The 144,179-nt window shown below is 41.3% G+C and overlaps 2 protein-coding genes across 3 annotated transcripts; one reads left to right on the forward strand and one right to left on the reverse strand.

Moving 5' to 3' along the window:
- Positions 1-3,973: 3,973 nt before the first annotated feature.
- GDI2 (GDP dissociation inhibitor 2) lies at positions 3,974-34,931 on the forward strand. Of its 2 annotated transcripts, XM_040645460.1 has the most exons (11): positions 3,974-4,215; positions 13,062-13,169; positions 14,995-15,094; positions 17,311-17,445; positions 23,407-23,605; positions 23,840-23,971; positions 30,836-30,935; positions 32,129-32,300; positions 33,524-33,668; positions 33,868-33,922; positions 34,005-34,931. In XM_040645460.1, exons 1-11 carry the CDS (start codon positions 4,171-4,173, stop codon positions 34,149-34,151), a joined length of 1,338 nt encoding a protein of 445 aa, XP_040501394.1. In that variant the 5' UTR covers positions 3,974-4,170; the 3' UTR covers positions 34,152-34,931. The 2 variants fall into 2 exon arrangements, with proteins under 2 accessions (XP_040501394.1, XP_040501395.1); XM_040645461.1 differs by lacking the exon at positions 17,311-17,445.
- A 978-nt stretch (positions 34,932-35,909) lies between these two features.
- On the reverse strand, positions 35,910-112,119 carry TASOR2 (transcription activation suppressor family member 2). Its single transcript, XM_040645462.1, has 22 exons — positions 111,235-112,119; positions 81,750-81,895; positions 81,366-81,461; positions 80,254-80,326; positions 76,743-76,834; positions 74,482-74,619; positions 74,211-74,335; positions 74,112-74,131; positions 73,922-74,021; positions 71,921-72,021; positions 71,145-71,248; positions 68,318-68,390; positions 68,157-68,219; positions 64,548-65,267; positions 56,323-57,202; positions 54,272-54,701; positions 47,543-51,397; positions 41,874-41,999; positions 41,072-41,225; positions 40,240-40,345; positions 37,494-37,675; positions 35,910-37,087 (listed from the first exon to the last, which is right to left on the reverse strand). Exons 1-22 carry the CDS (start codon positions 111,293-111,295, stop codon positions 36,969-36,971), a joined length of 7,764 nt encoding a protein of 2,587 aa, XP_040501396.1. The 5' UTR covers positions 111,296-112,119; the 3' UTR covers positions 35,910-36,968.
- Positions 112,120-144,179: the final 32,060 nt, after the last annotated feature.

The raw sequence follows: 144,179 nt of genomic DNA on the forward strand, positions 1-144,179 counted from the left end.
ATTTAATTAACATTTTTTCTAGATATCCTAATATGTTTTATCTTCAGCATTAACTTTCTAGATATTAAACAGATTTATATTTTATAGATCCCTATCTTTAAGACCCTCTAAAATAATAATCCTAATATTTTCTGCAATAAGAAAAGCTGCCCTTCTCAAAAGTATCAAGAGCACTGGTACCTATTTCATCACATGTGGTCCTTGTCGATCTAGGGATCAACTTCCAGGTCTCTTATTCATTCATCAAATATTTACTCATCATCTGCCAGGTACTCGGCATTGTTCTAGAACCATAATTCTGCACAAGATAGATACTATCCCTGCCCTCATGGACTTTACGTTCTGATTGGCAGGCAGACAAAAAACAAGCAAAGAATGTAATTACCAATAAAAATCAATGAAAGAAATGAGCAGAGGGCCATTAGAGAATAAGAGTTGAGGGGAACCTACTTTAGATAAGGTGGTCAGGGAAGGTTTTCTTTTCTTTTCTTTTTCTTTTTAAAGATTTTATTATCTGAGAGACAGAGTGAGCAAGAGAGAGAGCACACAGCAGGGGCAGAGGGAGAGGAAGAAGCAGGTTCCTGGCTAAGCAGGGAGCCCGAAGCGGGGCTCAATCCCAGGACCCTGGGATCATGACCTGAGCCAAAGGAAGACACTTAACTGACTGAGCCACCCAGGCGCCCCAAGGGAAGGTTTTCATGTCAAAACTTAAGGAAGTGGAAAGAGCCAGCTGTGAAAAGAGGTGTACGAGGGGAAGTGAGGGTTAGTAGCTATGGGACCCCCCAAGGTGCTGAGGTCGTTGGGTGGTTAAAAGCTTGACCAGATTCTAGGAACTGAAAGACTAGCGTGTTTAGAGTGTAGTGAGCGAGAAGCATACAAGATGAAGTTGGAGAGAAATACAAAGGTCCAACAATACCTTTTAGCCCATGGTAAGGGGTTTGCACTTTATTCTAAATGCAAAAGATAGAAGCATGAACATGATCTGATTCACATTTTAGGAAGATAATGGTCAGCCCAGAAAGAAGGGGAAACTGGGTGAGAAACTGTCGCAGTGGTTCAGGACAGAAAGATGACCGGGACTAAGATTCGTTCTGATTTTTTTTTTCTTAGACTCAGGCTCTCCCCTTGTAAGGTGCGGGTGGGGGGCTCAGTGCAAAAGATCAGCAGTGATTCCCAAGCACCTGGGTATAAATAACACTCACACTGGACTCTTGCTTTGTACAAAGACTTGAAATATCTTTCATTGGGATGGTATTTCCCACTCCTCTCCACCAATCACCCACTTCCCCCAAACCTAAGGTTTCACTCTGTTGGGAACTGAGACCTTTAAACACAGAACCAATTAGTGGCTTTCAAGCCACTTCCCACCATAAACAGTATTTGTTGTCTACCAAGTTCCTTGGCAACTAGAATAGGTGATGAAGATCCTAGAGCAGGCATAGAATTTTCGATTAAACCAGTTGCTGGTTTTTGTTTTTTTGGTCCTTCCACAGGGCCACGGGACTTGTACTGCCAACAAAACTAAACTTCAGTGTAAGGGATCGGATTGAAGAGCCTCATTAGTCTTAAATTCAGATCCTTTATCTGATGCCTTGAAGTTTCTCATTAACTCCATCTGAATATTGATTAAATGGCCTTCACTTAAAACATGGTAACATAATTCAGCAGATATGCTTAAAAGCCTCAACATTCAGAGGTTGATGGCAATACATGAAACCGGCCTTTATTGTTATTGCTAGTTTTTATGTTTTATTTTTTACAATTTTTTTTAAGTAGGCTTCACACCCAATGTGAGGATTGAACGCAGGACCCTGAGATCAAGAGTTGAATGCTCCACCAACTGAGCCAGCCAGGTGCCCCAAAGATTTTTTTTTAAGTAATCTCTATGCCCCAAGGTGGGGCTGGAACTCATGAACCCTAGATCAAGAGTCACGTGGTCTACTGATTGAGCCAGCCAGGCTCATTATTGCTAGCTTTTAAAAAATGGGTCAGTATTTCAAGTCAGTTAAAAAATATAGGTAACACTGTCAAAGCAGCCCTAGAGAACCCTTTCCTCTCCAAATAGGTGAGAACATAGTGAAAAGACAACTTGAACCAGGAAGCAGGCCCTCACCAGACACACCTTGATCTTGTACTTTGCAGCCTACAGAACTGTGAGAAGTTTCTGTTGTTTATGAGTTTGTGCATATAAATATGTGTGCACATACTTGGAGAGGAACAGCAGGACCTTTCTTAAAGCATCATGTTTAGCCAACAGAAAAATCAGCCATACCCACTGGTACATAACGGGTTCAGTAGTCAACTTTGCAGTTGATTTTTGTCTACTCATAGAAATTCATTTCATGGGGCGCCTGGGTGGCACAGCGGTTAAGCGTCTGCCTTCGGCTCAGGGCGCGTGATCCCGGCATTCTGGGATCGAGCCCCACGTCAGGCTCCTCTGCTGTGAGCCTGCTTCTTCCTCTCCCACTTCCCCTGCTTGTGTTCCCTCTCTCGCTGGCTGTCTCTATCTCTGTCAAGTAAATAAATAAATAAATCTTTAAAAAAAAAAAAAAAGAAATTCATTTCATGACTGATATATACAAGCCCAATTAAGGTATGTAAATTCAACCCCCCTCCCCCGCCGCCCCCCGCCCCAAGGTTCATCGTCTGATAGAACACACTTTCTTAAACTCTTTCTGGGGTGAAGAAACATTGTACAACATTGTTAGATTATTTCCGGAATCTGAATGATTTAAATATGAAGGCCACCAAGATTCACTTTGAATAGTTCTGCTGCTGTGTTTGAGAGTAACACTAGAAGAAGTACCAGCTCTTTCGTCTGAGTATGCAGACCTCTCACAGGCTGTAAACACCGGCTGTCCAAGGCTTTAGGGGAATCACTGTTCGGACTGCTTCTATAGGGTCTCCTCTCTTTGGTTGAGAACACAAGCCTCTCCTTACACCCCTCTCTTTACCCAAAGCTGGAGATTCCAGTGGGAACCCTAAAAAAGTTGGGGGTGAGCAGGACTAGAGGAGACGGAAGGCACACGAGGAATGTTTCTTCCACGCTCATGGACTAACCCTATTCCTGCGTGGTCCCCTGCAATTTCTATGGCTGGCCCGAGCTATAGCTCTCAGTAGGCACAGACCTGCTTCAACTCCAGTCTGGCCTTCCCCTTCATTTGTAACAAGGGTTACTTTTTAAAAAGTTTTTTTTTCTTCTCATTGAATTTCCTCGGGCCGCACATGGGGCAACGCAGCAAGCACGACACAGGGCGGGAAATAAGATACAACCTGTGATCTGTGAACTGCTTTCAAGACGGTGGGGGCTTTTTCATTCAGAAAAAAGGAGGCCGGATGGGAGGAAACACAAAGCAAGCTGCCAATGACAGGAGTAGGCGCGGCCGCGCGGGCACGCCGGGCCGAGGCCTGCACAGCGCCCGGGCCGCAGCCGGAACCAGGCCACTAGACGAAACCCGGCGGGTGCGAGGGCCGCAGTGCGGGGCCCGAGGCGGCCGCCCGCGTCCCCAGCAGATCCCTGCGCCGCAAGCTCCGGCGCACGTGGCCGCCACGGGCTCAAAGTCCAAGGGCGGCGGGAGGTCTCGGGGCCCTGGGCGTGCTTCGGCTCCCACACCACAGTGGGAGTAACGAAGCTGACCGCCGCTCTCCGGCCACGGGCGCGCTCCCCCCACTCCACAGCAGGCCCTCAGGGGCCCGCGCTCAGCCACCTCCTCCGCCCCCAACCACGGTGGCAGCGGGCCGGGCGGGGAACCGGAACCGCCAGAGGGACGGCCCGCCCTTCTCTCGCGAGAAGCGAGAGAGGACGAAGGTTGGTCGGGCGACGGGAACGCAGCCAATGAGAGAGCGGGAAGGGTGTGATCGACGGCTCTCCGAGCGCCGTCTCTAAGCCCCGCCCCGGCTGCGGAGGCCCGGGTCGCCGCCCGCCTTTCCCTGCCCTCCCCATCTTCCCTCCCCTCCCTGCCCCGCTCTTCTCTTCCCGTCTGAGGTGGCGGCCAGCCTCCCTCCTCTCCAGCTCCGTTTCGGCTCCCGCCCTGGCTCCCCGTTCCCGTCGGGCCCCGACACCGGCTTGAGCGCTTCCCCCGTGACTCCAGGGTGGCCGTATAGCCGCTGGCCCCTAGAGTCCCCGCGCCTTGTGCTTTCCCTGGGCCTCGGTCGTCGCCGTCCCCCGCCATGAATGAGGAGTACGACGTGATCGTGCTGGGCACCGGCCTGACGGTGAGTCCCCCTCCCCCGCGCCCTGCAGCCCGCGCCGCTGGAGGCCGGGCCCACCCCGCGGGGCCGCGCCGTGGAGGACTGCGTCCCAGTGCACGCGGGGTGCCGTCGTCGTGGGGGGCGCGACCCGGGGCGTGTCCCGGGGCGTGGGGGGCCTGCGGCGGAGGCTCGCGGCGGCCGCGCGGACCGGTCGCGGGGGGCCCCGGGTCTGCCCCAGAAGTGCAAGGACAGACCCGGAGATGGAGAACCCGGTCCGGGGGGTGGCCTGATGCAGAGCGACGGGGAAGTAAAAGTGGGTGGGAAATGAGAGAAAAGCCCGCTTGGGGTGTGGGTGCCCCTCCGCCTCCTCTCCGGGTTGATGGCCTCTCCCGATTGGAAACGGAAAAGCACCAGGCGGGGTGGGGGAGGGCGGGAGCGCTCGCAGCTGCGTTTCCTACTTCGACTACAGCCACCGCTGCTCGTCGGTCTCGGCCTACAAGAGCTAGGCACAAGATTTTGTGACAAGTCATTGGATAATCAGTGTCTTGTAACTGATGCAGTTCAGTGAACTTAGAGAAAATTAGCTTTTTTATGCCCCCCCCTTTCAAATGAGAAGCATTACACATTCCTTTTAACCACTCTCATCCCACTTAGCGTCTGTGGAATTGGAAATGAGTGTTCACAAAGCGTTTGCCTATCCGATGCTTTCTCTCCTGACCTTTGCCATCTTCTCCTTTGGTTTGGTCCGTTCCCGCGTCCATTGTCTCTTCTGGGGGTTTTCCCCTAAGAAATGGAACGGTGATGGGTTGCTAGAGGCCAGGTTCTTTCCTGTAGACTAGTCCGAAGCAGACATGTGACTGGCTAGGAAGTAGTACCAAATAGATGAGGTCGCTTACCTAGAAAACTAAATAGTCATTTTTAATGTGCGGGATTTGGTCGAATTTCTTCTTAGGTGGCGAGTTGGAAGACGGTGGGATGCCTAAATGAACAGGCAGGCCTACCAGCTGCAGGGCTGTTTTTCTTCAGTTAGTATTTTTAAAGTGTCTAATTGGCATTGCAAGCCTAGTAGTTCATGGAGGATTTTGGGCGAACAGGCCCCGTTGCTGCCAGCGTGTTGTAAGAGCCAGTTCTGTTTTTTCTAGGGTTGTTGCTGGTCTTTCAAATTTGCTCTTGATTAGGTCGTTGGACATGGACAAATGAGTGGAAATCTGCCCTGCGGGTTTCTACATGCCTGGAACAGAAGCATCACTTTGTGTCAGAGATAGCACGGTCTTACTGGATAGCAACCAAGTTAATATAATGCACTTTATTTAAGTATTCCTTTGGGTTAATTGTGACTTTTTTGATGAGTGATAGGTACTTAACTGGAAATCAGACCAATTTCTGCCCTCACTTTACAGCTGTGATAACTTTAATCCCTATGAGCCTTCTTAGATTGCTTCCTGAGATGTTCTTTGAGAATTCTATCCATGCAGAGCATTCACATTATTACCACCATTGATAGGAGTAGTGATGGTGGGATGATTTGGTAATGGTAAATGTGTACCCTCATTTCTAGTGACACAAATACTGCTTAGCGTTAAATAAGATCACTAAGGTTAGAAACCTCAAATCAGAATGGACTGGAGTGAACATACCACTTAATTTTCTTATTTTTTGGCTTATAAATATTTAGTGCCAGAGAGTTAATAACCTAAAAACAGGCATACTCTATCAGTTATGGGTATGAAATAGTAGGTGATGGCTGTATGTCAAGTACTTTTAGTGCTATTAACTTGCTACTTTTAAAGAAAATGTGTCAGAGTTACTCTGTTGCCTAGTATTGGCACTGTTTTGTATCAGTTGTTCCTTATAAAATGAAGGTCATGGTGATCCACAAATGTTGATAGTAACTTTAATAAATAAAACATAAAACCTGTAACTTGGAACAAAATCATTATCCAGGAGAAATGGAATATTTCGTGTAATCGAATTTTCTCAGGAATTGAAGATTATCCTTCTAAAGAACCACCACTTTCTGAAAAAAGCCTTTCCAAATGACATCACAACTTCTTTAACAAACTAAGGAACGTAATTTACTTGATAACTAAGATTTCACATCATGAGGATTAATTATTGTGTTAATGCTATAACATAATGAAGCCATCGAAACACCTGGTAAGCTTGGGCGCTCCTTATTAAGTACTCTCAGACTGCTGGCTTTGGGAGTTAGTTCAGTCTGCTCTTTCATTTTTTCCCTCCTCCCTTACTTTGCTGTTAGGCTGGTGACTTTTCCTTTTTTTTATTTCAGTGTGAATAGCCAACATCTGACCACCTAATACGCTGCTTGTAATTGACTTTGGGGTTGGCAATAAATTCTTGAATCTTCTTAAAAACAGTATAAAAGGGTAACTAGTTCCACAGCTATCTGTGGCTCTCAGAAATATCTGTGTTGTTTTGTTCTACGTAATAATTCTGGTAAGGACTTACGAATAGAAACGTGTACTTTAGTGAGATTTGACCAATATTCTCAGTATTAGATGTTTAGAAATTATTTTACATCCCAGACGTAATTTTACCCTTTTTCTTTATTAAAATTTTGTGATTTAAAGGAGTTTTTTAAAAATATCTGATTTAAAAATCTTAAATTGTCTCTCAGATTTGCTCCTTGAAAATCCTTGCCATTGCTGTGTTAGAGTTTTGTAGATGGACTTTCTATCCACTGCAGTAGTGATCATAGGGTCAATACTGTACAAATATCTTACTTTTGGAAGGTATAAATATCTTGTAGGCAGTCTGTATTTCATATCAGTTTCAAGCCTAGTGGCCCCATAGGATAGAAGTAAAATCAGACACATTTTAGCATCTTGAAGTAGTAGTGAGATATTTGGTTTGAAAAACCACTAACTAAATGTTTTGGCTCACATCCATGATCATCAGCAATCCCCTTTACCTTCCTTCCCCTTGTACCTGATTAAAGACTCTTACTGGAGTAGTGGCTTACCCAGTTTCACTTATTTAAACTGTGACCGTTGTGGTCAGTTATGGGCAATAAAAAGGTAAACACATCTGTGTATAAACAAATGGCTTATCATATGGAGGGTGACGAATAGTCAATATGAGGAAGTACTAGGTGCTGGACTAGAGCTTCAAGTGTGGGAATTCAGACAGGGGAAGCAGGAAGACCTTCATAAAGAAGGAGGTATGTAAACTGGCTTTAAAAATTATTGGTAAGCTTGGAGCAGGAGGCATGATTTTCTAGGCAGAGTGAGCAGGATGGATTGGTATCGAGAACAGGATGTATATAAGGAATAGGGAGTTTATTTTGCCTGAAACAGAAGGTATGAAGAGGCGTATTGGGAAATTGGGCTGGAGAGAGGGCCTATCACTAAGAATGTTGAATGTATTAGACTAAGAAAAATTTGAACTTTATCTTTTAGGCAGTGGGAGAGGATTTTGAGCAGGAAAGATATAATTAGAGCCAGTTTCAAGAAAAATGATCTTTTGACAGCATTTAATGGGATGCATTCAAGAGGCAGATATTTAAAGGAACATTCTGCTGAAAACAATTATTTTTACTATGTTGTTGCTGACATATAATATTGAGATTAACTGATTTAAAAATGTTCTAGTTAATGCATTTTCCCCATAATTCTAGGTAAGTAGCTTTCAAAAGTCACTTTTCTTTAGTATTAGTTTTTAGTTACCTTGTTTTCCTTATCACATTTTTGTGTGCATTTATTTTCTGTTTGGGTTTTTTTTGTTGTCGTTTATGTTTTGTTTTTCCTTGTAACAACTTTAAAATTCAGTAGGACTTAGGGTTCTGGTAGGTGCTTAGTTTGGTCTCTTGGAAGATCTGTCAGAATATTAATGTACTGTGACTGTATTCTCTTGGAAGCTTACTCTCTAAAGCAGGAAGGGTTTGGGCATTAATTTTTCCAAGACACCAGGATACTCTTTAGTACCGCTGACCTAGGAAGCTGTTTAGGTCGATCACGGTTCATAAATAGGAACACCATGCAGGCCTCTTCAGGACATTAGAGGTATTTCCCCCCTAATGTATTTAGGTGCTGTCCAAATAAGTTATTCTGATTATTGCAACTCTGGTGATATGTGCGGGGTGCTGAAGGGAAGTGAACTTCATACCACTGATAGGGCCCTTCCCTCACCCCCACGCAGCAACAGGTACTAGGACTTGGCTGCATCTGACCTTTAAACATTTGATCTGGATTCCTCTTTTTATGTAGAACATGAAATGCCAGGTGAGTGGCAGATGCCATTATCCTAAAGAACTTCGATTCTGAAGGTGGTTTTATAGTTCCAGTTATCCTGGATGCAAGTTTGTATTCTTATCCTGCTCAGGTCCTTCGCGGGTGACTTTGAATGAAATGTGGAGTACTCTCATCCGTTAGATGTAAAACTAACATGTTGGTTAATAGTCACTAAAACATAGATTTTTCTGGTAAAAGTTATCAGTATTGTTGATATATCTGATGGGTGGACCAAGTTTTCTAGTGCAAAAAAAGGAAATTCATGTAGAGTATTTTCTCTGGCTCTAGTGTGCTTTGCTTGTTATTCTATATTCATCAGCTAGGTAGTAGTATTGGGTTTTAATTTTGAGTTAATTTTGTAAGATATTAAAATTTGGGGATCATTAATATATACCCTTTGCCCAGATATGATTGACAAATTTTATCAGTGAATTAGTTCATCCCATGCTTTAAAGCAAAATGTAAAGTATTACACTTAATGCTACTATGTATTTCATCCTTTTGGCGATGTAAAAGCAATCTTTTATAGAGGGGCTTAGGAGAATCCATGAACCTGCAGATTTAACTAGCTTTTGTCGTATTTGTTCTAAGTAATGCTTCTAAAGGTAGTTGTTATTAGCTCTTTGGACTTCAGTGAATCTTTAAATTATTGAGCCCTTTATTTTAGGCCTCCCACCTGTAGTGCTTGCTTTAGAGCCATGGTCCAGTGAGTGGATCATGCTTATTTGCAGGGGAGTGTGGAAAGTTATATATAGAAGATATGCAACACTCTGAGTTGCTTGCTGTGATTTTGCTTCCAAAAGTTGAGCTCTGGAGTCTGCCTGTGTTGGCTGGAAATAGGACTGTTTCTCTTCCTCTGTTTCTGTCATAACCTGTTTTTGTGAAAGTAAATTTTATTTTACTTTCATGTAATATGTTGAACCATGTATGTTATTGCTTCTTTGGGTTTTGCTTTTTGGACAAGTAAATTGCTTTTGAAAAGATTAGGGTTGATTTTTGTAGTTGTAAAATGCCTTCAGTTCTCTTTATCAAGGCATCCTTACAGTAGAAAGGCAAGCCACAGAGTGGAAGTTTGCAGTGCATAGAACCAGTGAGGCACTTTTATCTATCCAGAATATGAAAAGAACTTTTATATAGCAGTAAGAAAAAGAAACCCATTTTTAAAAAAGGGCAAATAACTTGAATAGGCACTTATCAAAAGAAGATACCATAATTATCAGTAAACTAAAAAAACTAAAAAAGTGCTCAACCTCATTAGTTGTCAGGAAATGCAAATTAAACCACATCCTAACTATAGAATGGCTAAAATTAAAAAGAAACAAGTGTTGGGCAAAATTTGAAACAACAGGAACTTTCATACACTGCTGTGACAAAAGTGTAAATTAGTGCAACCACTTTGGAGAGCTGTTTGGGAGTTATCTGCTGAAGTTGAACATAGCTGTGCTTTCCTTGATATATATCCAACAAATGCATAATAAAATATGTTGAGAATATTTATAGAGCATTATTTATAAGAGTCAAAAACTGGCAACTGTCCAGATGACCATTAATGGTAGAATGGATAAATAAATGGTCTTATAGTCGTGCGGTGTATTCATTCAACTAAAGCCTCTATCGCTTTGTTACCCAAATTGTGGTCCTTGGATCAACTGCTTCTGCAACACCTGAGAACTTACTAGAACAGCAGGAGGTTAGGCCTCAGGCCTAGTATACTGAATCATAAAATCTACAGTTGAACATCCCCAATTTTTGTTTTAAGTGGGCTCTAAGCCCGACGTGGGGCTTGAACTCACATGGTCCAGTGATCTAGAGTCCCGTGCTCTACTGAGCCAGCCGCGCACCCCTAGCATGATCCCCCATTGATTCTTACGCTTATTAAAGTTGGCGCAGCGCTGCTTTAGTAATGGTTCTGGAATTGGTCCTGGACCAGCCTCATTAACATCACCTGGGAACTCGCGAGAGAGGCAGATTCTCAGCCCCAGCCCAGTCCTATGGGTGGGAGTCCCAGGGTCTGTTTTAACAAGACCTCCAAGTGTTGTGGATGCAAAGTGAAGTTTGAGAACCTGCTTAGAATTTACATTCCAAACACGTTCTCAGGTGGTCCTGAGTTGGGAAGCAGCCTTCGAGATGCGTCCTCCGCTTGCAGGGTTAGGTAGACTTTCTGTAAAGGTCCATGTCAGAAATAGGTTACAGTCTCTGTCACGACTACACTTCTACCGTGCACAGTGACAACAGATGTAGACAGTATGTAAATGAATCGGAATGGGTGTTTACCAGTAAATCTTTATTTATGAGAATCACATGCAGACTGGACTTGGCTCCTGTGCTTTGGGGACCCCTGCTCTGTAGCAGTGAGAATAAGTACATTTCAAGAACACGCAAAACATAATTTGGATGAATCTTGTAAACATAATGTTGAATAAAAGGTATATACAAAAAGGATACTGCATGATTCCATTTATTCAGAGTTTAAAAACAGGCAGAGTGAATCTGCACTCTTAGAAATCATGAGAGGGGATGGGGCGTGGGGGTGGAGTTAGAACTGGAATAGGGCATGAAGTGGCCTTCTGAAGCACTCATAGTATTTTGTGTCTTGATCTAAATAAGATATGACGCATCTTTCTAGAGTAAAATTTGAACCTGATAGTAATTAAAAACCTTTAAAAATACTAAAATGAATAGATACATTATGGAGTAAAATTAATGAATTTTTAAAATAAAAATATCAAAGTCAGACTTCTAGGGGAATGAGATTGTTCCCTGCTACCTAGGGTCTTTGGAGTAAATTTGAAAAGCCCTAAGGATTAATGAGGATACATGGAATTCCCCTTTTCTTTTAAAAAAATAAAGCCTTGGTCACCAAAACACGGGTGTAAAGAGTTTTCAGTGAATGTGTATCCCATCTGTTTCTTCTCATTAATTCATTAATCATATTCTTTCTTGATTTTCCCCCCTCTGTCTTGATAGGGTATATCTTAGTATATTCATGCTTTATTTACCTTTTCTTGAGACTGGACATTTATAATCCTCTATTGCCAATTTATTTATGGTTATCTTGGATGCTTCCTTTAGAGCTGTAGTTCTCAAACTCTTTGGTTTTGGGATCTATTTATACTCTTAAAAATTAAGGACCCTGAAGAGTTTTATTTATAAGGGTTATGTCTATCAATATTTATCATTAGAAATCAACACTGAGAATTTTTAAAAATTATTAATTCACTTAATGATAAACCCATTACATGTTAATATAAGTTTTATGAAGTGTAACTATATCTTCCAAAACAAAATTGTGAGAAGAGTTTCATTGTTTTACATCTTTTAAACCATTTATTTATTTTTAAAGATTTTATTTTAGAGAGTGGGCATGTGCAAGTGGGGGTGGGCAGAGAGAGGGAGAGAAAGTCTTAAGCAGAGTCCTTGCTGAGCACGGACCCTGCCGCGGGGCTCGATCTCACAACCTTGAGATCGCAATGCGAGCCAAAACCAAGAGTGTGTCACTCAGCTGACTGCACCACCCAGGTGCCCGTGTTTTACCTTTTCTGGCTCTCTAACGACAGCTGGGTTCTCATCTGCCGTGGTGTTCAGACTGTGAGATGCTGCCCCAGCTGAAGTGTACCAAGAAAATCAAGCCTCATGCTGATGTGTAGTCGGAAGAGGGAGGAGCATTTTAATAGCCTTTCACATTGTTGTGGATATTCTTTGATTTATACCAAAACGTAAATGGCAGGGTTTTTTTTTAATGATTAATTATAGTGTGAAATCTGCAGCCACATCTGCCAAATACCTAAGTCTGAATAAATTGGTCTGTTGTTCTTTCAAATAAAATGATGATCCATGAGAAAAAGTAGCTAGTTCAGCTTACAGATCAGTTGTACAAAAGGTTTTCCTTGAGCCAGAGTTACTTTATGTGGACTTCCCATTTTGTTACCCAGAGCATTAAAAAGGTGGGCATTCAAGGGTGTACATTTAACAGAGGTAATTTTTAATGCTTCATCAGGGACCTTTTTGAGTGAAACTAGCCTTGTTTTGTTTTGGTTTTTGTTTTTAAACTGCGAGCCCCTGGTGGTGGAGAGTATGATGACTAGCGCAGTGTGCAGCAACTGCCCTAATTTTTCTCTACCATTGGTCTTGCACTGTCGGTGCTAATGTCAACAGTGAAAAAATAGTCTTAACCTTGAGGCCCATGGGGTTCCACAGACCACACTTTGAACCCTAGTCGCTTTAGGGTTATGTTATGTTGTCCTTAAGTTATGTCATATGTTGTACATACGTTAAGTATTGGGTGCTCTAAGGGTGTTTAATTTCAGGGCTTTTATTTTATTTTTTAAAGATTTATTTATTTGAGAGGGCACGCACACGCATGCCCAAGCCCGGGGGGTGGGGAAGGCATGGGGGTGGGGAGAGAAGACTCCTAGCTGAGTGCGGAGCCTGATGCAGGGCTTGACCCCTGGACCCTGAGATCGCAACTCGAGCCAAAACCAAGAGTCATATGCTCAACTGACTGAGCCATTCAGGTGTGCCTGATGAGGGGCTTTAGAAAAAAAGTATCTGGGGGAAAAAGTATCTGAAACATGTGGTGACACTTCACTTCTTTTGAAGATACTTGTGCTTTCCCTGTAGGAATGTATCCTGTCAGGTATAATGTCAGTGAATGGGAAGAAAGTTCTTCACATGGATAGAAACCCGTACTATGGAGGAGAAAGTGCGTCTATAACACCTCTGGAAGATGTAAGTATTAGAATACATTAGTATGCCTTTCATTCTTTAAACTTTTACTTGTGAATCTCAACTTTACTCTTTATAAGAGGTTTAATTTTGTTTTATTAACTAGATTATCTGTAGCATCCTATTTTTCCGGGGACTGTTAGTTTTAGGGCTTGTTAAGTTGCGACCTTACTGCCATCTGGAGCAGTTCGCTGTTACGTCTTGAAGTGCAAGTTCTCGTGCGGGGTCTGATACATGCCGCGCACAGGGCCGTGCTCTCCGCCTGGCTTTATGTATTCCTCCAGTTACTCAAGGAGAGATTTTTATCCCCCTCTTTCCGATGACAAAGTAGTCTGTGTTACTAAAATCAGAGGATTGTGAGCCTGGATCGTCAGACTCCAGAGCTTCGGTTCTTTTTGCTCTACTCCCCTGCCTCCGACCTTTTTAGACTGTGGGCACATGAGGCATTTCCAAAGTGTGTTTAGCCGAACGTTCCTCCGGGAGGTCTGTTGAGCATCCACACGCGTGGAGACGAGCCGTACCGTGTTGTATCAGAGACACGGGTGTCATCAGTTACTGTCAGTCATGACTGATGAAGTAGACTTCATATTCTTATCAAAATTGTTTTCTCTGTGCAGGCCTACAGAAAAGTTGAAAGAATAATACCAGTGAATCAACCTTCCATCTGGATTTAGCCATTAACATTTTGCAATATTTGCTTTATGTCTTTTTTTGTTACTGGTGTGCATCCTTGAAAGTAATAGACATCATGTTATTTGACCTAAATATTTCAGCATTTACTCGCTAAGAATAACATTCTCCTACATGATCATAATATCGTTCGTTATCACATTTAAGGAAATTAGCAGTAATACCCAGATGACAGTCAAATTTCCCAGTGACGCCAAGAATGTCTTACATTGCGTGTGGTGGCAGTGTTTTCTTTTTTTAACTACTTTAAACATTGCCTTTGGTCTTGTTTCTCTTTATTCTCTTAATCTACAGAAATCTCCCCACTTTTTTTTCCTTTTGAAAAGTCCACACTAGCTTAGTTGTATATCACATCAGGAGCATAGAATGTCTAGACTCCCGCACTCTTCTGATGCCCACTTTCACCTGAGTTAAGGCGATGACCACCAGATCTCTTCATTGTTAGTAATCTGTAGAGCAATATGTTGGCATCATTCCTTCTACCCTGAGTACATTCGTTAATCTTCAGTAAGATGAGCAAGCTGTCTCCCCCGCCCCCACCCCCTTGAATATACTCAAGGACTTGGGGATATTTTTTTTTAGTAAATACACCACCTTTGCTTATTCACTTCCACATTAGCAACAAAATGAATATTCCCAAATTTTAGACCATAAGCTTCTTTTTATCTAGAGCTCCTACTCAACTCACATAAGTTATAAATTAGCTGGAACTAACTTTTTAAATTTGAAGAATCCAGAATTTATTTTTGACTCCTTACATAACTACAGAAGCAAAATTAAACCTTTTTTTAGCTTTTTATTCAGGAGAGAATGAGTTTAAATGATTTCTACAATGATGTGTCTGCATAGCTAGTGTGTCATTGACAAATTGTTTTGTATTTGTGCTGTTCTGTTAGTAAAAAAATACCTCTGTAATACTTATTTTAGAATTCATTAGTTTAGTAGTATATTTAACTTAGAGTTGTATTGGAATTTCTCTAAAAGTTTTATCTGATGAAAAGTGAAATGCTGTTGTTACACCTTATGTCACTGTTGGTGGTCGGTTATTATACCAAAACCAGGTTGTGGAAGAATAGTTGCATAGCATAATGAAGAGCAAATTTTGTTACATTATGGGTAATTTTTGTTTTGGTTTTAGTTATACAAAAGATTTAAAATACCAGGAGCACCACCAGCATCGATGGGGAGAGGAAGAGACTGGAACGTGGACTTAATCCCTAAATTCCTCATGGCCAATGGTAAAGCATTCTGACATTTATGGCGGTACATGACTCCGATTTAAAAGTAGACTCTAGCTCTTGACAGAGCGTATTAATCCTCGCATGTGAAAGTAGACTTTGTCGATGGCAGCAGTTTGGTGAGTAGACTGTGGGCCATTAGAGGTGTCTGGAGTTTATAAGAGTGGAGGAGGGGGTGACTCCTTCCTGATTGGTTTTGGAGACACAAAGTTAGGACATGGCGCAGTGTATATGAAAACCGAAGTGTCTATAGCGCCCCTTCATTTCAATTTTTGTCACTCTGTCATACCTAAAGGCAAGATAATGGATTGATTATTTATTTAAGTTGACTCCACGCTCAACATGGGGCTTGAACTCATGACCCCAAGATCAAGAGTCGTATGCTGTACCCATGGAGCCAGCCAGGCGCCCCCATGGATTTTTTTAAAAGTATTTGTTAGACAGTGAAATGGTTTCTAGATGTTTATTGCCTTTCATATTGGTCGGCCTTAGGCTTTATACATTTTTCTTTTGAGGTTTTTCAATTTTTCCTTGTCGATGTGAAGGAGCTCTTTATAAAGACCATGGAATAAATAATCCTAACGTAATCGAAGGTATTTTTTCCAGTCTGTGATTGGCTTTCTATATAGCCGCGTTGTATTTTTCTTTCGCACATGAGCTTTTACTTTTCATGTAGCTATACAGATTGATTTTTTTTCTTCTTTTTATTATTTTTGATTTGGAAGGGTATGCTTAAAATTTTTCTCTTTACCTCAAGGTTATAAAAATATTAAATATTTGCTATTAATGGTTTTATAGTTTAATTTTTTCGTTGTAAAAATAAATTCACCTATTTTACTTTGTAAGTTAATTTCTTATCCTGTTTGATAACTTTACTTTAGATTTTTCTGGTTTTTTTGTGTTGTTGTTTTTTAAGTAATGTTTGCACCCAACATGGGGCTCAAACTCAGGACCCTGAGATTGAGAGTCACAGCTCTTTCAGCTGAGCCAGCTAGGTGCTCCCTCTGTTAACCTGTTTGAGAAGTAGAGATTGAGATTTATTTTTTCAAGGTGGTTAATCAGTTGTCCCTCAACACCATTTATCTTTTCCACTTTGATTGAACTTTTATAATATATTAAGTTCTTAGACATGGGTCTTTTCCCCCCTAATTTGTGGATTAATCGGTATACCTGTACAATTTACTTTAACGCCTGGCTGCATAAAGCTCTCTTCATTACTTTATTTTTTTTCAAAAAAAATTTTTAAGTGGTGCCTGGGTGGCTCAGTCGATTAAATGTCTGACTGCAGCTCAGGTCATGATCTCAGGGTCCTGGGACCCAGTCCCATGAGCTTAGCGGGGAGTCTGCTTGTCCTCTCTGCTCTGCCCCACTCGCTTGTGCATGCACTCTCTCACTCTCAAATAAAATTTTTAAAAATATATTTTTTATTTTGATTGTCCTAGTGTTTCCTTTCACATGAGCTTTAAAATAATTTTGTTTCTCGAAAAGTTCGCTATTTTTAGCATACCAGATTTCTTTGGTTTATAGACAGGTAATATTTTTAATTGTATGCCTGGTTTTATTCTTTATCTGAAATTAATGTTCATTTTATTTTTTGTTTATTTTTTTAAAGATTTATTTATTTATTTTAGAGGGGGAGAGGGAAAGAGAGAATCCGAAGCAGGCTCGATGCTCAGCCTGGGGCCTGGGGCAGGGCTTGAACTCGACTCTGAAATCATGATCTGAGCTGAAATTAAGAGTCGGATGCTCAATTGACTGAGCCACCCAGGCGCCCCTGAAATTAATATTCATTTTAATTAGTACAGATTGAATAATATAAACTGAATAGCACAAATTGGTGAAAATTTTTTCCTGTTAGTTGCCTCTCTTTATAATAGGAACTTAAAGGAAACTCAAACCCATTTGCAATAGTACTATAACTCTAAACTTCACACCTGTAATAATTATTAATACAGGTTTTACAAAAGCAAGTTGATAAAGTTATTAATCTTGAAGTTGTAACATTAAAAAAATACTATGCTGAGCAATAGGTGTGCATTCTGTTTGTCCCATTTAGAACATGGCATTCGAGACCTTTTTTGGTAGGGGTTGTTGGACAATGTTAGAAAAAACTAGGATAGCCATTAGTATAGGCCACAATAAATGTACTTTTATTTCTGCTGGTTTTTGAAGGTAGTAAGGCTTAAGTTACAGTTTGAACTGTGGGACTTTTTTAGGTCAGCTGGTTAAGATGCTGCTTTATACAGAGGTTACTCGCTATCTGGATTTCAAAGTGACTGAAGGGAGCTTTGTCTATAAGGGAGGAAAAATCTACAAGGTTCCTTCCACTGAAGCAGAAGCCCTGGCATCTAGTAAGTAATTTTATTTTATTTTCTCAGAACATTGAGATTTTATAATGGAAAGGAATCTTAGAAATCACATTTAATGTCCCTCGTTCTGACAGCCATCTGTCCACTCATCCAGTCAATAATATTTATTGAATGTCTGTTCCTTGCCTGACACCGTTCTGGGCAGTTGAGAGGACGTCATTGAAGAGAATGTTCAAAAACCCCCACCTCTGAAGCTCAGAGAGGGTTTAAGTGACTTATCTCTGTCTCATGGAACTTGGTGCTGGGGTGGGTCAGCTAGTGCTCTTTCATACTAATAATAATTCATAAGAGCTGTTTTTTTGGGTGTTTCCTGTGTGCTAGGCTCTGTGTGAAATGCTTCACATTCATTTTCTTATTTGACTTTTGAATCACCTGTATGGGTAGGGTTTCCATTTTATAGATGAGGGAACTCAGGCCTGAAGTCATGTAGGTAAGTGGCGAGATTAGAGTAGAAACTCTGGTAGTATTACTCCAGCGCCTGTGTACTGAGCTGACCGCTTACGCCTCATTGTCCAACCTGCCAAAGAGAACTTTGTTCTGGCGAAACATCCTCTAATTGATGCTGTTGTCATTCTCTGAAATCTCTGTTTTTAGGAATTTCCGGTGAGTATGGAGTGATTGTATTCTGTGCCCAAAATTATTTCCTCTCTTGGCTCAACCAAAGATTCCTGGTTAACATTTTCTTTTCTTTTTTTTTTTAAGATTTTATTTATTTATTTGACAGAGAGAGACAGCCAGCGAGAGAGGGAACACAAGCAGGGGGAGTGGGAGAGGAAGAAGCAGGCTCCCAGTGGAGGAGTCTGATGGGGGGCTCGATCCCCGAACGCCGGGATCACGCCCTGAGCCGAAGGCAGACGCTTAACGCCTGAGCCACCCAGGCGCCCCAACATTTTCTATTCCTACCTCTTTTCAATAGCAAACATCCCTAAAAAAGACCTTCTGTCCTTGAAGGTGTTGGAGTTGTTGCGCAGAGCAGTTTGGGAAAGGATGAATTTGGATGGCTAATGGGTGGATGAGTTACTATAGTAAGTGCTCGAGGAGTTTAGGGCGGGGAGCCGTTTGGATAGAGAGAAGAGAAGTGCCAGTAAATTCTCAGGGATTATTTTGGCCTGAGTGTGGGGAAAGTTCTCTCACCTAAAAACCTAATTTGAATTACTTTGGCAGCTTCTCTAACTCCATTTATTTCCTTCTTGCTATCAGGGGAGAAGATGTTGAAAGGCACTCTAGCCAGAAAGTGAAAAATCAGCCCGGAGATTTGTGGCTAAATTAGGATTGACAGCGGGAGAGGGAAAGAAATGGCTCCTACTTAAATTGAGGGAGTTAGTGGTATAATCATGGGTTAGAAATTAGTTTAAATGACAATGTAAGTTTTATTCAAATGAAGTATTTTCATAGAAATAAGAGTTCAACAGTTTGGAGAGAATCTTGCAACAAAGTTTGTGTTCTGAGCTTTTATTCTCTCTTTGAGCTCTTACCTGTGTTAACAGCTTCACTCTCCTCCGTTAAACAAATATTGAAGGACTTACCTTGTAGCAGTTGTATTTTTCCTTTTTCTGGTTTAATTTTTTAAATATGTAAAACATTTACATGACTCGAAAATCAACGTTATACGACAAGAATTTAGAGTCTTGTCCTTATTCTGTTGTCTTCTAGTCCTTCCACTTGATTGTTTTCGTTTCTGGTTGATCCTTCTTAATGTCTCTTTTTCCAAAAATAAAGCAAGTATGTTTATGTATCTGTTTTTATGATTAGGCTTCTTGAGGTTTAATTTATATACAGTAGCGTTTACCTGTTTTTAGTGTACAGTTGTGGGAATTTTTTGCCAGATCCCTACTTTCTCAGCAACTGTTTTTCTGTTAATGAGTAGGATCTTGAAGTCAGAACGGCAGGCAGGAAAATCCTTGGTAGAATGAACGGGATAAGGATAGGTGGAGAAGTGGAGAAGCTCAGGAGGATGACCAAGAATAATTATTGTATAATTTTAAGAATAGCTAACGTGTTTTGGACATCACGTACAGACGTGTGTGTACTAAGGACTTCATGGGTATTCTTTACCCTTTGCTGTCACCCTGAGATGTGGGTACTAGTATCTTTAGTTTACAGATGGGAAAACTGAGGTATACAAGTGTTAAAGAAAAGCCCAAAGTAGCAAAGCTCATGACTGATAGAACTGGTTTGAGGCCAGATTTGTTTGACTCTAAAACCCCATACTGGTAACCTCTTAATATATAGTTTAAAATTACAGATTTTTAAAAGCCAATATTTTAACAACTATCCTCTGCTTTCTAGTTTTTCCATTTTTTTTGTTTTGTTTTTGTTTTGTTTTGTTTTTTAATACTGAACCTTTCTGGTTTCCATCGCAGAGTTATTTCTCACATCATACGCCACTTTTTGCTGCTTTTCTCCGGGAGTTCTGATTTGTCGGGATTATCCAAGTTTAGTAAGGTGGGAGCCAGCAGACCGAGAACTCCGTATTGTCAGCTCACGCGGGGTCAGTGAGACTAGTGCTTGGCTAGGACAGTGCATTTCTGTCCGTGTGGCCTGAGTGCACACTGGCGTGTTCAGGAGCCGCACTCACGGTTGGTTCTCGTGGCGGTTCACGTGACGCCTCAAGGTTCCAGGAAGTAGTTGCTGATTGGCCAAGCGTTATTTTAATCAAATCAGTGAGAAGTATCTTTGACCTCTAAAGTCATGTTGAATGTAGATCTGTTCAGAAATGTTCCGAGAAGTTTTCATGAATGGCTTTGACATGTGTCCAGCAAAATCTTCTGTCTGAATTTAAACCTCCAGCTCGTGTATTTGTTCTCACTCTTCACTGCTGTGAGTCCTCTGTTGATGCCGAGTCACCTTTCCCATGACAGAGTGAGTGACCCCCCAGGCCGTGGCGGCCTGAAGCAGCCGGAATTAGGTCAGGCCCACCGGCACTGTACTTCAGGACAGTTCTTTGGACACTGATTTCCACTCTCACTTTTTTTAAAAATTCTGTGGTCAAATTTCTTGTTTTAATTGAAGTATGGTTGGCACACGATGTTATATTAGTTTCGGGTGTACAACATGGTGATTCAGCCAGTCTCTGCCCTGCTCGCTGCCAGGTGAGCTGCCATCTGTCACCACACGGCGCTGCTACGGGACCTTGATATGTTCCCTGTGCCAACCTTTCATCCCTGTGACGTATTCATGCCGTAACCGGAAGCCTGGACCTCCCGCTCCCCTTCCCCATTTTGCCCAGCCTCCCATCCCTCCACCCCTGACATCTGTCAGTTTGTTTTCTGTATTTATGGGTCTGTTTCTGCTTTTGTAAGTTTGTTTATTCATTTATTCTGTTTTTATATTCTACCTGCAAGTGAAATCATACAGTATTTTTTTTCTTATTTCACTTTGCAAAATACCGTCTAGGTCCATCCTTGTTGTCACAAATGGCAGGGTCTCATTGCAGTTTTGATTTGCATTCCCTGATGATGAGTGATTTGGGGCATCTTCTCTTGTGTCTGTTTGTCCTCTGAAATAGAACTAGAAAAAGTTCTATTCAGATCCTCTGCCCATTTTTTTTTATCAGTTTATTACTATTTCTCTCTCTCTCTCTCTTTTTTTTTTTTTTGATGTTGTGTCGTGTGAGTTAAGTTCTTTATGTGTTTTGGATTTAGCCCCTTGTCAGATGTATCATTTGCAGATATTTTCTCCCATTCCATAGGCTGCCTTTTTGTTTCATTGATGGTTTCCTCTCCTGGGAAAAAACTTTATTTTGGTGTAGTCCGACATGTAGAAGACTGTTGCTGTGGCCGATGTCAGAAGTCACTGCCTGTCTTTTCTTCTAGGTGTTTTATGATTTCCTGTCTCACATTTAGATCTTTAATCCGTTGGCAGTTTATTTGTGTGTGGTGTGCATGTGGACGTCCAGTTCTCCCAGCACCATCTGTTGAAGAGGCTGTCTTTCCCCCCCGGAACCCTTGCCTCCTTTGTCGGAGATTAGTTGCTCATACAGGTGTGGCTTTATTTCGGGGCTCTCCTGATGCACTGATCTGTGGGTCTCTCTTTGTGCCAGTACCAGACTGTGTTGATCATTACAGATTTGTTGTAAATCTCGAAATCTGGGATTGTGATACTGTCGGCTTTATTCTTCTTTCTCAAGATTGCTCTGGCTATTCAGGGTCTTCGTGGTTTGTACAAATTTTAGTAGTAGTCTAGTTGTGTGAAAAATGCTGGTGGTGTTTTGAAAGGGATCGTGTTCAGTTTGTAGACTGCTTTGGGTAAGTATGGACTTTTAAGAGTATTCTTCCAATTCTCCGTGGTCAGATCTTATACCTGTAGAAAGCTTTCATTTATTCTCTTCATGAAACCGCTCTGGATTTTGTAACTTAATGTTTTAAATGTCTTGACCTAAGGTTTGTTTGTTTTTTTTCTTTGTAAATAAACCTAAGTGTGCAAGTGAATGAAGTGAAACATTTGAAATGATGTTAAGATACTACTCAGGAAACAGTAATTCGGAAAAAAGATTTTTTCTAACCCTTTTATCATATAGTTGAACATTTTTCTTCCTATGTTGTGTATCTAATATGTGGATAATTTGACTTATATTTGCTTGCATCAGTCACTGTGTGAATTGAATATGGAGCACATGTTTTGTGCCATGTTCTCTTCTAGGTTTGGGGTAGGCTGGGTTCAACAGAAGGGGAAAGTAAACAAAAAATGCTTTCTGTTCTTGAGCTTAAATTAGTGGGATTTAGGCTATAAATAAGGACGAGTATATCACATGGTGATAATGCTGTGCGGACAGATGAAGGGAGGTGGGAGGCACAGTTTTAAGTAGGGTGATCAGAGAAGGCATCAGACAGTTGAAAACTGAACTGTATATTAGCCGTCTTATTTTTACCCCTGACCACTAAACGTAAGTTGGGGCTCGTGTGGTCATAGAATATCTTTCTTTAGCCTTGTACCATTACTATGTATGCATTCTGTCCTTTTTTTTTTTTTTTTTAATTTTCAAAAAATCATTCATTCATTGACTGATTCATTTAAAGTAAGCTCCATGCCCAGTGTGGGGCTTGGACTCCAGCCCTGAGATCGAGAGGGCCATGCTCTACTGACTCTGTCAGCCAGCTGCCCCGTCCCATTTTTTTAAAGCTGGCTTGCAAATATAATCTAAACATGTTAAGTGCAGTCAGCCGTCATGAATGGCCTCATGATCATTTTAATTTTCAGTTTCGTTGATTTCAGCTATAGTCTTGGGGGCAATAATATTAAAAAATATCAAAACATGACACCGTTTCGTGAGAGTTTGTTGTTTTTAAAGTAGTCCGTAGTTAGGAAAGGGGACTAGCGAAGGAGATAAAGCCAGAACACCTTTGCCTTGGCCTCGTCTGCCGGCAGCTGTATACTCAGGTAGGGCTGCTGACTGGTAAGAGAGCTCAGGGTTTGTAAAGTAGTTTATACCTGTATCTTCAGCCTTGCTTTTAGTATAAAAAGTGGTAAACTGATTAGGACTTTATTAAAGCAAGTGGCAGCATAATCATCTCTCCCGTGAAATGCTGGAGTGAATGTTAGCACACAGAAAAAGGGGGAGCATTCAGAATTTTAGCCGGTTGGCTGGTTTGGGTCAGAGTTGTCAAAAGAAGAGTGTTCAGGTGCATGCCCTCGTGAATGATAGTTTTTCAAAGTCATATCCACCTTGTACCTAATAAGAGACATAATTAAACTTAGTACAGTTAATTAAGTACTGGTTATAATTACTTGTGATTGTAAAATTGAAGACTTAATAACTGAGCTCTCGTAGGTTCATCTTAAAGCTAGTGGGTGGAAGCCGTCCCATGTAAAAGCTCCTGTCTCGCTTCGCACACGGCGTCAGAGGAGTCCTGCACCGTAATGTGGCACATTTAGACTTGCCTCTCACGCTCTCTTTTCCTCAGTGTCCTAGTGTGAATATTTGCTTTTTGACACATTCTTTAGGTTTAATGGGACTGTTTGAAAAACGTCGCTTCAGAAAATTCCTAGTGTATGTTGCCAACTTTGATGAAAAAGATCCCAGAACTTTTGAGGGCATCGATCCTAAGAAGACCGCAATGCGAGAGGTGTACAAGAAATTTGACTTGGGACAAGATGTCATAGATTTTACCGGCCATGCCCTGGCACTTTACAGAACCGATGAGTAAGTGTTTTGGGTTTTAGATTTATATTTTTCTTGGAACTGTCACTGAATTTCTCAGTTCTCCAAAATGGAAAGTCTAACAAAACAAGGACATAAGCATGTTATATTATGAAAGGTTCCAGCTGTAAATTAGTGTTAGAATCTTTTAGGTAAAATACGAAAGTAGTGAAATAAAATCATTTCAGAAAAACATTTTAAATATTTATTTTCTGATATTTATTTTCTTTATTTTAGCTATTTAGATCAGCCATGTTGTGAAACCATTAATAGGATTAAACTTTACAGTGAGTCTCTGGCAAGATATGGCAAAAGCCCGTACCTTTACCCACTCTACGGCCTCGGAGAGCTGCCACAGGGATTTGCAAGGTCAGTGTCCATCGCTAACCTGGTCCCCTCTTCAGCGGAAGGACAGGATGCCTGCTTGGGGATGATGAGAGGTCTGTGAGCTCTGAGGTGCTTTTCTTTTTATTGAAATAAACTTTATATAAAATGAAACCACAGATCCACAGTAAAAAATTCAGTGTGATGAGTGTACAGACCTGTGTATCTAACACTCCAGTCAAGAGAGGAAGCCGTTTTGTCCGGGAAGCTCCCTGGTGTCACCTCACGACCGCCCCCCACCCCCGCAGCAGCTCCTCTGTGACTCCTTTCACGGTAGAGTCCTCGTGCCTGTCGCGGAAGGTCACGCAAAGGCAGTGATATGATACAGACTCATTTGTGTCTGGCTTTTGTTTAACAATATATTTGAGATCCGTTTATGTGGCTGCATGTACTGTGGTTCATTTAAAAAATATTGAGTGGGTTTCCCTTCGCAAATCGACCACATTTTCGTGTGGATGGACGTCTGGGTGGTTTTCAGGTTGGGGGTTTTCGGAGTGAAATACTCTGGACTTGGGTGTAGAAGTCTCTGCGGACGTGGGTTGTCGTGTCTCATCGGCCAACGTGCGGGAGTGGAGCTCGGCCGAGACGGAGCGCGGAGGTGTGAGCGCGGGAGACCCCGCCGGGCAGCCGTGCAGCGCGCTGTGCCGCCTGCCGCCGCACCGCCCGCCCGGGGTCCGTGCCGCCCCTGCCTAGTCAGCAGCTAGTGCTGTCCGTCCGCCTGACTTGAATCACCCGAGTAGCTGTGACACTCTCATCCTGGCTTGAACGCGCATTTCCCGAGAACTCGTGTCGATCTCCTTTTCGGGAGCTTTTTGGCCATTTGTATAATTTTGTGATCGTTGATGTCTTTTGCACGTTTTTAAAGATTGGGCTGTGTTTTTTGGTTGTGATTTGTAGGAGGTCTTGAAGTCTGGCGGCAGGTCTTTGGTCAGATATGTGTATTATAAATGTTTTCTCCCAGCGTGAGCCTTGTCTTCTGTTCAGTGGAAGTTGTAAATTTTGATAATATATCAAGTTTTTTAGTTATACTTAGTGCTTATTGGGTCCTGTCTGAGAAAGTGTCACATACCTCAAGAGCACAAAGATTGTCTCTGGTGTCTTTTTCTAGAAACTTCACAGTTTGGGCTTTGTGTTTAAATTTATAATTCATTGTGAAATAATGTTGGTGTGTGGGGTGAGGTAGGGCTTGAAGTTCATTTTTTTTCTGTACCCGTATTTAGTTCTTCCGGCACCATTGCTGAAAAAACTTTCTTTTCCAGTTGTGTTGGTGCCTTTGTGGCAAATCAGTTGGCCGTAGATCATATCTGTTTTGTTCCATTCGTTTTTATTTTTTCTTACACCATTACCGTAGCATCCTGATTTTTCTAGTTTTTCTTTCTAAAAGACTTTAAAAAAATTTTTTTTTTTAAATATTTTATTTATTTATTTGAGAAAGGGAGCACGAGCCAGGGGGGAGGGTGTGGGGAGCGGAGGGAGAGGGAGAAGCAGGTTCCCCCCCCGAGCAGAGAGCCCGATGCGGGGCTCGATCCCAGGACCCCGGGATCATGACCTGAGCTGAAGGCAGACGCTTAACGGACTGAGCCACTCAGGTGTCCCTTGAAGACTTTTTAATTTTTAAGTAATTTCTACATCCAGCATGGAGCTCAGACCCCAGACCCACAGATCAAGAGTCGCGTGCTGCACTGACGGAGCCAGTCAGGTGCCCTCTGATTCTAGTCTAGTTTTACATTAAGTCTTGAAATCAAGTAGTGAACGTCAGCTCCAATTTTGTTCTTTTTCCAAAGTTGTTCTGGCCCTTCTAGGTCCTTTGCATTTCCATATACATTTTAGAACAGCTTGTCAATTTCTAGGGGAAAAATGCTGGGATTTTGATTGGGATTGAGTATAAATGTACAGATCAGCTTGGAGGAGAAGTATCTTAATAATAGTTTTCTGACCCAGGAGCCTGCTGCTCTCCCTGTGGACTTAGGTGTTCTTTGTCTGAGTGTTTGGAAGCTTCCAATGGAGGGCTCTAGCACCTAGTTCACGTTTATTCACAAGTATTTTATGTTATTAGATGCTGCTGTTAATGAAACTGTCTCAGTTTTATTATAAAGTTGTTTGCTGTTGAGAGTGGACATTCCTGCTNNNNTACTAAACGTTTTTTATAGAGTTTTTGTGGATGGCTTTGTTGGAATGAATTCCTTCTTATTCTTGCTTTGCTGGGAGTTTTCTTATTAATGGGTATTGACACTGAGTTAATAATGCAGATTGTCTTCTCTATGCTATTACTATGGTGAACTAGATAGATTGATTTTTGGATAGTAAACTGGCCTTGCATTCCCAGGGTCAACAACACTTATTCATGATGTATTTTCCTTTTAATTTAGTGTTGGATATACTTTGCATGCATGTGTGTATGTGTACGTGTGTACACACACGAATTAGAAATCAGGCTACTCAGATGTCCCATTTATTTCACTGTTGTGTTTTACAAGAAATTTGACCATTTCACATAAGTTCTTGAATTTTCTGATAATCAAGTTGTCTATAATATATATATATATTTTAATGATTTTATTTATTTGAAAGAGCAGACAGGCAGGGGGGAGGGGCAGAGGGAGAAACAGACTCCCCACTGAGCAGGGAGCCTGATGCAGGGCTCCATCCTAGGACTCTGGGATCATGACCTGAGCCGAAGGCAGATGCTTAACCGACTGAGCACCCCGTAATACTTTTTTTTTTTATTATCCTTTCAGTGTCTGGGATCTGTAGTGAAGTTCCCACCTTCATTGTTGCGATTGGTCATTCATATTATCTCCTTTTTTGGTAGGATTTTATCAATTTTATTAATCTTTTCTAAGTACCAGATTCTTAGTTTTATTTATTTTCTCCGTAGCTTATTTTCTATTTTATTGGTTTTGTTCTTTCTTAATTTCTTCTCCCTACATGGGTTTACCTTTCTTCTAGCTTTCTAACGTTGAAACAGATCATTGATTTTACTTTCTAACATGAGGATTTAAGAGGTTTAAAATTTCTCTCTAAATATGTATCATTCACTGTGGCACCCTGTCTCCTGTTTTTTTTTCCTTATTATTTTTTTTTTTTTAAAGATTTTATTTATTTGACAGAGATAGAGACAGCCAGCGAGAGAGGGAACACAAGCAAGGGGAGTGGGAGAGGAAGAAGCAGGCTCATAGCGGAGGAGCCCGATGTGGGGCTCAATCCCATAACGCCGGGATCACGCCCTGAGCCGAAGGCAGACGCTTAACCGCTGTGCCACCCAGGCGCCCCTTTTTTTCCTTCTTTAATCCTTGCGCTGGGTCGTTCAGTCGATTAAAGCATCTGCCTTCAGCTCGGGTCACGATCCCAGGGTCTTGGGATCGAGTCCCACATTGGGCTCCCTGCTCCATGGGGAGTCTGCCGCTCTGTCCCCCTCTCCCTCTCTCTCTCTGTCTCATGAATAAATAAATTAAAAAAAATAAAATCTTAATCTTTGGGTTTTTTGAAGGTGTAGTGTTCAATTGTTAAACATTTGGACATGTTCCTAAATACCATATTGTTACTGATCTCTAATTAAATTCCATGAGGATCAGAGAACAAACTTGTAAGATTTTAATCTTTGAAATTAAGGCGTAATTTATGGTCACATTTATTTTTTATTTTTTTTTAAAGATTATTTTAGAGAACGTGCACAGAGGTGGGAGGGGAGGGGCAGAAATGGGTAGGAGGGTCCTACCCCTCCTACCTCCCATGGAGCCCACCACAGGGCTCCATCTCAGGACCCTGAGATCACAACCTGAGCGAAAACCAAGAGTCAGAAACTTAACGAGCTGAGCCACCCAGGGGCCCCCTAGTTTATGGTCGAATCAGTGGTCTGCTGCAGTGAATGAGTCTGCCCTTGCGGGGAGCATACGTCCTGCTGTGTTGGGTGCCGCGCTCTAGAAGGGGAGCGATAGGGTCGTTCACATGTGTTCGTACTGATTCTTCCCCAGTTCTGTTCCTGAGGGAGGGTCTTCCACCCAGAGTGTGGGTGTACTGGTTTCTCAATGTAGTCCTGTCAGTTTGTACTTCATACGTTTAAAGCTCTTCTACCAGGTGATACTCCTTTCCACTTTTCTTGTTTGATATTAAATACAGCCGTATCAGGGGCGCCTGGGTGGCACAGCGGTTAAGCGTCTGCCTTCGGCTCGGGGCGTGATCCCGACGTTCTGGGATCGAGCCCCACATCAGGCTCTTCTGCTGTGAGCCTGCTTCTTCCTCTCCCACTCCCCCTGCTTGTGTTCCCTCTCTCGCTGGCTGTCTCTCTCTCTGTTGAATAAATAAAATCTTAAAAAAAATAAATAAATAAATAAATAAATAAATACAGCCGTATCAGCTTGCTTACTCTTTTTGTATTTTTTTCCCATTCTTTTATTTTCAAACACTTGTCTTTATATTTAAATGAGTTTCTTGTAGACAAAAATATAGTTGAATATTGCTTTTTTATCCAGTGTGACAACTTTGGCCTGTAATGGGATTGCTTAACTCAGATATATTTAGTATAATTATTGATATGGTTGGGATAAGATTTTTTGTCTTGTTTGTTTTCTCCCCTCCCCCCCTTCTGTTTCTCTTCCCCTTCTGTTCCTGTTTTCTCTTTTCGGATTAATCAGATATTTTTTTTTATAATTCCAGACTAATTCCTCTAGTGGCTTTGTAGCCATGCCTTTTTATTTTTAAATTTTTAGTGCTCTGCAGATTATAGTGTGCACCCTTTATCAGTTCATTTGGAGTTAATACTGTGCTAAGTACTTGACATAAAACATGAGCACTCTGCAACATTCTTGATGTTTCTCACTCTCCTTTGTGCGGTTGTTGCCTGTGTGTCACGTCTGCGGACTTTAATCAGTCCCACAATGCCGTGCTACGGTTTCTGCACTGCACGTCAGTTTAAAGAAATGAAGAGAAGGAAAAGTAACCGTTTTCGCACATTACCATGTTTGTTGCTTTTCTTTCTTGTAGACCCTTGTTTCTGTCTGGTGACATTTCTCTGTAGCTCTCCCGTGGCGTTCTTGTAGTTCTAGGTCTGCTGGCGACGAGTTCTGTCCCTTTCATTTTTGAAGGACTTTTGTTGGCTTGAGATTTTTCATTCAGCACTTTCCAGCTGCTGTTCCCTCACTTGTGTCTGCTTTGCTTCTGGTGAGAAGTGAGCTGTCACTGCCGTCAGTAGCCGTTCCTGTGTATGGAGTGGGTATTTTTTTCCCCTCTGGCTGCTTTCAAGATTCTCTTTGGTTTTGGACAGTCTCGCTAGGGTTTGCCTCAGTGTGGTTTTGCTTGGGCTTTGCTGAACTGCTTGGATGTGTAAGTTAATTGTTTATGTCAAATTGGGAATTTTAAAATCATTATCCTCTTAAGATGTTTCACCCATTTTCTCTGTCTTCTCCCTCTGGGACGATTCTGTGCACGGTGGGCACTGGCTATTATCCCATAGTCACTGAGGCTTTTTTTTTTTTTTTTTCTTTTTTTTTTTTTGGTCTTTTGGTCTCTCCATGCTTCATATTGGATAATGCCTATTGATTTGTCTTCAAGTTCATGGACTCCTTTTTCTATTTCCAAAAGGCTATACATCCCATTCAGTGAGTTTTAACTTTTTTTTTTCTGGTACTGTACTTTGTACATGTAGAACTTCCAGTTTTTTTAACACAGTTTTTTGTGAGATTCTGTTTTCTCATTTTGACCCCACTGAATATCTTTCTAATAATATGTTCTTAAACGTCTGTGTTTGAACGAGAGTGTCCTCGAATACATCTGTGATAGCTGCCGTTAGCCCCTGCGTATTGTAACATCGGTAATCTGGGCACCTGTTTGTATCGATTGCTTTTCCTGAATCTTTACTTGGAATCACATTTGTTTCTTCACATGCCTAGTAATATTTGACTGTATACAGGACACGTTTATTGGTACATTGTAGAGATGCTGGGCTCTTTCTCTGGGGGGTGATTTTTGTTTGAGTCGGCATTGGCCACTCACCTGGAACTTCTGGAGGTTTGACTTTACCCTTTATTGGGCGGGGAGGGCAGTTTTTGTTTCAGCTGAATCCTTAGTCCTAGTCCAACAGGTGTGACGCTCCTGGGGTTTCAGGGGAAGCTCAAGGTGCGTACCAGGCTGCCTAACGTGGCGGTTTCAGACTTCAGACCCGTTTGTCCTTAAGGCCCTCAGCTCTAATCTCTGCTCCGGTCCTGGCACCTTTCAGCTGTTGCTTTTTGCTGGATTCCTTGGAATCTTTCTCAGGTACAAGCCCTTTTGGAGGTAGTTAAGGATTTGAAGAGATTTTATAGATTTGGTGGCTCCCCTTTTTGTAGCATTTCCCCCTACAATTTTCATCTCCTTTGACAGCCCCAGCTTCTGTCCTGTGCCTCCTCGAATCAACAAGACTGCAGGCTTTCTGCTTCTGTTCGAGGGGCTCCTGGTACCAGGACCAGGGAGGGGGGAAGAGCCATACGAGCCACACACACACAGCTCACTCCTTCAAGTCTCCTCTCCACTGTCTGTCTGCTTTTAGTCACTGTCCAGGGCCTCCAGATTGGGTATTTTTATTATTCATTCATTTTTTGTAGTTCAGTTTTATTTATATGTGGGAGGATTAGACCAACATAAGCTGTTCAGTCACTGGTCAGTGCTTTTTTTGGACTTGGTATTCAGAACTGTGAATGTGAGACTTTGTTTCATGGTTTTGACTCTTTTATAATTATAGCTTTAATGACTTTTAAACTAATGGCTTCTGGAAGGAAATTGAGCAACTGTACATTGCCTGTAACTCAAGATCTAAGAAAGACTTTAGTAGTTGACCCAGTTATAAATTATTGTCATCTCAAAAATTTTTTTTAGGCTAAGTGCTATTTATGGAGGTACCTACATGCTCAATAAACCCATTGAAGAAATCATTGTGCAGAATGGAAAAGTGATTGGTGTGAAATCTGAAGGAGAGGTAAGTAGCTTTTACAATTTAAAAAATACTGTGTTCTTGTGAAGAAAATGTTGCCCGATGTCACATGGTATGGGCATCGATGCTGGATTCGAGTGTGGGGTTTGTTTCTGGCAAGTTGGTGTTTGTGATGACTGGGACTAAAGATGCTGAGCTTTATTGAGAAGAAAAACTTACTGCTTTCTGTCGTGTTGATTTTTAAGACAGACGCGCATTATGGATGAAGTCTTAGTGGTGCGTATTCTTCAGTTATGTAGTGTGGGTTGGTCCCTCTCTCCCAAATTTTCATTTAAATTTAGCTTTATTTGTACCATTCAGAATTTATTGGTTGAATCTGGGCTTGAATACTGATCATTTTGTTATTTGGGTTTTAGCTGTGGAGCTGGCTAGGTGTTAGTGTTTCTCCAGTTCGAGTGGAATATGTCTGTGTTAACCTTGCGGACGTGCTTCTGCTGAGTCAGTAGGTCTGCGTTTCCTCGCGAGCTCTCAGGCGAGGCTCATGCTGTGGGTCTGCCAACCAGCTCGTTCGTATTTATGAAATAACCGCTCTGGCAGGTAGAACTGCTCAAAAGCTAAGGATGGAAAAGAATTTGGTGTTCCCGATGGCATTCTGTGGGGTAGGTCCACATAATCCACACTCCCTGGTTGTCTCACGAACCCTTAGTACTGTAGATCCTTTGTAACTGCCTTGGGCTCCCAGCACAATGGGCTTTAGGGAATAGGGACAAACGGGGAGGAGTTCATGTGGCATCTCAGAGTCCTTTTTAGTGCAGTGGCATCTCAGTTTGTTTCCCAGGGCTGCTTCCTCTCAGATCATAGAACATTCACTTCTTACTGGGCACAGTCACATAGGACGATGGCCCTTAAATACAGTCTTTCATTTAATCCTAGCAACAACCGTTCGAGGTTGGGTACGGCCAGGATTGGACACCTGTCTGCCCGATTCTAAAACCTGTAACTTCTACAGACCGTGCACCAGGTTGCCTAATACTTGAAAAGGACTTAGAATTCATGGGTCTGTTGCAGGAGAATTTGTTGGGATTGTTGGCAAAATCAGTTTTAAGTTATCTATAGTTGAGTAATAACTTCCAGTTAACCTGATGAAGGTAACAGAAGGGGACAATGGCATCAGTATTCTATCTAAAAACTTCGTGGACACAGATCATTGTACATGCGACTTAAATGTCTTGGGACAGGTGGCCCGCTGTAAGCAGCTCATCTGCGACCCCAGCTACGTCACAGACCGGGTGGAAAAGGTGGGCCAGGTGATCCGAGTCATCTGCATCCTCAGCCACCCCATCAAGAACACCAGTGACGCCAACTCCTGCCAGATCATCATCCCCCAGAACCAAGTCAACCGGAAGTCAGGTGAGTTTGGAAGATCAGCACATGCTGGAGTTTCGTTAAGAGTTTGCTTTGTGTTCTAGCCCAGATTTTTAATTTTGTTTGCTCTGGTATAGTGAAGAAACTTGAGGTCACCTCTGGGAAACGAGATGGGATGGATTTAGCTCAGACCCTAAATCCTCACTGTGAAAGGCACACGTTCATCCCGGAGCCTCCCTCACCCTCCCGCTGGTCTACCACTTCCGGCCTCTGTTCTCTTGTTCTAGAAAGAGGAAAGAAGAGGCTGGACTAGATGAGTGGTCACGGTGTCTCCTGGCTCGAACACTGTGGCCTGCGGGGGTTTCGTGCTTATTAGGTGACCCAACTCCACTGTGGTTTTGAGCCAGTGACTGTGCTTCTGTGTCATTATTTGTCAAGTTCACACTTACATTTGGGTTTAACAGTGTGCTAGAAAACAGCTTTCTACGCTTAGGATCAGGACTGACTTCTAAAATTGTAATTCCTCATCTTTCTGTGTTGAGCAGTTGTTTTCTCCCCCCCCCCTTTCCCCACCATCCTTTCAGGTAGAAGCCTAAATCTTTTATTTATTCAAAATTCAACTTAAAAGGGGTTATCAGCTTTTAAACAGAGCTATCTGTATTTATTTTCCCTGTAAGAAGCCGGAATCACGGAGGCTTAGGACTGCAACAAAGGGGGCGTTCAGGGGTCCCAAGCAGATCCCAGGGTTGAGGAAAGCCTCAGAAGAGAACGGGAGCTCAGTAACGACCCTGCGGTTAGACACGGTGCACTTACCGAGGGGCGTGCGGACAGGCAGAGCCGACGGACTCGTCGGAGTTCGTTATGCTGACTGAAGAACAGCTTATGCTGATCGGCAGTTTTGTTACTAATAAATGAGAATACTTAATAAATCCTTTCTTAGCTGTTGGAAAGCCTTTCTAAATGCAAGGCTTGGAGACGGAGCAGCTCTAGAGCAGGTAATCAGGTTTGTCTGGTGTCTGGGGAGCGGTCACAGAGCCGGGAAAAGAGATCTGTCCGAGTCCAGCAGTTCCGGCTACAGAAACCCATCGTCTCCAGTGGGCGAGAAGTCGCTGGATACGGGCCTGCCTTACGTAGGACCCTGTCTGCCTCCACGTAGAACTTAAGCTTAGAAGATCGGGGCTATTGCCAGCAATTTTAAGTCGCACCTCGATGAAATCGGGCGGAAGGGTCGTGAGCCCGGGCAGTGAGACGGCCTTGCTCGTTCGCAGATATCTACGTCTGCATGATCTCCTCCGCGCACAACGTGGCCGCGCAAGGGAAGTACATCGCCATCGTCAGCACCACTGTGGAGACCAAGGAGCCGGAGAAAGAAATCAGACCGGCTTTGGAGCTTTTGGAACCCATCGAACAGAAGTGAGTGATGTGCTCGTTTAGATGAGCTCGAGTGCAGGACGCGTTCTGACTCCGAGGCGGGGTGAGCCCCGGGAGCCGCCGGTGGTCGCCGTGCGGGCGTCGCGCCTGCCGGTCTCACGCGGCGGGTTTGGAATTGCGGGCGAAGCTGAGTGTGGGCTCGGGGTGCGCTCATCCGCTTTCTCATTCTTTTTCCCTCCAGATTCGTTAGCATCAGTGACCTGCTCGTACCGAAAGACCTGGGAACAGAAAGCCAGGTGAGCGTGGCGGTCTGAGGAGGGCAGGGCGCAGGCGTCGTCGGGAGACGCCCCGCCGCACGTCTTTGTGGTTTTGTTTCAGATCTTCATCTCCCGCACCTATGATGCTACCACTCACTTTGAGACCACCTGTGACGACATTAAAGACATCTACAAGAGGATGACCGGGTCCGAGTTTGACTTTGAGGAAATGAAGCGCAAGAAAAACGACATCTACGGGGAAGACTAAGTGCACGTGCTCGCCTCGTTAGACAGACTAACTCTGGCAAACGACGCATACTGTGTGACGTCACTATTGTAAGGCCTGCTTTTGTAATCAGAACTGAGCCTGCAGCGCACTGTACCAGTGACTACGCCTCCCTTTCTAATATCATGTATTAACCCGTTTTCGTGGAGTGGCTCCAGAATGGGTGGGTGACCACGTTCTGTTCAGTTTAACCGATACTGGCTTTTTTCCCTAGCGAAGGATCCATTTTAAGAAAATCCTGTGATCCTGACACGGAGCACCCGATACAGTATTTGTATCTTTTAATCAGTGTCGCCTCCGCGGTCGTGTGCTTCTGCTGCTCGAGCGCTGGAGCAGTACCATCCGCGTGCCGTCTGTCCCCTGGGCCCGAGGTTCCAAGTGAACATTCCATCACTTGGGACAGCATCCCTGCGTTGGCCCCACACCGTTACATCTTGTGTGTCCTGTCCCGCCCACAAACACAGCCACAGGTTGGGGTTACGTGGGCCTAAAATTCTAACCCAGTTCCAGGCTCGAGAGTCATTTGGGAGGAAGGCTGTGTGCGGTGTTTTAACCTTATAAAATTGATGAGAGCAAGGGGGGAAGAAACCTATCGTAAAGCAGGTAAATGTAGAAGCTTCTTTTGTACCCCAGGTGTGGCTTCTTCAGCGGACCAAGCTGCGACGCAGTATTGTTTGACAGAGCCTCCCCCTCAGTGATGTCTGTCTCAGACGGCTCCACATGATTTCTGTACTGCAAAATAAAGCCAAACTCTGGAAACCAGTTCCTTCTCGCTTGGTCTGTTTCTGTCCTGGTGTTACGAGCTAGTGAGTACCGTCCTGACTCTGGCACAGTGGCTCCCCCTCTCCCGTGCAGCCGACGGTTGCCGCATAGAAGGGTGCGCTCCATCCTGACCGCACGTGGAGGCCCAAATCCGGACGGATCCGAACATCCCTGTCGTCGGCTTCACTGTGAGTAGGCCCCAAATGATGTTCTTGACACACCTCCAGAGGCACAGACTGACCCAGTTGAGAAACCACTGCTTTATTTATATGGTAAGAGGATCTGAAATCCCAGCAAGCCTTTGCTTCCCCTTAAGCTGTCAGCCAGTGACGCGGGCAGAGGTGCACGCTGGGCTAGAAATCCGCAGACTCGTCTCTACTGTCAGGAGCTTCTCATAGTCTTCGTTTCACACGTGTACCGAACAGCTGTGACACTCAGGCGCAGGCCCGTGGGGAGCAGGGACGGCGAGGGCGGTCTGGGAGAGTGGACGGTGCAGAGGAGAGTGACTCCATGGCTTAGTTAAGTGTGAAAGCGGTTCTAGAAAAGGTGCTATGGACACAGCCCTGTGGGTTGTGGAGGGCTCTTCGGCGAGAGGGAGGGTAGAACCCCCCGCCCTGCCCCAACCCGGGCACAATCAATCAGAAAGGTTAGCAAAAGGCAGGTGCTCAGTCACTGGTCAGTCATTTCCGGTTCGGTGCTCCCCATACACAGTCCTCTCATCAGATCAAGTGACCGGGCTTCCAAGCAAGAAACAGTGTGACATCGGCCGTGTTCGGGTAGCACGTAGAGAGCCGACGAAAGGCTTGTGAAAGCCTGTCCATCCTGGCTCGGCGCCCTGCCTCGGGAGGGGAAGCATGGGGCAAGGCGGTAGGGCCAGAGTGACAGACGTGGAAGCAAAGTCATTTCCAGTAAATGGCCTAAAAACTCCCATAACATTCCCCACAAATTCAAATTTTGCTATAAAGGAGTCCCAGAAAGTTGATTTTTTAGTTGTCTTTATTTAAAAAAATGAAACAAATTAGTTACAAAATTTGTTCCAAAAACTTGTTCCAAATAGATACTATGTATCTACAAACATTTTTTGCTTGGTTTTGAATTTAAAGATTACGGTAGAAATTATTTCTAATACCATAAATAAATGATTTTCTTCCTCAGAGGGTTGATTCTGTAGTGCAATATTTACAAAAACTGAGTGAAAACTGACAGTTTATAAATCTGTAACATAACTTACTGTAGTGTTGCTAGGACAACAGCATATAAACCACATAGGATCCTAGCTTCTACAAGGGTGGGAAAGCCTGTAAAACAGACCGTAACATGCACTACATACGCCTTTCAGACATGAACATGCAAAAACAAAGCTATTTGTTAAAATAGACGTATTTTTGCTACAACTAGGTAAACGTGTTTGTAAAATTCTTTTTAACATTGAGCTTAATTAATTCATAGCTTTGAAGGCTCTCTGTAAAAATGAAAATAATTTAAAACAGTAATATTGAACACTGCAGCCCAAAGCTAGTGGACAGCTGACGTCCCACTGTGAATGAAGGCCAAGATTTGATAGTAAAGTGTAAAGAAACGAAGGAAAACTCTCAAGTTGTAGAACATTGATTTTTCAAATATGCGAAAACTGCTGTTTATCTAAACAGTTTCAAAGTAAACGGAAACGAGGGATCAGTTGGCGGCGGCATCGCTGTCTGAGCCAGCTGGTCACCTGGATAAACCCAGAACTGGTAATTTCATCTTTAAACAGAACCGCCAAGAAATGCCTTAGAAACAGGAGAGGCTGTTGAACAGGGACAACTTCAACACAACATCTTAGCTTCTGTCGTGGGAGCAAGATGAAGTGCAGGTGACAACGGGGTCAGTCAGATGAAATGCCAGACCAACAGCAGTTCCACCCCTAATACGCACTGAAAATTGACAGCATGATGAGGAAGGTGAAGAACAGAGTTTGCCAACAACTGGTTTCCTCACAGACCCAAATGTCAGTGTCTGTCATGTCCCGTTCACACAGGAGAGTTCTGGAAAGTGTCCTTACCAATAGCTACTCTTAAACGGAGCTGCTATTTTTGGTGTATTTTCAATGAAATTATTTACATCTGTAACAAGGATGCCGCTGTTTTCAAAGACTTCTCTGGACACAGTGAGCTTTTCTGTAAAACAAAAAATACAATATTCTGGTGAAAAATTCATTGATGTCTACTTTTTAAGTGTTAGAACCCCTTTTATTAAAAAAAAAAACAAACCAAACTTTTATGGAACTGCTTAATCCATGGAGGGGAGGGGGGTGGGAGGTTCCAGGGAGCAGCTGCCGGGGGTGAACACCCATGACAACTAGTCCTTCCTTACGGAGTCTAAAAAGCTGCGTTACCACTCGTTCACCTGAAACAGAAGTGCCTGTACGCGGGGATGAACAAGGGCATCGGGCCTGCTCGCCAGACCGAACCCGCGCCCGCGGCCTGCCACGCGGGTATGAGAACGCGGCAGACGGCAGGCGGACATCCGATGTCTGTACCTGGGACATTTCTAGAGTGGCCAGAACGAAGGCTGTGAGCTTACCTGTTAGGAAGACCGCAAACCTGGCGTGGACGTGCTGAATCTGCAGGTTTAGCAGACATTTTAAATGTTCGGCTTTTGTTGGTGCCCGAGTGTCACACTGGTGATAAGGAAGCAGTTCGATGAGATTTGCACTCTGACAGGATTTCAGTAGTAAGTTCTTCTTATGTGCAACTGAATCCACTCTGGAATAGAGACAAATGAGAACCGAGTTTAGACTCCGTATAAAGTTGCAGGTTTACTTTTCACTGTATCTTCATTTTTAGCTGTTTCATTCCTAGACTTCTTGCTTTCACCATCCGTAACAGTTTGACCTCTTCTGTTAAAACAGGCTCCTGAGATGCTTTTTCCCGTTTCTGTCCTTTCCCACGACACACCTGGCTTCCATCACTGTGGTCCCGTCCGGTTCCCTCAAAACATTACACGCTTGCTGATTCCCTCTGTCAATACAGGTTTTTAGAAAATACAGGCCTCGTTCCAAGCGAGAGGGACACTGACATGTTCGCGTAACAACGCTGCTTGGCCAGCCTTGGGTCATTTCTAGTGCGTCGACAGCTGCGTGCTTTATGGTACAGCAGTGCTTCCAAACCCTGTTCTACACTCACCACGCTTTTTAGTCAGATCGGCTTCATTAAGGTAATTCCCGCTGCTACATAATTGTAATTTCTCATCTCTCTTAAAATTTTTTAAGATTTCTTTTTAGAGAGAGCACATGCATGCACTGGTGGGAGGGGCGGAGGGACGAAGAAACTCTAGCAGATTCTGTGCTCAGCGTGGACCCCGATGCGGGGCTCAATCTCACAACCCTGAGATCACGATCAAGGCTGAGATGGAGTCAGATGTTTAACTGAGCCACCCAGGTGCCCCATGACCTCCCTTAAAATCTTGTAACTACCTTTTTTTCTTCCTCTTTTAGTGGAAGGTGTTTAACCTGTAAACATCTCCCCATCTGCTCTCCTGTCCTCTGTCAGCCTCTCCTGTTCGCTGGAGGAAAGCAAACTCCCCCAGGTCCCTGCATCTCCAGGGGCGAGCGCTGCCCGTGTCACGGCTGCGTTTCCTTCCAGGCTGTCCCCTTCGTACACATAGACTGATGTGCTGGGCATCACACTGCATGCTTTTATACATGTATTCCTTATTTTGCATATGTTTTTATTTTATTTTATTTTATTCTATTTTTTTAAAGATTTTATTTATTTATTCGACAGAGATAGAGACAGCCAGCGAGAGAGGGAACACAAGCAGGGGGAGTGGGAGAGGAAGAAGCAGGCTCCCAGCAGAGGAGCCTGATGTGGGGCTCGATCCCACAACGCCGGGATCACGCCCTGAGCCGAAGGCAGACGCCTAACCGCTGTGCCACCCAGGCGCCCCATGCATATGTTTTTAAAAATACATATGTATGGAACCCATATAATCTGTCATATTTGCCTAGAGATGGATCTGAGGCGGTTTGTAGTTCCTGATAACCACCCACTGCTATAAACGTCTTTGTAGAAACAGTTTTTAAAAGCTAGGGGTTTTTTTGGCTTTAGTTGTAGGTAAATATCTTCAGAGGCCACAGGATAGGTTTCCGGACGAGTTCCCACTACGCCCGTTCTCGAATGTGAGACTGGACCATCGGAAGTGCCTATCACACGGCCGGCAGTGGCGCGCCTGTTTGTTCACCTAAAGTTCTCTGTGAAACTTAACGGGCCCTTGCCAGTTTTGCAGGTGTACTGTGGGACCTCGGAGCTTGCCTTAGTCCTTGAACTTGAATCTTTCCTCTAGAGTGCTGGCTAGCCCCCTCCTCAGGAACTCCAGGTGGGCCTCTGCACAACCCCTCTACACAACCCCGCCCCCAACGCACCCCGGGGAAATCCCTCCCGGATTTGACAATACCAGCTCTGGGGTCCACTCAGACCTCTTGGCTCGCTTTTCCTCCTGCACGAGTTCTAGGTGCAGCCCCTCCTGGACCTCTGCTCTCGGCCACTTCCCTTTCAAGACCTCATGCTCAGGCCTACGTTTGTCCTTGGGAGGGAGCAGTGTGGTGAGACAGGAGAGAGTGGTCATCTTAGAGGTGCACATTCTAGGCTTGAAGCCCAGCGTCACAACAACTTGTCTGACCTGGATCAGCTCTGTTGTCCCCGTGCTTCAACTTCCACCACCTGAAAGTAGGTTTTTATTGTTGGTCTCTGTAGGAGGCGGGGGCGGGGCCATCGCTGTAAAGGCCTGACAAAGCCTGCCAGTCACTTCCTGGGGTGGGGTGGGGGGGCTTGTCGCATCTTCTCGGGGCTCTACACCGTGCCCAGTCCCATCCCAGCCTCACCGCAGCCGGGGGCACCCGCACGCCCCGCATCTCTTCAGCCAGGAAATCGATTAAAAAAATACTTTGGAAAATCCCAGCTGTACATTGCCTATTCATAGTCCGCTGTTTAGGGGTAAAACATTCTGGTCGCAAGGTTTCCATCCCTGTAACTGTGGCCACTTGATACCCGAACATCTGAATCCGAGTGCGGCAAGCCCAAGCCCACGCGGTTCGCGTTCTCTGTTCCCTCCGGTTCACGGTCGTAGAGCCTCAGCTTCACTAAATGGACATTTCAGGACTCCTGCAACTCACTGCTGTTGGCCTCAAGCGCTCCAACTCGGCCTGACGCTCGCGGAGGCGGCTCCAGCCCACCTGCCTTCCCTGACAGCCCCGAGACAGCAAACGCTAGGACCTGTCGTGCACCTGCGCCCTCGGGTAAAGCACGCTGGCTGCGCCCCGAGGCCTCACCTGACGTCTCCTCTCAGCTTCTTGTTCTCCCTGTAGTGAAGCAGCCACTTCCACCTTCCGTTTCCATTCAGCTGCTCCAGGGTCCTGACCACATCCTTCAGCTGAGCTACAGAGAGAAGAGGTCTAGTCAGAGGCCGGGAACTGTGACTTGCGGGGAGGCAGACACGGGGCCAGCGCACACCGTCCCCTGCCCGTTGCACGCCCAGGCCGTGGCGGGAGTGCCGACCCCAGACATCCCCCGCGTGCACGCGGCAAGCAGGACGTCCAGCTGTCTAGCTTGCAAATACTCTCAACTCAGTCTCCACGCGGAATTCATGCTTGTGGGGGTCCACTCCCCTCTTCTGAGCCATGAGTGGCGTCTACGGTGAGCTCTAATGTGACATCAGTGGGGGCAGGTTTTGATCACCCCTAAAATTAGCACCTGCCCAGCGCTGCTCTAACTGCCCTCTCCGTCTAATCACTGCGCAGAGGGAAGGGAATTAAGAGTGTTCAGCACATAATTCAGAAGACTTTTAGGGGCCATATTTCTGATTTCTAGAACATCACCAAGACGGCAGGGCTGACAGCGAGAGACACGGAGGAGAGAGGGCTGCTGGGCAAGTGTAGGAGACAAGGAACGGAGAAGCGGGGTGGGTGCTGGAGATGAGCCGGTGACACCCGGGAGATCGCTCAGCAGAGCACGTGGCCAAAATGAAGGCCCCGAGAGGTGGTGGTGGGTAGTGCTCTGGGTCCGTTTCTTTTCGATGAAGTAGTATTCGGGCCGCTGGGTGAAGAGAAACAGCTTTGACTAGATTTCAAAGACAGAACCAAGGAAGGAAAATAGAAGACTGACCTAATGTTACGGTTTCCAGGATCTTGTCATCCGAGACCACGAAGCCTCCCGTCTGAAAGAGCTCTTGGTAGGTGTACTCGAGCACGTCCTCGGGGCCGTCCACGCCAGCGAAGAGGACGCTGGGGAAGTGCTTCAGCTTCAGCAGAAAGGGAATCTAGCGAGCACAAAAGGGTCCCCGGGGAAGAGAGGTTGGCGGGGTTGCTTTTATCCGGTTTCGAGATTCAGGGAAGCTGAAAATACGCTCAACCTGGATGACTGGGAATTCCGCGACCCCTCTTGGAAGCCCACGAGCTTCTCCCGCGGAACACGCTCGTTCCCCACGCACGCCCCTCAGACCTCGTCCGTTACAACGCGGTCTCAGACCCCACGGGCTGGAGAGCGTGAGCGAGGGAAGAGCACTGCTCAAGTGTGGGGACCCGTGATGTGGCGAAGCAGGCGACAGGCTCACTCGGCCGTTTGTGTCCGGCTCCGTTCCCGCCCTGACCGCAGCCCTGCAGCCCAGCCGGTGCTGCGGGGCCGGGCAACTCCTTTTCCTCAACGTAGAAATCTTCACGAAGACTCCGGAAAACCTGCACAAGTCCTTTCAGAGCCCAACTACTCTTGGGCCTAAGAAATGCAGGTTTACTCTCGGCCGAGGCAATGTCCCCATACCCTCTCCCCCCCAGCTACGATGACGTCCCCACTCCGAGCCCCAAGTGCCCCACCCACGCCTCGCTAAGGACGCTACCCTGCGGGACACCCCCGCGGGACACCCCGGAAACGCCCGGAGCACCTTTCTTATAAGAAACAGGGGCGGACGTACTTGATGGAGGTGCGAGGCGATGTCTTCATTTCTGATGACGACCAGGAGCGTGTCATTCTCTCTGTGAAAGGCTTGACAGAAATGCTGAGGTTCGATTTCCGTATGGCCTCCTTTCCTCAGGACGCTCTGGAAGGTTTACAAACAGCCGTTACTACAGAAAGGGCGTCTGCTCACGATTACTCTCCCAGTCCACGAAACGCATCGAAAAGCACGTCTAGTCACTGACTGTCCTAACCAGGCCCCGTCAGTGGCCGTTAGTCCTCCTCCTAAATGAGCGTCCACATCTCCACCGGAGCCCGCGGCGTGGCTCACCACTGGCCTTCGAGGTTCACGTCGAAGGCAAGCACGCTGTCATCGATCCTTTATGTCTGTCGAGCGGCCGACGGCGGACCGATGCAGAGACACAGGCTCCCACCCGATCTGAGGCAGTTACCCTGGGGAGGCAGGCAGTCCCTCCAAAAATGCCACCTCTAGTCAAAACGTTTCTAGAACTCCCGGAAATGCCCCCTCTGCACACGTGGAGCGTCATGGAGAGCCGCGGAGCGAGCCCCCGGCCGGCCCTGCGGTGCCCGCGCTCACGGGCCCGCCTGCCACAGGCCTGACGGGCAGCCTACGTGCGTGTACCGGGAAGGAACTCCACTCTGCCCCCTCCGCCATGCTGGCACCGCTGCTGTCTGAAGGATTCTGGACGTTTCCGCCGCACACCTCCACGTTCCTCCTGGCACCAGGACACTGTGGTCTGACCAGCACTTGTTATTTCCTTTGTAAAAGGACGGTGTCCACCTCCCCTGGATCTCAAAACAACTCAAATCTGGTTATTTCCATTCTTCGCTCAAAACGCATGGCAACGTATCTTCAAAGAAACTCCTCCAGGTAAGATCTCTTTTAACAAAGAGCCCACTAAAATAGTTAAATATAAATTTTTAGCTCTGACTTAATTTACTATGAACAAACTACTTCGGAGACGTTCAACACCTTCGCCACGGGCCGTGGAGCGGGCTGTTTTCTCACGCACCCTGAATCGCGGTCACGATGGACCACCCAGTGCTTCCTCCACTTACGGAGAAACGGGGCCTGACGCCCCGTCTCTCCCGCACGCCTCAGCACCCTCCAGCACAGGAGACTTATCCGGGGTAGCTTTCTGAGTTCTTAAAAACATTTTGCTCAAGATTATCTTTATTCTGAAGCTGATTTTACACTGTGTCCACCTTCTCACTTGAAGATTAGTTTTACCTTTGCACAAAACGTGTCATTTTCTGTCGTAAACAGCAGCCACGTGATAAAGAGGATCACGAAACACGTGCGCTCCTGAACGCCGTGTGGCTGCTTCGCTCTCTCCCCCGCACACAAACCAGGATCCCCTGCGCTCTGTCAGGGGTGTGAATGGCACTGTTGCTTTTGAGCAGATGGAAGCAAAATATAAAGCGGGTTTTTTGCTCACTGTGGCTGTGATACTACTGAGTTGACCCTGGATTGACTCCAGCACCGGTCAAGGTACAGTGTATGTCATCAGCCAAACAAAATGAACTTTAATTCAAGGTTAAAAAAAAAAATTTCATTTTTAGGTTACTTTTGGAGGCCAAGCACCTAAAAAAACTGCTTCATTTTTTCAACTCCACTGCTCACCAAGGCGGCATGGAAACTAGAACAAAGATGACGGCGGAGGGGCTGGGGGGACAGACCTGGCAACAGCTTATTTGAAAACCTTGGAAACCAAAGGATCCTTGATGGGGAATAAAAATCCATTACTTTAAATAATCTAAAATCATATTTAAAGGGTACAAAATAGGAGCCATTAGGCATCTTAGAGAGAACATGTGTTTGACTCTAGTCTCACACGCCGGCCTGCTACCCATCACGTTTCCAGTCCATTCCCCACACTGTAGCCAAAGAGCTCCTCTCAACACAAACATGACGTTATTTATCTTTTACAAGCATTGTTCAGGGCCCCCCACTGACCTCAGGCTGGGCGAACGGCCTCTCGCTCCGGACAGCGGTGTGACAGCGCGGCCCTCTGCACTGCCGGCCGCGTGCCACCAGCTGCCCGCCCACCCTGAGGCCGGCAGGGCGACCAGGGAGCCGCCACCAGCTCGGCTTCCGCAGAGCCCCGCACTCGCAGAACTGGCCTCCCCTACCACGCTGTGCCGCGGTGACGGTCACAAACTTCTTCTGATGTTTAATGTTAGTAATTCAACATTCGTGGGCTTGCCAAGTGACACTTACATGACAGATACTCTGGACTTCTTGGACGTGTTGACATAAACCACCTCTGAAACAAATCTAGGCGAACGTTCAGAAGCAACACACTTACTAGTCTAGCTGTCCACACTTCATACAAGAGGCCAGCATCACTTCCTTACGAAAAAGGCCCTGACCCTTCGACGAGGCCCGCTGCCCTCACAACATCCAAGCACCCGCGCCATTACAAGGCCTGTGGATTTTACATTGAGGGTGTTTTGCTTGTCCCATTAGCTGTGAAGGTTATAACAGAATGGCAGGAATCCCCCGCCCCTTACACGCTGGGACTCCAGAATGGGTATCAAGGACTGCCGTCCTTTGAACCAGCTCCTGCTGCGAGTGTAGAGGGTTGAGGGAGGCAGTGTGTTTGGGCACCAGCTTTGGGTGGGCGCCCCAAGCCATGAAGAGGGGCTGGATGTCCAGGGGTGAGCTGCAGGCCAGGGGTGGGACTATCCGCGGTTTGGCGGCTTTTGACACCGGGGGGAGAGAACTGCTCTTCTGGCAAAGGTGGCCAGGACAAGCCTCCTGGTGCTGGACTGGCCCTGGGATGCGTGTGCAGCCGTTTCAGTTTTGTAAACACATCCATAGATTTCCTGGCTCTGCTGGGACAGCCGAAAGGCAGTGACACCCAGTGGCATGGAGTTAACCCAGTGCCCAGACACCAACTCCAAATGCCCTTCCTCCCTTAAAAGAATCAGCACTCCTTAGAGAAATGGCAGACTTCAAGGCTGGAGCAAGGAATACAGGAGATAAATCTGGAACATGGAGTTATACCACAAAGGAAGAAAGGATAAGGGTCCAAACAATCATGGGGACTTGTCAGAAGGACATGGAAGCCCCTATGAAGGACTCCTGGGTCTGGGACAATCTGAGCATTACCATAAATAATGAAGGACCAAAACAAATATTGTTAAAATGTCCATACGACCCAAAGCAATCTACTTATTTCATTCAATCCCTATCAAAATACCACAGCGTTTTTCACAGACCTAGAACATCTTTGTTCTATGGAACCACAAAAGACCCTGAACAGCCAAAGCAATCTTGGAAAAGAAAAACAAAACTGGAGGCATCACAATTACAGACTTCAAGTCAATTACAAAACAGCAGCGATTCGAACAAGGGAGTACAGACACATAGATCAGTGGACGAGAACGGAAAACCCAGAAGTAAACCCACAACTATATAATCAATTCATCTTCCACAAAGCAGGAAAGAGTATCTAATGGGAAAACGACTCTTCAACAAATGGTGTTGGGGAAACTGGACAGCCACATGCAGAAGAATGACACTGGACCACCTTCTCACATACGCAAAACCAAATTCAAAATGGATTAAAGACCTAAATGTAAACATGAAACCATAAAAATCCTAGAAGAGAGCACAGGCAGTAACCTCTTTCACATCGGCCACAACTTCTTACTAGACACATCCTGAGGCAAGGAAAACAAAAGCAAAAATAAACTATTGTGACTACAGCAAAATAAAAAGCTTCTGCACAATGAAGGAAACAATCAACAAAACTAAAAGGTAACCTACAGAATGGGAGAAGATATTTGCAGATGGCATCTCTAATAAAGGGTTAGTATTCAAAATATATAAAGAACTTATCAAACTCAACACCCCAAAAACCAAATAATCCAATTACAGAATGGGCAGAAGGTATGAACAGCCATTTCTCCAAAGACATCCAGGTGGCCAAGAGACACATGAAAAGACGCTCCACATCACTCATCATCAGGAAAATGCAAGTCAAAACCACGAGACACCACCTCACACCTGTCAGAAAAGCTAAACTCAACATAAGAGGGGCGCCTGGCTGGCTCAGCTGGAGGATTGTGCAACTCTTGATCATGGGGTCGTGACAGCACCAGGAGGCTTGTCCTGGCCACCTTTGCCAGAAGAGCAGTTCTCTACCCCGGTGTCATGCACCCACACTGGGTGCTGAGATTATTCAAATAAATAATAATAATAATAATAATAATAATAATAATAATAATAATAAAACTTTAAAAATCCCCCATAAGAAACAAGTGCTGGCGAGGATGTGGAGAAAAAGGGACCCTATGCACTGGTGGGGGGAATGCAAACGGGTGCAGCCACATTGCAAAACAGTACGGAGGTTCCTTAGAAAGTTAAAAATAGAACTACCCTACGATCCAGCAATCTCACCAGTGGGTATTTACCCAAAGAATATGAAAACACTAATTCAGAGGGGTACATGCACCCGTGTTTACTGCAGCATTACCTACAATAACCAAATCATGGAAGCAGCCCAAGCGTCCACTGACTGATGAATGGATAAAGATGATGTATGTGTGTGTGTGTGTACACACACACACACACACACACACACGGGAATATTACTCAGCCATAAAAAAGAATGAAATCTTGCCATTTTCAAAGATGTGGATGGAGCCAAGAGGGTATAATGCTGAGTGAAATAAGTCAGAGAAGGACAAATACCCCAGAATCTCACTCCTATGTGGAGTTTAAGAAACAAAACAAACAAGGGAAAAAAAAAGAGAGAAACAAACCAGGAAAGAGACTCTGACCTACAGAGAACTGTTGCTGCTCCCTGGGGGGCGGGGCGGGAGGTGGGGGTTAAGGAGCACACGTAGGATGAACAAAAAGTGACGAGGGCCTGGATGGTAACCGAATAAAATACAATGGAATGCGGGTCCACGGGACAGAAATAAGCAAATGGGGGAGAAGGGAAAGCTCGACCCTGCAGCAGAACGCCCACTGATACACGCACAAGGAAGGATGGACTTTGAAACCCCCCCATTATATTAGTAGCTGCTTCAGGCCAGAATAGTCAATGGATATTAAGTCACAGGGGTGCAAGTCTGAGGAGGAACAGGATACTGATATATATCCTATCCTACCTCCCCATTCATTCATAATTACGGCACATTCATTAGCTTTACACTGGAGGTGGAGGAACCCGGCAGAAACCATCTCACGTGAAAAGAACTAATACACGGGAATGGGACAAATCGACGCGGTGTGCCGTCTCCTACGAGGCACTAAGAGGACAACATCGTATGGGCATTTTCACTCAAAACGCATAAATCATGAGGAAACAGGAGATGAACACACATGGAAGGAAACTATCACTTAACTGGCCTACACTCTTCACTACTGTCGAGGTCACAAAAGGTAACAAATGACAGAGGGCCTACTCCAGACTGACGGAAATGGACAGACAGGACAAGTAGAGGTGACTCGTGACGCGGGACCCATAGCAGGATCTGTGATCTCGGCAGAGGAACACTTAGCATGCACATAAAGACACAGCTGTCAGACTCGAAGGCCACTTCCTGTCCTGATTTCTCTCTGAAGCCGAGAACGCTAACTGTACGACCTCTAAATTAGACTTAGATGGCAGCCAGACTCATGCGCACTCCGAGATGAAGCCGGCACCGTACCTTTGTTCTCACAAAGAAGGACTGGTCTTCGGTCTCCAGGAGGTAGAACAGGAAGGGGCTCTTGCAGGCCTCCTTGACCACGCTCTTCAGTTTGACGTGCAAACTGGCGCACAGGTCTGTGATCATGTCTTCATAGGAGGCTGCCCGCGGGAAAGAGGAAAGCAGCTCTCGAGAGGCGGCTTCTCCAGAAGCCACGTTTGACCCTTTCTCTGGGAAACCGACTGGGCAGCTATTCATCATCACCTTGTTGAATTCAGCATATTCGTTGAGAATAAGTGAAATATCGTTCCGGGGTTCTTTTAAAGTAGTGTTATATTTCAGTTTGTTGAGGTGGAATGAAACAGTCTGATTTCTTTCAGAATTTGCAAGACGATTTCTACTGGGACCACTCTCCTTCCAAAAGGAAGAACCGTCCACACTGGCGAGCGTGCGGCCTGTCTCGCGCGGACTCTGCTGCCTGGTGCCGGAGTGCACCACTGTTACCACAAGGGGACTTCTGCTCCGGGAGGCAAGGGGCAGGGCCAGCGGCTCAGGTACTTTCGTCAGGGGGAAAGCTCCAGCACCACTTTGGAGAGGGGACTCCTTCGCAAAGACACTGGTGGAGGAGGCAGAACGGCGAGAATCTCCCTTCTTTACAATTTGTTTTAGCTTATGTGCAAACCGCAGATACTCCAGGTCTAAAGTGTTCCGGGTGAGGTCATCTGCCACCTGCCAGGTACTCGTCCAGGAGCTGAGCAAGCCACACTGTGCGGTGAAACTGGGGTGTCTCTTCAGGCTGTGCAGAGCTCTCGTGGTGTCTGTGAGCTCTTTGGTGACGGTGAAATTAGCGTAAGTCCTGGGGATGCCACGGAGGTCTCGGATCTGGATATAAGATGGCACACACCTGTCTTCTTTCTTGAATCCAACGAGCCAGTGTCTGGGAGCAGTGCCCATCTCCAGCCCTGGGGTGTGGGTAGAGTAGCCCCACTCTTCATGATCACTGTTATTTAGGCTCAGGAAAGAGTCATAATCATCTTTTGAAGCATCTTCTTCTTTCTTGGTTTGACTACACCTCAAAGTGCAGGAACCCTCTACCTCTGACTTGTTATCTCTACAGTCCCCACAAGAGTCTTGATCAGACTCTCCAGAAAGCGGCTCATAATGGATGTCAGAATTCCCACTGACATCCACGTCTCCACCCACGGTCCCTGAGTTCTCCTCAGCTCTGAGCCCCTCACCAGAGCCCTTATCTGCCATCTGCTCTTCAGAGACTCCACAAACAAGAGGGGCACAAGACTGGGGAACAATGGCAGCACAAGGCTCTCTACTGGTATTTCCACCGGTGACGGCTGTTTGATGGTATGAATCTGCAGGTACACACGTGGGGAAAAGCCCAGCATTCAGATCTTTTGTTTCCCACACCGCCCTATCTTGCAGCACATGAACTGTTTCTTGTTTGCCTTTTGGAGATGTGGTGTTTGACTGGGAGTCAACATCTCCTGGATCTGTGGCTTCTTCACGGAACTTGGCCTCAGCGTCACTATTCGTAAGCAAACTGGCCATTCTCACTACTGGGGTTTCCTGTGTCTGGAACCCAGTCTCTGGGTCCGTGGGTCTGGGACAGTGGGGTAAGGCAGCACCATCTGAGGGAAAAGCAAGTTTGGGGACATCTGAGTGCCCGTGTGTCTGTGTATCAGCTCCGCCAACGGAGCCAGAACTCAAGGACTGAGCTTGCACGTAAACGCCTCCATCTGTCTCCACATCGCTGCTAAAGAGATTTTTCTTAATACTTTTAGGGCTGGCCTGTTTTAGTGACACGTTCACCATACCACTTGGAGCAGCTGTAGAAACAAATGGGTCCGCCAAAGACTTATTTTCAATCATCTTTCTAGGACTAGATGGAGGCTCACCAGTCTCCAAGCCAAGAGGACTTAAATTCCTGTTCTGTACGCTAACTGGCTGCAGTGGATTTCCTGATGTCACTAATTTTTCTAGAGCAAGCGTGACATCCTCTCCATATTTGGCAGCCGAGGCAGGCTGGCTCAGCTCCGCTGTATCACAGCATGGCATCTTTTCTGAGAAAGAGAAACCCTCACCATGCTCCCCTGGGACAATTTCCTCAGTTACTTTCCCAGAAAGGGTCAAACGGCTATCTTTCCTTCCTGGATGCTTACTTCCTCCTAGAGGCATTTCAGCAGAAAGCGGCATCTGTTGTACTCCAGTTAAGTTATCTTGTCCCACTGGATGGGCAGGACCAACAAAAGAACTGTCTTTCTCCGTTAAGGCCAAATCTACCGACTCGACCCGGGAGAATGTGTCATTGCTCTCACCCCGCGTATCGGCCAGTTGTAAACTACACAGAGACATAGCCTGAGATGGCTGTGCTGCTTCGGCTGGGTCTTGGGGGTCAGGACTGGAAGCTGGTGACACTTCTTCAATGAAAGAAGCAAAGGGAAAGTCCGAGGTCACATTCACTTCCTCTGCAATCTCAAGGGCGCAAGTTTCTTTAGAAAGTATTAAGGTAACTGTTTGTAAATTATCCCCTTTTCTCTCCTTACTTTCTAACGCTTTCTCAGGCACTGCAGGGAACACACATGTATAACTAGCAGAATCCGCTTCTGGGTTTTCTAGGAGAGTCACCTCTTCTGGCCCGATGATCTCTTCAGTCGTGTCCTGAAGTTCCAAATTTGACACTGGGGCCTCCTGCCGCGGCTCTAGTCCCCCCGCCAGCATCTCTTCTCTGGGGCTGGTGGGTGGCGATATCGTGAGAGTGAGGTCAATGTCAGAATCTTCCTCTGAGAACTCCAAGCTGGCCTCCTCTCTACTCACAGAGAGGCTGGTTTGTTTGGTAAAAGCTGAATTAAAGGATTCAAAATTCCTGTTTTCGCTCTTTAGACCACTCGTGTCATTCCCCGGTTCTGAGGAGCTATCTGCCGTATCACCCACTGACAGAATGCAGTTACATGAGGAACTTTCCCCCAAAGTGGCAGAGGCAGATGCCGAGACCACTTCTTCAACCTGGGACGGTTCTATGATCTCTTCCGAAGATACGCCAAAGAGACTCTGAGTCTGCAGGACAAATTCTTGAGAGCGTTTCATTTCTTCTCTGGGTAATGAATAATTAGAACTTCTAACTCGTGACAACGCCTCTGCCACCACTGAGTTATCAGATGGCGATGATGAGCCTGGAGCAGGGATCTCTTTCTGTAGCGAACACATTTCTTTTCCAAGTGTCTCTCTACTTACTGAGGAGGCACAAAGGTACTTGGTGCCTTTTTGTTTGGACATTGCTGGAGAGGGAACGTCCCTAAGGCCTTGTGTCTGTGCCTTTTCAAACGCAGACACAGGATGTCTAAGACTCGTAGCAGGTGACTCTTGTTTCATCAACTCTGTATTAAAGGTTGTAGGCTCGTCGCTTCTATTTACGACTTCTGTCTGTATCGGTACGTAGGTATTTTTTTCGAGAGTGAATGTAACTGGTTCCAGATTAATCATCACGTACTCTGTATCATCCTTCCTCTGCAAGGCAGGCTGACACTCGTCGCTCACGGGGCTGTTCTGCTGGCTGAGGCCCTGTAATGCACTGGTTTTTGTTTGCACTGCTGCATGAAAAATATCAACTTTGCTTTCAAGGGTGCTGTACGCCGGCTTCTGACAGATCACCGACTGATTGCTGAGCCCATCATAAGTCTTGCTGAACGGGGTCTGTGTGACGGTATCACTGTACGACGCTCTTGTGCTATCAAGTGGCTCAAAGGTTTTATCTTCCTCAGGAATAGAAGGTCCATTAGTTTGGGTACTTCCAATACTAGAGAGCATAAGATTAGAAGTCTCTAGTTTATCTGATGGGTCTTGTTTGGCTTTTTCCCCAATTATCTGAAATGACAAAAGGAAAAAAATCAAGAGTCAAATAGACTCTTTTTTCACATTTACATATGGTGAAAAACAGAGTGGACGAGAATCGGTTTTTCATTTTGAATCTTTTAACTTTCAAAAATATCACAGGGTAGATATCAAGCAAATCCCTCTCTTTTTAGATAGACTTACAACAGCCCAAAACAGGAATTTTTCTTTAAATATACACAAATGAGAGCTTCAAAACTTTAACTGCACAGACTTTTTTTTTTTAAATTGACTTCTGGGAAGAAAAGTGGCTGGACCCATGACAATGCAGAGACCTGAAAAACGCAGCCTGTTTGCTACCTAGCATCACCTAATGCAGAAACGCAGTACTCGAGAAAAAAGGACTCGGTTTTAAGTATTTTTTAGTAAGATTAAAAGACAGTTTTTAAAGCAAAGAATAACTTATTTTAAACACAGCTTTCAACGAGACTGCAGATACACTGTTGTCTAGAACTTTCCCATGAGGAAAGAGTAAATTATGATCTCTTGTAGTGGTTTTTCCAAGGTGTCAATCTCCATGCTGGAAATAAAGATCCCTTACCCCCTAGCTACCTTCTTTGCTTGTAACTGGAGGCCATCTCTCATTACAGAACAACAGAAAACACATGTGGTTTGCATTAACAAACCGAACCAGAAGGACTGCTTTGAAGCAGGAAGGACTTAGGCTGAACACTAGCGGAATACCTCTGGACATTCTGATGACCTCACAAACGGGCTGTCTTAAGGCTAAAGCATGGTCTTGTCCAGAACACAGTACAACAGACCGGTCATCATGGACTGTACACCCGTAATATTTGGAACATTACGTTCACAGATTTCCTGACACGCCTTGAGGCGATCATGCTGAAAGTCAGGACCTGGGTCTCAAATCTGTTAAAAAGACTAATGTCTTAAACAAAGAAAGACACTGACCCATGTAAATGGCAGGGTAGAGACGAGACTCAAGAGTTTTAAGAGGACATGACTGGCCAGACACAAAGCATAGAAAAGTCTTGATGGTAAGAGTCATTCTGAAAACTTTCCTGTGACCCTTCAATCATGCTGTGGCTGCTAATCTCACCAGGCCTGTGGACTTAGTGAAATGCAAATTGTCATCAACTTCCTATGTTTATATTGACAGATATTTTTTTACTATTGCTGAAATGTAATGTGTTTAATATAAAGCCTGATACTTAAAAAGAACTATTTATTTATTTCTTACTTAGTTCTCTTCATTCACACACAAAATTAAACACACGACTAAGAGCAACATGCCAATGGTTTCTAATGCCTATGGTGCTGGAGTTCTCGTCCCATCTAGTGTGCCCACGTGGGGAAGGCGGAAGGAGGACAGTGCACGTGCACACACTTTTAAAGTTCGGGCACAGTAGCCAAGGAGATGATGGAAAAAAACCTTAAGTATATGCTATAGAAATTAGTTTTAATACTCTTTCTACTTCTTAATACTCTTTCACATTTGCAAAAACACCATTCCTAGAATTAGTAATGATGATAGCTGATTACAGATTAAAACAACAAAAAATAATTGATCAGGTAGTAAGAAAGTCTTCTAAACTACATTTTCTTGTTCTAAGGTAGAGATTCTTTTTTTTTTAATTAAGGTAGATTTATTAATTTATTTATTTTCTTATTTCAGAGAGAGAGAGAGAGCACGAGCAGGGGAAGGGGCAGAGGGAGAGAGAGAAGCAGACTTAGTTTCCTCATCTGTAAGATGGGGGCAGTGGTCCTTATTCACCGGGTGGTGTGAGACTGAGCAACTGTGAATAAAGAGCGCGGACCACTGTCTGGCCCACAGCACACCAACAGTTTCATTTCGATAAAGATGAGCATCTGGAGACATCAGCTCTCTGAGGCTCGCCCCTGGACCCGCAAATCCCCAAGTAACCCCAGGTATAGAAACACTGTCTACTCAATGTTAAGACAGGCACTGCAGGTGCCCAAACCCATGCAAAAGTATTCTGGAAGAGATCAAGGCTGAAACCTTAAAGAGGCATATATTTTGTCAATCCATTTACTTATAGACTTTTGATTCAACTTTTTTATCTACTCCAGTTAAAATGTGATTATCTGGTCTTGCTGAACATTAGTTGAGAAAATGGAAAGAAACAAAGTGTATTTTCCATATTTACAAATAGTTACCGACAGACCTAGGGAGTCCAGCATTGTACTTACTATTCCAGCATTTGTTTTCACAAATAATTTTTAACATATTCAATTTCAGTTTAAGGTTTATCAAAGACTTCTAATATTTATTCCTGCACTTGCTCCTTAAAAACTATTCTAGGGCATCTGGGTGGCTCAGTCGGTTAAGCGTCTGCCTTTCGCTCAGGTTATGATCTCAGGGCCCTGGGATCGAGCCCTTTGTCAGGCTCCCTTCTCGGTGGACAGTCTGCTTCTCCCTCTCTCTTTGCCCTTCCACCCTGCTCCTGCTCTCTTTCAAATAAATAAAACAAAAAACAAAACAAAAAACCTATTCTAAGTAAAAATAGGTATTATTTACCTCTTTTAAAAGATAAATATGTTCAGAGAGAACAAGTAATTTGCCCGAAATTATACAACTAATAAGTGACCCCATTATGGCTGGCCTCCAGACCCATATGACCCCCATGGTTTGTTTCTACTTCTGCTTCTTCAATCAGGATGGAGAAAAGCTCCACCTGCAGACAATCCAGAACAACATTTACGGAAACTAAATTGTTGGTATTATTCATCTTTACATAGATGGAGAATCCACCTTCCTAAAAGAAACCAATGCCGTGTTTTGAATATGATTTTATATATCATATCAAGAAAAAATACGGAATTTCTTCAAAAATGTCAGCACGTATAGTGTTCAGCTTTACTTACCTCATTATTACAAGAATAAATGAAATTCTGGCTTTTTGGGGTATCTGGATGACCCTCTCTTGCAAAAATTTCTTTCTGTCCATTCTGTACCCAGAATTCCAAGCCTCCTCTGGGTGGTGGTTTCATGAAGGGAAGCAAGGAGTTAGTGTCAGGGAAGGACACCTCGGCAGCATGACCTCTGGGAGTTTCGCTGGTCTCCAGCAGAGGGTCTGCAGAACATCTTTCCACACTGGAGGACTCCTCAATTTCACTGAATTCAAAAGATTCTAATGTGCTATTTATAGACACATATTTTGCTGGGTTGCTGTGTTCTACCACTTTTCGGGATGAGCGTATGACTTTGTTCTGATTGCTGTAAAACAGAGCTACCCACATATGAAGTAAAAGCTTCACTTCTTCCACGTTATCAGGTAAGTCAGTGTTCCAGGGCCTGAGATTTTAAAGAAAAAAACATGGAAAAATCAGTGAAACTGGTGTTTTTAATCTTAGTTTTAAATGTATTCATTTTTATAATAAAAATACACAAATGTGAAACAGTGAATAAGATAAAAAAGAAGTTGATTTAACAAATAATGACAACGGATCTAATCCCCTCACTTACCAGAGTCAGAAGAGGGAACTGAAAATCAGAGCTTTGAAAAGTAATTTCTTTCAGATTGATCACAAAACCCTTATGCAGTAGAGCCATGACTGGAACAGAGATCTCTGGGGTCCTGGTCTAGGACTTTTCTTTTACTCTACTCCAACTCTCCCTGGACACAATATGCCTATTATGTGAATAATGGCTCCAGCAACCACCCAAATCCTCATTTTTGCCAAGTCTGGTCAACTCACTTCTTTTCCATTTTTGAGTTTATCTTCTAGTAGTTGGGAAAGTCTGAAGAATAAAATACCTCTGTGGCCAATTCAGCAGAACTACACTATTTTCAGATTACAGTCCTGGAAAATCTCCTGAAACCACACAGGAAGAAAACATTTCTGGCCATTTGCCCAGTGAAAGTACAGCAGAGAGCGGCAGGGAGAAGAGTCAGAGGGGCTGCAGAGCTGGGCTTCAGTTAAGCAGGATGAAGGCTAAAGAACTGACCCTCCTGAGTAGATGGGAACATTAAGTGTATGCTCCCACGAGTGCGAGCTTGTAACCGGAGCACGGAGAGCAGTCTGGTACAATTTAGTGGCTCCCAGGGGAAACACTGCACAAAGAGGCAGCTGAGTGCCATTCCCCACAGACAGCACGCCTCGTGAATAGTAATGGTCACCACTTGCTAGTCTGTGCCAGTCACTGTGCAAAACCCGCAAGTACACAGCAACCTGACTTGTAGCTGTTACTAACCCATACTTCAAAGGGTTCCCCACAGAACCCTTTGCATCACACAGAAATCTGTTGGAAATGCAGACTCTCAGGCTTGAGTTACAATCTGTGCTTCAATGAGGTCCCTAGATAAGCTGTACCGACAGTGAAGACTGAGAAGCACTTCCCCAAAGAACAGGAACCTCTTCCAGGTCACAGAAGCTAGTTCAGTGGGAGAACCTACGTTAAAAACCTGGGTTAGACCACACTCCAAAGCCCGTGCTTTCAGTCCCTCTGCTGTTCCTGCCTTGGCCCCTTAAAGGCTTACAGAACAATCCAACGTAATCCTGCTCACTCAGAACAATCTGACCAGCTTAACAAGCTGGAAGTAACTCTTGAAATGTTTCTTCCGGAATTCAGTCTGTAAAGCATTATTTCTCTATCTCACGATTTTACATTAAGATCTCACTTAAATAGTATAATTCAAAGACCACAAAGTTATGTAGGGGCATCTCAAAATGGAAAGCTGCTCACAGGGCTAAAGTCAGCTTGCAAAAGGTCTCCGCGTGACCACTGACAGTGGCCAAACCAGCCTCATTTTCTTCGTTGTTAGTAAACACGACTGCTTGATATTATTACTAAGTTCCTGGGTTCACATACAGTACTTCTCTTTCCCCAAAGCCTGGCACAAGGATTCCTTCCCACTACATTTATCTCAACACAAAAGTCACGTCCACGTTCATGGAGCGTCACTCCTACTTACCCATGCAGTGCTCTGATGACAGTTTTCTCCAGTGGGTTGTTGGTATACTTGCTGTCCAAGCTGAATACATACTCCGTGTCACATGTGAAAGTGACCTTAAAGGAGCCGTCACAGCTGAACACGGTATGAGAGCAGTAAGAATCTTTCAGGCTGGAGGACAGCAATCTGCTCCTGCGCTTGAACGCCGGGTCCTCAGACAGTTTCTGCAGCGGGGAGGTGCTCTGCTGGTGCCGGAACGGCATTACTTTCCCCACCGGGGTTCCTGCTTCGGGGCCTTTTGGGCCGTTCTTGGCGAAGGCAGGGCCAGGAATTCCTCTCTGCTGTAGATGCTTCTTTGAATGTTCCGCAAGGAGCAGGGCATAGGAATGTTCCACGGCAACAAAAGAGCTTTGGCGTGCATCATTAGTTTCCAGCGTTTCCTCGGGAAGTGCTGATGGGGCTTCCACAGGGGCCAGACTGCCAGGAGTCAAGCTGTCTTCCTCTGGGCTGACAGTGGAGTCTGACCCCGGATTACTCTTCTTCTCAGAAGGGGGCTTAGGTAACAGTCCGCCTTTTTGATTTTTAACTCCTCTGTGATACTCATGGTCAGAGGTACCGCGCACAGAATGTTCTTTAGAAAGCAAAGCATCATTTTTTGGTGACTCGGAGGAGCAGGGGAAGTTTGCGGGTTCCGACGGCGACGTGGCAGAAGTAGCGGCGCTTAACGCTAGGTCAGCGAGCATATTTAGGGCTTGGGAATCACAGCCGACGATGGAGTTTTCAGGTAGGTCTTCCTGAGCCACGGAGATATCTTCCTTCTGAGCTGCATTTATGCTAATAACATCCTCTTGACCAACTGATGAGATTTCTGATGGAAGCTGTGACCCAGTTTCTCCTTTTGCTTCAGTATAAAAGAAAAAGACATGTAACATTTGATTTCCATATATTTTAATTTCCTGCTATATTACTACAATGGCTTAGTGAAAAATCAATGGTTAAGTCAATATATTCAAGAAGAACCTCTGGATATGTTACATAGATTATACGTTGAAATTTTACTATCAGACAGGTTTCTTCCAACTGCCAGTTCTAATATAATGTATTTACCAAAGGAACAAATCTTAAGGAATGTGCATATTGATTTAAAAAGAAATCACCTCTCCAAAATGCTTGTACTGAACTACACACAAGGTAGACTGCTCAGCTAAAGAAATATACAGAGGGGAAAAAAAACAAGAATAGAAAACAAGAGTCCTGCCCTCAGAGAGCTTACAATCTAGTGAGAACATAAGAATTTCTAAGTTTGAAGTGTATATCATAGTATGTTAACACATTTTGGAAAGCATGTCCCTTAACAAGTGCTTTGTTAGAGAAATCGCCTAAGTTCAAACTACAGACAACTTTTAACCGTACTGATGTTTCATTAGAATATGTAATGATACAAACAGATCAGAAGAGTCATAAGATTATTCATTCAGAATCACCAATTTCATCCCCTTCAAGAACTTTAATTTCTGTACTGAAAACATTTCCTCTGTACTCTGTCTGCAAAGAGCAAATCTCCTTGTCTACCGGTAATTCTCCTTCCTGTAGATGATCCGATCCACCCATTTGCCTTTAAGCAGAAAGCCGACCTTCTACAGTGGCCTCCTTGCTTTCTCAGGATGCAGTTCAGCCTCCTCACATGCGGCTACCATGAAAGACGGAGTTCACAATACCAGGCAACAATGCCCTGCAGCAGGTGTATGGACAGAAAAGCCAACTGTGTTCTTCTTTATAACCGCAGCAGCAGGTCTGAAATGAATTATTAACCTGCCTGCAAAGGCCAATGACTACTCCATTTAAAGAGAAAACCCTGGCCTGTGAGGTCATCAAACAACGAGAAGGTATGTATATGCCGGGAAGGATAAAAGCAATCAACCACTGTCCACTTTTAAAATAGCAAAACCCAAGGGGATTAGGTGGAAGAAAGTGACCCAGAGCAGAGAATCACCTCATCAGCCCCATGATCTACTGGAAACACGAAATCCATTTTGTGACCTGATGTGTTTATTTACACTAATTCCATTCCACTGTCATTACTATTATGGCTCTCACACAGGTGTGAGTAAAGCCTAATATAAAGAACACTGCACTGAAGAAAAAGGCTTCATTTTAACAAATATGTGTCTCAGATAAATCATTTAATTCCTGACTTGTTAGAAGTTCTCAATCAGTTAAAAATAGAACACTGGTCATCTCTTTTATTTTTTTTTTAATGTTTTTTTATTACATTATATTAGTCACCATACAGTACATCCCTGGTTTCTGATGCAAGGTTCGATGATTCATTAGTTGCGTATAACACCCAGTGCACCATGCAATACGCGCCCTCCTCACTACCCATCACCGGCCTATCCCATTCCCCCACCCCCCTCCCCTCTGTAGCCCTTAGTTTGTTTCTCATAGTCCATAGTCTCCCATGCTTCACTCCCCCTTCTGATTACCCCCCTTTCTTTATCCCTTTCTTCCCTTTAAAAAAAAATACAAATAAGACAACACCAAATGAAATATATAAAAAATATAGAGTTCAATAAATAAGACCTATACTGAAAACTTGAAAAAAGAGGCAGAAAAGCATTAGTTTCAGGAACAAAATTGAGCCTTAAGTTCTGATACTTCAACTATACGAAACGAAACAGATTAGTATAGGTGACTAAGAAATAAAAGAAAATTAAGAGATTATTTAAAAGGTAGCAATCTTAAAATTTTAACCTGGGATGTGGCTACACAATCATACAGACATTTACAACACAAATCAGCCCATGTCTGAACACGTACTTTAAAAACTTTTCATTTTCTGGGTGCACTTCTCTGCCAATACCCAACTGCAGTCCTCCCATTAATCCATTAGTCTACAAATATCTACAAATATTTGTACCAATTCGGTACAAATAATGCAAATGACACAGCTAAGCACACATGGCATTTATACGTGTATCTATGCTCATAATGTTTACAAATTCATTGGAAGACAGGACAAAGACACACCAAATGATCAGAGAAGAGGGTGAATTTGATTCCACAGTGTTCTCAAAAACCTAGAACAAATGAAACAGAGAGCTGAGTGAAGATCAGAGCATCGGGAAACGCCTCACGGAAGAGGCAGGACCAAGCTGCACAGAATGTGGCGGAGGAGAAATGCACATCGGGGTAACACGTGTGGGGAAGCACGGAGTTGTGGCAGAGCAGGGACACGCTGAGCGAGAAACAGCAGGAGGGCAATAGGGAGGTGTGGGGTAAAGCCTCCTTATGAACCGCCCAAAAACCAGCAGAGTTTCCATTTGGTATGTGTGTGTCTCAAAACCGCAACACTGGGTTTTCAAATCACAGGACGAGCTCTTAAAAAATCATCACTCATTGAAAACAAAACAAAACCCTTCTGTCATGAAACAATATTAAAAAAAAAAGTAGAAAAAAACCCACACTTATCCATAATACCAACACCTCAACAAAACAATATTTTCTGAATTCCCGCTAATCGTGAGGTTTTTTAAAAATCCAAAAATAGGTGAGGGAGAAAGCAGAATCAGGGAGATTAGACAGAAAACTGATAGGAATACAAACATGTGAGGACATTACATCTTCGTCAAAACAAGAAAAACAACACACGTGCAACCCCACAGGCCTCAATACGGAAGACGAAGTAGAAGTCCGAGACCCCGCAGGCTGGAAGAAACACACCACACACACACACACACACACACACACACACACACACACACACACACGTGAGGTGAGACAGGACATGGACACGACGGTGAGCTCCGCCTGGGAGGTGAACTCTGCGGGCACAGTGGGGCTTTCTGTCTAGCAGCTGAAAATACAGAACTAGAGCAGTTGGGCATTTATTCATATAACTAAACTTTATTATTCACTGAAGCGAAACTAGGAAAGTAAAACCGCTTTTAAAATTAATCTAATGCCTTTTAAAACCAAACACAGGGTTCTGGATTACTGTCTTCAACGATCTCTTTTTAACTCCCTTTGGACAAATAAACTTATACCTTCTACTTTTTAAACTGATTACAGCCCAGAAAAATATTGCCAGATACTGTCTGTGTGCACTTAGTTATAAGAAAGCCTCTCTACACTGACACTCTTGTAGACGGCTCATGTTCAGGCTTCATGCAAACTAAAAAGTAGGATCTATTTTTTGAAGGCCTGAACCTGCACTTGACAGGTTTATTTACAACAGGAAACCTGCCTACTTAGTCCTGTTAGTGTTTGAACTCAAGGGTATAGCAGGAACTGTTGGTAAATTTCAAATGCTCTTAGATTATTTCAATACACTATCTTGCAATCTCAATTAATCTGCATTGTGGTGTTTAAGTTGACAGGAAGTGTTTTCTTACCAGGTTGTGGCTGCTTTCTGATTCTGGGATTCTGATTGCCTTTTACTAGATTTACCCTCTGCTTTTGTGGAGATTTCTTCACGGGTGGCTTAGCCCTTGGAACAGTTTTGACTGGAGATTTCTCTTGTTTCCTTGCCCTTTTAACACTCGTTGCCACTGGAGCATCTTTAGAAATGGGAGCTTCTTGGTTTTTCCTATCCAATCTGGTTGTCTGTACAAACCGTGCAGCCAGCACGTCAGCACCTTATGTAGAAAACACACCGTTTTTTAAGGGGTAGGGGGCTCAAATATTTATCAGCAACAGCTTCTCCTTTGACTTCTTTTGTTTTCGGAGGGGTAATTTTAGTAACAGAGAAGAAAATATAAAGTTTGGGGTATTTCGTTAAAATATTTTTTTTAATAAAGCATGAGTTAAAAGGTCTCAGATAAATATAAAAAAAAATATGACTTTCTAAGCGCTGGACTATAGCCTGTCAGGTGAAGAAGAAGAAGGTCAGAGTAATAACTTTATAAAAACAAGGCATGACTTAACTAAAGAAAAAAAAATTCTCCATCATCTTTCCTGACTGACGAGGCAGGTGAAGGCTGAAGATGGGAGTTCACAGCCCTGGGGAATGGAGAATCCCATTTATGGAAAGGCAACACAGCGCCCACGAGGTGATTAGATGTAACTGCACTGCAGACAAGTGACTGTATATTCATAAAGAGCCATCTTCTAGATTTCACTTGACTATTCCTAAATATACAAGTCTTAATACCACTCGGAAAATCGTCTTCAGAGAGCAGACAGAGGAAGGTCCACTGAAGAAGGCTTCACCTAATTTAACTTTCTACAAGTCTCTTACGGTGGTTCACCTCTTACAAAGTGCTCAGCTTTGCTTCTCACATGGAAGGGAACAGCTAAGAGGCAAGGATGTAGAAAAACACCTCATGACTACCCTGCTAATTTAACAACAGAAAGTGTTTCAACCTTCTAAGGAAAAAAAAAAGTTAACAAATACTCTCTTTGAAAACTTTTACTTTCAGCTGTTCCCACCAAAAATTTAGTCCCAAAGATATCAATAAAAATATCACACATGAGTACTGGCAGGTATTTTAAAATTACGTTATACAGAAAACACTACAGTTGACCCCTGAACAACACGGTTTGAATGGATTCCTTTTAAATAAATCTAAGTATACTACTGTAAATGTATTATTATCTTCCTTATGATTTGCTCTTTAAGGATTTATTATTGGAGAGAGTGCACACACGTGAGTACTCGAGTGGGAGGATGGGGGGAGCAGAGGGTAAGGGGGAGTCTCAAGCAGACTCCAAACTAAGTGCAGTGTCCAACGTGGGGCTCAGTCCCACAACCCTGAGATCATGACCTGAGCTGAAATCAAGAGTCAGACGCTTAACTGACTGCACCATCCAGGTGCCCCCCCTTATGATTTTTAAGATTTATTTATTTGAGAGAGAGAGCACACAAGTGAGAGACAGTGGGGGGAAGGGGCAGAGGAAGAAGGAGAGAGAGAATCTCAAGCAGACTCCCTGCTGAGCAGGACCCTGAGATCATGACCTGAGCTGAAATCAAGAGCTGGATGCCTAACCAACTGAGCCACCCAGGGGCCACCCCCTATGATTTTCTTACAGCAGTTTATTTTCTCCAGCTTACATAGTTGTAAGAATACAGTGTATAATAAGTAAAACAGAGTATGTGTCAGTCAGTGACTTGTATTATCAGTAAGCTCCTGGTCAACAGGAGGTTATCAGGAGTTAAGTCTGGAGAGACAAAAGCTATAGAGATTTTTCCACTGTATGAGGCCACTTGTCATGCCCACATTGTTCAAGGATCAACTGTATTTCTAACTGAGAAAAGGAAACACGATACCAGTTTAATAAATTGTGATGACTGTTACTGAAACGTAGGAGAGAGACCAATTTCATTTCATTCGTTTGGGAGTCTGAGAAAGGAGTGGGTTTAAAGAAAAAAAAAAAAAAAAAGCTCTTGCATCTCTTAACGTGGTACACTTCCCTGGGTCTAATTATTTTCCTCCCTACTAAACTATTCCAAGTAATAAAGCAACATACCGTTTGTTTTTCTTTCAAGACTTCTCATTCTACTGCAGCTATTTTCTAAAATTTTTAGCACAAAAAAGGCAAAATATAAATCAAGCAGGAAAACAGTTCAGACTAAACTGAGAAAAGAAAGAAAATAAGACGAGAGGACCAAGAGCTTGGGGAGGCTCCTAGCAGCTGCACAGGCAGGCAGTGAGACCGCACACAGCACAGGTCCTGGGAGGGAGAGAGACACGGGAGAAGGTGATCTTTCAGGGATCATCTGCGTCACTCAGTCCCCATGTTTCTGGGAGTTGCAGGCACAATTCATTGGTGGACTGTAAAATAAATTTAATGGGTTGCAACCAGAATCCTCTCTTAAATGAAACAGAATTGAAAATACAGATTATGCATAGTTAGGGTAAATGTTTTTTGAAATTTTTCTTTCAGTCATGTATGTATTTGCATGCACTGGACTGTATAACAGAAAACATTTCTTACAATGGATGAAATTAAAAACATTTGAGAAACAGTGACAACATCTATGTTGAATTACAGATTGTTTAATAGCTTGAAGTAAATTGGTGTTATATATATATATTTACTTATTTATATATACAGCAGAAACTCAACATGGTTGGCCTGGACTGTATTTGTAAGTGGTTGTACAGTCTGATTCACTGCTTTATACTGCCACACTTTCCATCATCCTCACACGTGTGTGTGGATACACACCCCATTTCTCAAACTATAATAAGCCAGAAATAACTATTTGTTAAGCCACAGGCTAAAGTCTTAATTATCTAGAATCCTGAGGATCTGCATATCCCTGATGTTTTCCTCTTTAGGCACCAACATTTCTAAATTCAAAATGTTACACATACAGTTAGCAAACCTTTTCTGTGAGGGGCTGCCAGTACATCTTTTCAGCTTTGAAGGTCATACAATCTCAGTCACAGCTGCTCACCTCTGCCAGCAAGGTGTGAAGTAGCCAGAGACAACAGGTAAACGCCTGAAGGGCCCTCTGGCCCAGCTGGCTGACCCCTTCTGTAAGGGGTCACGGAGCATATGGTTCCCTACTTTTAAGCAAAGTACACTACACACAACTAAGATGACTCTACGCCAAAATCATGTTGTTCGCTGTGTTGTGTTTGCCACAGCCCATCTGACTGTACAGTCAATGGCTCCCCATTCTGATTCTCATGCAGTTTACAGGGGGCAACAAAGCCATTTGTAAAGCTGTTTCAATATACAAGTCTCTAGGCCACTGGACAGTTTCAGTAGGTCTATGGCAGGATCCAGGTGTATTTTTAAAACTGATGCATACAAGGATGGGAAAGTCTGCCCCAGACTGCTTTCGGTTTGGAGAGTCCCGGCATTTAATTCCCTCTTTATACACAAACTACTGGTTATCACTTCCTGCTGCTATTGGTGAGCCTGGTTTTAGAAGACCCTCTTCTTCACCCTTATTTGTCCGAGGATAGCTCAAAAACTGACTCATCATTGCTTAGGACGGAGTATAAATGAGTGACGGGTGGAACCACTTAACAAATGAAGTATGAGCCTTTGGTGAGTGGGCTTTCCAGGTATCTTAGAGTTTTTCCTATTTCTTGATTTTTATCTGCCATCTAGATCGGTGCTTCTCAAATCTTAGCATGTATACAAATCACCTGGAGAGAAATGTTGGTGTTTCTAGCAAACTTCTACCTGGTACTGCCCAGCTTGGGCCACGACAATCAGGCAGGACCCGCGTTAAGAGTACCACAGCTACTACTAATGCTCATTTCATAATCCACAGAAATCGTACTTACCTCTTTTTCTTTTCTGAGGGAACGGTCCTTTAACTAATTTGAGAGTTGTTGGAGAGTCCGAGCCCTTGCTTGCTCCAGCAGGAGTTCTTTTGGGGAAGGGACGGCACAAGTTCACCCTTTTACTCTGCACGGCGGGCGGCACGCTGGCCTTTCTCTTAGGCTGAACTCTCAGATTTGATGCTGCACTTAACGGAACCAGAGCTCCCTGCCTGGCTTTAAACATTTCTTCAGGATTCTTTTCGGTTTCAGTTTCTTTTCTTACTTCTACCTCTGAGTCAAGAAATTCAGGATCTGGAGTCATTACTAAAGAAAATCCAGCATCACAAATTCCATCTGAGATACAAGGGGACTGAGGCCGCTCTGCCAGTAAATCTACCGCAGTAGACACTTCCAAAACGTACCCATCAGGATCGGAAAAGTAAGACTTCAGCTGAGTTAAAGACTGTGAAGGGCACTTTTCCGCTGGAGGAACCAAATCAAATCCATTGGACAGCTGGCCAAAGAATGCAGTCCCTTGAATTCCATTTTGGGAAGCAGCGGTCAATGAAGGACCTTTGTCTACCTTGTACAATTCTTGGAAACTACGCTTTACTAATGTGTTTGGACAGACTCCTTCTTCAGTAAATGACTTCTTCGCTTCTAGCAGGGCACAACTAAGGGCAGGTAAAACAGGTGTCACCTTCGATGAGATGTCATCTTCACCTTTCGATTCTTTCAGCCCTAAAACATATACCATACATTCAAACCTCAAGTTTGGTCTTTTTTTTTTTTTTTTTTAATTTTACAAAAACATACAGGAAGAAAACGCTTTAGATTACAAAACTATGGGATGGTTAAATATGGTAGTCTTTCAGATGGGAATCTAACTGGCAGTGAAAAGAAGACCTATGGGTACGTTTCATGAATATATGTATCTCTATTTACATGAAATCACACACACACACACACACACACACACACAAGAACCAGAAACGAGTGATCCCAGTGCAATCACTGGGGTAAAGTGAGGAAAGCAGCTCCACCTCATCTGGCCAGGAGCCCAGCACGAGCTCACATGCCATCGCAGATTGGTTTTCAACTATTTTCAATGCTCAGTTCCTGCTTTTAAAATCGGTCTTATTTTATCTGTACTTTATTTAACCTACTTCAAATTCTTTTAAAGAAGTTACAATGCAAACTAACTGACCTGCAGAAAGTAAAACCTTTAAGTGATCCCTAAACCTCATGGTAACTATTGGTGTTAAAACGAAATAAACATTTTTAAAGAAATAAACTAAACTGACTAGTCTTGTGTTCCACTCTCTCTCCTTGGCTCACTCTTTGACTGAAATGCTAATTTTTCAGCAAATAAAAAAAAAGAGAGAGAAAAGGTCAGGTCACTGAGAAATGGGCAATGAAGTCCTAGAAAATGTAAGACATCAGTAACTCTTATATTAAAAACCCCACAGATGGGGCACCTGGGTGGCTCAGTTGGTAAAGCATCTGCCTTAGGCTCAGGTCATGATCCCAGGGTCCTAGGATGGAGACCTGTATCGGGCTCCCTGCTCAGCGGTGAGTCTGCTTCTCCTTCTCCCTCTGCCTGCCACTCCGCCTACTTATGCTGTCTCTGTCAAATAAGTAAATCAAATCTTAAAAAAAAAAAAAACCAACCCACAGATGATAAAGGTCTCTGGTGTCTACTGAACTGAACTGAGTCATGCCACTCTGTTTAAAGAAAAATTAACTGCAAAATTAAGAAACATCAAGTTAGTCCTAGCTGAATACACTTGCCCTTGAGCTGATATTACAAAAAGGAAAAGAAGAGCAAATACGGATAAACAGGAAAATGTGACTACACATTAAAATAAAAATTCCTTTCTTTGAGCAGTTCATCATTTAAAAAGTAACAAGTGAAGGAAAAATATTAAAAAGTTTTTATGTAGCACTAACTTCACAATCAAGTAGTATTTTCCTAGACAACTTTGTTATTTCAAAAGGTAGAAAGGTGGAAACAGAATGATTTGTAATAAACCATTATAAAGTCTATGAAAAGGAACTTTTACAGTCTGCTAAGCAAAGTGTGCAGTTAAAACCACCACAGTTCTGAACCTCTGAATGCGCCCACGTAGAAAATATCTCAAGGATCCAGAGGAAGATGTGAACATGGTAGTGTAACTGTCCACTGTTCACTCTGCTAGGAGCCCTGTGTTGTGTGACCGTGAGTGGTGTGGGGACCAGTGTTCCTCATTGTCTGGACGTACATTTAAAAATAAGGCTAATGTCCGAGCTCTCACAGAAGAGGGAGGCAGTACGGGATCGGGGCTGGAAGGCAGCTCAGGAGTCCGCTATCTGACTGTGGGCAAACTCAGGTCTCAGTCCGTCTGCTCTGAAGCAGTCCTCACACGCAGACCTGCTGTCGGGGCCACCGAGCCAGCCACCCCCAGCACACTACTAGACACAGCAAATGCTTGAGAAGCACGCACAGCTACTGCCATTATGTTCTTATAACTGGTAATGTCGTGCTTCGTCCAAACTGATGCCCAAGACAGTATAATTCTCTGCTTTGAGTAACTGAATACAATTTTTAAAAATCAACTTTAAAAACATTTTTGTATTGGTTGTAGCTTTATAAATGCTGTATATAATTTGTGTTTAAAGATACACAGTGTGATTATAAAATTGAGGGAAATACCTTCACAGGACAAAAAGAAGTGACTCATTTACTTTCATTTATTTGTTCAGCAAACGTGTTATTTTTTTTAAGTCTATTTTTTTTTTTTTTTTTTTAGTACTCTCCACACCCAACATGGGGCTTGAACTCACGACCCTGAGATCAAGAGTCACACGCTCTTCCTTCCGACTGAATCAGCCAAGGCCCCAACATTTGTTATTTTTCAGTTGCCTGGCACCAGTAGGTGATAGGAATACAATAAAATACAAGAAGGGCAAGCATTAAATAATTACACAAAGAAATACTGAAATGATACTGCTGAGGGCAGCGTGGTAGCAGGAAGCAATACTGTCATAGTAAGTGGACCCGACAGACAGCAGTAACAGACTCAAGGGCTGCTCCTCTCATTTTAGTCCTTATTTCCCTCTGCCTCAGAGCCCTTTTAGACTTTGTTTCCTGATCACCCTCTAAAATTTTAATACCGCAGATACACCTATTTATATACTGTAGGAGTAATATTTTTTTTGCCCCCACGAGCCCATCCGTGGTCCCGTAGGAGCCAACTTCGGCTGCCGAAGGGGAAGGAGATGAGCAGTCTGGACGGAGGGAGCTGCATCTGTGAAGGTCCCAAGTCCTATCTGCTGGGCAGATGGTGACGACCGTATCCCCTAGCTACTGCTGTTCACTAGCATGGGGAGCTCCATCTGGGGCGTGCTGAGTTTGAGGAACACCTGAGATATCTAAGTGAACATGTCAACAGGCAGCTGAATATGGGCATGTGAAGCTCAGAGGAAAGGCCAGGTCTGCAAAGGAGATAAAGAGGGATCACTCAGGGAGGTTAAAGGAGAGTGATTTCAGAGCAGAAAACAGTTACCAGGGTCAAGTGCTGCTGAGAGGTCAAGATGAAGACTGGAAAATATCCCGCAGACTCTAAGAACTGGATGTCACTGTGCCCTTACCTGCTGGAAGGGATGCATGGAATAAATGTAACCCATGTAGACCTGTTTGCTCATCTCCAAAATCTACACAGAATGAAAATCATAAGAAAAGTTAGGTTGTTGATCTTATAAAACAAAAGTGAACATACTAAAAAACAGGTTTTCTAAAAAGTTGTCCTTACTTGTTTCTGGTATTAAGGCTGACGATGTAAATAAGATGAAAAACCCCCGATCTTCTAAGCATTTGATGAGTGCCTTAAACATCAAGAAAAGAAGTGAAAGAAGATTTAGTCCCTCTCTCCTTCTCCCTCTACCACACTCTGCAGTGAACTGTGAGCTCACGAAAAGTATAAATATAAAACAATTCTTGAAATGTGTTTGTGAGAATCAGGAGAATTCTGTCCCCAGTATCAGAAACTGCAAGTTTCTTAGTGCTCAAATAATCTTGGCCCTGTGAGGCCTGTGTATAAGCACCAGAACATCAAGGTTAGTTTTAGGATAGTGCTCAACTATGTAACAAATCAATTAGAAAAGACATTTCAGTTTTTCATAAAGATGCTTCACATTTCATACTGCTGCCCACGTAGCCAATCTGTCACCATTCAGCCACTACAAATTCAAGGTGACTCAGACCTGGGATTAGCATCTTAAGCTCATGTTTACACAAAAAATATCACAGAATCCTGGAACTCAAGACTGGAAGATAGCATCCAATAAAATAATCCTTTCTACAGCATCCTAAGAGAAGAAAATAATAGAAAATAATATAATTAGGTCCCGTGGCAACACGAGATACAAATAAAAATAAATTTTTCTTCTTATTTTCCTCTACCACAGTCTTCAGGGGAATCTGGAGGTCAAGAAAAAAAAATCCTGAAATTGTCATGTTTCCAGTAACTCTGGGAATTTTTCCCCAGATAGTGGGGAAGTTATCTAAAAGCTGCCATTGTAAATCATAAAGATAACAGCTTTTCCATTAGTCACCATTTCAAAAGCTTACATATCCATAACAAAGAGAAAATCCAATGTTCATATAGTAATTTTTCAGTTAAAAAAGAAATCTAAACAAAATAAACAATTTTTAAGAATAAAGTGAGAAAACGTTCTATTTCAAAGACTGATAGGTCATAAGCCTACAAATATGGGGAATCAAATTATTCAGTAACAGTTAAAGTACGAAAAAAAGACTTCCGATGATTACGACCACAGGAACAATCACTCCGCAGGCTTCTCTGATAAGCCCCTGGGCACCTGATAGTTTCTGCTTTTGTTTCCTCCAGTCTTACAAATTCTCTGATTGGCAGGAACTGTATTTGTATTTGTGCTTCTGGCGCACAGTAGGGACTGAAGAAAAAAATTACTGAATAAATATACCAGTAGTTATATATACCCATAGCTTTGGTACCTAGTAAGTTGCCGGTATAATTCTGGCTTCATTTTCTACTGTTGTAAAAAGTGAAAGTGACAAGAGTCAGCCTCTACATTCTTCTGCATTTTAGTTTTGCGATACAGATGAAATGTGCAAATAAAAGAGAAATAGATGCCTTACTGGTCTCTCAGATTATGTACTGAAAGGGCTAAAGTTCCTATTTGAACCTTTGTGGGGAGGAATCATACAGTCTTTTACATATCTAGTAGACTCTTCCATTTACACACAGAAAAACACAGCCATACATGTCCTTAACACCCCGTTAAAGACACCTTGGTCTGTACTGTTCTTGAAGGTCAGTGTTCTAGGTACAAGCCCACATACACTTTATCCGAGGGGTATCTATTGCTTGTCCTCTATACACCAGGCACAGGCACCAAGGCGTCAAAGATGCTTAAGAGATGATAATTGCCCTCAAAGAACTCAATGTCTAGGTGGAGAGATGAATATGTAAAAATTATTCATACAATGACGAGGCAAGAAAAAAAAAGCATGGGAGCTAGAGAGTATAATGCTAAGTGAATTAAGTCAGTCAGAGAAAGACAAATACCATATGATTTCATTCAACACGTGGAATTTAAGAAACAAAACAAATAAGCAAAGGGGAAAGAGAGAGAGACAAAACAAGACATGGACTCTGCACTCTAGAGAACATACTGCTGGTGACCAGAGGGGAGGGGTGGGGGTGGGGCAAGAGGTGATGGGGATGGAGAGCCCCTGTCAAGATGAGCACCGGGTGCTGGACGGAAGTGCTGACTCACGGTACTGTACACCTGAAACTAATATAATACTGTATGTTAACCAACTGAAATTCAAATAAAAACTTAAAAAAAAGAAGAAAAAGCATGGACACCAAGGAGGAAGGACCTGATGTAATCTGTGATCTGTGACTTCACAGATCTGTGATCTGCGATCTGTGATACCATTTGCACTTACAGTCGCTTCAGGAATACATGTCCTGAAAACATCTTTGGGCTCTCTTCCTTTTACTTTCCGAACAGAAAATGGACTATGCTACTGCAGAGCAACACAGCCTCCATCCCCCGCAGACATTGACAGCCCCCCGCTCCGCATCTGCCGCCCGGCTGCCTCCCCTCGTTGGGGAGAAATGGACAGAAGTCTGGATTGTTACATACTCCTCATTAGCATCTTACTTTCTACAATATGGAAACAGTGGGAGCACCAGCATTTGATTCTTTTCCCTTACATACCCATAGATCAACACAGGCCACTTTTAAAGAAGGATCTCAGAAGTGGTCCTTTGATTAATTCAGAAACACTAGGGATCTACTCAATTCTTCTGTCATAAAACAAGAACAACAAAGGATTTGCGAAAACTTTCCTCTTATTCTTAAAATCAGGAGTACAAACTAACCAGCGAAACACGAAAGTAAACTGAGACACAAAGGGGGATGAAAATATTAGATAATAAATATTAAGAATATGTCACATATTAAGTGATGTAAATCCTTTCAGCAAACTAAAATAATTCACTCCAGGCACAGTCAACTAATAATGAGATAGCAATTTCTTAATTCAAGGAAGAAATACTAATTACATTTTAAATAGGTGATTCTTACCAATTGCTTATTTTTAATGTACTCTGTTAGTTTATCTATTTTTTCCCCTTGTTTGTTTGACAGTTCCACCTCATACATCCTGAAGCACATATCCTGGCAACAGACTATGGAGAAAATCAGAAAAACAGAACATTTCTTATTTTCAAATACTATTACGCTTTTTTATACCAAGTTTTTCATTTGGTATGTTAAAAAGATGAAAGAACTAGAAATACTCTTAAAAAAACATTTAATATTCAATGGTCTTTGTTATAAAACTCCTCAATAAGAAGTTACTGTGTCAAGTATTTGAAAACAATGCTTTCATTAATATGGACTCTACGACAGGATTTAACAAGACAAATATATACTATATAAATAATACAGACATCAGTGTTCCATGAATTAATCTAAATGACCAGGAAATTTCCTTGTCATGTTTTCTGCTTTTCTTCTTCAGTCAGAAGTCCATAAATATATAAAAAACACCGCCACAAAGCCTCTGCTCTCCTTGAAAGGCACGGTTATGAGTTTCCAACTATTCGTAATCATCTCTGCTGAATTCCCTCAGTGCTCTATAGTAAAGCTAGTCTCTACCACCTTAGAAGAAACCACCTTTCACTTTCTAGTTAGCCTCCAAGGCACTAAATCACAGCAACCCTACAACTTTTACAAAAGGCCCTTCTGCGGATCACTTAGGGCAAAGCCACAACAAGCGTGTATGCGTGTGCGTGTGACAGACGAAAATAACTGAACAAAGCCCAGGGCATGCAGTGTATCACTGCATCTGAACAGACCTTTTTGCTCCAGGTAATTCTGTTTTCTAAAGGCAGCTTCTGGTAGTCTTTTTTTCAAAGATGACACTTTCATTACATACTTAAAATCTAGCTCATGTGGTCTAAAAAAAAAAACGACACCACGCAATTCAATAAACATTTAAACTATAGCTTCATAATTCTTTATTTTCTAATAAGTGCAAACAAAATACCATAACAAGAAAGTCCTTAAAATGATAAAATCTGAATCAAATAATGTGCATATTTATAAATATTATTGATTTTCAAATATATGACCCCACAGACCACAGTTTAAAAATATGTTCATATTTTCTGAATGCATGTATTTTTGAAATTAGCAAAATACCTAGATGAATGAAAGAATTATGCATGCTGGAATGAGAATTTTCTAAAAATTATGCTATGTAAGAGTTGCCAACTTTTGACAATAGTGGACTGCTTACCATGCAGTGCTACTGAATGAATCACATCCAGACTTCTTCACCACTTTCCCCGACTTTTCACTGAAAACTCATTTTTAATACTTGTAGACTTATAAATGCCCCTTGCCCCTAAATACTTCTTTGTGTGTGTCCTTAAAAAAGGACATTTCCTTATGCAACCACAAAACAACTAACGAAATCAAGAAATTAATAAGTTCCACTATTTAACCTACAGACCTTACTCAAATTTTGCCAACTGTCTCACTAAGGGGCTTTATAAGAAAAGAAAACAATTTTTTTTCTGTTTTAGGATCCAAGCCAGGGTGACACACTGCATTTAGTTATGTCTTTTTGATCACCTTCAATCTGGACGGTCTCTTGGTCTTTAATGATCTTGGTATTTCTGAAGAATGCAGACTATGTATTTTGCAGAATGCCCCTCAATCTGGGTATGGCTGATGCTTCCTGCTGTTTAGATTGGCAGGAATAGCACACGGGTGGCACTGTGTCATTCTCTATGCATCCTGATAGGAAGCACGTGATATTTATTCCACCACTGGTGATGTTAACCATTTAGGCAATGGTTCCAGCCACTTCTCTCTACGCTCATTAGTTGTACTCCACAGTGACAACGAACTTTCCCAGCTCTTCCATTTATTTATTTACAGAATTTGTTTTGTTTTGGGTTTTTTTTGAGAGAGAGCAAGAGCACACATGCACAGGGGAGGGGCGTGGGGAGGGGGAGAGGGAGATGAAGAGAATCTTAAGCAGGCTCCACGCCCAGCGTGCAGTCCGATGCAGGGCTCGATTTACCACCCTGAGATCATGACCTGAGCCGAAGTCAAGAGTGGGACACTCAGCCAACTGAGCCACCCAGGTACCCCTGTTCACAGAATTCTTACTTTATTCTCTGGGTTGTAATAACCCTCAATTCTCCCTCTTAGAACAAGTCAGTCAACAGAAAAAAAAAATGAATTCTGATAGCACACCTGTTTTCAGCTTATATTTCAACGAAATAGGTGTATCTTTCAACAGTTTGGGGTGCAAACTAAGAACAGACTAAATAAAAAGATTTCATAAGATGCCTTTCACAGTGCCCCAGAAGCAAATAATTCATTATAATGCAAATATATGTAATAGCTACTCTACTTAATAGGGGTCTAGGAAAATCATGGGAAAATTACAAAATCAGCTCCTGCAACTCTTAATAAAGACTCAATAATAGTATGAAGTGCCTATAATCTGCTGCATCTGTTATCCAGGCAAATCCAATTTGTTTCTTGGAAAAGTCAAACATCTAGTATCAGTTCAATTTAGTCTGTGAGGTCATATTCCCATGAATGGATTAAGACACTAAAACTTCCAAAGTGACTTGTCAAAGATTATAAAACTATTTCAAAGCCAAGGTCAGAATTTAGACCTGAATTTAAGTTTCCTATGCTCTATACATCTACCCCAAAGTACTCTAATCAAAAACCAAGTACAATTGCTTTGTTTCACACCAGTAACAACAAACAAGACCACAAAATGAGAATAAAAAAAAAAATTAAATAGTAAAGGACACAAACTCAATACTTACAGTTGTGTTGGAACAGATGTACTATAAGAGGACCAAAGAGTTATATCACACAGCAGACAGCCTTGAATAATTAATTTGCCTTGCCACGAAGAGGTAAGGGCTTTAAGAAATGAGTAAGAAAGACACTGATTATTTATGAGCAGAACATTTACTTAAAAGACATAAAAGAACCAATTAAATAATTTCTTACCATTTTCACTGAGTTCACATCTAGGGAAAAAGGAAAGGCATGCTTATAAGAGCAATCAGAACATATCCAGTAAAACAAAGTATGTGCATAATTACTTACATGCTTTTATGAGCTGATGCTGCCATCGTTTTAGGTTCCCTGTACTGAAAAGCTACAATAATATAAGGATAGATCTGCCTGGGTCGCTCAATAACAGAGCTGCCTGAAAGTTCATAGAGGTAATACTGAAAGAAAAGAAATAAGGATTATCAGAGTAGCACTACGGAACTCCATTGGTACCAAGTTTATCTCAACTCCACCCAGTCCTGACATTTAACACATGAGATTCAGAAATGTATCTTGGGAATGATTTATTCCCAGGTGACTATACCTGACTCAGTTCAAATGCGCGAAAATGACTCGTCTTGTGAGAAACCTTGTTAGTATTTGCAGCCACGTGGCAATCATAGCCAGAAGATGGACTAGTATAGTTAGTGGTATAATTCTCAGACACAAACTTGACTTTTCCCTAGAATAAAAATATTAAGACTAATCAGATGTCTTCAAATGGCAATAATCTTACTCTAGGATTCATTTAAAAGTAGCCTAATAAGTAAGGATGTGGATATGTTTTAAACAAACTGTGTTAACAACTATGGTTCTGAGCGAATTATCTTAAGGCCAACAATAGTTTTAATTATCCACGAGCCTCTTAACATTATATTTAAAAATCTGGTATGTCTGGGCATCCTTCTGAGGTAAATGATCACAGCTTTTATCACAACATGAAAGGAGTACATGAATCACCCCAAACTTAAGAGAAACATTTCTGTAAAAGAAAAATTAGATAGCCCACCAACTGAACAGATTAGCTTAGTCAAAGACTGTCACATAAAAGGTGACAAATGAAATATAAAATTTCACAAGATGAATTTTCAAACTGAAGTATTAGCTATCAATTGTAATTTTTAGATCAAGGTATTTCTACTATGCCAGGACCCAGTAAATCAGCAAGGGGCAAATATACAGTAAAGTGCTTAGCTGGGCCCGATTACTGAATAGTCGATAGTATTTCTGACAACAGATTTCTCTTCATCAAGGGTTACAGGTCTTTCAAGGCGGGGGGAGGGGGCAGTCAAGGTTACCATACAATGAAATATCATACAATGATTTTGAAAGCTGTTGTGAATAATATAATGACATATGTGAAAAAATACACAAAATACTTACCAAAATGAGGTAAAGTTATAGGAAACTTTTATTTTTATCTTTACAGGAAGAATTTTGGGGGGGGGGTGTTAAGGTCCTGCCTCTTCATTCATAGGACCACCAGGAGCAATAATAAAAAGCCGAAGAATATAAATAGTACTTCTCAGTGAGCAATCAACCTGTATCTTCTCCCCCCCCAACATTTTATTTTTATTTTTATTTTTTTTAATTTTATTTATTTATTTGACAGAGATACAGACAGCCAGCGAGAGAGGGAACACAAGCAGGGGGAGTGGGAGAGGAAGAAACAGGCTCATAGCGGAGGAGCCTGAGGTGGGGCTCGATCCCATAACGCCCACAACGCCGGGATCACGCCCTGAGCCGAAGGCAGACGCTTTAACCGCTGTGCCACCCAGGCGCCCCCTTCCAACATTTTATGATCTTGGGCATGGCTGGCTTTTGAGCAGTAAAGTAAGGAGAACTGAGAGCATATAGGTAAAAACTGACCAGCAATATCCACCAGACAGGGGGGTACAGGGCCAAGAAACCCAGGGCGAAGCACAATCTGACAGAGCTACAACACCTAAGGAGGGTTGTGTGAGCCGACGGCCCATCTACCGCAGCAGCTCTCCTGCAGGAGGACAGAGGGAGGAGGGGCGGGGATTGCCCGCCACTGTGAGGCTACCTTCCCTCCAGTCCTTGGGGACAAACTTTGGAATGTGAACAGTTCACACTCAAAAAAACCACATCAGTAGTGTTGGCTTATAATCAGAGAACTCAAGATAGTGAGAACTCAAGATAGTAAGAGCTAAGACCAAAGCAAAAAACAACAAAACGAGACCGCGGAGTATGTCCTTACAAAGCCCACCAATCTTTAAAGTCAGAGTTTTCCTACAAACTACTTGAGTAAAAACTCTAATTGTGCGATTCACTTATACTGAACTATTGAGGGTGTTTAAGAATTTCTGAGATCAGCAGTTATAGATGCCACATAAAACTGTGAACAGGTCTGGATGTTTTAGGGATAAAGGAAAAAAGGCTCTCTTATTTCAACAATTTAAACCAGAAAACGAAAAGTCGCTTTCTAAATTCCTCTCTTACAACTGTAATCACGTTGTTTTTATAGGTTGCTACTTGTGTTGTTATTTAATGTTTAAAAAGTGGCACTGTGGACCAGGGTGAGAGGAAGGCTTTTTACTCATTACCTTACGTATTATTTTGAAAGCTGTTTTGTTTTTTAAAGACATATTCATAGATCATCTATCAAATGAACTTTAAGCTTTGTCTTTAAAGGAAAGCAAGAACAACAGTTATTTTTTCTGAATTTACAGCTGTCTTCAGTGACTATGATGTTTAGCAAATGATATACTAAGAACATTATCACAGACTGATAACCTTTAGTTTTTAAAAGAAGAATTACATAGAAGCGCATTTGGGCTTTACCTTAATTAGGTTAAAAATTACAACATAACCAGACTTCCCATGATACCATGGTCTTGCATGAAGATAGTCTGAGTATTTGGAAATATACACACCTATAAAAGTATAAGATATAGATTAATTCACACTTTAAAAGGATTGTTTACTCATATACATTTCACATGTAGGTGCTACCTTTAACTGAACAAGACAACACAAAAGACAAAAGTCAACATTAAACTGTTTTGAAACTGCTTACCTTTTAAAAACTATTTGAGATATTCTAAAGGTATGGAAACATTAGAGCTAAGATGAGACAGGATGTATCTGACGGACAACCAATGTTCTAATTAGGTACCATACACACACACACACACACACACACACACACGGGGTACAATAACTAAAAAGGGATAAAAGCATCACAATTCTTGGCAAATTCTAAGTTTATTTTGTTTAAGGCAATCATTCAGTGAAAAGGCCTATCTGTAGTAATTCGATGCTCAGTTATCTTTTGCAAAAAATCTCAGTAAGGACTCTTATTTAATAATAAGCGCCAAAGCCTGCTACGTGCCAGGTACGTGCTGGGCAGCAGTGGCACCAAAGTAAATAGAACAAGGTCCTGCCTTGAAGCAGCTTATGCCGCTAGTCTGTGAGGTTTCCAGTTCAGGCAGGGGTCACGGCTGTTCTGTTCACCACTGCGGCCACACCACAGCCCAGTATGTAGTAGGTGCCTAGCTATTTGTCAGACACACGTATTTGAGGACACAAAGAAACGGAAATAAGCACTTATATTTGCTTAGAAAAGGAGTTCTTTAAACAGAGAGAGGAATGACATTCTCAGAGAACAGAGTGAACGCAAGTATGGAAGCATAAGACTATAAACTGTGCAGGAGGGTGGGCCACAGCATGGGGAAGCAGGGGCGAAAGCAGGGGAAACTGAGGCTGAAAGGGAAGCTTGGAACTGAGTGGTAAAGACCTTTGCAGGACTTGCTCTTCAGGCGAGACCTCACCCTGTGGGCAGCAGAGACCCACCAAGGGTTTTCAGCAACAGACTGCCACTCACAAGACAGTGGAGTATGCAGAAGGGAGAGGCCAGAAGCAAGACCAACCAGAAAGCTACCATCAGAGCCGAGACAGGAAAGGGTCCCTGGGTGGCAGCAGCAGCAGGGGAATGGCAAGGGAAGAGCAGATCCCACAGAAACTCCTAAACTGAGGCATCTCTTGAAATATGAGACAATGGTGAGACCACTTGGATATCCTGGAAAGAGCCATGAACTTGTGGTCAGAAGCTTGGGTTCCAGCACCAAGGCATTCAGTTGCTACTACTAACCATGTGACTTGGGGGGGGGGGGCTTGGACACATAAGCCACAGGGTTTTCAGGAAGATTTAAAAAGATCCATAAACTTTTAAAACTGTAAGACACTACATTCATATAAAATATTACTATTAGAACTAACCATTTCTATTTGAGACAAAACTATAAAATACACGCAGGCAGTAGTGCTACCTTCTTACCCACTCCAGTATGTTTTAACAAAGTATATTTGTTAGGAATAATGCAGTTTCTACTCCAGCACCCCACTGAAGCCAGCCTTTCAAACATCAACCATATAATTAGGGACTAAAGTAATATAGAACAAGGGCCTTATATTTTGGAAACGAAAGCTGAAGTATTTACTTGTAATTTATTTTCAAATTCTTCAACAACAACAACAACAACAACAACAACAAATTTTAACCAAATGAAGGGAATAATGCACAACGTGACCTGTTAAACCCAGGGAATGGGTACATTATACCCTCCTCTCTTCCTATGTTAGTTATGTTTTACAATGAGAGGGGGGGTGAAAAAGAGTAGGAAGAAAAAAAGGTTTTATGTAAAATGTTATCGGGTTTATGAATATATTCTCTGTCATGGCCTTTAGAAGATGTAAATGTAAATTTTAAAGCGTTTTGTGTTACACAGAGTGACCACATAACCCAGCAATTCCACTGATGCGTCTGCACCTAAGAGAAGGCTAAACACATGACTCCACAAACACTTGTACATGAACGCACACAGCAGCGTTTCCATAAGAGCCAAGAAGTGCAAACAACCAAAGGTCCCTCAAGCGCTGAAAGAATAAAGAAAACGTGGTAAAACCACACAATGGGGCACTATTCCACCAAAAGGCAGATGAAGTACTGGTATGAGCTACAATGTGGATGAGCCCTGAGAACATTAAACTGAGAAAAAGAGTCACAAAACATCACACAGGATTCCATGTATGTGGAATGTCGGAATGAGGCGAACCTGGAGGGGTGAAGAGCAGGGTAGTGGTTGCCTCGGCTGGCGGTAGTGGGGAAGGGGGCATCACTGCTAATAGGCACAGGACTTCTTTTTGGGGGGATGAAAACACTCTAAAATGGACTGCACTGACAGCAGCACTACTCTATGAATACATTAAGAAAAGCTGAACTGTACACTTGAAATGGGTGAATTACAGGGTGTATGAATTTCATCTCAATAGAGCTGTGAAAAAGAAAAGGTCAGCAGGAAGCTAGCCGCTCCTGATCTCCACACTGGTAGCACCTAATAGTGCTACATACCTGTCCTCTAATCCTTCTGCTGTCAAACTCTACTCCCCAGTTCCTCCTCCACTGGACTGTTCTCCCCTTCTCCCCCCTCCCCCACTCCCCCCCACCTGCCGGGCCCCCAGAGAGTCACAGTCCTGTTCTTTGCCATCTTTTCCTTTGATACTGCCCCACGTTAACAGTATCCTTGGCTTCAACTAACACCTAGTCCTGCCACCTTGAGCCCCATCTCCAGTTCTAACCCGGCTATTCTTTACCATCAGCAGGGTATGTCTCAGAAACACCTAGGAAAATCTCACTATTTCTCAAGTTCAATTCATGAAAGGAGTAGCGTCCATTTACTGAGAACTAAGTGCTTCATGTAGCCTCACACGATCCTCACAGCAGATCTAAGAGACAGTTTTATCGATTTCACAGATGAGGAGCTTGAAGCTCAAAGAAATGTAGTGTTAATCCACATTCTTAACTGTAAGATTACCATTCTCTTTTAACTCCTGCTTCCCTACCAATCTCCTTTCCTTCTGTGTCTCTCCTCTATTAACAACATCACTGTAGTTTAAGTTTACAAGCTTGTATCTGAATACTTCCTTTCTCTTACTCCTCACATTCCACAGTTGCCAAGTCTGGCCAGTTCCATCTCTTCTCTATTCCTACTGCCATTCTGATAGTTTAGAAGACATCCTCATTAGCCCTGGATGATCGCACTAATCTCTTGGTACTGAAAACTACCTTCAGCATCTCTTCTAGTCCAACCAACCTTTAAGAAAAAGTTATCATGTAACTCCTACTGGAAAATCTTAAGTCTTAGACCTGAAGCTCATATGTTTAAAGCCCTGATTCTAAAGATTATTATTCATCATTAATGAAACTGGCTTTTAATATAAGTGTCTTACGAAGTGAACTAAACCCCACCTCATCTTGTAAAAGAAGAGATTCTTTCTTTTCTCACAGACTTACCTTTTGCTGGGTCACCGAGAGTGGTAATAGCACTGCTGCCCACACAGAGTCCGCGCTGACATACTAACTTTGCCTTTAAATAAAAGACAGTACTTTGCTTATCATATCAGTCTTAGGAGAGACAATGAAATAACACTATAAGCTTTCAAATAAATACAGAATCTGTACACGGTATGTATTTACGGCACAAAGTAAGCTTATGTAAGGCAACTGTATTTGGTTAATAGTTCACGAAATTATATCATTTCTGTTAAAAATGCCATCAGCAAAAGTAAATTAAACAAGCTCCCAGATTAAGTCCTCTCTTCAAGACTTCAATTATAGCTTTGGAATCACTAAATTTGAAAATGTCTTATCCCCTAATGCCTTTTTTAGTATGAATCCATAGTGTATCTTATTTGTAAGTAGATGATTAATACACAAACTCTTCTGGTCTTACTATAGAATTCCTACGTTATGTGCTAACGTAAGTATTCTTTAAGCAAGTCTACCCTTTAAAAATCACGAACCCAATCAAAATACTAAATTATTTTAAGTTGAATTATAAATCTCTGGTATTGTTAAAACTGTATCTAGGAAGCCACATACATCTCTGGGGACACGTTCCACACAGCAGTTTCCTTCTCCCACAATTTGGGTACGAGCAACAATACGGAAGCTCCGTCTTCAAACACAGGCATGAAATAATTTCAAGTAACTCAACTGCCAAAAGTGTTCACCTTATCCCTAAAACCATGTAACTGAAACCTGAAAAACCTCCACAAGAAACAAAGTATCTATGTGAACGATGATCCAGAATGGAGAAATACCCATTCACTCCATTAAAAGGCATTGCCCATACTTAGGAAACCGTATTAATCCAAATCTCACCCTGAGCTGACAAATCTATTTCGATGAAATTAAAGAAGGCCTGCAAAAAGGAATCCAATCTCTTTCAGGACTAGCTGTCACGATCATTTCCACTGCCACCAGACTCAGCAACAAAAAAGAGTGGAGAACTAGTAATCTTACAAATTTCAGAGATGTGAAATACCAATATTTAAGTTTAATGATATCATTAATTTTGTACGCTACTATCACAAAATTAACGTTCTACGACCTAATGCCCTTACCTGATTTTCAGTTTCAAACAGAAGAAACCCGTAAGTCTCTTGAAGTTCTTCCTGAGTATAATTACTTGCTTTTTTTTCTTGGTAAAAAGTTTTGTACTGTATAAAAGAGAGAATAATCGAATTCTATAAACATATTATTTTGCCTTGCAAATTAAATTTTAAAAATGCATCATCTGAATTCCTCCTGTTAAAGAACTAACGAAATTTATTATTTTCCTAGTCCCTACTAAAACATATTCTTATTACCTTCCAAGGATTTCTTATCTCATTTGAAAGTGACAGCTGAGAAGAACTAGATAGGCTTTTATACCACAATGATGGATTTATTTCTTAAAAACTAAAATAAAACTAACACACAGACACAGTGTGTACCAAGCACCTCACCTCATTTAAGAAAATGTCATTTTTCACCAAAGTCACTTGACTGTACTGAAAACCATGCTCAGATGCAGAGTCCAAGTAAGAAGTATGAAGAATTGAAACTGCCTTCTGGAAGACAGAGTCTGAACTCAAGGACACTGTCTCAAAAACTGTAAAACACAAACAAAAATAATGCAACTGTTTAAGATAACCAAAGGATGGGGTTAAAAGCGGCATACTAAGTATCACTGAATACTTCGTCTACTTCCTTCCTGTAAAACTCAGACACTTACATTGTGTTTTGGCTCCACATCCGTACTATCGTACTATCTTAAAAGACCTCTCATGTGAAGAACATTACACAGAGGTGAGTTACTGAGGGTGAATTACTTTCAATACAACAGTAAAATAAACCCTGCCAGACTCCTTGGGCCTTTTGGTTTAAAACCGTGTGTTATAACCACAGTTGGGACAAGCAGATCAAATGTGGTAGCATCAAAGTGGTGGTCAGCAATCACTTAGACCAATGTTTCTCAACCTTAAGTTTTTTTAAACTTATGCCACATTTTGATAAACTTACCCCTCCCATCTTCTCATCAAATCCCCCAAGTAAGCCTGTTAGGTTCCTTTTAAGGGGCCTACCATTGCACACTCAAACACATTAGAAATTGTTCTACCTTTGGGTTTTCCTCATGGCCTAGACACATCTGTTGACTTTACTTCTTATGGGTTATATTTGAAGTCATTACTTTTTTTCATTTCACAAAAATAAAACTTTATTACTTTTAGAAAGTGCTTTTTTCAAACCCTACCCATGTGCTAGCCCAGAAATTCTGATATGACCCTCCCAAGAAAGGCATGTTTCCTCACAGAGAATTACTGACTTGACCCTTGATTGAGGCTTTGTGCCTTTTGTTTTACAAGTTTTTACTTTAGCAAGAATTGAGCCTAACGAATTCTTGTAACATTTAACTACCTGATTTGGTTACTCCCTTCTATTTTTATCTTTCTCTATGTTCTTTAACAAGGTCAAGGCAGGGAAGTAACAAACTATTTACAAATAATAAAGAGAATGGAATAATATACAGAGCACTGGAAGTTTTGGTGATATAGTATAAATAAATACATTAATATGGCTTCCTGCTTTTACCAGAACTCTGCTAATTAAAGTTCAAAAGCTAAAGGAAAGACAAGCACTTTAATTAAAATTAACTTCTGAACAACAGTAAAAAACTAAACTATTATAAAAATGAAAAACATTTCAGTAAAGTTAATTTGGACAAACAGTCCTAACACTTCAATTATCCAAGTAACTTAAAAATGCTTTAATAAACTTCCTAGTATCAAAAGTCAAAGACTTAAGTAGCAAGGAAGGAAAGAAAAGAGGATGGAACATTTAAGAATATCCTGAAGTTTGTACATCTGATCCATATCAGTTGTTCAACTTTTTCTCAGTTTCACTTCTTCCTTCAATATCAGTATATGAATGCTATAAAAAAATATGGATATTCTAAAGAGGTTCAAATAGCAAAACAACAGGGATGATAATTAAAATGATGGCTTTCTTTAACTATATCAGCTCAAAACAAACTGGGAAGCCTAAGCATTTGTGATTCTGTCTTACAAACAAGCTTCCCTGCTAGCCCAAAAGCAAGTCAGGATTCCTCCAAAAATCCTAATTTGGGAAACCTTGTATTTAATATTTGTAAAAGGGCAAAATAATATTTAAAAATCTATGTAAACTCTGAGGCTCAATATTTTAGAAATACGTTGCTTACAGCGAAAGAAATAAAAGTTGTCAGAGCTTTGGAAATGACCATTCTATGGTTATCAACTCTTAAATTCCACAAAATGTAATATGAAGACACAGGTTTTAACTTTTCCAAATACTACATATAGCCACATTTTTGAGGGTCAATGCACAAAAATAAACAAAAACCTGTGAAAAATAGTGCAATCTGAAAAGCAAACAAAACCAGCCCATCTGAAGTGTGCCAAATATATGTGGTCACAGAACACTATTTACCAATGTGAGGAATACTGTTCTCCATAAAGCTACGAACAGAGAAAATGGTTTAAAATAAACAGTAGGAAATGATTTTGTGCTAACATATTTTTATTCCTAAACTATTTATAGTTAAAAATGCTTCCCCTTTAGGTCAGCATTCTCCAAACAGCAATATATTTTACAAGTAACCATTTTACAGTTAACAGAAGAAAAAGCATGCCCAAAGCAAAACTGTTAGAAATCCACAGTAAATCTTGAATCTTTCATGATTTTATAATAAATGAGGTCAACTACACACTTTAAGAAAGCACAAGTTTCCTGCTGTATAACTAAGGAGATAAACATTTTATCAAGATATTATTTGACATTACCTCTTCTCACACAATGTACTCTCACGTAAGAGTCAAACTAGTGTACAAAACATTATGAGCACTCAATAAATGGATGGCTGCATTTTTGCTGAGCAATACACATGCTTCACTTAAACACTCAAGGTTATCAGAATATTGAGAGAAAGAAGAGGGGGCTATTCTACAGAGAAATACTGAAACAACTTGAAAAGTACCTGTCTGTAAAGTGAGAGTGTCCCTTAGGGCTTAAGTGACCAATGGAAAACAAGTGGGGAAAATTCAAGTTCAATCACAATAATTCTAGAAACAGAGTTAATATTCTTTCCCATAGCACCTAACTTTGGGCATATTTCTCCACTATTTGTGGTTCAGTCTTAAAAGTTAAGTCAAGCTTGACATAAGCTGGATTCTCCCCCTTTCTCAAAATCCATCAGCAATACGGAGTGTCTGCTTTTGGATACCTGTTTCTCTTTTTAACTTCTAATAAATAAGAGGGATTAGAAAATGATAAACTGATCTCCGATGCTATGGCACACGTATCTGTTTCCTATTCTCTAAGCGCCTAGTCTGAAAGCTAATAATGAGATGAACTAATGCCAACAACTTAAGTGTCACAATAATTCTAACAAAAATTAGCCCCTTCTATATCTCCCTGGGACTATCATGACCACTCCTCCTATTTGTGCATTATACAATAGCACTCATCAAAGACAGGAACACCCAGAACCGAACAGTATGGACTGCAACCTACCTCCGTTAACACTGTCGATGCCTACATATTGGACCTAGTCTAAGTAGGCCCGTTGATAATTAAAGAACCCATTTCTTTTTTTTTTTTTAAATATTTTATTTATTCGACAGAAATAGAGACAGCCAGCGAGAGAGGGAATACAGGCAGGGGGAGTGGGAGAGGAAGAAGCAGGCTCATAGCGGAGGAGCCTGATGTGGGGCTCGATCCCGTAACGCCAGGATCACGCCCTGAGCCGAAGGCAGACGCTTAACCACTGTGCCACCCAGGCGCCCCTAAAGAACCCATTTCTTAATCATCTAATCCTAAAATGTTACCTTTATTTTTAAGGGACTGACAGTTTAAGATAAATACAACTTTTTTATAGCACAATTTGGCAGGACCGAACAAAAACTTAAATGTGCATACCTAATAACCAGTCCATTTCTGGGAATCTTTTCCTTAGAAATACTAGCATGAGTGCACAGGAGATAGGTACAAGGCTACTCCACGCACCAGCATCCATAGCAGCAAAAACCTGGTGATAAACTAACTTGGCACCAATAAGGAAACACCTTACAACTACTACATAAAAAAACCAAGTAAACCTGTATGTACTGACACATATAGATATCTACTCTACTACTGAGTAAATAACATGCATTATATAATGACATTTTGGTAAAAAAAAAAAAAATACATAAAAAATTGTGTTTGAAAGTTTACAGAAATAGATCTAGAAAGATGGGAAACCAAATTGTTAACGGCGTCTAAACCAATGGTTACTGAAATGGAAGTGGAAAAAGGTGAACTTAAACTTTTTACCTTACATATATTACTACAATTCAGGTTTTTCTTACATAAGCATGTATTATTTCTAGTATTTAAAATATCTCAATTCAAAACCAAGTAAAATGAATCATAATTTCAAAGAAATACAAATAGAGAAATGTGACAATTTCCCTTGAACCTTTTCTGATGCAATTCAAAAATTTAATCACCTACTAATTTTGGATTAATGATTATTTTGGATTAATGAAATTTGTAGTCACTGGAAATCATAAATTTTTTTAAAGAAAGTCCTTTCATTTTACATGATCTAAATTAAAAAAATTTAAATTGTACTGTTCTACTTGGATTCATTAGTAATAACTCATAGCATTTAGTTTAATACCCACTCTTTTCTGATATGAACCCTGGCTCGGTCTTCTCTAAGAAAGAATGTAGCTGGGAGGGTGGTCTTAATTCATTTTCACCAAGTATACCCCCAGAATTCTTGACATAGTCCTGTTCTCTGTTAATGTCATAAATGCTAAAATGAGAAAAGAAAAAATTAAATCACAAAGTGAATAGTTCTATTTATGTCATATCTACCATATAAACTAATGTCTACTGAACATCTAATTTACATTAGGTACAATTATGTAATGTTTACTTCCTTTGACAAGTCTCCAGAGCTAAGACTAAATTTGTAACATATTAAATGAAATGCTTTTCCTTCAATATTTAAGTTCTAAAGAAAATCTCTTCACAGAAATGAGTTATGCTTATAGGAATCACTTTTGCCTCAAAATAAAAAGTAAAGATTATAGAACCACATTCATGTTTCACTGGTTGAAAATAACAAAATCAAATAGAAAACAAAATTAGTATATGATCCATCCATTCTTTTTTTTTAAGACTTATTTATTTATTTTGGAGAAAGAGATGGGGGAAGGGGCAAAGGGAGAGGGAGAGAATCTCTAGCAGACTTCCTGCAGAGTGCAGAGCCTGATGTGAGGTCAATCCCACAACCCCAAGATAACAACCCAAGCCGAAGGCAAGAGCCAGAGGTTCAACTGATTGAGCCACAGGCGCCCGACCCATCCATTCTCTAAAAAAAAACTATTAGTGGTGCCTATTACATATTCAGTACCATGCTATACCCTGGATTCATCAAGAGAAATGAGAAACCGTCTCTACAGTGATAGCTTAGACTAGAAAAGGAAGACAAACCTATACAGAAATCAGTACTTTAAATGTGTAGGAGAATCTAGAACACAATGCAGTGGATGCATAATAGGGATTTCATTAAGACAGGGAAATGTCAAGAAGTTTCAGAGGCATTCATACTTGAAATCTGAGTAGGTATTCAAATAATAAAGGAGCCAAAAAAGGGGCTAGCCTGCATGTTTTCTAGGTAATAGAAACAGTAGGAGCAGAGGCAGAAACATTATACATATAAGGAACCACAGTAGTTGATTTGAAGAATTCAATATGCTTCACACAAAAAATTAGCATGTCTAGTTTTATATTAGTACACCTTTTTTCAAAAAGCATTTGAGGCAGAATTGTATGGATATATTCAAAATTCTGTAGAAAAAGTAGCAATATTGATAATATTCATTCATTAAGCAAATAGGTTATTTATGTCTAGAGGGAAAAATTAAATTGGGAAACAGGAGACCAGGAGTCTCGTGTAGGCTGACCACTAACTTGTTCTGAGTCATTAGTGTGAGGACATTGTCGGCTGCCTTCCCAATAATCATGCCCCATTTTCTTTCCATCCCCCAAGCCACAATTTTGTTTAGGTGTTGGGTGATCCCATGCTTTAGGAGAGGCTTGGGAGGTGTTGGGGGGGGGGGATGAGAAGGGGAGAAAGAGAGAGAATTTAAGCTCATATGGTCTCTAGCTAATGTGATGTGAATGGACATCAGCAGAGAGAACTCTGGGAAAGCTTTCTTACAAAAGCACTGGAAGAAAAGATGCACTCTCCCTGCCTCCATCTTCTTCTAGACGTAAGGCCTTGTCTTTTTTTTTTTTCTAATTAAAAGATTTTATTTATTTATTTGAGAGAGGGAGGGAGAGGGAGCTCACGTGCACGAGTAGGGGGAGGGGCAGAGTGAGAGCAAGAAAAAGCCTTCCCACTGAGCAGGACTCGATTCCAGAACCCCGGGATCAAGACCTGAGTGGAAGGCAGATGCTTAACCAACTGAGCCACCCTGGCGCCCCTAGCCTTGTCTTAGGATGTGTTTGTTGCCTGGAATTCCTTGTAACCAAGATGGGACTGATCACAAACATATTGAGGGTGGAACAAAACAGAATCTCCATCACTGATGAAGTCCTTGAACTGTTGAACAAATTCACCTAGAGCCACCCTGCCTTTGAGTTTTTTGAGAGATGTAAAATAATAAATGTTTCCTACTGTTTCAACCACTTTTTTTGGCAACTGAAAACACACTATGAACTTTGTTACATTATTTATTCTAAGGTCTCGTTTAGTTGGAATTATCTAAGGCTCCTTTCAGTTCTAACACTATGACTTTTCAGACTGCCCTCCTGAAGGCCTCTTATGTATGAGGCATTATGCATTGCCCTAGATAATTTATCAAATTCCTTTTTTATTTGTTACCATGCACGGAGACATTTATCCTAGTATTTATTAGTAAGAAATCACAAAAGCTAATATAACTTCTGTGAAAACTTGAAACCTAAAATATAAGAATATTTAAAGCCTTTGATGCCCACTTTCTCGATAAAGTCTATCTCCCCTCCATACACAAAGGAAAAATGTCCAACTCCGAGCACTCCTGATGTAATTTCCCTCATTAGTTCCACAAAATCTGACATTGACACTCCTCCCCCACTTCATGTCTAAGTTGTCCTCATGTTTAAAGCCCACCCCCAAATCTAGCTTCTCTGATGACTTACGATTTTTCCATCCTGCTTTAACTGTTCTTCACCCATGTCCCACAGATATTCACTGTACTTCTGTTACATGTATGGCTCTGGGCTGGAGCTAGGGAATACAGGAAACAAAACAAAACAGGAGACTGCATGTCTATCTGAAAGAGTGGTCTTTAACACTGAGGTCATTAATTTCAGAATTGTATGTGAAACAATTATGTTCAGGACAAGCTCCTCTTCAGACTCAAGGGAGGGAGTCAGGGGTCTTGGCAAGACAGGATTCTGAACCTAGGTCTTTCTAGCTTTGTGACTTGGAGAAAGCTACTTAAACTTTCTTCCCCTTGTTTTTTTTTTTTTTTAAAGATTTATTTATTTATTTATTAGACAGAGAGAGACAGCCAGCGAGAGAGGGAACACAAGCAGGGGGAGTGGGAGAGGAAGAAGCAGGCTCCTAGTGGAGAAGCCTGATGTGGGGCTCGATCCCGGTACACCGGGATCACGCCCTGAGCCGAAGGCAGACGCTTAACGACTAAGCCACCCAGGCGCCCCTCCCCTTGTTTTTTAAAATAAATTTCAACAAAGCATATACACAAAATAAAAAGCCAAATACCACTAGGCTTATTAATCGTTGTCCACAAGCTCCAAGGGAGCCCCTATTTCCATTCCTCTTAGGTGACCACTTTCAACTTTAGCTGTATCTTCTTGTGTAACTCCATGTTTCTAAATAAAATACCTATATAAACTCGTATCACTGATTTTGCTGTATCAGAATTCAATGTTTCTCTAAATTGTATGCACTAATGACAGCTGGGCCACACTGGGTAATTTCCTTTCTTATAGGATGTTTCATTTTACTGAATTTCAAATTGTCTCTGCTTAATTTTCAGTTACCAATCATTAATTCGGCCTAGAATTCTAGAGAACCAAAAATCTCCTCTGAACAGATAGATACATCAAGTGCTTTTGGAGGCATCCTTTGTGGAGCGCTATATTATCCAGCTTCAGTCTAGACTTGTGTTCTCCGGTAACTAGGGAGCTTTGTGACCTTGCTGGGAGATGCTGAGATACGACACTGATGTATAAATATAGTTCCCCACACTCCCAGTTTGCAGAAACTGATGACCTGATTTTAAAACTTGTATTCAAAGGATACAGAACAGCTAGAACCATTTTAGAAAAGAATAAAGTTAAAAGACTCACCACCTGATTTCAAGGATTATTACAAAGGAACATAAGTTGAGACTATGGTGTTGATGTAAAGATAATATATACAGATCAGTGGAACAGCATGAGAGCTCAATTTTAGCAACACTGCCAATATAATTCAAAGGAAAAGAACATCTTGGGGTGCCTGGGTGGCTCAGTCATTAAGCATCTGCCTTTGGCTCAGGTCATGATCCCAGGGTCCTGGGATCGTGTGCCCCTCATCGGGCTCCCTGCTTGGCGGGAAGACTGCTTCTCCCTCTCCCACTCCCCCTGCTGGTGTTCCCTCTCTCCCTGTGTCTCTCTCTGTCCAATAAATAAACAAAATTTTAAAAAATAAAATAAATAAATAGGAAAAGAACATCTTTACAACAAATGGTGCTATAACAACCAAAACAGAAAAAAAAAAAAAACAAACAAACAACCATGAACCTCAACCCCTACCTCAAACCATAAAATTCAACTGGAAATGAATTATAGATATAAACCTAAGAGCTAAAACTGTAAAGTTTCTAGAGAAAGATCACAGGAAAAAAAGCCTGACCAGCGGGCAGGTGAAGATTGTGTAGGGTACAAAAATCAGTTACCATAAAAGAAAAACTGACACACTGGACTGCCTGAAAATTAAAAGCTTCTGAGCTTCAAAAGACATCATTAAGAAAAATATTTGCAAAGGACTTGTGTCCAGAATATACAAAGAACTCTTAAACACATCACAAAGGACATACTAATGGCAAGTTAAGTACATGGGAAGATAGTCAATGTTATTAGTTATTAGGGAGGTGATGTTTTTGTCTCAAAATAAAAAGTGGTGCTTGCCCACTAGAATGGCTAAAATTAAAAAGACAGAAAATACTAAGTGTTGGCAAGGATGAGGAACCTCTGGAACTCTCATTCATTCCTGGTAGGCATATAAAGCTATACAGTCGACTCGGAAAATAGTTTTGTCAGCTTCTTCTAAAGTTAAACGTACTTATTTGCAGCCAAGCAGTTCTATTCTTAGATATCTACCCAAGAAAAATGAGAAATTATGTCCACAAAAAGATTTGTACATGAACCTTCACGGCAGCATTATTCTCAGTAAGCTAAAATTGGAAACCTACATGTTCATGATAGGTGAATGGATAAACAAACTACTTATGGCCTATTCATATAATATACTACTACTCAGCAATAAAAAAGGAAAACTGCTAAGGCATGCATGCATCTCAAAAACATTAGTTGGACAAAAGAAATCAGACATAAAAAAGTACACACTGTAGGATTCCATATATGTTCCATTTACACACACACACACACACACACACACACACACACACGTATATATATAAAGTTCTAGAATTGGCAAAACTAATCTATAGTGATAAAAATCCCACCAGTGGTTGTGGTTGCCGGGGTAGGTATAAGGAAACTGACTGCAAGTGAAATAAGCACAAAGGAACTTTCTGGGGTGACAGAGATAGTCTCTTTTTATTTGTATGCTGGTTACAGGGTACACACACATTTACCAAAATTCACTGAACTATATACTTAAAATGCACCAAATACTAATATAGTATAGAACACAATTTCTGACCAAGATCTAGTAAAATTATAATGTGACCATAAAAAAATTAATCTCAAGAGCCCCGTGTTTAAAAAAGAAAACCCACACCCCTACTTATAAATGACTCACAAGTTAAATTATAATGAAATTTAAAATGGTTGAACTGAATGACAATGTAAACACCATCTAAACTTAGACACATGTAAAATGTCTACAAGAAAAAAATATCTACAAGAAAACCATTAATTTTAAATGTAAATATTTAAAAAAAAACACTGGAAAATCAGTGAACTAAAGAGTCGATTCAAGAACTCAGAAAACATAGTAAGTTCAAAGAAAACAAGGGAAGGAAATAAATAATAAAGATCAGAAGTTAATTAAATGGAAGAAAAAAGAACTAAAGAGCAGGAAAAATAAAGATTACTTCTTTGAAAAAAAAAAATCAGGGTGCCTGGGTGGCTCAGCTGAACGGTTCCATGTCTGACTCTTGATCTCAGCTCAAGTCTTGATCTCAAGGTTGTGAGTTCAAGCCCTGAGCCTACAGTTTGCTGGCATTGCTTCTGTTCCGCCACAAAGCTGGTTTTCTTTCCCTTAAGATCTTTCGTCAGTCCCAATTTTTTTACCAGAATATGTCTCAGTGCTGGGCCAGTTTTCCTTGGAACATTGGGCATCCTTCCAATAGTATATTAAAAAAAAAAATTTTTTTTTTAAGGAAATACCTTGAATTATACTTTAAGGTATCTGATTTATTGCACTGTTTTGATTTTCTTCTTTGGGGGCTCCAAGTTTGCATGTATATTTTGGATCTCTGTTGGTGGTCTTCCATATCACTATCTCAGTATTTACTTTTTTAGAAAGATCTATTTGTTGGCTTTTATTCACTTTTCTCATGTTATCTTTGGTTTTGTTTTACACAGTAAAAATCATGGTAAAATAAACATATCATAACATTTCACATCTAATCTTTATGTCCTTTCCCATGGTACCTAGTCTCCCATGCGCCTCATAATTTATTCTGTTTCTGAACTGATTTAATCTTTTTCTTCCTTTTCGTTTCTGTTCTGCTAGTGTCCATTTCACATCCTCCTGTGGTCTGGCTATCTCTTCCTCAAATTCTTATAATTCTGCTTTGTGGTCTTCATAACTTCTGTGCTTCATTTATTTTTATTTTTTAACACTTTATTTGATATAGTTCACATAGCACACAATTCACACATTTATAGTATACAATTCAATGGCTTTAGTTTTATTCAGACCTGTGCAACCATCACTACTATTAATTTTAGATCATTTCATCACTCCAAAAAGAAACCCTGTACCCCTTAGCCACCATCCTCACCCTTCACTGCTCCCTATGCCCAGGCCTAGGCAACCACGAATTTACTTTGTCTGTACAGATTTGCCTATACTGGACCATTTTATATAAATGGAATCATACAATAAGTGGTCCCTAGTGACTGGCTTCTTTCACACAGCATCATGTTTTCAAGGGTCACCCATATGGTAGCCTGTACTGTACTTCACTCACATTTCATTTCATTGGCTCATTTAGGGCCAAATGATATTTTACGGATATACCACATTTTCTTTTATCCAATCATCAACTGATGGACATCTGGTCTGTTTCAACTTTCTGGCTATTATGTATAATGCTGCTATGAATGTTCAGGTACAAGTTTTTGTATGCACATTTTTTTCATTTCTCCTGAATATATACCTAAGAGAACGGCTGGATCATATGATAAATCTATGTTTAATCATTTGGAGAACTGCCATTTTGTTTTCTAAACTGACTGTGCCATTTTACATTCTCATTAACAGTGCATGCAAAGTTCTACTTTCTCCACATCATTGTGACACCTGTTATTATCTTTCTGATTACAGCCATCCTACCAGGTGTGGAAACGATGTATTATTAGTTTATTTTTAAGTTTATGTTGGAATTTTAGGTTACAACTTTTCACCTACTTCAAAAGGTCCACAAGCTTTTTCATAAAGGGCCAGACAGTAAATATTTTAGGATTGTGAGCCACACAGTCTCTGTCACAAAGACTCAATTCTGCTGATGAAGCATAAAAGCAGCCACAGACAATGCATAAATGAATGGAAATGACTATGTTCTAATAAACTTTATTTAGAAAAATAGGCAAGACCACAGGCAAGGGCTCGCCCAGCCCTGATCTACACTGTACCAGTATTTTGGGCTTTTCTTATCATTTGTAGAAAATTGTGGTGCACATCCCCCTACCTTAGCCTTTTCTTACACATTTGTGTCAGTTAACTACTGCTTAGTAACAAGCCATCTCAAAATTCAGTAATTTATAGCCACAATCATTTACTACTGCTCACATTTCTACAATGTTGGCTGAATTAGGCTTAGCTCAGCTGGGGCAGCCCTGATCCATCTGTCCCCCATCTTGCTTCGACCAATGAGTTAGGAAGGCATGTTTTTCTCATGGAAATGCCAGAGGTGCAGAGCACAAATGGAGAATACCCAAGTCCTCTTAAGGTTTATTAGGCCTGAAACTGACATACTGTCATTTGTACCTGATATCATTGCCCAAAGCAAGTCATATGGCCAAACTCAAAGTCCACGGGGAGGGAAAAATACCGTGTTTTTAGTGGGAAGAATTTCAGAATCATGGAAGGAATACAAGAGGAAATAAAGCCCTGGGGTTCATAACACAATTGATGGTGGTGATGGTTGTACACCTTGTGAATATACTAAAAACCAATGAATTCTACCTCAATATTAAAAATATTGTGTTAAAAAAACCAAAAACAAACCAACAAAGAAATGCAATCTACCACATATCACTGTAAGGATGCTGTGCATATTCTTTTTGCTTTTTGTGTTCGAACAAGATGAATTATCCTGAACCAGCAGAAGACTCAGGGTGCAGGGAGGGGTCAGAGAAGTCTTTAGGTTTCTTAATGTAAGAGATAACCCTTCTCTGTTCCTGCATCCAAGGACTTTTGAAAAAAGCATACGGTGCCTTTGTTGCCAGTCCTCTTCTAACCTGCAAGTGTAATCTGGTTCAGGAGGGCCTATACTTCCAGCTTTGTTTTCCTCTTCAAGACTACTATTACTAAGAGCCACACCCCTTGCTTTTCAAGGTCATATACTCACTTCTAGGGGTATTTTGCTAGCACATTCTAAGATCTCTGGGCCACCAAGGCACTTTCCAATTCCTCTCTGCTTTCCTTAATGGACACCGTATGGCTGTTCAGTCTTAGCCTGGTATGCAGCAATTCTCTCTTAGGACAGGACTGCCTCTGGACTAAACAGCTGCTGGTGATTTCTGAGCTATGCCCCTTCTGCCCAACTCTGCCTTTTCTCACAGAACTGGTGGGACTTCCCAACGGTACTTACATATAATTTCAAGTTTACAAGGTTTCTTTTATTCCTGTATTTGTTCAAAGTGCAGTTTGAGAACTGCACCTCCACCACCACCCCCCCATTCTTCTTTCTAGAAGTAGAATGATTAAGAACTAATCGGGTCTTCTTCCTTTTGGAACTACACATTCGGTCTGATGATTTGGTTTTGTTCTCGTGTTTTCTTCTTCAGGACACCAGACAGAAGACACGTTCAACCAGAAGCTCACCTCTTCCAGTTCTGGGACTTAGATGATGTTTCCTCCCACTGTATAAGACAAAAGACCTCCTTGACCGGTTCTCCATTTTTCTTATTCACTCACTCTTATTTTCTAATTCTTGGCTGTTTTATTTTGGGGGAGAACTCTTCAGCTTTATTATCCAATCCTTACATATCTTTCTCTGCTCTCACAGAGACCTTTTCTGTTTTCTGAATAATTTCTCTTTTTTAAAAAATAGAACCTCTTCTTTCACAGATGTCATATCTTTTCTCCCAAAAGGTACCAGAGTTTTATTTGGTTCAAGTTTCCTCTGTTACCTGCAGTAAATCTATTTCTACCAAGCTCCTTTTATTTCCTACTTGTTTATTCCTGTTTGGTTTCTTTTTTAAAAATATTTATTTATTTATCTGAGAGCGAGAGAGTGAGCTAGCAGGGGGAGGGGGCAGAGGGAGAAGCAAACTCCCCTCTGAGCAGGGAGCCTGACTCGGGCTCAATCCGAGGGCCCTGGGATCATGACCTGAGCCAAAGGCAGAGGCTTAACTGACTGAGCCACCCAGGAGCCCCTCCTGTTTGGTTTCTTTCATGTTAGAGACTTCCACCAAATGGCTGGTGATCCTTGGCTGTCCATTTATGTTTACCTGTGAGGCACTTACAGCTGACTGAAAGTCTGGTGTATGAACAGTGTCTCTTGATTAGAAGCCCCCCCCCTCTCTCTCTCTCTCACGTGATGTGATGGTGATGCAGCTGTTTAATCAGGTGAACTCCCAAAGTCTGTATCTGTTAAATATTTTATCATGGGTTGATGTTTCTCCAGAAAAGAATCCTTCACTATCCTGTTTAGGGGAGCATAAGCTTGACTATTAGTTGTGAGTGTCACACAGAAAGACAGCTCTGGCTTCACTGTTCAGTATGTTGACTTCCACTTAATCCTCATTTTCCTGTAGGTGCTTCGCTCCACCTCAGCTGTCTGAGCCTGCCTCCTGAGTGCAATTCTCTCTTGCAGGTAATCTCTCAGTGCTCTGGATAAAAGAGAGCTAGGCAATTGTCTAGGTGCAAGGAGCAGGGAAGGGAATCCAGAGCATCAAAACTACAAAAATCTTCACTTAATCATTCTACTTCTACTCCATCCTATGATCTTGCCTTGAGAAGTACTTGTAATTCCCAAATCCTGAGGAGCTGCCAGGTTGACTGGTGGGAATCAGCTTGCTTCTTGTCGGTTTACTGCTGTTCAGCCTTCAGTATCCCCTAACCCATAAAGTCACTTATCACTGGACCATCTTCTTTCTAGTTTCCCAAAGGTGATTTCACCTGGTATGGAAAAGTAGATACTTTTCCATTCTTTCTGTCAATTCATATCTTTATTCTTTTCCTACCACCTCAGTGGGATTTCTAGAGGATGTATACAATTGGACATATTAAACTAGAAGTGTCTACTTAAACTAAATCTTAATTTCTTCATTTAAAAAATGTGGAATATACCCTCTAACTCTGGTAGCTATGGTTACCAGTACTTTTTATTTTAACTTCTATAATTATGAAGACTTCATTTTATTTACCGCAGAGCTAAGAGCATATCAAATCTTCAATAAATATTTCACGTAAAAAGAATTACCTTTTAGTGCATATGTACTCAATAAGCACGTCCTCAAACACAGAAAAAGTACGATCTCAAGTAGAACTTCAATGATATTTCTCTCAAAGCACTCTGTTCCTTTCTTTCAGAGTACTTGTCATGATTTATAACTACATATTCATAATTACTTCATTAATGGCTAATTCCCTAATGAACCAAACCCTATGAGGGCAGAAACCATTTGTTTTGTTTACCTCTGATTACTCAGCATCCAGCCCAATGCTTGGCATACAGTAAACATGTATTTGGTAACTAAATGAAAGAGTAAGTAATATTTATGCTATTTAATCTGTTCCAAAACTCAGTAAAAGGAATAAAGCTTCCCAACTTTTTAATAAAGCAGCCAAATGCAGTACCAAAATAAAAAAGGAAATTAAAGACTTATTTCTAGTATGAATATTGATACTAAAATCCTAAAATATATGCACTGGCAAAGAAAGTCTACCAGGATATTAAAATAACAGAGATCAATTCAGATTCGTTATAGGATTGTTAAGAATTGGTTCAATAAATAGGAAATCCATAAATTTAACTAACTACATTAATAGGTGAAAACAAAACAATCACAGAGGGGCTGCTGGGTTGTGGGATAAAGTAGGAGAGCCAAACGTCAGACTGTCAAAACAAAGTTACTATATACCTGTTTATATTATGATGCCTTATAATGTGTAAATTTTTGTTGCTGCAGAGTATTTTTTAAATTTATGCATTATTTTTTGCCATACTTAATCTAAAAAACAAATTAAGATGCTCCCAAATAGGGGTGCCTGGGTGGCGCAGTCGTTAAGCGTCTGCCTTCGGCTCAGGGCGTGATCCCGGCGTTCCGGGATCGAGTCCCACATCGGGCTCCTCCGCTATGAGCCTGCTTCTTCCTCTCTCACTCCCCCTGCTTGTGTTCCCTCTCTCTCGCTGACTGTCTCTCTGTCACATAAATAAATAAAATCTTTAAAAAAAAAATGCTCCCAAATAAAAGCTGTTGATTTAATAACATAGAAAAATATCCTACCACACCAAAAGAAAGCCAGAGTAGCCATACGTTTATCAGACAAACCAGATTTTAAACCTAAGATGATAACAAGAGATGAAGAAGGGCATTATATCATAATTAAGGGGTGTATCCATCAAGAAGACGTCAACGACATAAGAACTAGGATGATCGGTAGGGGAAGAAAGGGATAAAGAAAGGGGGGGTAATCAGAAGGGGGAATGAAACATGAGAGACTATGGACTATGAGAAACAAACTGAGGACTTCAGAGGGGAGGGGGGTGGGGGAATGGGATAGACCGGTGATGGGTAGTAAGGAGGGCACGTATTGCATGGTGCACTGGGTGTTATACACAACTAATGAATCATCGAGCCTTACATCGGAAACCGGGGATGTACTGTATGGTGACTAACATAATATAATAAAAAATCATTTAAAAAAAAAAAAAAAAAGAAGACGTCAACGACTGTAAATATTTATGCCCCCAATTTGGGGGTACCCAAATATACCAATCAATCAATAACAAACATAAAGAAACTCATTGATAATAATACAGTAATAGTAGGGGACTTTAACACCCCACTTATAGTAATGGACAGATAATCTAAGTAGAAAATAAAAAAGGAATCAACGGCTTTGAAACACACTGGGCCAGATGGACTTAACAGATATATTCGAACATTTCATCCTGAAGCAGCAGAATACACATTCTTCTCAAGTGCACAAGGAACTTTCTCCAGAACAGACCACATACTGGGTCACAAATCAGCCCTCAACAAGCACAAAAAGATCATACCACGTATATTTTCAGACCACGACACTATGAAACTTGAAGTTAACCACAAGAAAAAATTTGGAAAGACCACAGATACATGGAGATTAAAGAACATCCTACTATAAGAATGAATGGGTTAACCAGGAAATTAAAGAAAAATTAAAAAAATACATGGAAACAAATGAAAAGATGACAGTCCAAAACCTTTGGGATGCAGCAAAGGCAGTCCCTAGAAGGAAGTATATTGCAATACAGGCCTACCTCAAGAACCAAGAAAAGTCTCAAATACACAACCTAACCTTACACCTTAAGAAGCGAGAAAAGGAACATCAAATAAAGCCTAAAGCCAGAAAAAGAAGGGATATAATAAAGATTAGAACAGAAATAAACGATACAGAAGCAACAACAACAAAAACAGGTCAACAAAACTAAGAACTTGTTCCTTGCAAGAATAAAATTGATAACCCCCTAGGGCAGTCTCATCAAAAAGATAAAGACCCAAATAAATAAATTCACAAATGAATTCACAACCAACACCGCAGAAATACAATTATAAAAGAATATTATGAAAAATTATATGCCAACAAACAGGGCAGTCTGGAAGAAATGGACAAATTCCTAGAAACATACAGACTACCAAAACTGACATAGAAATAGAAAATTTGAACAGACCCATAACCAGCAAAGAAACTGAATCAATAATAAAAAATTTCAGAACAAAAACAGAAGTCCAGGGACACATGGCTTCCTGGGGGAATTTTACCAGACATTTAAAGAAGATTTAATACGTCTTCTTCTCAAACTATTCTAAAAAACAGAAATGGAAGGAAAATTTCTAAACTCATTCTACAAGGCCAGCATTACCTTGATTCCAAAACCAGACAAAGACCCCATTAAAAAGGAAAAAAATAGTCCGATGTCCCTGATGAACATGGATTCTCAACAAGATACTAGCAAACTGAATCCAACAGTACATTAAAACAATTATTCACCATGATCAAGTGGGATTTATTTCTGGGTTGCAGGAGTCGTTCAATATTTGCAAATCAATCAACATGATACACCATGTTAATAAAAGACAGGATAAGAATGCTATGATCCTCTCAATATATGCAGAAAAAGCATCTGACAAAATACAGCATCCCTTTTTGATAAAAACCCTCAACGAAGTAGGTATAGATGGAGCATACCTCAACATCATAAAAGCCATATACAAAAGACCCACAGCTAATATCTTCCTCAATGGGAAAAAACAGCTTTTCCTCTATAGTCAGGAACAAAGACAGGGATGTCCACTCCCACCTTTACCATTTAACACAATACTGGAAGTCTTAGCCTCAGCAATCAGATAACAAAAAGAAATAAAAGGCATCCAAATCAGCAAGAAAGAAGTCAAACTTTCACTATTTGCAGACAACATGATACTCTGTAGAAAACCCAAAAGACTCCACCAAAAAAATTGTTAGGATACATGAATTAAGCGAAGTCCAGGATATAAAATCAATGTACAGAAATCTGTTGAATTTCTATATAGCATTAATGAGGTGGCAGAAAGAGAAATAAAGGAATTGATTCCATTTACAACTGTACCCAAAACAGTAAAATACCTAAGAATACACCTAACCAAAGAGGTAAAACATGTGTACTCTGAAAAATATAGAACATTTATGAAAGAAATGAAGAGGACACAAAGAAATGGGAAAAAATTCCATGCTCCTGGATCGGAAAAATAAAGACTATTAAAATGTCTATCTTACCCAAAGCAATCTACACATTTAATGCAATCCCTATCAGAATACCAACAGCATTTTTTCAGAGCTAGAACAACCCTAAAATTTGTATGGAACCACAAAAGACGTGGAATAGCCAAAGTAATCCTGAAAAAGAAAAGCAAAGCTGGAGGCATCATGATTCTGGACTTTAAGCTACATTACAAAGCTGTAGTCATCAAGACAGTATGGTACTGACAAAAAACAGACACCTAGATCATGTAACAGAAGAGAGAACTCAGAAATGGACCCACAACTATATGGTCAACTGATCCTTGACAAAGCAGGGAAGAATATCTAATGGGAAAAAGACGGTCTCTTCAAAAAATGGTGTTGGGAAAACTGGACAGCCATATGCAACAAAAGAATGAAACTGGGCCACATTCTTACACTATACGCAAAAAGAAATTCAAAATGGATTAAATATCTAAATGTGAGACAGGAAACCATCAAAATCCTAGAGGAGAACACAGACAACCTTTTTGACCTCAGCTGGAGCAACTTCTTACTAGACACGTCACTGGAGGGAAGGGAAACAAAAGCAAAAATAAATTACTGGGACTTCATCAAGATAAAAAACTTCTGCACAGCAAAGGAAACAATCAACAAAACTAAAAGGTGGCCTACGGATTGGGAGAAGGTATTTGTAAATGATGTATCTGATAAAGGGTTAGTATCCAAAATCTATAAAGAACTCAACACCCAAAAAACAAATAACCCCATTAAGAAATAGGCAGAAGACATGAAAAAACACTTTTCCAAAGAAGGCATCCAGATGGCTAACAGACATGAAAAGATGCTCAACATCACTCATTATCACGGAAATGCAAATCAAAACCACCATGACAGGGGTGCCTGGGTGGCTCAGTTGGTTAAATGTCTGCCCTCAGCTTGGGTCCTGGGATCAAACCCCATGTTGGCTCCCTGTTCAGCAGATAGTCTGCTTCTCCCTCTCCCTCTCTTCCTCCCACTTGTGCACTCTCTCTCTGTCTCAAATAAATAAAATCTTAAAAAAACAAAACAAAACAAAAAAAAACACATGATGAGATACCACCTCACACCTGTCAGAATGGCTAAAATTAATAACACAGGAAACAACAGGTGTTGGTGAGAATGTAGAGAAAGGGGAACCCTCTTGCACTATTGGTGGGAATACAAATTGGTGCAGCCACTCTGGAAAACAGTATGGAGGTTCCTCAAAAAATTAAAAATAGAGCTACCCTATAATCTAGCAATTGTACCTCTAAGTATTTACTCAAAGCATACAAAAACACAGATTTGAAGGGGCACATGCACCACAATGTTTATAGCAGCATTATCAACAATAGCCAAATTATGGAAAGAGTCACTAAGATAAACCTCTGATCACCCCACCTAAAGTAGGTGTTCTCTTTTAAAGCACTCCTTACGACATGCCAATTCTTTTATCAATTTACTTTTTGGGGGTGCATCTTCCCCACCAGAATGTCAGATCCATAGAGGCACATACTTGTTCACCAAAGACCCCCAGGGTCCAGAAGAGCTCCTAACACCACAGGAAACACTCCATATTGAGTTATCTTTAGGTAGGGCAAGTATAGGTATTTTTTATCTTTTGTAACTTTTTGTATTCTCTAAAATTTTACATAAGCATAAATACAATCTGGGAGAAGTAAAGCAATTTGCATTTTGGAAAAAAAGATCTCCCATAGCCTTAAGTAGCAGCAAGCTAGTTTTTAAATATGAAGACAAAGCAGAGAAAATAAATGGAAATAACATTTCCCATGAGGCAAAATAATAGAGATCCACGAAACAAAGCATCCCTGTTAAAAAAGATAAAATACTATAGAAGAAAGATATGATGTTCATAAAATTTTTTAAAAATATAAAGAAGTTTGCCATGTACGAAGTTTAAATGTTTTCTAATGCCCAGATAATCATACCAGAAGGAATAAAAACCAAACGACCTTTGCTATAAGAACAAAACATGTGGACTGTCACTTCAGAAGATGACCCATAATACTGTAAATCTATACACACAGTAGAGCTGTCAGACGTGATGCCCTCTCTCTAGAAGTTCTGCAAGGGTTTCCTCACTACCATACTGAGAGAATTCGGTGAGGAGTTAGGAGCAAAGGAGTTCCGTAAACCTGTAAGTACCATCCGACCTGTCTTGGCGGTCCCACCAAAGCTTCACTCTCCAAAGTCCCCTGAAGGCTAGACACCTCGTCTGTCCCTTCTCCCAGTCTCCTCTGCACCCCGCGCTAAGGAAGACAGCCCGCTGGCCAGGTGGGGCGCCCTGGCAGCACTGGGGAGCAGAGCTGCGGGTGGAGGCCAGCCCCTCCTCCTCCTCACCTCATGGTGTGTGGGGGAGGGGGCTGCACCTCGGCCCAGCAGGCCTGTCGGCTGGGGCAGCGCGGGGCGGCACCTTTTAAAAGTCAACGAGGGCGGCTGACCGCGAGCCCGCGGAAGGCAGGCGCAGACCCCAGAACCCCAGCCACCGGGTAGAGGGTTAATGGGAGCTGCGATCTGGTTCGAGGGCTGGTCAAAGAAGCAAAGTGCCCTTGGTCTTCCTCTGATGTCTCCCAATACCCTCAGGTGTTTGTTATTTTACAGTGAGGGCTCCAAGCTTCAATGTCTTCAAGGATCTTGCTCACAGGCTCTCAGTAATGATGCTGTAATGATGATGGATTGCCAACCCCAGACCTAATGTGAAATCCACATCTTTTCACTACAGTGATCCCCAATTACTCTAAATCAGTGCCCCTATAATGCTTTCCCATTATCGTCTATATAAATTCACCAGCTAAAGTTTCATAAGGCTTTTCTGTATAATTTACAAAAATAGAAGGTCTACTGAATATGATTTTGAGTGCTCCACGGATCCCCAGGAGATGCTGATATTAGCACTTGTGGTCAGGACGGGAGTGCTCACCCACTAAGCCAGGCTGCCCTAACAAAACCTACCAAAAATAGAACTTTGGGGGCGCATGAAGTATTTGGCCTGACCCAAGGACATCTCTACTTTTGGCTCATGCTTGAACAAAGTTACTGAAGACATGCATCTGCATTCCTGAACATATCTGCATTTGCTGGAGGAACTATTCAGGAGATCCTAGAGAATCATTACCACTACTGTGCTACATATAGAAAACATACAGGAAAATCTTAACTCACAAAATTCACTTAAATTCATAAAGAACCATGTAGATTGATTATGTACTACTTAAAACCGCAAATCACTTTGAGAATTTAGTATATCGAAAGGGAGAGAAATTGCTTTTTTTAAAAACATTTTTGGAAGTTTATATCCATTGTATAAAATGAGATATACCTATGTACTAGGACTTTTTCATTTAACTGTGGCATATTTACTTTTGGATTTAATATTCAATTTTTGAAGACTGTTTTAACATCCTCAGAATCCAACCTGACAGTAAAAAGTATTTTTGTATATCAAATAGATGCTTATAATCTTATATCTACAAAATTTGTTATCTTGCTATGCTATATAAATTCTTTTGGAGACCATACTTTCCATGTTCAAGTTATGCACCTTTTAAGTTTATATGGTGTCATTTTTAGACATGGGTATAAAGTAACTGCCCTTTTTCTGGCTCCTTACCAAACTGGATTTACTAATTTGTGCTTTATTTTTTAAAAAAGATTTTATTTATTTATTTGAGAGAGGCAGCACAAGCTGGGGGAGAGGCAGAGGGAAAGGGAGAAGCAGACTCCCACCAAGCAGGGAGCCCAACGTGGGGCTTGATCCCAGGACCCCAAGATCATGATCCGAGCCAAAGGCAGACGCTCAACCAAATGAACCACCCAGGCACTCCTAATTTGTGCTTTAAATTAAACTATCAGCCTCCAATGAGATGGTTGCATTAAACTGTACTTTATTACAAGGACACTGTTAAGTTGTTTTGTACCTCTTAAAAGAAAATCCTAAAAATAAATTTTTCTCAGAGACAATTACATTTTAAAACCTGCTCTGGATTCTTTTGATTACAGATGATGAAATAGAAAGTGACCTAATCCATGCCATAACAAAGGTGACTTTTTTTTTTTACTGCTTACACCCCTAGAAATACCCACCCCGAAAGTCCTGCGCAAAGAACAGGACTGTTCACTAACAGTGGCTCACAGAGAAGTAGGGGAAAACCACAGGGTAAAACAGGTACTTCAACTGGCCAAACTAAATCTCACAAGTTGGGGTCTTGAATATTCTTCTAACCAGGGAGGGAGAAGGTGTACTCAAAAGTTCTAAACAGGGTCTATTTCACCATGCCAAGGAAGGTAGTGAGTCTTTACACAGAATATAAGCAAGAGATTTAATTCTCCAATTCTCCTTCTCTTATTAAGGGAAAACAAAATATGCTCCAGACATATTTCTTATGATAAAAGTAGTAATGTTAAAAAGAGAAGCCAAATTTAAAACAAAAACAAAAGGCCAACTGAGTTAATCAATAAAAATAAAAAATGTTACTTTTAGAATAAATGAAATAATCTTTTAGCAAATATATTCAAAACAGAAAAATTAAAAAGCAGAACAAAAAGGAGACTATAACCACAAATACAAGGAAAACATTCCTAAAATTATAAAATATCACAAACAATTTATACCAATTAATTTGAAAACTATAAAAATATAATTTGCCAACACTGATCTAAACAGAAGAAACATCTAAATAAACCAATTATGATGAAAAAACTGAAAGGATACTCATAGTCCTACCCCTTCTCCCCAAAAGACTCGTTCCAGAGTTTTATTGTCAAATTTCACCTCTCACTTATCAGATTATCAAAAATCCACAAGTTTGGCAATGCATTCTGTTGGTGGAGCTGAGGGAAACAAAGTGAAGAGAAAAGCAAAAGAAGAGGAAAAAATACTACACAGATGATAAAAGACTGATTTATACATTAAGATGGATAGATCAAGAGAAATGGAAATTCACAGTTCAGAAATTATGAATAGCTAATAAACACATTTCAAAATACCTCCAGCTTACAGATTTAAGCCAAACGATCCCCAGCAAGATAAAGATACATTGCATTGAAATAGCACAGAACTAAAGACAAAAGAGAAAAATACCAGAGTAGCCAGAGAAAAAAGAACGGAGACACAGCCGAGCTCTCAGTGGCAATAATGGAAAAGACAAAGGAACAAGGGATGAGATCCACAATGTGCTCAACAACTGCCAAATTAAATTGCTATATTTAGCAAAAACGTCTGCCATAAGTGACAGTGAAACAAAGGTATTTTCAGGTAAACAAAAATGGAAAGAGTTCATCATCAAGCAATCCTTCAAAAACAATAAAAAAACCATCGCAAAGAACACGCTTTGAGCAGAAGGAAAATGGTCCTAGACTGATGTTCTAAAAGATAAAAGAAGCAATAGAGAAAAGTAGTAAAAATGTGGGAAATGTAAATAAACAGACCTTAAAACACAATAATTCTAAACAAGCCCTCTTCTGTCCAGTAAGATTATTATCTTAAAATATTAAAATATATGATAACATATAAGTCACGCAGGGACACTGAATGAAGTTAAACTTCTAAGGTTCTTGTACCATCTAAGAGGAAGATAAAACTATTGGGGTTTTCTTTGTTTTATTTTTTAGATTTTGAAAAGTCAAGGATGCATGATATTTCTGAGAGAATTAGGAAAAGGAAAAAAAAGCGTATTTTCCAAACTAGTACATGGGGAAAATGGAATGATAAAGATACTAAATTGATATTTAAATAATAACAGAAGGGGGACGCCTGGGTGGCTCAGTTGGTTAAGCGGCTGCCTTGGGCTCAGGTCAGGATCCCAGGGTCCTGGGATCGAGTCCCAGCATCAAGTTCCGGATTGGGGAATACTTGCTCAGTAGGGAGCCTGCTTCTCCCTCAGCCTGCCATTCCCTTTGCTTGTGCTCTCGCGCTCGCGCTCTCTCTCTCTCTCTCTCTCCGACAAATAAACAAGTAAAATCTTAAAAAACAAAAAAAAATAAAAATATAAATAAATAAATAAAAAGTAACGGAAGGGAGAGAAAAGAAATATAGAATAGCCAGGGCAAATAGCGCAAAATGAGAGTAATTACAGTGAGTGTAAATAGGCTAAATGTCCCAGCTGAAATGCTTTAAAATTGCATTAAAAAATTCCAACAGATGCTCTTTAAAAGAGACATCTAAAACATACAAGTGCATGAGTCTACAGCTATTTCAAAATAAACGCATTTAAAAAACACAAAAAGAAATGTATTAAAGAGAAAATCACAAAGCATAAATGATTATAAGCAAGATGAATTAACAGTACAGAAGGGAGAAATATTCAATATCAAAACTGAAAAAAGGAGACATAATTACACATGCTTCACACATTAAAGACAGCAAGAGGGCACTGTTAACAGCCATAAATATTAAAAATTCAGACAAAACAGGGACCTAGAAAAATCTAAGCAATACTGACATCTTTTTCAAATCTTGATTAAATCATGTAACCACTAAAAAATTTGAATCACTAGTCAAAAATTTGCCACAAAAAAACCCTTCAGACCCAAGTGGATTCAATGGTAAATTCTACCACAACTGGTTATCTACATGAGAATAAAGTTAAATTTTATCTATACTCCAAACTATCCACAATTAACAATTCCAAATATATAGACACAAAATGAAAAACTTTAAAATTAACAACTTCTGTTCATCAAAAAACATCATGAAGAGAGAGAAAAGGTATTTGCAATCCATTTAACTATCAAAAGATTAGTACCCAGAGTGGGTAAAGAAGTCCTATAGTCCAGGAACACCTGGATGGCTCAGTAGGTTAAGCACCTGCCTTCAGCTCAGGTCATAACCCCAGGGTTCCAGGATGGAGTCCTGCATTGGGCTCCTTGCTCAGCAGGGAGTCTGCTTCTCCCTCTGCCTGTCATTCCCCCTACTTGTTCTCTCCCTTTCTGACAAAGAAATAAAATCTTAAAAAAAAAAAAAAAAGTCCTTTAGTCCAACAACCCAATAAAAAACAGAGATTGACAAGGGATATGAACAGTACAAAGGAGAAAAAAAGGCCTCTAAACACATGAAAAGATGCTCAAATTCAGTCATAATTATCTGTAAACTGATTTATCAAACTACCAAACACACAAGTTGAGCAATGCACCCTGTGAGGGGGGCTTTAGGAAAACAGTCACTGCAGCATACTGCAGGTAAGCGTGCAAAATCCCAAGAAAAGCAGTCTGGCAATATGTCTCAAAATTTCAAAGGCTTTAACCCAGTAATCACAGTTCTGGAAATTAATAGTACAGAAATACCTGCTCAGATACAAAATGACAACTCTACAAAATTACTCCATGCACCACTGTTTTTAACAGCAAAAGACCAGAAACTAATTATCTACTACAGACTAGTTAAATAAACTGGTACAGCCACACAATGAGAAACTGGTTTCCTATGCTGTAGAATAAGCATCTACCTATATGCTGATTTGTGAAGATTTTCAGGATATACTGAAAAATGGAGGGGAAAAAATGTAGCATAGCACAAATCAGATTAAGAGGAATATAAAAACAAACATTGGGGAATGAGGTGGATAGGTACAGGAAAGAAGACTTTTCTTTGTATGGTCTTTATGTATGTTTTAAATGTTTAAATAAATTATTCCAGTAATTTTTTAAGCAGCAGGAAGAGTTCAACTTGTATATATAACGCGTTTTTTAAAAATTCATACATATTAAAACAAGTACCCAATAGAAAAAGTGGCAAAAACATGACTAAACATTACAAAGAAAACAAATGTTTAACTTTTTTTATGTAATCGCAGAAACGCAGTTGAAAGCCACAATATTTCATTTCCACCAGACTAGCAAAAAGTAAAAAGCTGGACAATGCCATACATGGAGAGAATGGGAAGCAATGGGAGGTTTCATTCAAAATTAGTGGTGTATAAATCAGAACTACCATTTGGGAAAAGTTAGACATTATCTAATGAAACCAAACATGCATATATCCTCCCAACGCATCCAGCAATTCTATTACTAATATGCCCAAGCAAAAGTATCATATATACACACTTGAGGATGAACAAGAACGTTTATGGCAGCACTGATTATAATAGCCCCATGTTGGAAATAACCAATATGTTCATAAAGAATAAAACAGCTAAGAATATAATGCAATTATAATATATTCTTAGAGTAGACCATTATACTTCAATGAAAATGAATGAAATATAGCAGTGGTTCCCAAAGTGGTGATGGTGCTTAGGTGGATTTTTTGATCTATATTGAAATGTGTCATCATCTGAGAGATCTACACAACTCAGAGAACTAGTATCTATTGCATGACCAATGTGTGGATAAAAGATCCCTTCAAAATGCAAGACAGACCAATGAGTTTACATGTCACAGAGTTCGAGAAGTTCACTGACATGGCTTCAAATTTTACACTGCAGCTAACCTGTAAAGAAACTATTAGTTTTATTTTCCTTTGATATTCATCAAAACCTATCTTAAAAGTTTATTAAAACATTCCTCTGTTTTCTAAATACACAGATGAGTCTGGATTTTCTTCATATACCTTCAACCATAACAATATATTGCAACAGACTGAATGCAGAAGCAGACATGAAACTGAGTCACTAAAGATATTGGTGAAAATGTAAAAACAATGCCACTTATTTTTTTTTTGGAAAAGTTTTTTCATTAAAATGTTATTTATATTGTATTATTATTTTTTAGAGATACCAATAAATACACCAACAGATGCCATATGTACCATATTTAAGATCAATCGGTTTTAATATCTAATGATATAATCCACATAAATGAAAGATCTTTAGGGTCCTCACTAGTTTTTAAAATCATAAAGGGAGCCATGAGACCAAAAAGCTTCTGAATTGCTGAACTACAGGCACATGCTTCGACAATGATGAATCTCAGAAACATAACGTTTAATAAGTCACAGATAAAGCTCAAAAACAGGTGAAAGTAAATAGGTTGATTTAAAAAATATGTATGTGATACAACTGTACAGAAAGGCAAGGGAATACTTAATGCAAAATTCCGGATGACCATGGTGATGGTGGCGGTGGCAGTACGTTGCTTCTGGGGAGAGGTACACAGTGACGCTTGTAAGGTAGATATCCTTCCAAGCTAGGTACACAGATATACTTTTTTTTTTTTAAAACAGTACCTATAAATGGTATACTTAGCAACAAAAATTTTAACTGAAGAAACAAAGGGACATACCTACCATCCTAAAAGGAAAAACTCAAAAGAATGTCTCTTCTCAAATTAATCTATAAATTCAATGCAGTCACAAACAGTATCCTAACAAGATTTTCTGTAGAACTTGGAAAGATGGTTCTAAACATCATCTGGAAGAAAAATGCAAAAAATGCCCAAAGCTTTTTTCAAAAGAAAGTAACAAGATATATTATAAAGGTACAATAATTAAAACAGTGTGATAATAAATGGGTCAAAGAAGAGTTCAGAACCCGTTTAAAAAAAAAAAAGAGCAAATGGATATGAGCCAGCCAAGATGTTTCTTTTTTTATCACCCAAGAAAGATAAAAATTAAAATGAGAAGTTACTTTCAGTTATTAGAAAAATTAGTAAGACGTTCGAGAAATACTGTTATCATCCACTGCTGGCTAGCAGGGAGATAAAGCGTACCTTTTGAGAGTGCATTTTATTAAAGGGTATGATATTTGAGGACAATTTCACAGCATTATTATTCAGCATTCTTACAGGGAATCAACTCTACAGAAATACTATCATTGTTAGTTATAGGGGAAAACTTGAAAATAAATATCCGGCAAAACGGAAAGACTCATTTGATAAAGATACCATACCTACTTAATCATACCAAGCAGATACCATACTACATTTGTTAAACACTATGTCTCAGACAAGTTTTTAGGCACTTTGGGTATTTTAATTCATTTAAGCAACTACGTTTGGAGTACAGGAGACGCTTATAAATACAGTTCTAAAAAGAGAAGTGGTTACATTTGGGCCAACGTCCTGAAAACCCAAAATTTCAAACACTGTTCTTGGTCTTTCTTAAAAAGAATTATATACAATCTGTCCCTTTTTACTTCTCTCTAGTCTGGGTTATTTACTGGAGTGCTGAACATACTGCACAGCATTCTCCAGCTCTGGAAGGCAGTTTTCAACAGAAAATATTCTTACACTGTTAAAGAAGATCTGCTTTGTTATAAAACTGAGTAGGCTTACTACCAATTTCAGATCCTATAAATTTACGTATCACACCCTTTTCCTCTTCTAAAGCTTCTTCAGGAAAACACTGTGGGCCTTCCATCACTAACGTTACTAAAATAACAGATACTCGCTCAACACTTAAGTTTACAATGTCCTTTCATAAACCCTACCATTCTAACTACCTTATAGGGAAAATAAAGAAGGGTAAGACAAGTGTATTTAAATTTTTGGATTTCAAATAGACAAGTACTAAGTGAAACCAGAGGATTTTCAAAGTGTCTTCCTCAAGTTTTGAGGTTAACCTGCCATGTTCCCCTACAACCTGCTGCTCGGTGCCACCTTCGGATAAACTGCTGGGCTGCGTGGACCAACACAGCTACGACATTCCTTGTGCACTACTTGAGCTTTCTGCTACATGACCCTCCCTAGGGATAGACCCCTTCCTTCTAGAACTACTTTAAAGGAGAAAATGTCATGCACTGCCATGGATTCACGACAGAAGGAGACCTGAGATGCAGACTTCATACAGAAGCCTTTACAATTTATTTAACAGCGAGTCCAAAGCAAATGAGCAAAGCTTGAACTCAGTATTTATCGCGGCGTGCACGAGGATGAAGCTGTCCTCTGACAAGCAACTCAAAGGCAATGCTTCTCCAGTTCTGGGCGTCCGAAGCTCTATAAGAACGTGCAAAATACCGACGCCGCAGAATCAAGTCAGGATCGAAGCGTCAGCAATATTCAGAATGGCCACAGGTTATAACAGGCCGACTCATTTAAACAGCAGCATGGCAAAAACGATTCTGAAAACTACCGCCCCCCTTCCCGCCCCTTCACCCCGAGAGCGGAGCAAACAGGCAAGAGAGCGTTAGTCACGCACCATCCAAGGAAAGCATGCAATGTCCACCGGAATTTAAACAATTTTGTGCATGACAGCCTCGAAGCCCCCAGCAGACAACCACAAAAGCCCAAGCAGCTACGCCATACACTCAGCTTTGGAGGCGGGGGCTGCTCCTTCCCTCCCTCCAGGTGCACAAACAGAAGCGCCCACCGCGGGTAAGGTTTACCTGTCTCCCGTGCGGCCGCCGCCCCCGAGGATTTGAGGTTACTGTTCAATTTCTTCCCCATGCTTATGGGTATCCGCCTCTCCACACATGCACTTCCTCTCTCTCGGTCCCCCGCGGCCAAACGTGACAGGTACGTCCGGACCCTAGTAGTCCCCCGCCGCGCTCTGCCCTCTCCCCGACGGGGGGGGAGCCCTCCAGGCGCCTTCGCGACTCTCCGCCCCCGGGGTCCCCAGCGGACGCCCTCAGCGCTGTCTGCACCGGCTCTTCAGGGGCGCGCAGGACCCTCCACGTCGCAGCCTGGGCTTCCTCCCCGCCCTGGGGCCGCGCTGGCCACGAGGGCTTGGCGCCCAGGCTCCCAGCCCGCAGGCACCACCGCGCTCGTCAGCCAAACGTCGTTCTTCTCCGGCAGGGTCATAGGAAGGAACGCTCACCGAGACGCCCCGCGGCCTGAGAGAACATGCCGATTATCTGAGGTGCGGCGGTAGGAAACCGGAAGTAAAACCTCTGGCCTCGGGAAAAGAAGAGGGTGGGGGGTGGAAAAAGAGAAAGTGAAAACTGAACCGTGGCGAACGGCGGGAGCCAATCACTGAGGAGAAGCCAATGCGCAGGCGCGGACTGCGGCCGGCGTCCACGCGGCGCTCGCTTCTCTCCTGTGCGCAGGCGCGAGGCTGCAGCTCGCCCTGGGATTGGAGGACGGAGTCTGGCGTGCGCAACTGGGGGAAGGGCGAAACAGAGCCTGCTGTCTCCAGGAGGTTGGTGCGTGGCCGGATACGGAAGACGTCCAGGGGGAGATGTGTAGCCACCCTGAAGAGTCTGCGTGTTTGTTCTAGCAGCTGCCTCACTCGGGGTTGTGGTGTTTGTCTGCCATTGTGTCTCCTGAGGGTATGGTGGTGACACTGGTCTTGCCTCAAAGTGACATTAAATAAAATCTTTTAACTTAGTAAATCCTTAAAAATAACCTTAAGAGTGTTAACCTTAAAAACAGAACTGATATGTTACCAGGCTTACTTATAACCAGAGAAACTGTAGTTCAAGACATGCAGAGTATACTGAACCACGGCAAGTGTCCTTTTATAGAGCAAAGGAAGACGTTGGGAGAGGTGGTTGTGACAATTCATTGGCGGAGAGCCAGAGTTCAGGGTCGTGGTGGCTTCTCATTGGCTGGGTTGTTGCCAGCAGGGAGAAAATCTTCCTGCTGGGGTATGTAAAGTAAGCTTCCAGTACTGGTGCTTATTGGGCACCCTTCATTGCTTCTTGACTCCGTTTTGAATTCGGTTTCTTTTCATTTTCACACATGTAATATTTAAGTGCTCATTCCCTAGGAAAACACCTCTAGAAGTTTATAATCTCTGCAGACGCTTACCATGAGCCAGGTATGTACCACATGCTGGGAACAGAGGATTTAGTCATTCAGTAGCAGCTTTTACTGTTTACTGTGGCCAGCTACTAAAGTAAGCACTAGGATTACAGCTGTGAACAAGCCAGATAAGCACCCTGCACATAACAGAACTTACTCTAGAAGTGGGTACCAAACATTAACAAGTAAACCACCACCACAACAAAAACAGAATTTGATTGAACAATACAGCTGTGAAAGCAAGCTGGAAATGCTGGAGAATCGGGTTGGAGGCTAGAGGCCTGGGACGGAAGAGACAATTGCCAGAGCTCACTGAATAAGGGACATTTGAAGCCAAATCTCAATAGTAAAAGCAGACCAAACCAGTCCTTGGAAGATGTGGAGGAAGAGCTTTCCAAGCAGAAGGCAAAGCAGTGCAAAGTCCTTAGAAGTGAAACTAGGTGTGTTCAAAAACAAGAGGGTTGGGTGTAGAAACAACAAAATACGACTTATTTTTAAAATACACAAAACCAAAATGTACAACTCCGTGATTTATCACAAAGCAAATATTCATGAAATGACCACCATGGTCAAGAAATAGAACATTGCCAAAACTCCAGAAGCACCATCTTGTGTCACTTTCCCTACCATGATACCTAACCACAAATCTAACTTCCATGGTAATCTCTCCCTTACCTTTATATTAGGTTTGCTGCCTAAATATACATCCCTAAACTTCACCATTTAGTTTTGCTTGTGGTTTGAACCTCATATAAATTGAATAATTTTGTGCCTAGTTTCTTTGGAGTAACATTGTTAGTGAGACATGTTTTCATGGGTACTCATGCTTTCGTTTTCATTGCTATAAATGTAGATGTGGCCATAGCACATTTTCTTTATCCATTCTACTGTGTTGGTTTTGTTTTTTGTTTTTGTTTTTTTTTCTTAATGTATACCATACCCAACGTGGGCCTTGAACTCACGACCCTGAGATTAAGAGTTGCATGCTTGGGGTGCCTGGGTAGCTCAATCGGTTAAATATCTGGCTTTGGCTCAGGTCATCATCCCAGGGTCCTGAGATTGAGCCCTGTGTCGGGCTCCACACTTGGCAGAGAGTATGCTTCTCCCTCTCCCTCTGCCCCTCCCCCCAAATAAATAAACAAAATCTTAAAAAAAAAAAAGAGTTGCATGCTCTACCGACTGAGCCAGCCTGGCACCTGTCCATTGTACTGTTGATAGACATTTGGATAGTTGCCAGTTCTTGGCTACTATGAAAGTTCTGCCTGAATATTTTTTTTCATGTCTCTTGGTACACATGTGCATCATTTCTATTGGGTGTATACCACACTGGACATGATAATTTGGAATTGTTTCAGCAAGTATTTATTCTCTCCTCCTTCTGCTGTTGGCCAAATTTACTTCTCTACTCCATTGATATTGCTCTTGGTCATGTAAATATTTTTGGCTGATAGAATGTTAGCAGACATGACAGGAGCAGGAGTCTTAAGTATTCATATGTAGTTCATTTGACTCTTGAGTTCAGATGATGTACATAAGGAGACTGTGTCTCAAATAGCTGTGCCCCTTCAGCCTGGGCCTTCAGAACAAACATGGAGCAGATGAGAATCCAACCTGCAGCATAAACCCACCTTAGATTCACAGAATGTTAGACCTCCTGAAGACTGATGGTCATGAGAATTAATGCTGTTGTCCTAAGCCACTGAATTTGTGGTGGTTTATTATGCAGCATTATTGTGGCAATGAAAAAGACATAAGTTCAACTTCAATAGATAATATCAAATTTTTTGCAAATTGGTTTTACCAAGTTACATTCCCACAAGCAACGTATGAGAATTCTAGTTGCCCTACATTTTTGGCAACTTTTTTAGTTACTCTGGAGGGTGTGTTATGGTTTGAATTTGCATGACACCCAACATTGTTCTTTTTCATATATGTTTTGGGTATTCTAAGTCTTTTGATTTTCACATAAATTTTAGAATTAAATTATTATTATTATTTTTTAAAGATTTTATTTATTTATTCGACAGAGATAGAGACAGCCAGCGAGAGAGGGAACACAAGCAGGGGGAGTGGGAGAGGAAGAAGCAGGCTCATAGCAGAGGAGCCTGATGTGGGGCTCGATCCCATAACGCCGGGATCACGCCCTGAGCCGAAGGCAGACGCTTAACCGCTGTGCCACCCAGGCGCCCCTAGAATTAAATTATTTTCTATCTAAAAAAACTGCTAGGATTTTGTTTGGGCTTGTGTTGAAAATATAGATCAATTTGGGGAGAATTACCTTCTTAATATTTCATCTTCACATTCATGAACATGATATCTCTACTGAAGTCTTAAAATTTCTCTGGGCAGTATTTAAAGCTTAAGGTATACAGGTATTATGCACATTGTTATATTTATCTCTTTATATTTTTGATGGTATTTAAAAATTCAATTTATAGGGGCGCCTGGGTGGCACGGCGGTTGGGCATCTGCCTTTGGCTCAGGGCGTGGTCCCGGCGTTATGGGATCAAGCCCCACATCAGGCTCTTCCGCTATGAGCCTGCTTCTTCCTCTCCCACTCCCCCTGCCTGTGTTCCCTCTCTCGCTGGCTGTCTCTATCTCTGTCGAATAAATAAATAAAATCTTTTAAAAAAAATTCAATTTATAATGACTTGTTGCTGATACACAGAAATACAATTGATTTTTCCATATTAACTTTTTACCTGCAACTTGCTGAACTCACTTATTAGATCTGATAGCTATTTGTATATGTATATTCTTTAAGATTTTCTAAGACCAGCATACTGACTGCAAATAAAAATACTTTTCTTTGTTTCCAATCTGTATTTTCCTTATTATGTTAAGGCCTCTAATGCAATGATGAATAGAAGAGGTGAGAACGAACATCTTTTATATATCTTAGTGGAAAGGCATTCAGTTTTTGACAATTAAGTATAATGTTGGCTTTGGGGGTGCCTGGGTGGCTCAGTCATTAAGCATCTGCCTTTAGCTCAGGTCATGATCCCAGCGTTCTGGGATCGAGCCCCGCATTGGGCTCCCTGCTCCACTGGGAGCCTGTTTCTTCCTCTCCCACTCCCCCTGCTTGTGTTCCCTCTCTTGCTGCCTCTCTCTCTGTCAAATAAATAAATGAAGTATAATGTTGGCTTTGGCGTTTTATGTCCTTTTTTAGGTTGAGAATTTTCCCCTTTATTCCTAGTTTTTGAGAGCTTTTATCCTAAGTAAGTGCTGAATTTTATCTGCATCTACTGGAGACTATATAGTTTTCCTTTTTAGTCTATTGATTTGGTGAATTACATTAACTGATTTTCAAATGTTAAGCCAACCTTGAATTCCTGGGATAAACCCAATTTAGTTAGGATGCATTATTCTTTTTGTATATTACTGAACATGAATTGCAGATATTTAAAAAAAATTTTGGCATTTACATTCATGAGGGATAGTGGTCTATAGATTTTACTTTTCTTGTAATATCTTAGTTTTGTTATCAGGTAACTCTAACCTCACAGACTTAGTTGGTAAGTATTCCTTCCTCTTTTAATTTCCAAATTACTTTGATTAAAATTGCTAATATTTCTTGGAAAAATGTTTAATAGAATTAGCCAGTGAAGTCAGCAGGGTCTGTTTTTTCTTTATAGAAAGGTTTTTAAGTACAATTTTTTTACTATTAATGTAGAGTTATTAAAAAATATCTATTTCAGAGGAAGATAGCTCTACTAATATGACTGTCACACCAGGATGACTGTTGGCATACCCAGAGCTATGCCTCCCTGTGAAGGAATAATAGAAGCTTCACACTGTGTGAATGGGGAAATAGATATCACTAAAATAATCCAGCAAGTCACTAAACAAATAAGCAAATAATAGTAACAAGACCCAAAGGGAGGAGAAAAGACCAAAACACAGAATCGAGGAAACTTATTATCTAAAATGTAGCAGTTTTCAACTAAAAATTATGAGGTGTGAAAAGAAACAGGGAAGTATGACCTAGACACTGAGAAAAAAAAAACAAGCAACAGAAACTCCTATAAAAGTGACTAGAGTTGGATTTAACAGAGACTTCAAGTAGCCATTATAAATATGTTTAACAAACTAAAGAAAATATGATAAAAGAAATAGATATGACAGAGTCACATCAGATAGAGAATATCAGTAAGGAGAAATTATTTTAAGAGAGCCAAATGGAAAATGTGGAGTTGACAAGTACAATAACTGAAATTAAAAAAACCACTAGAGGGGCTCAACAACAGATTTGAACTGGAGGAAGAATTAGCAAATTTGAAGATAGATCAATAGACACTATGTAAGCTGATAAAGAGAGAAAAAGAATGGAGAAAAATGTTAAACTCACAGAAATGTGGGAGAACATGAAGTACCCCAATATATGTGTGATGGGAGGACCAGGAGAGAGAAAGGAAGAAGAAAAATATTTGAAGAAACAATGGCTGAAAACTCCCCAAATTTATTTAAAAAACAATAATATACACAACCAGGAAGCTCAATGGACTCCAAGTGGGATGAATTCAAAGAGATTTGCAAACACACACATCACAGTAACAATGCTGAAAGTCAAAGACAAGGACAAAATTTTGAAAGCAGCAATAGAAAAAGAACTTGCCGCTTACGAGAGATATCCAATAAGATTAAAGGCTTACTTAGAAGAAATAATGGAACGTAGAAGCACTATTCAAAGTGCTCAAAGGGAAAAAACTGTCAACCAACAATCTTATATCCAGCACATCTATCAAAATGAAGGTGAATAAAAGACTGTCCCAGATAAACAAAAACTGAAATATGTTGTAGGCAGATCTGCCTTACAAAAAATATAAAGTTCTTCAGATTGAAACCAAGTGACCCCAGATGGTAACATGAATCCATGTGAAAAAACAGAGAACACTGGTAAAGTTAATTATGTAATGATATAAAAAGTATAAGTGCATAATTTCTCCTTTATTCTAATTAATTTTAAAAGCCATGAAATAATATGTATATAATATTGGATTTATTGGGTTTATAACATATAGAAATGTAATATATGTATGTTATATCTGCTAATAAAAGCACAAAGGAGGTAGATGGGAGCAAAGCAAAGGCTAAGGAAATGACAACTGATAGTAAGGTAACAATTATAACAATATACTGTTGGGCTTTAACATTAATAACAATAAGACCACAAAAGAGTGGAGAAAGAATTAGAGCTATATAGGTGCAGCAGTTCTATACATCATTGGAATTAAGCTGGTATAAATCTGATCTGATTCTAATAAGATGTATATGGCAAACTCTAGAGCCACCATTAAAAAAAAAACAAGTAAAATTAAAGAAACAAAAATGATACAATAGAAGATATTCACTTAATGCAAATGAAAGCAGTGAAGGAGGAACAGAGGAACTTATAAGACACGAGACATAGAAAACAAAAATATAAAATGTGCGACATATGTCCAGCTATGTCAATAATAACATGGGAATGGATTAAACAGTCCAATCAAAATGCAGAGATCAGTAAGATGGATTAAAAATGATCCAGCTATAAGCTGTCTGCAGAAGATCCACTTTGGATTCAAAGATATAAATACATTGAAAGTAAAAGGATTCAGATATAGCATGAAGATAACATCCATAAGAAAGCAGAAATGGCTGTATTAAGGTAATATACTTTAAAACAAAAAAGTTACTAGAACTAAAGAGGAAATTTTTATAATGATAAAAGGGTCAATCTCTAAGGAAAATATAACATAAATAGATATTCATGTAATAACAGAACTAAAAGATACATGAAGCCAAAATTGCAGAAATGAAGGGAGAAATAGCCAATAATAGTTGGAAACCTCAATACTCCTCTTTTGATAATGGATAGAATCAATAAAGACAACAGTAGAAGGCTTAAACAACATTACAAGTCAACTAGACCTAACAGACTTTTGCAGAACACTTGACAACAGCATATAAATTCTTCTCAAGTGCACATGGAACATTCTGCAGAACAGACAATGTATTAGGTCATAAAACAAACCTCATTAAATTTAATGTGTTTCTCTGAGCACAGTGGAATGCAATTAGCAATCAAGAGCCAGAAAAAAATGAGGAAACTTATAAAAATGTGGAAAGTAATACATTCCTAAGTAACCAATGGATTTAAGAATAAATCAAAAGGGAATTAAAAGACATATTTTGAGTTAAGTGAAAATTAAGACACTAAATGACAAAACCAATAGGATGCAGATAAAGAAATACTTAGAGGGAAATTTATACCTGTAAATGCCTATATTAAGAAATAAAATCTCAAATCAATCATCTAACCTCCACCTTAAGAGACTCATAAAAGAAGAGCAAACTAAACCTAAATCAGTAAGATGGAAATAAAAATTCGCACAGAAATTAAGGAAATAGTGTGTGTATAACTTTTTTTACACTGCTCTCAAGTCCCAGACGATCAAAAGGAAATGGAAAATCTGGTCACATTCACCACTTTTCTGATGTAAAGTTATACACACGCAAATATATATAAATACAAATATATACATAATACATAATATACATAATGTCATAAATATATTCACACACAAATATAAATGTATATGTGTGTATAAACTGACATTTGTATTATTCATAGCTCAAAACCTTTAAAAACAGTAGTACTAAAAAAATCATAAGGTAAAAACAGTGAAGATTAGCATTTACTTGCAGAAAGAATATTAGATATTCTTTTTTTTTTTTTTTTTAAGATTTATTTAAGGGGCACCTGTGTGGCTCAGTTGGTTAAACATCTGCCTTTGGCTCAGGTCATGATCCCAGGGTCCTCGGACTGAGCCCTGCATCAGGCTCCCTGCTCAGTGGGAAGTCTGTTTTTCCCTCTCCCTCTGCCCCTCCCCCCCCGCTCATGCTTTCTTTCTTGTTCACTCTCCTGCTTAAATAAATAAAATCTTAAAAAAATATATTTTAGAGAGAGAAAGCATGTGTGAGTTGGGGGGAGGGGCAGAGGGAGAGAGAGAATCTCAAGTAGATTCCCCACTGAGCACAGAGCCTGCCATGGGGCTCGATCTCATGACCCTGAGATCATGACCTGAGCTGAAATCAAGAGTCAGGTGCCTAGGGGTGCCTGGGTAGCTCAGCCGTTAAGTGTCTGCCTTTGGCTCAGGTCATGATCCCAGGGTCCTAGGATCGAGCCCTGCATTGGGCTCCCTGCTCAGCAGGAAGCCTGCTTCTCCGTCTCCCACTCCCCTTGCTTGTGTTCCCTCTCTTGCTGTCTCTGTCAAATAAATAAATAAAATCTAAAAAAAAAAAAAAAAAAAAAGTCAGGTGCCTAACCGACTGAGTCACCCAGATACCCCTAGATAGTCTTTATTTGATTACTCATTTGGAAGTGATTTTGAAAGAAGTTGCTTAATATTACTTATGACTATTTTCCTAACAAGAGTCAAAATAATTTTGTATGCTTTGGAAGGCTTTTTGAGAGCTGACTCTGCTTACCTTTTCATCCTCACGATCATACTTATATCTGTTTTGCTTAGATGTCTGGCTATGGCCTTATTTTGTTCTCTCATTTAGGATCAATCCCTCTGCTTCTCATTTTGTCTGTCTCTGCTTTCTTCTCTGTGTTAGAAAAGCCATTTATGTCTCCTGCTCCTGAAAGCAATGGCCTTATGAAGAAGAGGTCATATAATAGCCAGTGTCTGGTGCTTCAGGGAATGTCTCCAGGGTGTACTGTGTGCCCTCCGCTGTTGTGTTCTGGCTGCTCTGTCCTTTAGGCCAGTCTTCTGCAGAGTGTCTCCTTGCCTACTGTGGGCAGTGTTTTGGTCTCTGGCCTGAATGTGGTGAGTTTTAACTAGGTGAGTTTTGGTCTGCTTATGAAATGAGATGTGTCATTACCTCTACCAGAACCGAGGGCGTGCAAAACTCTCTGATGGGGAGAAGTGTTATAGGCAGGGGGTTTGTGCTGGTGTTCTGGAGGAGGGGTCTGCTGCACTGGCACTGAGGCAAGCTTGACTTGAGAGGGACAGTCCCACCAGAGCACTGGGGAGTGGGGCTGGGTGTAAGCAAGTTAGACAGTGCTGTGCTGCTTCCCTCCCACAGGTGTTTATGTTGAGGTGCTGGGGAGGGAAATGGAGCCAGCCAGCTCTTTTGTTCCCAGAGGGGTCTCTGTGAGTGGGGCTTCTCAGGTACGTGCTCGCAGAAGAACAAATACCCTCCCTGCTCTGCGCCCTGGGAGCTCTTCGAATTGCTGTTTCCGCACTGCCTGCCCCTGGGTCGTTTGCCTGCCTTCTCTCCAGGATCAGCACAGTACCCTCTGGGATCCATGCCCCGCCAAGCTTGCTGACCTTAGAACTCCAGGCTTTAAGCCCCACTGGTTGTACGAACTCATGAAATTTGGCCTTTCTCTTTTTCCAAGCCAATGGCTGTGGGGAAATGTTCTTTTTGTGTGTTCCGCTCTCTCTCACCCTTCTCTGCAATCACGGCTCCCTCTCTTCTGTAGCAGCCAGGATCTGTTTCTCTCCCAAGCCTTATTTCCATACTTCCTACCTTCTTTGATGTGGCCTCTTCTCTCTCTTTAGTTGTGGAGTTTGTCCTGCCAGTCTTCAGGATGATTTCTAGGGTAGTTAGGATTATTTGCTAGTTATCTAGTTGTATTCATTAGACGAGGTGAGCCTAGGATCTTCTACTCTGCCATCTCCCTGTCTTTCCCCAAAGAGGCACACTCTTATCAGGAGATTCAACATGTGCCCTCTACATTACAAGCTAAAGCTACCACCAGGACATTTTGGCCTCTTATAGCCAGAGAGCAGCAGGCGAGAAGTCAAGTCACTATCTTGAGAGTAGCAATTTATACTGATTAGCAGGACGAGGTAGGGCTGCTTTTACACACAGGAATACCTTTTACCCCAGGAGCCAATTGGGTGTGTCTTGGTCCTCCCATGCCCCATTATAACTGTGAATGAACAAACATAGCAATTCCAATGTATGAAATAATCACTATGCGTGCAGACCACTCAAGAATCAAGGTTTGAGTCACACCAAGTGAGCCATCACGACCTATTGAGATGATAGCTGACAGTGAGGGATGACGGAGACATTTAAAATGGATAGTGGAGGAGGAAAAAGACGAGACTAACTTCACAGACAGAGGCTGTAGTGTATCCTATAAATTTTCTAAGTTCCCTTTGAGAGGCCCCTGGTAACAATGGAGGTAACTGCTCCCCAAATATATGTTGAGAAATGGATCTGTGTGGTGCAAGGTTTAGACTGTGGTGGCAACAGAAGTGATCTCCTTCAAGAGAACCTCTTGTGGAAGCATAGTTGACTCATGGACTCCAACTGCCAACCCACTGGACCCCATCATGGCGTTCGAGCTTCCTCCAGGATGCTCCCAGATCGTTACAGAGCACACCGGGGTTACTAGTGCTGGTGCATTCCCATCTGACTCCTCCAGTGGGTACCTTTTGCTCAGGGACTCTCATCAGCCTGGCCAAGACTTTTTCAGGGCTGAGCTGCCGCCTGAGAATCCTTATATTAAAATCTTCTGTATTTTTTTCACAGTTATTAGACTTTCAGCACATCTGTAGGTTCTCCCTGCCTCTCCCTGTTCTCTCCCTCCATTTATCCTTTATGGAATTTCCACTAATCCCTTCAACATCTATCCCATCTTGGTATCTGATTCCCAGAGGAGTCAAACTGGAACACTCTTCAATAAACATTTTAGACTCCTAACTCTAATTTTAGCATCTGCTCTCCAGAGAACCCAACCAGCACACTTGTGGAGCTTATTAGAAATGCAAATGCTGCTGGGGCACCTGGGTGGCTCAATCAGTTAAGCAACTGACTCTTGGTTTCAGCCCAGGGCATGATCTCAGGGTCCTGGGATCAAGCCCTGCTTTGGGTTTAGCATGGAGTCTGCTGGAGATTATCTTCCTTTCCCTCTCCCTCTGCTTCTCCCCCTGCTTGCATGCTTATTTATAATAAATAAAATCTTAAAAAAAGAGAAAGAAATGCAAATGCTGGACCCCGACTCTGGGGTATATATTTTTAACTGGGTAAGAGTCAGGAACTACTCTTTCTTACTAGCATTTCAGGTACTTCTGTTGCAGTTGAGATTTGAAGAAACACTACCTTGTCGTCAATAGTAATGACTCCAAACCAGTATAAGACCATCAAGCCAATTCAAGAGCACTAAACCTGATTTTTATTAACAACAGCAACACAAAAGCAATTCAAGCCAAAAGAGCACATGCTATAATAGCAAAAGAAAGAGCAAAACTTTTAAGGGCTGAAGACGAAATGAAAACATTGATGGCATTTATAAAGAGAATTACTGCCATAAAGTGGGGATTGGCAAACTATGCCCACAGGATAAATCTAGCTGGCTACCTTTTAAATAAAGTTTTATTGGGACTCCATTACACACATTTGTTTTTGCATTGAGTATGGATGCTTTTGTACTTCAAGACCAGGGTTGAGTTTTTGCAATAGTAATTGTCCCATAAAGCTTAAACTATTTACCATCTGACTTTTTACACGAAAATTTTTTTGTCAACCTTTGCCATAAAGCAAAGCCTTGGTGAGAATGAAGTAAACCTAGTGAACCTAGTGAAAGCTCTGGAGACAGACTAGCTAAGTTCAAGTTTCAGTTGTGGCACTCACCAGCTGAGCAGATAGTTTAAGCACTCTGTACTTAAGTATTCTTATTTATAAAATGGAGATAGTAAGAGAACCTACCTCATAAGATTAATATAATAATCAAATATGATTGTGTATCTAATTTCTTAACATACGGGTTGGTATGCAGTAAAGAATTGTGGTGGGGGCGCACCTGGGTGGCACAGCGGTTGAGCGTCTGCCTTCGGCTCAGGGCGTGATCCTGGCGTTGTGGGATCGAGCCCCACATCAGGCTCCTCCGCTATGAGCCTGCTTCTTCCTCTCCCACTCCCCCTGCTTGTGTTCCCTCTCTCGCTGGCTGTCTCTATCTCTGTCGAATAAATAAATAAAATCTTAAAAAAAAAAAAAAGAATTGTGGTGGGGTTTTTTTTTAGTTATTTTAATAGATGGATCAGGCTGACAACTCCTAGACCAACTGATCAAATTAATTATTATACAAAGAGGAAAATACAGGCATCAGAAACTTCCTGATTTAATGCAATAGGAATTTTACAATCTTTGATGTATTCTTACCAAAAGACCCTGATCTAATTAAACACCTGAACTATAGATCCAGCTTTCAGTGTACAGGAACTACAAAGAACAAAGAAACCACAGAGATGACACCACAGAGATGTAAGCAGCAAAATCTAGAATGTGGAAAATTCTATAGTTAAAATGACTAGTTTCTGGGGCGCCTGGGTGGCTCAGTCGTTAAGCGTCTGCCTTCGGCTCAGGGCGTGATCCCAGCCTCCTCACATCAGGCTCCTCCACTGGAAGCCTGCTTCTTCCTCTCCCACTCCCCCTGCTTGTGTTCCCTCTCTTGCTGCCTCTCTGTCAAATAAATAAATAAAATCTTTAAAAAAAATAACTAGTTTCTTTAAAAAATACATTACAAGAGGGAAAATAAGATGAGGAAACCTAGTTCAAGAGAGACTTAAGTGGTATATCAGCAATGTACTGACCTTGCTTACTTTCCAATTAAAACAAATAGTAAAACATTTTTTGGAGACAATAAGGAAAACTAGAATACTAGTTAGAGTTTTAATATGAAAGAGTTATTTTTAGATGAGGATAATGGCATTGGGTTTATATTTAAAAATTCCTTGTATTTCAGAGATATGTTCTAAAATATTAGAAGATTAAATATTATATTGTTTGGGGTTTGCTTCAAAATAATCCAGTGGCATAAGGAATTGGCAAATTATAGCTTAGCAATGCATTAAGAGTGATTAAAGCTAAAAATACCAAAGTCAGCATTTTTCTTTCTGGCCATGATGGAGTAATGGTACCAGTACAGTCTTCCTACTGTATACTTCTGGAAAACTGGGGAAAATATATGAATAAACAACTATTTCAGACTTGGACAACAGACAGTTCAAGACTTCAATTCCTGACAAAAGTGAACAATGCGAATCCTATAATTGTTCTAGTTTTCTGAATAAATACATTTATTGCACCCTGGACATGAAGGAGAGCCTCACATAGAACCATGGTATTCTTGAACTGAGGAGACAAATTTCAGCTGCAAGAGGGTAACATGTTTGAATTTTGGGGACAGCACACAAGGAGGAGAAAGTATTCAGAGAATTCCAGAAATCTTTATAGGGATTCCTCTGAGTCTCTGACAGAGTACTAAACTGCACCTGGATAAGGAAAGAGTCTAAGAGGTCAGGAGAAGAACAACTTCCAGAGAAAGACTACTGGGGGGCTATAGAACTACCCAGTATCAGGGGTGGCTGGGTGGCTCAGTTGGTTAAGTGGCTGACTCTTGATTTCAGCTCAGGTCATGATCTCAGGGTCCTGGGAGGGGGCCCCATATCAGGATCTGCCCTTACTGGGGAGTATGCATGATATTCTCTCTCTTCCTCTCCTTTTGCCCCTCCCCCTCACTCTCTCGAAGAAATAAATAAATCTTTTTTTTTTTTAAGATTTTATTTATTATTCGACAGAGATAGAGATAGCCAGTGAGAGAGGGAACACAAGCAGGGGGAGTGGGAGAAGGAGAAACAGGCTCATAGTGGAAGAACCTGATGTGGGGCTCGATCCCATAATGCCGAGATCACGCCCTGAGCCGAAGGCAGACGCTTAACCACTGTGCCACCCAGGCGCCCCAGAAATAAATAAATCTTAAAAAAAGAAAAAAAAAAAAAAAAAAAGAAAGAATTACCTAGTACAGAGCTCACACAGGCTTGGGAAACATTTCTTTCTTTTTTTTTTTTTTTAAGATTTTATTTATTTATTCGACAGAGATAGAGACAGCCAGCGAGAGAGGAAACACAAGCAGGGGGAGTGGGAGAGGAAGAAGCAGGCTCATAGCAGAGGAGCCTGATGTGGGGCTCGATCCTAGAACCCTGGGATCACGCCCTGAGCCGAAGGCAGACGCTTAACCGCTGTGCCACCCAGGCACCCCTTGGGAAACATTTCTAACCTACCAGAGTGGAAAGACCTTGTTGAACACCAGGGGCATCCAGTAGAAATTAATAAAAGCCATGCTTTTGTAGGGATAAACTAGCCTGAAAGGAAAGGTACTACAGACATGCCCTAACAAAGTTAAGAGAAGGCTTGAATGAATCAAACAGATTTGCAAGTAAACTGACTGCTTGAACAAAATTCAATGTTCTTTGAAGACAATACATTCCAAACACTCAATGATGTAAAATTCATGATATTCTGCCTTCAATAACCATTGGACATAGAACAGAGCAGAAAAAATGTCTCCTAAAATGACGAGAAAGAAATCAGTCAATAGAAACAGTCAGAAATGACAGAGACATTGCCCTTGGCAGATAAGGATTTTTAAATTGCTGCTATAAATATGTTCAAAAATTAAAGAAAACATGAAATAAGAGAAATGGGCACTATATTAGAAACCAAGTGGAACTTCTAGAACTGAAAAAAATTAATATCTAAAATGAAAAATTCACTAGATGGACATAACAGAGGATTAGACATTGCAGAAGAAAAGATCAGTGAACACAAAGGACATAGTAATGGAAACTACATTTCAGTACAGAGAGAAAAATCTAAAAAAATAAAACTCCAGTGCCTTGTGAAATACTCATCAGTTTAAAATATGTATAATCAGAATTCCAGGAAAAAGAACAGAGTAGAACATAATTAAGGAAACAACAGTTAAAACATTGCCAAATTTAATGAAAAATATAGACCCATAGCCCCACCAAGTTTGAAAAAAATCCTAAGAAGGATAATTACAAACAAAAGCATATCTAGGAACATCAATGAAATTGTTAGAAACCAATGATAAGGAGAAAATCTTAAAAGCAACCAGAGGGAAAAAAGGAAAAATCTGATACTTAGAAAAAACAATAATAATAGCAAATGACATTTCATTAGGAATAACTCAAGTCATAAAACAACGGAAAAATATCCTTAAAGTGAAATTGAAAACTGTCAACTTAAGACGCTATATTCAGAAGATGGCAGAGTAGGAGGACCCTAAGCTCACCTGCTCCCATGGACACACCTGGATAACACCCACATCAGTGTGAATAACCCAGAAAATGACCCAAACACTGGAAGAACCGACTCTGCACGGATAAATGTAGAGAAGAGGCTACCTAAAAGAGGGTAGGAAGGGTGGACACAATTGGGAGCCAAACTGACCCACTTGACTGTCTGCAGGAGGGAGAGACAGCATGGGCGCAAAGAGGGGAGAGGAGCAGACCCTACAGCAGTCACCCCAGGCAAGGGGACCTGCACTGGAAAGAAGAATTCCCCTAATGTTTGGCTTTGAAAACAAAAAGGACCTAACTTCATGATTTCTTACAATCAGTGGGTCTTAACACCTGGAATTTTAAAAATCAGTGAGCTCAACTCTGGGAAAGCTAGAGAGTGAAAGGAAACTGAGTCCCTCTCCTTAAAGAGACAGCACAACAAACAGTCTTGCTAATATACAGCATAGAAAGAGCAGTTTGAAACCCCCCTGGGGTATACAGGAGGGAGATTTGCTTACTAATTTCAGAACAGGTGCTAGAGGGGCAGAAGAATGGATCAGTGATCTGGAGGACAGACTAACGGAAAACAATTAAGCTAAACAGGAGAGAGAAAAAAGAAAAGTAAAATATGAAAACAGATTAAGGGAACTCAGTGACACCATTAAGTGTAATAACATTAGCATTATCAGGATACAAGAAGAGGAAGAAAGAGAAAAGGGGACAGCTACTTTTTTTGAATAGCTGAAAACTTCCCCAATCTAGGGAAGGAAATAGAAATCCAGATCCAAAAAGCACGGGGAGCCCCCAACAAAATCAACGCAAGGAGGTCCACATCAAGACACCTAGTAATTAAGATGGCAAAAAAGTATTGATAAGGAGAGAATTTAAAAAAAAAAGAGAGAGAGAGAAAAGATAATAGTTACATAAAAGGGAAACCCCATAAGGCTATAAGCAGATTTTTAAGCAAAACTTTGCAGGTCAAAAGGGAACAGCATCAGGGCACTGGGGTGTCTCAGTCGTTAAGCATCTGTCTTTGGCTCAGGGCGTGATCCCAGGGCTCTGGGATCGAGCCCTGCATTCGGGCTCCCTGCTCAGCTGGGAGCCTGCTTCTTCCTCTCCCACTCCCCCTGCTTGTGTTCTCTCTCTCGCTGGCTGGCTGTCTCTCTGTCAAATGAATAAATAAAATATTTTTTTTAAAAAAGAAGGGAGCAGCATGATATATTCAAAGTCCTGAAAGGGAGAAAACTGCAGCCAAGATTATCCTATCCAGCAAGGCTATCATTATCATTCAGAATAGAAGGAGAGATACAGGTTTCCCAAATAAACAAAAGTTAACGAATTTCCTCACCACTAACCCAACCTTTAAGAAATGTTAAATGGGACTCTTTGAGTGGAAAGGAAAGACTAATAGCAGGAATAAGAAAAGTAGGAAGCACAAAAGCAGTAAAATTAAGTATATCTGTAAAAAATCAGTCGAGGGATTTACAAAATAAAAGAATGTAAAATAGGACACCAAATACCTAAGATGTGGGAGGAGGGAAGTAAAACTTTAGTGCTTTTAGATTGGGTTCAACTTAATATGACCCTCAACTTAGTATAGATTGTTATATACATAACATGTTATATATAAGCCTAATGGTAACCACCAATCAAAAACTGGTAGTAGATAAGTACAGAATAAAGAGAAAGACCTCCAAGTCTATCACTTATAAAAGCCAGCAAACCATGAGAGAAGAGAGCAAGAGAAGAAATGAATGGAGAAGAACTATAAAACAACCACAAAACAAGTAAGAAAATGGCAATAAATACATGCCTATTGATAATTGCTCTGAATGTAAATGGACTAAATGCTCCAACCAAAAGACATAGGATAGAATGGATAAAAAGCAGGATGCATTTATATGCTGCCTACAGGAGATTCATTTCAGACCTAAAGACACATGCAGATTGAAAGGGAAGGGATGGAGAAACATTTATCATGCACATGGATGTGAGGGGTAGCAATATTTCTCTCAGACAAAATAGACTTTAAAACAAAGACTATAAGAAGGGAAAGAGGGAGACTATATAATCATAAAGGGAACAATCCAACAAGAAGATATAGCAATTGTTAAATATTTATGCAACCAACATCGGAGAACCCAGATACATGAAACAGCTAATAACAAACATAAAGGAACTAATCTACAGTTATATAATAAGAGTAAGGGAGTTTTAACATCCCACTTACATCAATGGACAGATCATCCAAACAGAAAATCAACAAGAAATAGTGGCTTTGAATGACACACTGCACCAGATGGACCTAACAGATAAATTCAGAACATTCCATCCTAAATCAGCAGAATACACATTCTTTTCTAGTGCACATGGAACATTCTCCAGAATATTTATCTAACATGGAGACAAATAAAAATGAAAACACAATGGTCCAAAATCGTTGGGATGCAGCAAAATGTTCTAAGAGGGAAGCTGATAGCAATATAGGCCTACCTCAAAAAGTAAGAAAATTTCAAATAAACAAGCTAATCTTATACTTAATGGGGCTAGAAAAAATAAGAACAAACAAAACCCCAAACCAGAAGAAGGAAGGAAATAATAAAGATTAGAGTAGAAACAAAATAGAAACAAACACAAACAAAAAACACCCCACAATAGAACAGATCATTAAAACCAGAAGATGGTGCTTTGAAAAGATCAAAAAAATTAGCAAAACTCTAGCCAGACTCATCAAAAAGAAAGAAAAAGAGAGAGGACTTGAAAAAACCAAATCAGAAATGAAAGAGGAGAAATTACAACTGACACCACAAAGGCTTGTAAGAGAATATTATGGAAAAATCCTATGCCAACAAATTGGATAACCTAGAAGAAATGTGTGTGTGGGGGATGGGTGAAATAGGCAATGGGTATTAAAGAGCACACTTATCATGATGAGAACTGAATAATACATAGAATTGTTGAATCACTATATTGTACTCCTGAAACTAATATAACACACTATGTTCACTATCCTGGAATTTAAAAACTTAATAAGAAAATAAATACCAAAAAAAGCCTCTAGAAAAAGCGGATAGATTCCTAGAAACATATAATCTCTCCAAACTGAATCAGGAAGAAATAGAAAATTTGAACAGACCAATTACCACCAATGAAATTGAATAATAAAAAATACTCTCAACAAACAGAAGTCCAGGACCAGATGCCTTCACAGGTATTCTACCAAACATTTTAAAGATGAGTTAATACCTATTCTTTTCAAACTATTCCAAAAAATTGAAGAGGGAGAAAAGCTTCCAAGTTCATTGGACAAGGCCAGCATTACCCTAATACCAGAACCTGATAAAGATACTACAAAGCAAAGAGACAGAGAGAGAGAGAAAGAGAGAGAACTATAGGCCAGTATCTCTGATGAACACAGATATAAAAATTCTCAAAATATATTAGCAACCTGAATCCAACAATACATTAAAAAAATCATTAGCCATAATCAAGTGGAATTACTTCTGGGATGCAAGGTTGGCTCAGTATAATCAAATTAATCAATATGATAATCACATCAACAAGAGAAAGGATAAAAACCATATGATCATCTCAATAGATGCAAAAAAGGCATTTGACGAAGTACAACATCCATACAGGACAGAAACCCTCAACAAAGTAGGTTTAGAGGGAACATACACCACAGGTAACATCATACTCAAAATGGTGAAAAACAGAGCTTTTCCCCAAGAACGGGAACAAGACAAGGACATCCACTCTCACCACTTGTATTCAACAAAGTATTGGAAGTCCTAGACACACCAATCAGACAACAAAAAGGAGTAAAGTCATCCACATTGGTAAGGAAGAGGTAAAACTTTCACTACTTGCAGATAACAGGATACTATACATAGAAAATCCTAAAAACTCCACCAAAAAACTAGTAGAACTGAGCAATGAATTCCATAAGGTCACAGAATACAAAATCAATGTACAGAAATACATTGCATTTCTATACACTAATAATGAAGCTGCAGAAAGAGAAATTAAGAACACAGTCCCATTTACTATGCACCAAAAATAATAAAATACCAGGAATAGCCTTAACCAAAGTGGTGAAAGACCAACACTCTGAAAACTACAAAACACCGATGAAAGAAATTGAAGATGACAGAAACAAATGGAAAGATATTCCATGCTCATGGATTGGTAGAACAGATTTTGTTAAAATGTCCATACCACCCAAAGAAATCTACCAATTTAGGGGAGCCTGGGTGGCACAGTGGTTAAGCGTCTGCCTTCGGCTCAGGGCGTGATCCCGGCGTTATGGGATCGAGCCCCACATCAGGCTCTTCCACTATGAGCCTGCTTCCTCCTCTCCTACTCCCCCTGCTTGTGTTCCCTCTCTCGCTGGCTGTCCCTATCTCTGTCAAATAAATAAATAAAATCTTTAAAAAAAAAAAGAAATCTACCAATTTAATGTAATCCGTATCAAAATACCAACAGCATTTTTCATAGAACTAGAACAAATAATCTTAAAATTTGTATGGAACCACGAATGACCTGGAACAGTCAAAGCAATCTGAAAAAAGAAAAGCAAGGGTGCCTGGGTGGCTCAGTAGGTTAAGTGTCTGCCTTCAGCTCAGTTCATGAGTCCGTCCAGGGTCCTGGGATCAAGCCCCGCATTGGGCTCCCTGTTCAGCAGGGAGCCTGCTTCTCCCTCTCCTCTGCTCCTGCTCTCTCTCGCTATCTCTGCTCTCTCTCTCCAATAAATAAATAAAATCTTTAAAAAACAAGCTGTAGTAATCAAAGCAGAATGGTACTGGCACAACGACAGACAGAAAGATCAATGGGACAGAATAGAGAGCCCAGAAATAAGCCCATGATTATATAATCAATTATTTTTGATAAAGGAGTCAATAAGCAATGGGAAAAAGTCTCCTCAACAGATGATGCTGGGAAAACTGGACAGCTACATGCAAAAAAAATGAAACTGGACCACTTTCTTACACCACACACAAAAATAAACTCAAAATAGATTAAAGACCTAAATGTGAGACCCGAAACCATAAAAGTCCTAGAAGACAGCAGAGGCAGTAATTTCTCAGACACTGGCTGTAGGAACATGTTTCTAGAAATGTCTCCTGAGGCAAGGTAAATAAAGGCAAAAATAAGCTATTGGGACGCCATTGAAATAAAAAGCGTCTGCACAACAAAGGAAACAGTCAACAAAAGACAACCTACTGAATGGAAGAAGATATTTGCAAATGACATATCTGATAAAGGGTTAGTATCCATAGTCTATAAAGACCTTACACAATTCAAATCCAAAACACCCAAATAATCCAATTAGAAAATGGGCAGAAGACATGAGCAGACATTTCTCCAAAGAAGACACCCAGATGGGGCGCCTGGGTGGCTCAGTCGTTAAGTGTCTGCCTTCGGCTCAGGGCGTGATCCTGGCGTTATGGGATCGAGCCCCACGTCAGGCTCCTCTGCTGGGAGCCTGCTTCTTCCTCTCCCACTCCCCCTGCTTGTGTTCCCTCTCTCGCTGGCTGTCTCTCTCTCTGTCAAATGAATAAATAAAATCTTAAAAAAAAAAAAAAAGACATCCAGATGGCCAACAGACACATGAAAATATGCTCAGCATCACTCCTCATCAGGGAAATGCAAATTTCAAAACTACAATGAGATATCACCTCACACCTGTCAAAATGGCTAAATCAATAACACAGGAAACAACAGGTGTTGACGAGGATCTAGAAAAAGGGGAACCCTCCTGCACTGTTGGTGGGAATGCAAACTGGTGCAGCCACTCTGGAAGACAGTATGGAGGTTCCTCAAAAGTTAAAAATAGAGCTACCCTATGATCCAGCAATCATACTACTCAGTATTCACTCAAAGAATACAAAATACTAATTAAAAGGGATACATGCACCCCTACGTTTATAGCAGCGTTATCTATAATAGCCCAATTATGGAAACAGCCCAAATGTCCATTGACTGATATATGGATATATGGATAAAGAAGTGTTTTATATATATAATAGAATATTACTCAGCCATAAAAAATAATGAAATCTTGTCATTTGCAGTAACATGGATGGACCTAGAGAGTATAATGCTAAGTGAATTAAGTTGGAGAAAGACAAATACTGTATGATATCACTCATATGTGGATTTAAGAAACAAAACAAATGAACAAAGGGGAAAAAGAGAGAGAGAGACAAATCAAGAAAGAGATTCTTTTTTTTTTTTTTTAAAGATTTTATTTTATTTATTCGACAGAGATAGAGACAGCCAGTGAGAGAGGGAACACAAGCAAGGGGAGTGGGAGAGGAAGAAGCAGGCTCCTAGCGGAGGAGCCTGATGTGGGGCTCGATCCCACAACACCGGGATCACGCCCTGAGCCAAAGGCAGACGCCCAACCGCTGTGCCACCCAAGCACCCCAAGAAAGAGATTCTTAACTCTAAAGAACACGCTGCTAGTTACCAGAGGGGAGGTGGATGGGTGACGGGTAAAACAGGTGATGGGGATGAAGAAGTACACCTGTCGTGATGAGCACCAGGTGATGGACGGACTTGCTGAATCACGTCACTGTACATCCAAAACTAATGTGACTCTGCATGTTAACTGGAATTAAAATAAAAACTTAAAACATTATTCCAAGTGAAAGATGCCAGTCACAGAAGACCATATATTATAACTCTACTTATTTGCTATTTGGAGAGTAGGCAAATCTCTAGAAAGCACATTAGTAGATTATCAGGGCTGGGGTTAGGGTGGGAATGGGCAGTGACTGCTAATGGGTAGCAAGCTTTTTCTTGGGGTGATTAAAATGTTCTTAGAGGATGGTAGTGGTTTCACAAATCTTCGTATGCTAAGAAAACTACACTTTATAAAGGTGAATTTTATGGTGTATAAATTATCTCTCAACAAAGCTATCATTAAAAAATGTTTAAGAAAAAATAACAATGTATCATGGTTTAAAGCACATGTAGAAGGAAAATACTAGAATATAGTACAAAGGGTGGGTGTGGAGAAAATGTGGCAAATTATTGCAGGTTTCTTAAATCATGAAGTATGATAATATATTTTGCAAGGAGACTGTTTTAAGTCTAATCTGCATTATTATGTAAACCCTAGAGCAACTTCCAAAAAATAAAGCAAGGAGGTATGGAAAATAAATCAATAAAGGAGGCAAAACGGAAAATTTTTTGAAGGTCCTTGACCCAGGAGAAGGCAGGAAAAGAGGAAAAAAGAACTAATGGGGAAAATAGAAAATAAATAGCAAACCCAACCCTATCACTAATTACATTGACTGTAAATGCACATTAATTAAAGGGTGGAGATCATCAAACCCAAGTAGATGCTTAATATAAGGGACATTCTTTAAATATGGACAGATAAGTTGAGAGTAAGAGGACGGAAAATATATACACGTGTAAATACTAATCATAAGATAGCTATAATTGCTAATCATAAGAGTGGCTGTATTTATATCAGATGATACAGACTGCCCAGCAAAAAAAAAAAAAAAAAAACAGAGATAGAGAAACATCCAAAATGTTCAAAGGGTTAAATTCATCAAGAAGATGCTTCTTAACTGAGTATGCCTCTCATGAAAGCTTCCATAAACGTAAGACAAAGTTGGACAGAATTGAAAGAGAAATTCTCCCAAGCACTTTCAAGCAACCCCTCGCTCTGTCATAAGCTTTATTTTCACTAACGTGTTTTGTGGCTGCAGCTACTTGGTCACCCAAAGCCCCGCCTTCTTTCAGGTAGCTACTGGCGATAGCTTTAGGGACTGCTTTACCACTGCTTCCGATAGACTACCAGTGTTCCTGTTATTACTAGCAACAGCATCGTCAGTGCCTTAAATCTAATCAGAGCAGGACTTCCCATACCAGCCAGTGCAGTCAGCCCAATACAGTCTGTCTCCCACTGGTTACAACCAAACACTGGACAAACACCAAAAGCAACTTCCCAATGTCTCTGCAAATTTAACAGCAGCAGAAGATTGGATTGGGAGGGGCAAACAAACACTTGAAGAATCCTTGTGCACACCTTTGGGCACTCTTCAATACCCATATCATCAGAAAAATCATCTCCCTATACGGATTTTTTGCTGAGCGTGCTTCCTCACAACCTTTGGAGGACAAGGTGCACCAATCTTTGCCCAACTCCTCTATGGAAAGAATCTCCCTTAGCAATAGTTAAAAATTATAAGGCAGCTTCCCAGGTCTCTTTCTTGCAGTCTAGAATCTCCAGGAGGAACTTGGGAGTATAAATTTTTAAAAAAGATCTCAGATTATTCTTTTATTAACCAAGTTTAGAAAAATTGGCTTAACCAAGGAAAGACAATTGGACTCCCTATGAGTTCAGTCCTCATCCAAGCTATCCTTTTTCTAAAGATAAAGGAGAATGTTATAGGACCTGGAAGACTGAAAAATGTGGTATGAAGGCTATCTTTATTAGAAAAATCAGTGCTGCTCTTATAATTATTTGCTTTAGGAGGCGGGGCCTGGGAGTGTGCATTTATCCACTTCCAACACAGAAAAAATAAAACCTGGCTGATGGGTGGGAAAGAAAGATGACCATAGATGTGATTCCCCATTAGTCCAAAAAGAGATTCCGGGGTTATAAAACTTCTCTGAGCCTTGGTTTTGTCTATAAAAAGGAGACACTGGTCTGAGTGGAACACTTTGAACATTTTCCAGATTGCCAAGACTTTACAGTCTTGCATTTGATGCCTGTGTGGTAGATATGTCGTATTTCCATTTAGAGAGAGAAACTACAATAAAAATACTCCCTGGTCTTTAAAAGACTCTCGCTCAATACCCTCCAAAGCCTTCCCATTGCACTGAGAACGAAATCCGCCTTTTTAAAATAAATTACGTTCAGCTAGCCACTGTGTAGTGCATCATTATTTTTGATGTTATGTATACCCCCAGTGCTCATCACAGCACACGCCCTCCTTAACACCCATCCCCTGTTACCTCCTCCCTTCTGAGACCCTCAGTTCGTTTTCCGGGGTCCATAGTCTCTCATGGTTATCCACCCTTTTGCCCTATTTCTTGCCTTTGCTTCTGAGAGAAGTTCCTGCTTTTTGACCACCAGGGACTTGTCTGTTCTGTACTTTAGCCTTGAGAATGACAGCTGGCTCTGAACAGACTCTCAAAAGGAATTTGTTGAGTAAATGAATAATTAAAGGCTGTCTTTCATGAGCACGTTCTTTTTTTAAAAAGAAATTTATTTATTGTCAGAGAGAGAGAGTGAGAGTGAAAGAACACAATGGGGGGGGGAGTGGGAGAGGGAGAAGCAGACTCCCCGCTGAGCAAGGAGCCCAATGCGGGGCTTGATCCCAGGACACTGGGATCGTGACCTGAGCGGAAGGCAGACGCTTAACGACTGAGCCACCCAGGCACGCCATGTTCTCCCTTTTGACAGAGAGTTATCAGATGTGTATTTGCTGCCATAGAAAGATGAAGATAAGGCTTGAAGCTAAGGTGAATCAGGATAAAATCAGAAGGATAAGGAGCACCTGGGTGGCTCAGTCAGTTAAGTGTTTGCCTTCCGCTCAGGTCGTGCTCCTGGGGTCCTGGGACCCAGCCCCGCATCAGGCTCCATGTTTAGTGGGGAGTCTGCGTGTCTCTCTCCCTCTGCCCCCTCCCGCCCACTCATATGCATGCGCACGCTCTCTCTTTCTCTCTCAAATAAACAAAATCTTAAGAAAAATAAATTCAGAAGCATGAAATCGTTCCTGTACTTGGCATCCTAAAGCAAGAGTCTTTTAAAGCATTACGTGACCACCTTGACATCCATCTTCCTCTGCTTTTGTGGCTATTGCTTATGCAGAAAGGGAGGCGAAGTCACTCCCTCAGTCTTTGTCAGGGGCTCTCTGATGCCGCAAGCTGACACGGTGCAAACTTTGCTCCTAGGGTGCTCCTTTTCCTGGGTGGCACCATCATCTTAATATTTACCCTGAACCCCTAACTCTTACCCATTTGGAAGAAGAAGTGAACGTGAGAGCTAACATTTTAAAAAAGAAAAGGTAGATTTACCCTACCAAGTTATAAAACTTGTAAAAACTTATAAAAATCTGTGGTACAGTTTTAAAAATCATGAAGACAGTATATTTTATAGTTAACATGAAAAGCAGAGACAAGTAGAAAGAACACCTATCAATCCCTCAAAAAACGTATCCCACCCATTACCGTTAATAGGCTGGTTTATTTACTTTTGAGATATCCCCCCCCCACACAATCTGGTACTCTTCAAAAAAATGGATGTAATCATATTATCTTCATATTTTTAGTTTTGATTTTTTGACCTAACCTTATAATTTTTCAAGTTATTTTATATTGGCTCCAAACATTTTTAAGGACCCCTTAGTGTTCTGAAATACGGTATATAATTCACGTAACCATTTACCCATTACCTTGTGTTTAAATGTTACAAGTTTTGAGTATCTTCAATTAAATATCTTGAATATCTTCTTTATTTTATATTTGCTATTTTTTTTTAAAGATTTTATTTATTTATTTAACAGAGATAGCCAGCGAGAGAGGGAATACAGCAGGGGGAGTGGGAGAGGAAGAAGCAGGCTCATAGTGGAGGAGCCTGATGTGGGGCTCGATCCCATAACGCCGGGATCACGCCCTGAGCCGAAGGCAGGCGCTTAACCACTGCGCCACCCAGGCGCCCCTATATTTGCTATTTTTTAAAATAGATTCCCAGACAGATATCAGACAATAGGTATGAGGTTTCTAAAGACTGTCTTGCTATGTAATGCCAACTTTTAAAAGTCTCCTCATTTAGGGCATTGGGCTGGCTCAGTTGGCAGAGTATGCCATGCTTGATCTCCTGGTTGTGAGTTCGAGCCCCACATTGGGCATGAACACTACTTTAAAAAAATTTGTTTTCCTAATTTACACATTTGCCAGTAATGGCTTCGTAATAGGTTTCCCTTGCTTTTTACTTAATATTAAGTATTCTCACTTAATATTAGAAAATAAACTAATTAGGATTAAATTATCCCCCATTAGGATAAAAAAATGTGTTAATTCTTGTTTTATTTGGCATGTCTGTGATTCTGAGGTGGGAATACTCTGGTGTATGTTATGGTTGACTGATTTTGTTACGTCTTCAGTGAAGTGTCATAGGAAAAACCCCAGGGAGGGCTTTGGACCCAGACCAACCTGGGTATAATCACAGCTCTGACACCTACCATGTGCAACCTTGGGAAAGTCAACAGGTAAGAATCCTGCCACGTAGGGTTCTATGAGCATTAACAGCAGCATGTGTAAAGCATCTAGCGGATAGTAAGTATTCAATTCGTGTTTGATCCAGTAGCAAACACAACACCACGGTCTGGTTTGGCTTTACCACTTGTGAGGGTTTGTTTGTTTGTTTTTTAATTTGCTTTTTACAGCTAATAACATGTTAAAACAATTAATCATTTAGTTAGTATATTTTCTTTTTTCTTTTTTTAAAGATTTTATTTATTTATTCGACAGAGATAGAGACAGCCAGCAAGAGAGGGAACACAGCAGGGGGAGTGGGAGAGGAAGAAGCAGGCTCATAGTGGAGGAGCCTGATGTGGGGCTCGATCCCATAACGCCAGGATCACGCCCTGAGCCGAAGGCAGACGCTTAACCACTGTGCCACCCAGGTGCCCCGTATTTTCTAGAATTATTCTTACTTTTTATTTTGTTTTGGAATCTGGGCACTTTAGCCTCTAACTATTAATAGGACAGATATGTTTGGCCTGGACTTATGTCAATACTTCATTTTATACTTTCTATTTTTATGGCATTGAAAAACATTTCATTCAGTGTTCTTTGCATGTTTCTTGTGAGAATTAGGGGGAAGGATGTTTATTTTTCATCGTGAAGTATTTCAAACATACAAAAATATAAATAATAGATATTTATGTACTTACCATGAAAATTAAACAAATGCTAATCTTTTGTTATATTTAAGATAAATGAAATCCTCCTTTCTTAGAACTAAAATTTTGCAAAGTCCCCCCCCCCCGGGAAACATTATCTTGAAATGGAAGGGTTATCATTTCTCTGCATATTCCTGTTCTTTTGGGGTGTACATGAAAGTATGGTTTTATACAATGGCATCATATTACAAATATTCTCTTGCCCCTTCCTTTTTTACTCAAAATTAAAAAACAATTTTGGGGGCTGTGGTTGGCTCAGTCAGTAAACCTGCACCTCCTGATATCAGGCTTGTGAGCTTGAGCCCCATGTTGAGTGTAGAGATTAAAAATAAATTCTCGGGGCACCTGGGTGGCTCAGTCGTTAAGCATCTGCCTTCGGCTCAGGGCCTGATCCCAGGGTTCTGGGATGGAGCCCCACATCGGGCTCCCTGCTCCGCTGGGAGCCTGCTTCTTCCTCTCCCACTCCCCCTGCTTCTGTTCCCTCTCTCTCTTACTGTCTCTCTCTCTGTCAAATAAATAAATAAAATCTTAAAAAAAATTAATTCTTAAAAAAAATTTTTAAACATTTTTGTTAAATGTAGTTTGTTTCATTAATAAAATGACACAATTGCTTCATTCTCTTACAATTAGACGATTCTGTATTTTCTCTTGAAAGCATGAAAACATGAAGAATGAAGATTTCTGCACATCTCTTAAGCATGCTTGGGAGAGAGCAGAAGAGCATCATCATAGGGTGTACGGAGAATGACCATATAATTTATTGTGTGACCCCAAAACACTTGGGAGATGAAAGGGAGTCTTACTAATAATTATTCAGGGACAAGAGGCTGCAACTCTAAGTTTCTCAAATAAGCCTTAGGTGGGTGCATTTTCAAATTTACTAGGCTTGGTTAAAGTGGTGAGGTCATTTTGCCCTTCCGCTGGGTATGTGTAAGAGTTCGTATTTCATCACTTCATCACCAACCCTCCTATTGTCAGACTTTAAACTTTTTGCCAATCTGGTGGGTATAAAATAGCATCTCACTGGCACATCCAAGACTTTATTTTCTTTCTCTGTGAATTGCCCATCCATATACTTTGCTTATTTTTTTTCTATTGGTTTATCTTTTTCTCACACATTTGTAGAACTTCATCGTATTATACCAGCGATCAATCTTTTGTTGACTATGTGGATTGCAACTCTCTTTTTTCTGTCCGTGGCTTATCTTCTCAGTTTGTTTATGGGCTCTTCTGTCATACAAAAGCTTTTTATTTCTGTGTAAATTGACTAACACTTTCCTTTAAGCTTTGTCCTTTTTGCGTCTTAGGAAATTCTTTCCTATCCTGGTGTTATGACAGTTTTCTTCTATGTTACAGTCATATTTTTGTTTTTTACCCTTGGATTTTTAATCCAGCTGGAATTAATTTTTGTGTGTGGTGTGAGGTAGGAAGTAAATTTTATCTTTTTTCACACAGACATGTGACTGAATACAATTTATTAAATGAGTGCCTCTTTCTCACAGATACTTCTGTTGAACACTAGGTTCCCTCCTGTAAGTGAATCTCTTTCTGGAGAGTTCTCTTAACATTCCACATCATCACGCTGTTTTATTTACTGATTTAATTGCCCACTCATAGAAAGTTATCTGGCAGGCCATCTAACTCCTTAAGACCTCTCAATTCACGATGCGTGGGAGTCGCTAATATACCATTTTCCAAATAGCTGTCTTATCTCATTAAAAAGTTACGATCTTATAAAATGACATTTCTTTAAAAAATGTAACAGTTCGTTTAAAAATTGCCTACCTTAAATTAGGTAATCAGTAAATATTTGCTAAATAGAACTTTTAATTTATATCATAGATATTCCTACAATAGATGTGAAAGATAATTGTAAACTCGTAATGAAGTGAGTATAGAGGGAACATAGCTCAACATAATGAGGGCCGTATGTGAAAAGCCTACAGCTAACATCCCACTCAACAGGGAAAATGGAAAGCTTTTTCTCTAAGATCAGAAACGAGATGAGGATGCCTGCTCTTGCCACTTTTATTCAACGTAATATTCAAAGTTCTAGCCAGAGCAATCAGGCAAGAAAAATAAAAAGCATCCAAATTGGAAAGAAAGAGAAAACTGTCACTATTTGCAGATGACATATCCTAAAGAGTCCACCAAAAAAAAAACCAAAACAAAACAGAAGAAATTCAGTAGAGTTGCAAGATACAAAATCAATATACAAAGATCTATTGCATTGCGATACACTAATAACAAACTGTCAGAAAAAGAACTTAAGAAAACAATCCCATTAACAATTCCATTGAAAAGAATAAAACACCAAGAAATAAACTGACCCAAGGAGGTGAAAGACCTGTACACTGAATATTATGACATTTATGAAATAAACTGAGGAAGACACAACTAAACGGAAAGGCATTTCACATTCATAGATTGAAGAATTAGTATCATTAAAAAGCAGTCTGTAGCTTCAATGCAATTCCTATCAAAATTCCAATGGGATTGTTTCACAGCAACAGAACAAGTCTAAAATTTGTATGAAACCAAAAAAGACCCTGAAGAGCCAATGCAATCTTGAGAAACAACAACAAAGCTGGAGATTGCACACTGCTGATTTCGAACTATATTACAAGGCCATGGTAATGAAAACACTCCGGCATTAGCATGGAAACTGACCCGTGCAGGGATTGCAGGGAAGATGGCCGAGTGGGAGGACCCGAAGCTCGCCTTGTTTCAGGGATACAACGAGGTAACACTCACATTAGTGTTTATAACCCAGAAAATCACCTACAGTCTGGCAAAACAAACTCCCGACTAAATGTAGCGAAGAGGCCACATCAGAGAGGGCAGGAGGGGCAGAGACTTGGTGGGAGCTAAACAGGTGGAGGGACTATCCAGGGGAGGGAGGGACCCGCCCACGTGGAGAGATGCACACTGCCGGGAGCCCACACAGGGAAGACGAATCCCCATAGCATTTGGCTTTGAAAAACAGAAGCGCTGAATTTTGCCAATTCTTAAAAACAGCAGGCCTTAAAAAGCCTGGAATTTTAAAAATCGGTAGCCAAGGAGAGCCCAGAGGGCAAGACGCAACTGAGTCCCTGCCCTTAAAGAGACAGCACAACAAACACCCGTAGAGATAAGAGCCTAGAAGCCGCAGTTTGAAAAATGCCTGGGGCACACGGGAGGGAGCGTAATTTACTAATCTCAGAGCAAGTCCCAGAGAGGCACAGATCCTCCGAGGCTTCTTCAGGAACAAAGGAGCTGATAGCAACTCTGTCCCTCCCCCGCCTCCCACCATACATACACAGCACCTGCAAGAACCAGTGCCACCCGACTTGCTCCCCTAACTTGCTCACAGCTTCCCCAGTGCATACTTTGGCAGAACAAGCCTCCCTCCCCCCAAAAGCCAGGTCTCCCTCAGTCCTGGTGCTGCAGGGCCTCTCCCACAGAGGACCAGCAGCATAAAAAACACCACCCGGCTGCCCTGCCAGCCCGTGCGTGTTGACGACCTGGCCTCCAAAACACTCCTGGCCAGAGCCCAGCCAGGGCGGTGCCCCAGCCTGGCAGTGTGCAAGCAGCCCCAGCATGGGCCAGCACCACTGCACCGTGATTCCTGCCCCCCGGGAGAGGGAAAGATAACCACACACACCAGTCAGACTGGGCCCCGGCAGTGGGCGAGTGGCAGACCACTAGTCTGACTGCAGGCCCCGCACACCAACGGAGGCTGCTCAGGGGAATCACGCCCTGCAGCTGGATGCCACTGCATCTCCGGCCAACGCCTGGTCTGACTCAGCTCAGCCCACGGCAGCCCCAGACTGGCTCACTGACACGACGGGGACCAACCCTGCTCACGACAGGCAAAGAGAGCCACTGCAGACAACAGGGCAGGAGGAAAAAGCCGCTCAACCGCCACAGCAGGGTGGACAGAACATGCATGGCAGTCGCCCTTGAAGAGCCAGGTTCTGGTGACCAGGGGACACTGCCCTGCAGGGCACTATAGGACTTCTTCCGCATAAGGCCATTACTTGCAAACACAGGGAGATGTAACTGTATTTCCTAACACACAGAAACAGACAGAGAGACTTAGAGGAGACACAGGAATATGTCCCAAATGAAAGAATAAGACAAAATCACAGCAAGAGACCTTAAGTGAAACAGAGACAAGTAATATGCTTGATAGAGAATTTGAAGCAATGGCCATAAAGATATTTACCGGTCCTGAGAAAAGAGTGGGGGACATCATATAAGACCTTTGACAAAGAGATAAAAAAGAACCAATTAGAGATGAAGAACACAGTAAGTGAAATTAAAATACACTAGAGGGAATAAATAGTAGCCTAGAGGAAACAGAAGAGTGAATCAGCGACCTGGTGAACAGAGTAATGGAAAGTAATCGAGCTGAGCATCTGAGAGAGAAAAAAAAAAAATTGCAAAATGACGACAGATTTAGGGAGCTCGGAGACACCATTAAACATAACAATTCACATTATAGGGATCCCAGAAGAAGAGAGGGTAAAGGGGACAGAAAGTTTATTTGAAGAAATAATAGCTGAAAACTTTCCTAATCTGGGGAGGGAAACAGAAATCCAGATCTAGGAGGCACAGGGACCCACCCCCCTCTCCAATCAATCTTAAAAGCAGCAAGAGAAAAGATGACAGTACATACAAGGGAAACCCCATAAGGCTCTCAGTGGATTTTTTCAGCAGAAACTTTGCAGGCCAGACGTGAGTGGCATGACATAGTCAAAGTGCTGAAAGGGAAAAATCTGCAGCCAAGAACACTATATCCAAAGGTTATCATTCAGAATAGAAGAAGAGATAAAGATTTTCCCAAAGAAAAGTTTAAAGGAGTTCATCACCACTAAACCAGCTCTACAAGAAATGTTAAAGGGAACTCTTTGAGTGGAAAGGAAAGACCATAAGCAGGAGTAAGAAAAGTCAGAAGGATAAAGGCAGTAAAAATAAGCTTATCTGTAAAAATCAGTCAAGAGACTCACAAAATAAAAGGATGTCAAGTACGACACTATACCCCTAAAACATGGAGGGGGGAGGTAGGGAGAGGAGTAAAGAATGGATCCTCTTTTCTGTAAGTCGTGCCAAAACATCAACTTAACTTGTTTCATTTGTACTATTCCTTCAAAGAAAGTAATTTGGTGCCCCTCCCCAGAAAAGAATGGGTTCAAACTCAAGTGACTATGAATTTAATGTAGACTGCTCTGCAGAGATGCTGTATACATACCTAATGGTGTCCACAAATCAAAATAGATCTATAAGAAATAAAGGGAAAGGAATCCAATTACATCGCTAAAGAAAGCCAACCTATCACAAAAGAAGAGAACAAGGGAAGAAAGGAACAGAGAACGGTAGAAACAACCAGGAAACAAATAATAAAATGGCAATAAATACATACCTATCAATAATTACTTTGAATGTAAATGGATTAAATGCTCCAATCAAAAGACGCAGGGCGATGGAATAGATAAAAACCAAGGCCCATTTAAATGCTGCCTACAAGAGACTCATTTCAGTCCTAAAGACACATGCAGACTGAAAGGGAAGGGATGCAGAAGCATT

The sequence above is a fragment of the Ursus maritimus genome, unplaced genomic scaffold (genome assembly GCF_017311325.1).
Source record: "Ursus maritimus isolate PB19 unplaced genomic scaffold, ASM1731132v1 scaffold_31, whole genome shotgun sequence".
Taxonomy (NCBI): Eukaryota; Metazoa; Chordata; class Mammalia; order Carnivora; family Ursidae; genus Ursus; species Ursus maritimus.

What these genes read in the sequence shown, in the direction of transcription:
- TASOR2 (XM_040645462.1), bottom strand. Translation starts at nt 111,295, where the DNA reads ATGGGGAAGAAATTGAACAGTAACCTCAAATCCTCGGGGGCGGCGGCC. An exon ending in GAATTACCTGGAGCAAAAAG is followed by an intron (nt 71,249 to 71,920) that starts GTCTGTTCAGAT and finishes TTTTCTCCATAG; the next exon opens with TCTGTTGCCAGGATATGTGC. An exon ending in AAGCTGAGAGGAGACGTCAG is followed by an intron (nt 37,676 to 40,239) that starts GTGAGGCCTCGG and finishes TCTCTATTCCAG; the next exon opens with AGTGGATTCAGTTGCACATA.
- GDI2 (XM_040645460.1), top strand. Translation starts at nt 4,171, where the DNA reads ATGAATGAGGAGTACGACGTGATCGTGCTGGGCACCGGCCTGACG. An exon ending in CTGCCACAGGGATTTGCAAG is followed by an intron (nt 23,972 to 30,835) that starts GTCAGTGTCCAT and finishes AATTTTTTTTAG; the next exon opens with GCTAAGTGCTATTTATGGAG. An exon ending in GTGTGAAATCTGAAGGAGAG is followed by an intron (nt 30,936 to 32,128) that starts GTAAGTAGCTTT and finishes GTCTTGGGACAG; the next exon opens with GTGGCCCGCTGTAAGCAGCT.